This window comes from Neopsephotus bourkii, unplaced genomic scaffold (genome assembly GCF_033783945.1).
Source record: "Neopsephotus bourkii isolate Nb327-2 ecotype Australia unplaced genomic scaffold, CSIRO-AGI_Nbou_v1 NB_580, whole genome shotgun sequence".
NCBI lineage: Eukaryota > Metazoa > Chordata > Aves > Psittaciformes > Psittacidae > Neopsephotus > Neopsephotus bourkii.
In genome coordinates this window covers 1541100-1685278 of record NW_026901081.1, presented here as the reverse complement: position 1 = coordinate 1685278, position 144179 = coordinate 1541100, and the positions used below count along the sequence as shown (strand labels likewise).

At 46.5% G+C, this 144179-nt stretch overlaps 1 protein-coding gene across 4 annotated transcripts; it reads right to left on the bottom strand.

Annotated features, from left to right (window-relative positions):
• Positions 1 to 37952: 37952 nt before the first annotated feature.
• Positions 37953 to 134474, bottom strand: UVRAG (UV radiation resistance associated). Of its 4 annotated transcripts, none has more exons than XM_061351401.1 (15): positions 134210 to 134474; positions 118601 to 118718; positions 112081 to 112115; positions 109752 to 109913; positions 108308 to 108382; positions 106032 to 106117; positions 94056 to 94161; positions 92371 to 92497; positions 90864 to 90948; positions 90313 to 90400; positions 89706 to 89766; positions 87583 to 87748; positions 69447 to 69525; positions 50307 to 50398; positions 37953 to 41594 (listed from the first exon to the last, which is right to left on the bottom strand). In XM_061351401.1, the coding sequence occupies exons 1-15, from the start codon at positions 134324 to 134326 to the stop codon at positions 40892 to 40894; spliced, it is 2100 nt and encodes a 699-aa protein (XP_061207385.1). In that variant the 5' UTR covers positions 134327 to 134474; the 3' UTR covers positions 37953 to 40891. The 4 variants fall into 4 exon arrangements, with proteins under 4 accessions (XP_061207385.1, XP_061207386.1, XP_061207384.1 ...); XM_061351402.1 differs by having other exon boundaries at positions 134246 to 134474; XM_061351400.1 differs by lacking the exon at positions 134210 to 134474 and adding an exon at positions 132142 to 132904.
• Positions 134475 to 144179: the final 9705 nt, after the last annotated feature.

Sequence of the window (144179 nt, the reverse complement as noted above, 5' to 3'; positions counted from 1 at the left end):
AAGGTCAAGTCTCTGCCTCAAACTGCAACTGGACATTTAAAAAAGCTTTGCAGAGCCATGCACAGATCACCACAAAGGTGGTTCCCCTCCTAAATGAAATGTAGGGCTGATAACACCAAAGCAAGCAGCAGCCCTGTTGTCTGGAGCAATGTGTTTCACACATCATTTGAAATTATGCTCTCAGAATGTAATTCTCAGCATCAAGCCGGGGGATTGCATTGTACCAGGTAGCAAAGTGAGCAACGCAGTGGTTCTGAATGCCAACTGAATCCACTTCACGTTTGAATGCCTTACACTGAATATGCAGCATCAGTTGAGTCCTTTCCCAACTGGAAAGAACACTGCTGATAAAGATATTTGTAAGCAGCAAAGCATCTCCACATGTTGCATCTTGGAAAGTACTGTGGGTACCAAGTTAGATGGATTCTTAACCGGGATGGATGGGACTTTGAGCAACCTGGTCTAGTGGAAGGTGTCTCTGCCTGTGGCAGGGGGTTGGAACTGGGGGAGCTTTAAGGTCCCTTCAAACCAAACCAGTCTGGGATTATGTGATCCTTAAATCAGCCCAGCATAAACATCCTTAAAACACCCATCCTTATAAGGCCTTCAAGACAAAAACTCCAAATCTTCAGTCACATCTGAAAATCCTGGCTTTTGGTCTTTACCATGAGAAAAGATGTGAAAATAAGAGGTGTAACAGCATCTCAACCAGCTCAGTCTGTCCTTAGAAATCAAGCAGAACCATGTTGGTCTGGGTCAAAGATCCATCTAACTTGGTATGTAGCCGTGGTCAAAGTAGAGAATAAGGCAAATACACAATTGACCCCGAACTCCTAGCAACCCCATTCTATTCAACACTTTCTGATACCCCAGTTCATAGTCTGGGGGCTATAACCTGCCTAACACTAAGTACAAACCTGTTAGGAAGCAGGCAGGTCCCACCGAGTGCTCTTATTTGCATCCCATTTCTAACCACCCGTCTCCTCATCTCATTCATCTTTGCAGCCTTGCTCCCGAGTGTCGACAGAGCTGGCGTGTCCAGCCACAGTAGCTTTCCACCGATGGCTGCTAATACCTCAGCACCCCGTGCCATGTGGTTAGAGCTCTGAAGTCCATAAAAATTCCTGGATTATTAGTTTAATAATAAGTCTAGTCTTTCCATGTCAGTACATTATAGACCCCCGGCTAGGCGTTTGAAGACCAGGACTATGAGGGAATGTTGTAAAGCCTCCAGCCCACAAGCCTGTTTTTTTCCCTTTGAGAAAGAGGAAAATTAATAAGACAACCTCAAGAATGGGAATAAGTCCAGGAGACAAAGGAAAAGAATGAGAGGGAGGAGAAAAGGGGGGAAATGGGGGGGGGAAGAAGTGGAATAAAGCCAGAGGGCAAAAGATGGAGGCTGATAAATGGCTCTGTTGAAAGGCATATTGAAACTTTGTTTACAATCTCATGGTACCAAAGCATGCAGCATTAATAGCCTTCGACACCTTGTAAACTCAGCAAAACTCATTTTGCAGGGAAGAAGTCCTTTCCCAGAAGTCTCCTCTTTCTTGTTTAACACATTTCCTAGGGCTGACATGTCCCCTTTTCATCACGACAGCACAAAGGAAGCAGGAAGGTTTGCCAGGACACCTGGGGTAATGCCCCACTTGCTATTGCAGAGGTAGAACACAAAACCAGCTCCATCCGATCTTTACTGGCCCCAGCCACCCCATAGCACTCTGCTGGGACAATGGGTCTGGAGGTGAACTTGCAAACACCACTTGTGAGGTATTCAGTCCTTATTGTCCCAGGCTGACGGATAAAGAAGCTGAGCGGGGTAGTCCATGGTCACACAGGAAACTGATGTCAAAGCTGGGACAGAAGCAGGGGCTGCACCCTGTGATCCTGACAAGCCCTTGCTGAAGCATGGACTGAACTACAGCATGCTCCTTTAGCACCATAAGCATGCAGCTTAGGAGGTATGGCCACACTGGTATACCAGAATGAAGTACCCTTCCTACTTCATCAGCTACCAAATGTGTAGGGTTGGAACACATCCATGGTCTAAGAACCATGGGCCTTTCAAGGCTCTTCTGGCCAGCTCACTCCTTGGCGCAAGTAAATGATGGTTGCTGGACACAGTCAGTCACCCATGTTCCCACAGGAGAAGGATAAGAGTGGTACCATGAACCAAACCATGATCCTTGGTGCATCCCAAATCTCAGCTAAAAGCCCTACCTGATCTATGGCTTGCATAAAAGTAGTCTGGGCTCAAGACATGGCACAGCCCCTCACAGGGTGTTGATTATAGAACGGTTTGTGTTGGAAGGGACCTTAAAGCTCACCCAGCTCCAACCCCTGCCACGGGCAGGGACCCCTTCCACTGGAGCAGCTTGCTCCAAGCCCCTGTGTCCAACCTGGCCTTGAGCACTGCCAGGGATGGGGCAGCCACAGCTTCTCTGGGCACCCTGTGCCAGCGCCTCAGCACCCTCACAGGGAAGAGCTTCTGCCTAAGAGCTCAGCTCAGTCTCCCCTCGGGCAGGTTCAAGCCATTCCCCCTTATCTTATCCCTCACCAGCATGCTTGTAAGTCCCCTTTAGGTATTGGAAGGGAAACCTTATAGCAGCCGATAGGATGCACAAGGCTGAAACAAGGTCTTCTGGATAACTAGAGCTGGTGGGCTTATGCAGGAGCACCAAGAACAGATGTAAAGAAAGGTGCAGGAATAGTTTTTACTAAAAGCTTTTAGTTTAAAAATTACCTTTTCTCCCCCATGAACGAAACCTCTTACATGAAATTTCCCTTTGTTAACATTCTTTGTGATCATTATTTATGGATGATTTATCTGATTGCTCTTGAGATTTTCCATTCATCCTGCTCCAATGAATATTTCCCTATACATTATGAAACACCATTAGAAACAGAACAAGAAAAGCTATCCCGGATTAGTGGGAATGGCAACCATCTGCACTGCAGGTAACTGACAGTGAGAGTCCCATTATGTTGATACTTGTCTGTCTAACTCCACAGTCCTAACACCATAGAAGCAGCATCTTTGTGTGCCTCCCTCTTCCAAGAAGGGGACAGAGGCACTTGGTTCAAGACAGAGCTGCCTTCGAGGTGCTTCCTTTCAAGGGATAAGGGACTGACTGCAGCAAGCTGTCAGAAGATCCAGTTTATGGGTCATTGTCCACCTCCAGTTGCAGGTTATTCTCACCTCCTACTGCTGGTAACATGAGCTAGAGCTCCCCAAAGACAGAGATTAGCTGGCAGCTATCGAAGTCAGCCCAAGAACATGACATGGCCATGCTGCCTCCACCACACATGCCCTCCCTCTGGGCTCCATCACTTGGCTACAAATCTCACACACTGGTTGATGTCTCAGAAGACACCACTTTGGTTTCCCCCCTGGTCTCCAGTGATGCTGGGCTGGTGACTTTCTGACCCTTTCAGTAGCCCAGTGAATGTCTAGACCAATATCTACTCTCAACCTTTCCAATGAAAACAAAACAAGGCAAAGCCATCCACTCCCTGCTCTCATGCTCTCTGAAAGGCCACAGCAGTCTTGAATAGTTTAACCCTCCCCTTTCCACCACCCCTCCAACAGCACAACATTTTTCACTCTGTAATAAGCTTGACTCAGCAGGCAGGAGATGCACCAGTTCCTGGGTTGAAAGGTTCTAGCACAAACTGGATCAGTTGAGTCCTTTCCCAACTGGAAAACATCACTGCTGGGGTGGAAAACATACCAAACAAGAAGCCCTGCAGGACTCTCCCCTCCAACTGGAACCTAAATCCAGATACTCGTCTGGTTTCAGCAGCGCTGTAGAGTTGACCCAGACATGGCAGCAGCAAGTGTGCATTCAATGGAAAGTAATATTCATGGCCCACATGCTGACCCAGCAAGAGCATTCAGTTCTTCTGCCAGCTCTTGGGACGTTGGCTTGATGAGCAAGTACATTGGGCTGGTTGTATATTCATTAAGCAATGTTTTCATATGCTTGCTGTTACTTCAGGGGACAGTGAAGTCTCTAATGACATAGGAAAGGATTAATCCAGTTCATTTGTAGCAGCATGGTGTGATCAACCGCAGTGCTCATCCTTGTTATGCCAGCATAGGATGGGATTGCACACATAGCAGATGTTAGATGGGGAGAAGGATGTGAAAGAGAAACGTTGGCCATGGAAGAGATGTTGGGGTGGAATGTAGATAACCTGTGGCTTGCAGAATCCAGAGAGCAGAGGAGGTTTCAGGCACTTCTAAGCCACTTCTCCATTTCAAAACAAATCCCAGTATTTACTCAGTGTTGCAAAACCAAGAAAGCTAAAAAAGATATAAAGAGATGGAACCCCCTAATCTGCTCTAGTAATAATGTAAACACGGATCTATAGCAGGACATACACACTTCCACTGCTCAGCTCCAACACAGATGAGATTTGTTTATATCTGGGGGGGACTATATGGGAAACGGAGATTTCCAGCCTTCTGAGAACTGACCTGATGAAACTGGGAAGGTGTCCAAAAGCATCTGCTGTGTCAATGGAGGGTGAAGGAAGAAGCTTTGGGGAGATTTTAGCATGCGGAGCTGATTGAGCAAGACCTCCACACTGTGATTGTGATATATTGCTCAAGGGCAGCACAATGAGCTTGTGGCTTCTTCCACCTGCCTAAGACCTGGCATCCAGCTTGGCAGCGATGGAGCTGATACTCTCACGAAGGATTCGAGATGAAAACATGCAGGGTTTAATGTTTAATGAGATGGCTGTTAAATGTTACTGGAATAGGAATTGATGAGAAACACATTGAGGTCTAACCAGCAACAGAGACTCATCCATGGCTGTTCTTGCAGTCAATATGAAAGCTTTTTTAAAGGACTATCTGCGTGGTCCTGAATTTCAGCATGGGGTCGGAGTGGGATGTTTGGTGATGTTCTGCTCTCCAGACTGGGAACACAGCTCCCACCTCAACCCAGATGAGCTGTCCCAGCCTCTGTTGTCTCTTAAGTTGAGGAGTGTACAGCAGATATTTGCTAGGTGCTCCAGACCTACAATCTGCCGAGCTGCTCCTGAAAACTGGCAGAGAGAAGATTGAGCTATTGAGAAGATTCATCAGTTTCCCTTCATATATCCAGAAGCCTCCAGCTGTCTTTGGACTGACACCCATTGCCATGGAATAGGCAATGCTACTGACTGTAAAAAACCACTTTCATGCTTTGCTATCAGGCCCACCAAACTTCTGGTCTAGAGCTGCATTAGAAGTTTCATAGGATGCTGATGCAAAGGGTGTAGGTGCTACAGTGGGTGCCACGTTCCTAATGTAGCTGCACCTATATCCTTTGATATAGGCACCCACAGCACACCACCTATATACTTTGTGTCAGCATCCTATGAAGCCCAGAGCATTCATAATTCTGAGCAACAAGCCAGACAGTGTAACTTCAGGTCTAGCCCCATTTCATACTGAGTGAATTCAGGTCTTTATTCCTGGCCAAAGACTGTTCCATTCAATAACTTTGCAGTCTATTAGACTGTACAGGGCCTTTAACCTAGAGCCTGTCTTTTCTTCCCCTTTATCTTGTTTCCAGTCCCAGCCTGGTTTGGGATGAAGGGACCTTAAAGCTCATTCAGTTCCAACCCCCTGCCACGGGCAGGGACACCTTCCACTAGAGCAGGTTTCCCCAAGCCCCTGTGTCCAGCCTGGCCTTGAACACTGTCAGGGATAGGGCATTACATGCAAATCTCTGCAGCAATATCATCTTCTGATGAGCATCCATGGCTCAGAATCAGGAGTCACATCGAGTGTCAATGTCTCATCACACCAGTTAGGCATCTAATCCACCAATAACACTTCCTTTCAAGAACTACATCTGCTGAGAGCAGGCTAGCAAATGAACTGCAGAGAACCTAGCAACATAGAATCATAGAATCATAGTATAGTTAGGGTTGGAAAGGACCTCAAGATCATTCAGTTCCAACCCCCCTGCCATGGGCAGGGACACCTCACACTAAACCATGGCACCCAAGGCTCTGTCCAACCTGGCCACGGACGGAGCATTCACAACTTCCCTGGGCAACCCATTCCAGTGCCTTACCACCCTCACAGGAAAGAACTTCTTCCTTATATCCAATCTAAACTTCCCCTGTTTAAGTTTGAACCCATCACCCCTTGTCCTATCACTACAGTCCCTAATGAAGAGTCCATCTGCAGCATCCCTATAGGCCCCCTTCCTATACTGGAAGGCTGCTATGAGGTCTCCACGCAGCTTCTCTTCTCCAGGCTGAACAGCCCCAACTTTCTCAGCCTGGCTCCATACAGGAGCTGCTCCAGCCCCTGATCATCTTTGTGGTCTCCTCTGGACTTGTTCCAACAGTTCCATGTCCTTTCTATGTTGAGGACACCAGAACTGCACACAATGCTCCAAGTGTGGTCTCACAAGAGCAGAGCAGAGGGGCAGGATCACTTCCTTCAACCTGCTGGTCACGCTCCTTTTGATGCAGCCCAGGATACGGTTGCTTTCTGGGCTGCAAGCGCACACTGAAGCCGGCTCATGTTCATTTTCTCATCGACCAGCACCCCCAAGTCCTTCTCCTCAGGGCTGCTCTGAATCTCTTCTCTGCTCAACCTGTAACTGTGCCTGTTATTGCTCTGACAAACATGGAGTCCTTGTAGACACCCATGGATTGCAGGGGCTTCTTGAGAGGAGAGGAGCTTAGGAACTGGCATTCCTCTGGTCTCAGCTTCACATCAGTCAATTTGCCCAAGATCCTGGGATCCTGGAAGCTGAGGACTCCCCTCCCACTCCACCAGTTGAAAAACCAAGCAGGGTGAGCTAGAAACACACCAGCTTTCCATCAGGTCCTTGATGAAATCCTATCGTCCCCATGGACCATTTAGGCTTCAGCTGTGCGATCGACAGAGGTATTGTCATGGAGGGAGGTAGGGCTAAAACTGAGGCAAGAGAAACAAACTAACAGTGCCTTGTAAACAAGGGAAAAATAATATCTGAGGATTTAAAGGGAAATAATTAGTGCTGGAGCCAACCCAGGTCATTTATCTGAAATCCCACATACCTTGGGGGCCTTCATCTGAAACATGTCTAGCTTTTGCCTTTGCTTTCTTTCTGTTGTTTTAACCAGGCTGAAGCCCACAAGACAAAGGTTTGAGACACTAATAACTGTGGCTGATTTCTGCCTGGATGCGTTTCAGCCCTCTGTCTCTTCATGCTAACCCACGGAATGAAGAATAATTAATAACACTCCAAATCCTGCACTCCGAGCGCGAAGTGCCATTGTTCCCTTTGCATTCCTCATCCTGATTCCGCAGGGCCCCAACCCAACAAAGCAATCAAATACATGTGTAACACTGACAGCCTGCCTAGCAGCTTTGGCTCCAAGGAGCTCGAGGCTAGTATTGCATCCAAAAAGGTGCTGGGCTATTAGTATGGACATCTTGAACAGGTTCTTGCCTTGGCTTTGAGTATGACCATTCGTGACTTCATCTTTCATGTGGGCTTCCATGTTTTCAAAGCTGGCCATGATAATCTAGCCCTGAAGCTTTAGATGAGCTTCCAAAATAGTTTCAAGGAGGGTATTGGTTGATGCAGAAAAGGTTTCTGTTAGTCTGTGTCCATATGGGTAAATCAAACAGCACCTGGGATTATTCCCAGGCATGAGAGAGCTCCCTTCTCCAAATGGTTTAATTATAGGGATGCTTTGGCAGCATTCAGGTCTGACCACCAGGCTGCTTCATGGACACTGCTCAGGAGGTAGAACAAGCCAGGGACTCCAAACAAGCAGATTGGAAGCAGCCACCTGGGTTTGGATGTCAAGAAGGAACAGCAGCATGAACACAGGCCCTTCCTTGACGCTTGGCCTTGGGGCTGGAGATCAGCACTGGGCACATTTCATTTACTAGTATAGACCCAGTGACTATATCACTCTCTTACCCTCTCCGTTACCCAGTGGGAACTTCTCATGTGGCAGAGCTGTTTCTAAACCTTCATCCATCTGGAAGCTATTATCTCAAAATGAAGTTTATTTGAAGGAATTGTATTAAATGATTACATGTTATTTTTGCCTCAGCTAGAAAGCAAACTGTTGTACCATTGCTGAGAGCCTCTCTTTGGTCCAGCTTTGTTTTAATACTTTATCTAGACTATCAGCATCAGGCTGTGGCAGCTCATTTGGCTGCTTTGCTACGGTTGTCTGGTGGTCGGACATAATTTATTAAGAGTTTGACTCTTTATTTAGGTTTATTTGTTACTGTTCCTCTTCTCCATCTTCTGTTAGGTCTATGCATCACCCGTCTAAATTGTCTCTTTATTTACTTCTTGCATTTTGCAGTGGAGATTTGAAACACATATGAAAGCCCAGAAAAGAAGGAGAACAAGACTGCTAAAAAAGAAAGATCCCAGATAGATTGCCAAAATAGTGTCACTTGTGTTGTGTACTGGGAAAAAGCTGGACTGGACAGCTGTGGGGCTGATCCTTCTCCTAGTGAAAAGAAAATGAGGGAAAAATACAGTGAGGACTAAAGCAGAGCATTGACCTTCAGCAAATGCACAGATTTGCAGGCCAGATGTTGGTTTCTACTATCATGCAATCTTATTGCAGGCTTCCACACCACTGGTTGATAATTCATGATCCCTTTTGAAGGGGAAAATAACTGTTTGATTTCAGTATGTTAACCAGTGGAGACTCAGATCGTCCCCTGCATTGATGTTCAGTTCTGGCTCATTGCCTTACACATGCTGCCTCTGCAGCCTGCCCTTTCCAACCCATCTGCACCACCAAACCCTTGTGTGGGAACTTCTTTTCCTCTGATCTTGACAAACGCCCTCCCATCCCTGCTGATATTCATCCTGAGCGAGGATCTCTTTGATCATGTCTCTTACTCCCCAGGCAGCTCTCCTTGGATTCCTCCATCTGTGCGCATCCCACATGAGCTGCTTCTCCCTGCTTTCAAAGCCTCTCATCCCTCAGTCAGCATCAGGCCTTTCCCAATGCCAGGTTTACCATCTGCTGCCCATTCCAGGTTCCTCAGACATATCCTGGATTCACACTAACACATGAACAAATGAGGTCCAGGAGACAGCGCTACTCAAGCGCTTTGACCATCAAGGCTTGTGGGGTCCTTCCATGCCCCTTTTGGGGTGCATCTCAGGAAGATAAAAGGAAGAGATTTCGGGGCCCATGCAGCAAAGGGACACCATAAGTGAGCGTGAACATGAGGTCCAAGACATGAAAAAGTTGTGAAGTGATTGTCGTAGCAATAGTTAGAAGTAGTTTTAAACCATCATGTACTTCCTTTCTGGGTATGTTATTCCCCACTGCAAATCTGACCAGAATGGGTGTTTTTTTGTCACCAAAGGCCAGAAGATCAAGAAATCTTTCCTTTTTCCCTTGCACATTAAAAATCTCACTCTAGAATCATGTCACAGACCAGAGCCAGTGCTGCACTATCCTCTGGCCAGGCACCATCTCCCTCTGCTGTGCTAGCATCATGACCAGCACAGCGAACAACTTCTGCCTTATACAAAACCAAACTACAATCATTCACTTTTATACCCTGTGGCCACATTTCCACCTCCAAAGTGTCCATTTCACGCTCCATAGCAATTCCTTAACACTTCAGTTAAATCCCTTTAACAAGCAGGATAAATGTCAGCCAGATCCTATGATTTGTAGGCTTCCAAAGTTTCCAAACCCATCCTTATCGGCTTAATTTTTCTCTTTATTTTTCTTGCTAATGACATATTTAGAAAGGAATTCCATATTCTGGCGGGTTTAGAGGCATTTATTAATTACATCCTGCTCTTTGTTTATTAATGAGCCTGGGTTCTCATTTTCCCCTGTTATAATCGTAGAGGGCTTTTATTTCCCTTTAGCCCTCGCACACTTAACATGAGCTCATAAATGTTTCCTTTCTTATGCCCAGAGATTTTCACTATTAGTTTAATTGACCAAGGGCTCATCTCAAGTAAGGAACTGACTCATTGTGCACTACAGCTGTCAGCACCTTGACTAATTGATAATACACTCGTTGAGGCCAAGCCCAGGACAGCTTGTGATAAGTAGAAAGTCAAGACCAGATTTCTCCTGTATGTTTGCACACCACCTACCACAACCCAGGCCAGAGCTGCTCGAGATTTCCTATATAGTTATACAATAGAAATAGTAATAAATAATTAAGTATTAATAAGAAATTATAATGGTGTTGGAAGAATGGAACAGATTGCCCAGAGAAGCTGTGGCTGCCCCATCCCTGGCAGTGCTCAAGGCCAGGTTGGACACAGGGGCTTGGACCAACAGGGAAGGTGTCCCTGCCCATGGAAGGGGATTAGAACTGGAGGAGCTTTAAGGTCTCTTCCAACCCAAACCATTTATGATTCTATAGTAAATAATAATAAATGCTGGAGGTAATGTATGAAGAAGATGGGGAAATGCTCCCACAAAAACACAGTTTAGCTCCTTCCAGTTCCGAAGTGTTCAGCTGACCCATTTTCCACATGACATTACAAGTTCTTCTAATGAAAACCCCAGTTGTACTCAAGAAACTTGTTTTCTGGTTAAAAAAAAAAAAAAAAAGTTAAAAAATCATGGATGGAGATGTCAAAACAAGTCAACATCACTGGGATGATGGGCGCTGAGGGAGCTCTTGTGAAGTGGATACTATAGATGGAAAAGGCCAGCATTGCCCTGAACCAGGAGTCTCTTTGGTGATCAGTAACTGCAAATGAGCTGCCCAAAAGGCTGCAGTAGAGGAAACCAGTCAGAAACTGACAGTGAAGCCATCCCTTCAGAACATCAGCAATGCTTTCAAACATATGCCCAGTACTGGATGCCATGGGACAAGAACGTCCATAAGCTTACAATTAAGGATGGCCCATGCTGATTGCAAAGGTGTTGCATTCCCATGTGAGTTGAAGCCACGTTTGCCCTGACAGGGGTCCGTTAGTGGGTTGGGATGGAAACCATGGTTCCCTGCAAAGGGGCAGAAAGCCTCAGCCTAATGCAACTCCTCACCCTCCTCACTATCAGGAGGACAATTTGGAAGTCAAAGCCAGATCTCATGCTGGGGCCATCTACCCTAAGGTTTGCTCTGTACCCCCTCAAGAAGAGCTGAATAAATGTAATTTGGGGGGATATTGGGGTATCAGCAGAAAGGTGGCCTGCATCTCTGGGGTCCCATGGTGAAAATGGGGAGAGAATTCGTGAGTCTATGATCTGCCTTTGCTAGTTTTACCTCTTGGTCCTTCCTGGCCCTCTCCAAATACATCACATTTTACCCATTGCACTTCAGACCCAGACAAGGAGCTCAATCATGTTCTTCCACCTTCAATCTGAAGCAGCCCAAGAAAGCCCCTTGTGAAGCCCAAAACATCTCCTCCCTGCACCACAGGAGCTTGGAAACTGTCTGATACATGAGAGAAGTCTGCTCTTCTGTCTGTTATTCTCTCCCTCAGCTGTGAGCTTCCTCCTCCAGGCTCCCCCTTTGATTTACTGGACTTTTGCACTTCTGAGCACCTGGAAAGTGTTTTTGTCCCATTAATTCTGGCTTGGAAGTTTCAATGTTTCCCAGGAGAAAAATCAATCACTCGAGCTGGGAAGACGCGCCCCACACAACCTCCTCCCTTGTCTGAGTCCCCTCTCCTGCTTTCCACTCTCTATTCCCTCCTACTGTTCCCTTCCCCCTGCTCCAAGAGGGGAGAAGAGTGATAAATGTGCCATGCAAGGTATGAAATCCATATACTAGGAGCAACGAGGTAATCTTATCTGTCTAAAAATTGTTTTACTGAGCACCTAAATAAAGCTCTCTGCACCCAGCATATTCCATATTGATGGAGATGAACACTGTGGTCCAAGGAAAGAAAGCAACAGATGGAGAGGTCTAACCCCTGCAGGGGTCTGCCTCCACTTCTAAAGCATTTGGGGCCCAGAAGTTTGAAACACCTCTGGATGGGCAGTATTGGGCTGATATTGAGTTTCCTTTAAAGGTGACTCTTCCAGTGCAAAGGTCTCAAGTCTCTCTGTTGCATATTACTTATCCCACTCTCCCATGTTGCCTCTTAGCTTGTTGTCATTCACCTTGCAAGGAAGAGACTTCCAATAGCACTCATTGGTCATCCTGAACAAACGACATACCCCAAATCAAGTCTTTTCCCATTTTATCAGGCATAGGAACACAGCAATGAAATATATTTACTCTTGGGTTCAATGTCCAGCCTCATGCCGCTGCCCCACCGTTGATTCCTTGCTAAAATCCTGCTGTGTAAGTTATCTTGTTCAAGGATAGCTCCTGCTCTGCACTGGGGCAATTATCCCTTTGCTTTAGGATATTCACTAAACACTCAATAATTAGGATTTTGTAATATCCTCCTTTCCCTCACCACTTGGACAACTCTTGCAGATTCCCTCCAGTGATGAGCACATGATGGACAAATTAGACATACTTGGCACTGAAGGAAGAGCTTCCCAGTCTATGAAATGTTTGCCTAATCAAGCCTTGTTTGAAAAGGAATTCAATTTGTTTTAAAGATAGCTTCAATCCCCACACCAGCTCCGTTTTAAGGTTTTCCACAGTTCCCTTTTCTTCCATTCAGTACAGGAAAGACAGTGAGGGAACCACTTGTGAGTTCACTTTAGCATTTTATCGTATAGCCTTCTTTTTTTTTTCTCTCTGGAAATGATATTTATGTGGTCATTCAACCTGTCATCTATCAATCCCCCACAGACTTCTCCACCTGTTGGCTTCTCAAACAGCTTTGACAGAAAGCTGAAGGTCTCCGAAGGAATTATGCTCATATTTCCACATGAAAATAAAGATTCAGAGAAAGCAGTGATTTCAATCTAAACAGTTTCTTCTTAATTTTTATCCTATTAGCTGATTCCTACAAGGAGGGCGATGCACATAGCACATTGTAGTAGACAAATTGTACAGAACACCAAGGGAATCCTAAAGGTGCAACAGAAAGCCATGGACAATCTTCAAATAAATCAGTTTAACAAGCCATCAGCTTTGAGGCATAAATCCATAGCGACCAGACTCTGCTTGCTGCCGTTCCTTGTTCTTCCAGTTTCTGTCTGGATTTGAGTCCACTGAAACCCTGCTAAAAGGTAATTCCTTCTGCTATTTCCATGCTGTCTGAGTAGAAAGCATTGGAAATTCCTCCAGAAGGCACATTTTCACATGGTTTCCAGTAGTGTTTTGCATGCTGTGGTCCCTAGATGCAGTACGTGCACCACAATTAGGAGGGAAACCGTTTCAAGAGGGTACTCAGCCCTGCACAGGGGCCAAAGCAACCAGTGCCAGATGTCTTAAACTGGTTGTGACTTCAAAACCAGCACTTCTAACAGTAAAGGGAAGGAGGACACTTTCCTCTAGACTGGAGGTTTGAATTGCTGGGTGATGTCACCCAGAGCAATATTTAGGACATAACTCATTCCAACCTAGACTTAGTATGTTAAATGAATTGCGTGACCAAAAGCCTGCTTCTCTCCATTCTACTAAACTAAACACAAAAGTAATGAAAGCAAATGAGACCAAAAAAAAAGAGAAGTCATTCCAATAAGAGCATTGTAAAGAATCCAAGTCTTCTCAGTTTATTCCCCGCTGCCCTTGAGAAGTTACAGCACGTCATTCAGGAGCATCAGACAGAAGAGCCTTGTCCAATTCCAGAAGTGCAGCTCAACAGAACTTAATTTTAGTCTTGTCTTGATCAAATTCCATTGGACTGAAAGCGTTTCCTGGGGGAAAACCAGCCTAGGAGAGCGAAAAAGCAGGCAAGTGTGTTTTGTGAAGCAAGACAAGCATGAGTGCTCTACCTGCAGTGAAGCTGCACGGAGGATATGCAGCTCCAGGGGGACATGGGGAGTGCGGTAGGTTGGATGTCAACGGGTGTGCTAGAATAACACTACTTCCACACTACATTGCTAAGGAGACCCACTTGGGAAAACACAATAAATAACATGACTACATAATAGCTCTGTAGTGCCTTTCATCCATATATCTCCAAACACTGTGCAAAGGTTCATTAGAACTGCCGCTAACCCCAGACAAAGCAGCGCTATCTGTGCCATGCAGCAGATAAGGGAATTGAGGTTATGTTATTTCCAGGAGCTTGTGACAGGGGCCAGGGTAAGAGCCAAGAGTCCTGCCACCTACTCCCCTTTGCCCCATGGGAAAGATGGAAAAAAATGGATACGAAGGCCTGGGTCTGCTCTAAAGCCATCCTCATGTCAAGGGCACATCAGTGGTGGCTTCTTTTGTTCCTGAGTCAAGTGACAATGCAGAGAAAATGGAAAGGTATTGGGAGAAACAGTAAAGAAATTACATATAGAAACATGCTCAGGTCAATGAACGGTACATTCATAAACACTTGGAGCTGGGAGATGTGATCCAAGGGACAGGAAAACGGGGAATGGCTTTAAGCAGACAGAGGGGAGATTGAGATCTGATTGAGCAAAGACATATGAATGATGATCTCTTTGTTCAAAGCTCTGATAGTCCTCCCTTCCCAAGCCCTGACTGTAATGAAACAGTTTGATAAATCTAATCCAGTTTTATTTCAATGTAAAAAAGGAGGAATTCAGACTGTTGTGTTTTCTGACCTATAGCTAGCAATACGTAACCCTTGTCTCCCTTTGCAACTCTAAAGCATTGATGTTAGTATAACGCTAGATGATGAGGAAGCAATTCCTCACAAATATTATGATGGGGTTGTCATGTTGCAGTCCATGTGGAGTGATGCACAGTCTGAACAACAAACTGACCTGCTGGAACTCAGCCCCAAAAGACAAGTCTTCTTATTTCTTCAAAGCGACTCCTTACGGGACTGTGAAGGAAGAGGGACCGAGGTGCAAGAGGAACTGACAGTCCTCTCCCAGGGATGCAGTGAACAGTTACCACATTGACGTGGGTCTCTTTGGCTGAAGAAGCTCTGCTCAAAGGAGAAGGGAGCATGGATTGGTTTGTATACGGGTAGAGATTTACTTGGGATTCAAAAGGGGCTTCCACTCATTGCTTTTTACTAAATAGAGTGGGATTTCTATTATGGTCCTGATGCACTCACCCCTCCTTGGGCAGACAGTACCTGGTGGTGGTGGCTCTGTATAAAGACAAGTCAAACAGTACAGAGGATACTTTACTCATTTCAGACACAAAAGAAACATCAGAGCTCCGGCATCTCTTAAAACCCAAGACACCTGCTCTAATGTTAACCATGTCCAAGTCTGGGGAAGCTTTACAGGAATGTCTCCTACTGAGAAACAATCAAAACTCCCCCAGACATCAGATGTCAGCTCTTCCAAGGCTCGCTATATATCTGTGGTGTTGTCCAAGTTCTTTTTATGTTTTAGAAATTAAGGAAGGAGTAAAACTCCCAAAGTCCACCTGGTTGTCTCCTTCCTCCTCCCAGGGAAGAATCCCATCCCTGGAGTTCATTTCTGCTCCCTAGGACCAGGCTTTTGATTTGGCAGCTCATAGATCACATCCATCCCACCAGCCACCACGGTGGACTCCTCCATGTAGTTCCAGCTTGGGGAGTTACCATGAAGGTCCCTTATTGCTGGAATCCAGTCCAGACAGACCTCCTGTCTCCTGGAAACCAGTGTGAGATCAAGGACAGCCCAAGATGCAGCAGGACCCAGCACTGCCTCTGCATGGTCCACACAGACAGGAACCCTCTCCTCTAACCTCAGGGTACGATGGCATTGCTAGGTAGTAGCTCAAGCCCACCTGGAATACCCACAGAATCATGGAGGATCTCCTCATTTCCAGTTGGGGTGAGACACCAAACTCCTTTCTGGGATCCCAGGAGCACCATGATGGCTTTCCAGCAAGCACCCCAAGCAGGGTGCAGGCTGCTGGTATTGCAAAGACGCATGAAAGATGCATGGATGAGTCTGTGATCCCTCTCCCCATGGCTCAGGAATTCCTCTCTTCACCTCTTAAGGTGAAGAGTAAAGAGTAGATGTTCTTTGTACTGGAGTTCATTAAAAAGATGCCTGTGAAAGCAGGATTCCAGTACAAAGAACTCAGTGATGCTCCCTTCCAACTTTCAACCTCCTGTCCCTTTCTCTGCCTCTTTCTACCACTGTGGGGAACATATTCACTCCACATCCCTTCTCAAAGTGCCCACTGCCTTCACTGAGAGCCTTTCAGGTCTAAGTCCAATCTGTCTTTCCCATGGGGAAGGGAGAGACCAACCCATAATTCTTGCTGGGAATCTGGATCTCCAGCCACTTCCAGCACAGCAGAACAGCCCCAGCTCTGTGTTTTCCCTTGCAATTGATATTTTCCCTGCTGTATGGACAAGAAAATACCTGCCAATAAAATAATGATGCATTTATGAAGGCATCCCTGCAGGGAGCATTTAAATCTATGTGCAAAGACTCCAGATCCAAACGAGACACGGGCTGAATCCCCACCTCAGAGAGAGATGCCATATGCAACCCTTTCTCAGGCCATAATAAGAATTCTACAGTTCTGTGCTATGTCAAGACAGCATCATGAAACTCCTTTGATGTACCTGCTATTTACGGCCTTACTATAGAACAGTGTAGGAGCTACAGCTGATTTCAAGGCTTTCAGCATCTAAGCAACATCTGGTTGCACATTAGAACATTGATGGCTTTTAAGGTTTACAGTTCAAGCAAATGTCACAAGCAAAGGGCAAGAGGAGGACAATAGCAGAGCACAGCTTCCCCATTCACTCTGCAGATAGGGCTTTTTCTCAGTCTTTGTCTGCTAACTCCTCTTCTCTTGCCCGACCATTGGTGAAATTGGAGGCCCAATGGGGTTCCCCAAAGTGTACTTTGTCAAACAAGAAGAAGCTGAAGTCGTCTTCTGAAGTCAGATTCATTCACAGGTCGGGTATCAGGAGGGAGACTGTCCTTGGTCTTCTCACCTCCTCTTTGGTCTGAACAAGGAAGACCTATACGGAACAAAGTGGACCATATCCCTTCACCATGAAAGGGAGCCCAGAGGCAACTCTTCCTCAGCAGCCATGGGCACAGATCAAAGCTGCTCCATTTCTCAGGGAATGTGGAGGTTTGTTGCCCTCTGGATAGGGGAATGAAGCTGCCCCAAGCCTGAGAAGGAGAAAGGGGCACAGATAAGGAATTGCTCCAGGGCTGACAGAGGACAGGGGACAACTGAGGGCACAGCAGCTGGAGCACACAGTTGGGTTTTTACCATCAGGATTCTCTTTGCACTGCATTGGCAAGCGCCTGCTGAGCTTGTTGGCAGAGCAGTTCCCTGTGGGTTCTCCCATTCATGGGACAGATCACACGTCCTCCCTGATGTCTAAGCTGGTCAAATCAAACACCCATAAACCTGTCTGTCCATCATGATATGGGCTGTACTTGAGGACACACAGATACTACACCTCCATGTGAGGCTCTCTGTTTAACCCTGGCTATCACAGCAGAGATTAAAGGCATCCACAGCATCTCCTACCCACACCATTCACAACGTGCAATCATTCATATCAAGATACCATAGAAATCACCACCACCCTTTTCCGAAGCAAGCACAAAAGGCATTACAGAGAAGCAGCACTGCAGGCTCTAACTCCTTCTTCTGCAGGAATAGGATATTGCAAAGGCAAAACTATAAGCACAGCAACTCCACTGCTGAGATAAACTGCAAGCTGCAATTTCTCTTTGCTGCCAGGGTTTGATGAAGGTGGGAGTGATTTGTGGCATCCTAAGAAGGCAAAGTTTGTACAGTCGCTGTTGAAGCATGTGGGAGTGAGTATCTATCTGTCTAACAGGCTGTCTGCTTTTCCTCTAGCCATTTTTGAGCCCTTTCACCAATTTCCAGCTAATTTGACAGAAAAGGAGCAGTCTGCAAAGCGCTTGAGTTCCAGCGTGTTTTATGAAGGAGGAAAGAGGAAGAGGGAGGCAATATAAATGTTCCTGCTGAGGAAAAGCAGGTATATGCTTTCTGTCCTTATTAGACCCTAGAAGATCTACATGGGAGAAGCTGTGAACATCCCGAACACTGTAAAAGCTTCAGCAAGGTTTGTAGCTAATAGACACTGGAGACCATAAAACAGAAAACAAAATCCTTTTAGATCAAGGCGCATCGCTGCCCATGGCAGGGGGTTGGAACTGGATGATCTGAAGGTCCTTTCCAACCCAAACCATTCTATGATTCTATTGCTCTTTAATCCTTGCAGAGACCAGGAGTCCCCAGCACTGATTGCAATGAATTGAGCAAGTCCTAAGTGTCCCTGCGGCTGACACTACAGGTTTATCATATCTCCTCTTGCTCTTCCGCTTCCCCTTTACAAGTCAGGACTGCTTTAATCTCATCCTGCCAGCACCTCCCTCTCCACGAGCACCCTCCACTCCTCGGCCTATCCCATCTTTATCACTGGAGTCTGGCAGGACAATGCGGGAGTGAATTTGCACTTGTATCTCCTGCTGTTTGTTATGATGGCCTGGCCTGTGCCTCCTGCTGGAGAGTTTGTTTGAGCTCTTACATTTCCAGCCAAGCCTTTGTAGATGAGCGAATCCATGTGTCCTGATCTCTTTATCCCCTTGGAGCGCTCCAAGCTTTCCTGGTCCTGCCCCAACCGCGGTGTCCAAGTCATGCCTGCTTCGTGGAGAGACAGGAAAGATTTGTGTCGTGTGCGTCTGCAAGGTCGGACTCTCAAACCCCATGGGTTTCCACATGTTATCCCAAGGTTTTTGGCTTCCTCTCTCCCAGTTTTCATTATTCTTAACTCTTTCTCCCACTCTGCAGATACACAAACTACTGATCCACAAGGAAAACATCCCCATATCATGCTGTTGAGAAGCTGTTAGGACCTGGGACATTAAAATAGATCATTTCACAAAGGGGGATAAGCAGAGGAATAAGCCAGTCCTTATTGGTCACTAGGATGTTGACTCTTTCTCTATATACCTGCAGATACAGAATATGTAAATAATCAAACAAAAGGAGCAGTTTCTTCAATCTGCCCCCAGGTCTGCATGCATGGGTGGTTTGTGCCCCAGTAGCCCCATTTCTCTGTCCTCCCTTAGCCCGTATCGCTAACACATCTCCATTAGCTGGAGGAAACAAAGGAGGAGATGAGACAGGACCAGCATGAAAAATAAAACAAGCTGAAATCCTGAAACAAGCACATGTAGACAGAATGGAATCATCCTGATGGGACAGTTTTACTTGTGGAGAGGGATATTGTTGTTGGAGCGAGGCCAGAGGAGGCCATGGAGCTGCTGCGAGGGCTGGAGCAGCTCTGCTCTGGAGCCAGGCTGAGAGAGCTGGGCTGGGGCAGCCTGGAGAAGAGAAGGCTCCTGAAGGGGAGACCTTAGAGCAGCTCCAGTGCCTAAAGGGGCTGCAGGAAAGCTGGAGAGGGGCTCTTCATCAGGGAACGTAGTGATGGGATGAGAGGTAACAGTTATGAAGTGAACGAGGGTAGATATAGATGTGATATAAGACATTCTTTACAATGAGGGTGCTGAGGCGCTGGCACAGGGTGCCCAGAGAAGCTGTGGCTGCCCCATCCCTGGCAGTGCTCAAGGCCAGGTTGGACACAGGGGCTTGGAGCAAGCTGCTCCAGTGGAAGGGGTCCCTGCCCGTGGCAGGGGTTGGAGCTGGATGAGCCTTAAGGTCTCTTCCAACCCAAACCAGGCTGGGATTCTGTGATTCCATATCAGGGTTTTCTGAAAGCCACATGGACACTCTCCTGTCCATAGAGTGTTATCGTCTACTGGGAAAAAAGCAGCAGAAACCTTACTCCCTTGCTGGGTGTTCCACTGTGGTGACCACGCTGCATTTCACTGTCCCTGAGATGTGAGAGATGTTCATTATTCCTTTCACTGAGCTGAAAAACAGCCACTTCTGCAACCAAAGCCTTTACCTACCTCTGTCATTGCCTCAGAGCTGCTGTTCACGCTCTTAACCTAATGGTTTCTAATGGTCTGTAGATCACAAATCTCCATCCTTCCAACTGAATCATGTTTCCTCTCCTAACACAATGGCTCAGGGTGCAACCCAGCCCTTGTTAATGCACATGAACCAGCACAAGGAATTGAAAATCCATGGACCCTGGCCTGGCACAGGGTTGAACTTCAGTCAGAATCAGGCTTCTAGAGGTGATAAATCCCACCAGTTCCAGGAGGAATGGCTGCACACAGAAATAAGGTTCATAGTGTGTGGGCACCCCTTATCCCCCAGCATGGCTCACACACAGAAGGCTCCACAGCCTGCAAACCACACTGCCACTGGGAGTATATTCTGTGGTGCCCTATTCAGTTCATGTCAGGCTGAACCAGCTGGGATTGCTCAGGGATTCAGGAGGGAAACACATGGGATGCTCATCACCAGGGCAAGCAAGAGGAGCATGTGCTTTCCAGAGACCAGAGGGACACACCATGCCTAGCATCTGCTTCCATCACAGAGGATCACAGATTTCCCTTTGGTTGTCCCTTCCCACACCCTCACCCCATAGAGCTGAGACTTATACTTCAGCATGAAAACTATGCCGCAGCATGGAAAGCCACATAGGGGCTCGGATGGGCAGTCTCTGTGTTGCACGCCAGCAGTGGAAAGCATCCTTGTAATGATACCCAGCTCTTGCTAAGCTGAAATATGTAGCAGGAACCTCTGTGGGGAAGCACCAATTTATCAGTCTAACTGTCTTGGAAATTCCTTTTCGGCAGGATCTCTCCCTCTCGAACATGTGCAGCACAGCCCCAGGCATGAGCAATGAACATGACATCTCTTTTATGTCCGCCGTGGCAGACATCCTATTCATAATAATAATAATAGCTTCAAAAACACACCCAGCCTGCCTAGATGTAAAACATAGATGGGAAACGCTACGAGACGTCTGTGCTGTTTAGCCTTGGGATGCCTGTCTCCTGCCTCAGTTTACTTCAGGGCTAATTGGTCGCATCTCTGAGATGTTGTAATGTGTGAGTAGCAAGTTGAGTAAACGCTGCAAGAGGGTGCAGCTGAAGGGCCCCCCACATAACTTGTTTTCTCTGGTGTCTAGCAAGGGTTATGCTCACTCCTCAGCCCTTTCTTCCACCGAGCAGGTTTTCTTTCTCTTATGTGCTTGGATTCACAGGGCATATTAGAAATTCCTCCTCTTTAGCTGGCCAACATCCTTAATGGGTTTTGAAGAGATAAACAGCCACAGGCATGTGCACAGCATGATGGGTAAGTTGTGCTTTCTTAGGGAGCCAAGTAGAAAGGGAGCCAGATGACTTCAACCCAAGCTGCACTTAGAAAAGAAACCCTTGTGAAGGCGATCGTGGTGGTGAGGATTGAGCGGGTGCAAGGGGAAACAGGCTGAGTTTGGGTAAATTCAAACAAACAGGGGTGATATCAGCCAAAGGATTGCAGAGCCTCAGCCAAAGTGTTTGTACGCTGAGAGCAGAATTTGGCTTCAGAGGAATAAAGCTGCTACTGGTTGTTCAGGGTGAATCACCCTGGGTACATCCATCCTGCAGCACTGGGACACTGAAATCACAGCAGGGCTGTGCTCTTTATAGACCAGGAAGTACAGATGAGACCATAAAGAAGAGGAGAAGCCAAAGCACCTTCTCTCTGTCAAGACCCCCATGCTGTCCCTGAGAACAGTGGGGTTGGGTCCCACCTCCCAAGCTCAGATGGAGAGTGAGGGTTTAATCAAAACACAAGAATTGGTCCTAATAGATATTGGTCCTAATAGATATCAAAACACTGAGAGATGGCAATGGGTGCCATAACAAGTCTCATCTGAGGTGCTCTTGGTGTTCCTTTTCAGGTGCTTGACAGAGCTGAGAGGTTTTGTGTACCTGGGGCTGCAATGGGGATGTACTTATGGACGGAGAAGACACAAATAGAGCTACAAATCCCATTGAAACCAGTTTTGAAGCCTACACTGATGCTGAACTCCCCAGAGCATGGCCATCAAGGGGGTTAGGGAGCATTAGCTACACAGTGCAGGTTGAGGAGAGGTCAGCTATGGGCCTTTGCCATATTGAAAAAGGATCTGCAGCAGAAGGCAGGGCTGACTTGAGAGCTCCCCTCCGGGACCACTTGCAGCATGAACATAATTGCCTGAGCATTAAAGAAAATAGAGATCCATCTTTCCATGCAAGTGGGCCTGCCGCTGGGAAAGGGAAAGCTCAGGGAAACAGCGGAACAAATACTGGTGCTTTGCAAAGCAGAGATAAATCCCACCAGCAAGGAGGGAGCAAAGTCAGAGAGCTTTGGGAAGCCTTAGCACATCAAATGAGCAGTGCATCCCCTGATGAGTGAGGGTGTCGTGGAAGTAGATCGATGGGCAAACGCTCCGAACAGTAGCATCCATCTCTTGTAATAAGGCAGCGAAACTGCTCTTGTTTCCTGTAATCTGATAACCCACCAGAGGAAGGGGGGAAAAATGCCTTTAAATGGTGATTATAATTCCCGTCATGGTGTTTCCTGACAAAGTGGCCCCCCAACATAGTGTTGTTATCAATCACAACTACTGCAGTAGCATCCTGAGGCTCCCATGCAGATCGGTACCTTCAGAGGGAGAACTTTGATGTCCTGAAGGACCTGCAGGACCTTTGTGGCAGTGAATGAGGGCTCCACAGAGGTGAAATGAGTTGTTCAAGGCCTCCCATCTGGGAGTAAGATCAAACCCAACTGCTCTTTGGGTTGTGGGATTATGTGAGCATCACGCAATCGTAGCAGTGTCGGCTGGTAGGGACATGCACAAGTCTTTAACCCAACCTCCTGCTCAAAGCTGGACCACCACGAGCTTCCATTCAAGAAACAGCAGCTCACAAGTTGGCATAGTCACAGCAAACTAAAAGTGAAGTCTGATAAACATGACCACCAAAGCTCTATGTTAATGTATAATCTCATGAGCATCAAGCCAAGTGTTAGCAAGGCTGGACACTTCATGCCATTTTTGGTTCCTCCCTATTGCTGCTAATGTGTGGCAGCTCAGGACTGGTTTTCACCTCCATGGTTATGAGAGGCAGTGGTAATGCTGCTTCTCTTTGTTCAGCAAAATGCATGTCTATGGCCATTGTTAGCATTGCTGCCATTTGTACTCCAGATGTATCTGTGTGGGCCAAGTGAACCCTGTGCTAGGTCCTACAAAAACGAATCCTTCCTCAAAGAAGCACTGCATGGTGACCAGTACCTCATTCCTGTCCTGAAAGACCAACCTCAGTTGTGCCCCATGCCTCCACAGCACCTCTGATCAGTGGTCCCCATGCAGCACCATGGCTTGACCCTCTCTCATTCATCCTCCCTCATTAAAGAAGTATGTTCAAGTGGGAACTTTCAATCACCTTTGGTCATATGAGTGCAAAAGAAGATGAGATCCAAGCTGTGTCCACCAACACATCATTGGAAATGAAGATCTAGTGTGAGGCATTCCTGCTCGTGGCATGGGGTTGGAACTGGATGATCTTCAGGTCCTTTCCAACTCAAACCAGTCTGGAATTCTATGAGTCTATGAAGTCTATGAGACTGAGGTGCTGCAAGGCAAAGCCTTGAGGTAGCAACCAACCTACCCAGGACATAATGACCTCCTCTGGACAGAAGAGATGCAAATATCCTAATGTGCCCCTAGCATTCACCTACCTGCCTCATTCCTTATGGGAGAGCTGGACTGGGAGATCCCATCCCATTCCTTGTCCTGCTTTTGCCTTCCCTAAGTGATGAATTCCTCAGAAGCAGGACCGGCAATCCCAGCCATAAATCTGTCTTCCATGGAGCATGGTGAGGCAAGCAGGAGGAGGGAAGATGTCGTGGGCACTCCAGAATAATCATTAGCACAAAGCAAACCCTGTATCCCTCCTCAAAACAAAGAGGGAATGAAGGAAAGAGGTCCATAAAACTCCCCTTTTACGCCTCATATCATAGACACACAGGTCTGCCCAGCTTGGTGATTAATTAGGTAGGTAATGGGTGACTGCTTCAGACAATGTGCAGGAACCGAGCAGCACTGAGCCACGGGCCTGAGAACAGGCAGAACAAAAGCCCCACGTTGCTTTATGATGTTTCTGCTATTAAATCATCTCTTCTAGAGGCAGGGTTGTTTTAAGCCAGAGCGCAGATGCAGGCAGGAGGGTTGCCCAAGGCTGGTTTCTGCTCTGTAGCTGCAAACACATCGTTCCCATCAGATCTACCTGGAGTAAAGGGAACTCCAGGCCCTGACACTGTTGGGTGCGTATTCCCAAGAGCCAGCCTCCCATTGCTGCAAGTCCAACACCTTTCCTGGTTAACTCTGGACCCCAGAATAGATGTTTTCCTCTCTGATCCCACACTTCCAGCTCCCCATTGTGTGTGGCTTGGGGAAGCCAATCCCACTACCCTCTGGGTGCCTCAGGGAATAATTTGGAGCAGGTCAACACAAAGAAACCACAGCGACATTATCCCTCTTCTTAAAACGTGTCCAGACTAGAAACCATGCACAAATCACAAGCTATGGATTACCATGAAATGATGGTGGCCTTGGCAGTCCTGGGGTGGAGGTTGGACTTGATGATCTAAAAGGTATTTTCCAACCTGGTTGATTCTATGATTGGATGATGGATGATACCTACTCTATTTGCCACGAGAGGGCACTTTTACATTAATTCTCACGGCCTTGGCTCTAGCATGGAGTCTGACAGAATTCCGCTTGGGATCCAATATCCAACTCATTGGGGGGGGATTTATTTTGCAAGGAGAGGGTTGTGTTGAGTGTGTTTCTTGTTACATTAGAGGGGAGACCACAATAAGGGTGTAGTTGAGAGTTTTGGTATCAGTTCTATATGGAGAGAGGCAATAGCAAAGAAAAACCCAATGGGAGAGGGTGCTACATGCAAAAAAACCTTCCTAAAGGAAACAGTTTTGTAGGGAATACTAACACAGAAGTGCAATGTCTTTCAATGCAGATGAAGGAGACACCTGCTTCTTCCCAACGTCCCCACCAAACACGGCATAAACTAGAATCTTGGGAACAGGACAGTGACTTATGCTTGCTGCAGACACGAGTCATTCCTTTGACACGAGTCATTCCTTTGCTAACACCTCTCCAGCTGGAAGCTGCAGGATAGAATCCAGGCTGCTGCCTCAGAGCTGATTAAAAACCTTATTTCCCCCTCTTTCCTTTCCATCATGCAGTAGATGTGGAAACCTGCAGACTCTGAGAGCATGCATAGCTCCGAAATTACCGCTATTCATCATGTCCAATTGGCTCTTGGACGAATCCCAACCGGTCAAGGAGTTCTGCAGCATAACAATAGGTGATTACCATTTACTCCAATTCATTTTGTCACAACAGCCTCCCAGCCTCTGCTGGGCTGTGATTTCCATTTGGTTTCCAGGAAAAGGACTGAAGATCCAAGCAATGAGACAGGTCTTTTTGATTCTCTAGGGAAGGTATCTCATGCTTGGGCAAGAAATCAACTGTGCCTTGATTTCCAGTTAACAGACATGATCACTATCTTGTGTCTCGGGATGGGAAGGAGGAGATAAACGTCTTTTTACTCTGCAACTTTAATCCAGAAAGGAAGGGAATGACAGACATGAGTTAGATCAGCCCTCTGAAAAAGAAAGCCTTTTTTCAGTCATCTTTACCCCCCCTCTTTTCATCTTAAGGATGCAACCGTAGATGTGAGACACAACCTTTTAAAACACCATCAACACTGCAACAAGGAGCAGTCAAATGCTGAGCAAACAGAGGAAAAGCTCATGGAAGAACAAGGATGATAAGAGGCTGAAGAAAATAGGGCTTGGGAGAAAGACTCGTGGGGTGGTGACTCCTCAGCCTAGAGAAAAGAAGCCCAAGGAAGGGAACCTGATGACTGCTTTGGCATCATTTGCAGCAGAGCACATTTAGGTTGGCTCCAAAGGAAACTGAGGAAGTCGATGGAAGAGAAACAGTGAGAAAGTCTGGACTCGTTTCTGCTGTGGGTTTTTATGAACTGGCATCATGGTCCTTGATGTAGGCACTTGGACTAGGCCCATCTTCAGCTTTCTTCTATCCCAAAGCTTCTTCCATGCACAAGATGGTGAAATTCCACACGCTCTGCTATAGAGGTCCCATGAAGAAAGGAGTCTTCGTAGCTCCACGACCCAGACTTACACCACAAGGGCAAGCACAGTAGCAGGGAGACATTCATACTGTCTTCAGAACCAGCACTGGTGGCCAAAGACATACATTCACCCACATACATCCTACCTCTAAGCATCACTTTTTACAAGGCCTGGTTATGATGAAGGAGGTTGAGCTCAGCAGGTTGAGTGGAGGTGAAGAATCACATCCCCTTCTCTGTAGCGTTAGGTAAGTCTTTCTGCAAGGAGCTTACATGAGCTTTTGTCCTTGCTGAGGAGATGCCAATAGAGAAGTTGAAAAGAAGACAGAAAAGAGCTAAGATTGTTTTGTTTCCTTTGTGGCAAATGAAAGAGCATTTCACAGCATTGGAGTGTGTTGAAGCCTTCCCAGGTGGATGAAGGAGACAGAAGAGCATTGCCTGCACTGGGGTAGCATGCACCAGGATTCCTGCCCATGTGCTGGGCTGCACCCCCAAAGCGTGAGCAGCAGCTCAGGGAGGGGATCCTGCCCCCCTACAGTCCTGATCCAGCTCTGGGGCAGCAGCACAAGAGGGATGTGGAACTGTTGGAGCGAGGCCAGAGGAGGCCATGGAGATGCTCCGAGGGCTAAAAAGCAAAGGCAGAGCAAGGGAGGGCTCCCAGGAGGTACAACAGGCAGGAGCACTTCTATCATCTCTAAACCTTCTCTGTCCCCCTGCATTAACCTCTTGCATCCTCTTCCCAAACACAACCAACAGAGGAGCATAGCCCTCCCCAGCAGGTCGCTGCTTTGAGTGGCAGGGCTGTTTGCAGCAACAAGCTCTTGCTCAAGAGACCATCTCAATAGCATTTCATTTCAGTGGGGCTCATGGGTTGTATTTCTTTCCCCTTCCACCCCCCCATGTGAGCAAATAAAACGTGTTGCAACGACTCTTGGAGACAGGGAATGACATGTGGATCTCTGGCACCTTCCTGCTGAATTCTTTCAGTGGAGGAGTCTGACCCTTCCCAGTTCATGCGTGTGTGTGATAAGAGGGGAACATCTGCACCAAGGCAGCCTCTTTGCATGTAGAAAACCACCCACAAAGTGTCTTCTCCCATCACCTTTCCCCAGCCACGGTCTCCCTGAGTCCATTGCGAGCCATGGCTCCTTGCAGGCACCTATTCCTTGCACCAGGTTTGTCTCCATCACTCATCTTCTACACAGAAACTACTCCCTCCGGCCATGAAAATCAAGTCACGGCACACTTGCAATGTGATGATCTGAGAACAGAAAGGTTACGAGCGCTTGGGAAAGGCTGGGTTTGAAACCCAGGTGAGATTCAGGAGGGGTGGTGATAAAACAGAGATGATTTGCACACAGTGGGTGAAAGATGATCAGTGCTGTGGGTGTTATTTTGCCTGCGCTAAGCCTCTTCAATGTGATCTGTGGCTGCACACCAAAGGGGGAAGCTGGGGACCAGCTCATAAGCTGGCACTTCCCAACCACACCAAGCATTTCCCTGGATATTAACCAATGAAGGACCCCAAAAACTCCCAAATTTGGGAGAAACATCCTCAAAAAACGATGCTGAAAGCATTTTCCCAACATCTAGCAGTGAAAACAGGGAGATAACGCGGCAGGAGAAAACAAGCCGTGCTATTACCAGGAAGATTAATTACAAGTGCAATAATATCCAGGCCTTCTGATGAAATATTTTACAGTCTATTGCCCTCAGGAGAGCGGCTGCTTTCACTGATTTATTTCAACCCTCGCATTACCCAGCTACGTTATAGACGTCTTCAGAGATGCCCCGGTGTTATTTGCCCCCTGACAGCAAATAATAAACTCTTTCTCAGCTATATAACATTGCTAAGGAAGCCCTTGACGTGACTAGGAAAACACTGAGGACAATTAAGTCACATGGCACTCAGAGCCCTGTGGGAACGGGATAAAGCTCTGCTCCAGGACTCGGATAGCATGAGAAAGCCTGGTTCAAACGGAGTAGCAAGCGTCGTGGAGGTAGTCGTTATTAAAGATCTCCTGGTTAAAGATCCTCTGGGGTCTCTCTATTATGTTAATAACAGCTCAAGCCAACTTTACTGCTTCCAGAGGAGCCCGTTAGCACAAAGGAGGAAGGGCCCATCGCAAGGGAATGCAGGCTACCCAGTTTCATTCAGTTTAAGGAAGGGGGGGGGTGTTGGTCACACATCTTTTGGGGTCCAGGTAAATTTGGTGTTTCTCTTGCACCCCTGCTTTCAGTCGCCCTGGATGGAGCAATGTCATGGGCAGAGGTTGCTGTGGGGTTCCCACAGTCAGAACAAGGGGATGCAGGGAACGTGGGGAGGTTTCCAGCCCAGATGGCCTCCTCCATCCTGCCCTTGGCTCCTCATCTGCAATTAAACAAGCAGCCTTTTTCCCCTCATTACAGTTCTCCTGCCTCTGCTGTGTTTGTTTCTCCACACCAGCTTACCACAGTATCATAGAACAGTTCGGGTTGGAAAGAACCTTAAGGCCACGAACCTGCTCTTCTTCAACCCTGCAGTCTCCTCATCCCATCCGCACAGCAAAACCCCCTTAAATAATTTCATAACCATCAAGGCATCTTAATATAACATGAGTCCTACCCCATCTAACTCAGATGCCATATGCAATTCCTCTCTTTGCTGTGATGTATGATGGCATGGTGGCATGGAAGTCCACATACCTGGAATCATAGAATCACAGAACTAGGATTGGAACTGGATGAGCTTTAAGGTCCCTTCCAACCCAAACCAAACTGTGATTCTGTGATCGGTATCTACATTCATGTGACCATCTTCTTATTTGTAGGGTCCCTGCAGTGTCTGAGCACTAGTCTGCTGACTCCATGCTTACACCCCTGCTCTGCACTCATGTGTAGTAGATGGCCATGGGTGAGGAGAAACCACCATAAAGGTGACCCTGTAACTCCAGGTTTAGGCTATTCCTAAAGCATTCAGCACTTCGAGCTTCTTGTCCCAAAGGGAGCGACTCCTCTATGTAGCAATGGCAGCATCACCCCCTCAGTCCCCTTTACCAACATCACAAACCTGAAGCGAAGGGCAGTGCGCACACACCTCCGATGCCGTTTTTTGCCTCCTCCTCCTCCTTCCCAATGCCTGCGATGCTGGAACAGATCCCTGCAAAACCACTTTGGTTGGGAGGCTGTTGTCAAGTCATGCTGGGAAGTCTGCAACACTTCGCAAATTGTTCTTGCCTGAGGTTGTACAATAACAGTGCCGTTACTCACAAACCCCATTATGCTCGGCACAGGTCACATCTCCCCACCCACAACAATATTCCAAGGGTAAAAAAGAGGTGGAAAAGGAATTGTTAAACATGAGCTGGAGATGACAGTGAAAAATTTACCCTGAATTGTGTATATTTTTATGGAGGAGGGTTATCTATCCATCCATCATCACTTACTAGCACAGGAAAGAGCCTGGGAGTATTAAGGTATTTATATCTTGCATGGGTAGTTAAAGAGAAGAAATACCCTTATGGATGTAGGGCTGTCCTTAATCCCTCCCTTTTCTGCCCATCACAAACACTGAATAAGGCTCTCACCCCACCTGTTTTAATTGCCTATATTAGGAAGAAATAAATAGAAGTGGCTCTTTGGCACCAGCAACAATAAAAGGAGCCTCAAGCAATTAGTTCAGGTGTACAAAACTACTGTGTCAGAGCAATCCCATCTCTGTGTGGCTGCCCCATCCCTGGCAGTGTTCAAGGTCAGGATGGATGGGGCTTGGAGCAAGCTGCTCTAGTGGAAGGGGTCCCTGCCCATGGCAGGGGTTCAACTGGATGGGCTTTAAGGTGCTTTCCAATCCAAACCATTCCATGATTCTAAAGCAGAGACAATAACCCTGCCTTTGTCTCAAAGCGACACAGGGATCCAGAAGGGAAGAGTGTTCATGACATAGGGTTGTTATCTACGAAATAGCAGAATCAGGTTAACAACAAAGTGAGTAATGAGCTCATATATAAAACGTGCTATAGGACTGCAAAATCCATGTTTTGGATATTTATGTCTCTATTTCCCCCCTAGCTCAAACTGGATCCTGGACTTCTTATTCTACGAGAACTCACCAATTTTCAAATCCAGTATTGAAGAGGACAGGTGGCTCTTCCTAAAAGCCACATTCATCATCTCATCCAAATTGTGTGCCTGTATTCAGTGCAATCCCCACTTTTCCAGCATTTTGGTGAACTAAATGCAACAAATACCAAAACCCACAGGAAATTAGAAGGGTTTTTTATCCCATTTTCCCTTTTTTTTCCCTTCACCTTTATATTTTCTCTTCCCCCACCCTGTCTTGGACCTCTCAGCATCAATGAAATACCTCAAGGTGCAAGAACAGAACAAGGACACAATGGAGTCACTCTGGAGAGGGTACCCCTTTGTATCCTCTGTGCAAGAACCTTACTCATCAGCATATCTTGTCCAGCTGATGGGAAGCAGTTGGTGTCTTGAGGCCATTCCAAGCCATGCCTGCCTGTTCCTGGGTCTGCAGCATGGATACGGGGCTCTGGAAGGGGCTCGGGTTGGAAAAGCTGGGATCTGATGCCTGGAATGACTGCAGGAAGACCCAGCCCATGGAAAGCCGTTGGCAGCTGGGGATGAAAGGTGTAAGAAGGAGCTAGGGCTTGGAGGTGTCCCCACATGAGCCTCAACTGCTGGGATGGAACCAGGACATATCTTAATATGTGACCATAGCGCATGTGTCCAGGGGCTGGGGGAGACATCCCTTCCCATTCCAGTGCCTAAAGGGCTCACCAATGAGCAGGGCACAGGGAGCCCTCATGGAGCATGTGTGTTGGCTCCTGAAGATACCATGAGACCCCCCAAAACTCATGATGTCAATGACAGACTTGTTCCAGGAGTTAAAGGGTGGCTACAGGGACAATGGAGACTTCCTTTTGACAAGGAGTCCCATGGAAAAGCCAGGGGGTGATGGGCACAAGTTACTGCTGGGAGATTCCCAATGGACACAAGAGGGAAATGTTTCCCAGTGAGAACAAGAAGCCATTGGAATAATCTCCCCAGGGAAGTGGTGACTCCACAGCGTTGGACACTGTTAAGACTGGGCTGCACAGGGTGCTGGGCATCCAGTCTAGGTCATGCTGTGCCTGGAAAGGTTGGAGCAGATGATCCCTGAGGTCCCTTCAACCTGGGATTCTGTGATAGACCCCTTCTAGCATTAGGGCAAGGAAACAGCATCTTCTGGGCACCATCTGCTTCACGCCCATGCTTTGCATCAGCTCCTGAACACCTTCAGCATCTTGAAGTCTCTGTGAGAGACTGGATTGGGTGAGGTTTTGCCCCCTCGTTGAGTCAGGTCAGAATCAGGACCTGGGTCTTCAGAGGAGTTTCTAAATATCCACAAGGTTCCAACAACATCAATTTCCTCTCAATCAGCATTTCCTTCTCTGCTGCTGGGTCCTTTCTGCCTTTCCTACATCTCCAGCCCCTGCACCCTCATAAAGCACTGAAGGAGAACGGTCCTGCTTGGTTGAATGACAGAAAATCACTGCCGTTTTTCACCTCTTTTAACCCAAGCAGGTGCCCTCCAGGCATCCATCAATGGGCAGCTGCACCTTGGCCCTTCCAGCCCCGTCCCCAGAGAGGTCTTGGTGCCAGCAGCAGTGCAGGGAAGAAGCCAAGCTCTTTGTTTAGAGTGGCACAAGGAGAGCTGCATCTCCAGCCGAGCCTCAGCATCACCTTGGTATTGCAGTGAGGGCTGCAGAGCACCCCAGCCACCCCCAAAGGTTGGCAGCCACTGATTTGAATGTGTTTAACCTGGGTTTGGACACATCACCCCTTGTCCCATCGTGGTTTACTGGGTGTTAGCACCGACATCTCTGGGATACTGCTGTGCTTTGGCACCTCTCTGATGGATTTGGGCCACAAAAGCCCTAAGAAGGGTTCCCAACTCCCATACATCTGTATGGGGAGAGTTAATAGAGAGGAGCTCTGTGGCAGAACGTAAAGGCAGGACTTCAAAATGTCCATCAAGTTTTGTCTCCTTCCTTCATCATTTAAGAGGAATAATGAAAGGCAAAGACCAACATGTTGGGTAAAGAGCCTCCAACCTTGCTAAGGGCATCATACCGTTATTTTTTGGGTGGAAAAATGCAGTTCTCAGACAACCAAAACTATTCTATGATTGCTGTGATCAGCATTCATATGACTCTAGACATGTGGGGCTTGAACAAACCTGAAGCTGGTCCTGCTGCACTACCTGGTTTGAGGAAAGCTCTGCGGCTTCTCTCTTTCTCCATCATCACCAGCAACAACCAGAGGGCACGGATGGTGGTAAGAAATCACACCCAACCATTGAGTAACAGAAGAATTAGAACCCACAACCCAACCACATCACCTCATCTCTTGTAGTTTGTGGAGAGGATGCTCCAGGCCCTGGGTTTCCAGGTGTGGTCCAGCTTGTTTCCTCACTTCCCAGAAGGTTCACTGCACAAACAGGTCTGTACAACACTCCTCTCATATTTTCTACTGCTATAGCTCTGAATTTTACCCTAAACCACACCAAGTGCACATTTGCTGTGCGTGGATGCATTTCTTCTCACCATATGGCAGCAGATACAAGCATAGAAATGATCCCTTGCTCTCTTCTTTACATCCCATCTTGCCAACGCTTTGCTGGAGATGCATCTTTTGGTAACAACATCACCTCTGGCTCCTGCCCCACACGTGAGGGGGATCCTCTCAGCTCTCTCCCACCATTCAACCCCACACAGAACCATTTCACATTTCCCTTTTGGAAAGCAGGTTTCCCCTTAGAAATCCAGCTTCAAATTCCACTGGTAGCTTGAAAATCCCATCTGAGACCCATTGTATGCAGAGAGCTGTATGTGTTTCTATAAGGTATCAGTTTCATTGAGGGAAGGAGGTGGACACAGGATTGATGCTGTTCATGTGCCAAACGGGCATGGACATGGAATCATAGAATGGTTTGGGTTGGAAACAACCTTAAGATCATCCAGTTCCAACCCCCTGCCATAAGCAGGGACACAAGTCCCAAGCCAAGTTCACACCTCATCATAACAGCTTATTAACCAGCAGGTCAAGGGCTTGAGTAGCAACCTCACTGTGTTGCAACCCTCATATGGCCATGGGAAGCTTGGGAGATGGAGGTAAGGGGGATATCTAAAGCCTTATCTGCTTTAGATAAGGAGGCTATCGTGGCTGCTCACAGAAGATGCTGTGCAGATTTTCCTCTTGCTCTTTAGAAAGTGGGACAAGAGGCAACGGTTCGGGTTCCAAAAACACATGAAATGTGCTTAGCCATAGGATTGTGGATGCATCCACTGCTTTCTAATGAGCTCCCCCATGGGAGCAGCACCGAGAGCCTGTTTGGGAGCTGTGCAGGGGCCTCCTCCTCCAATCCCAAGCAATAAGGAAGGATAAAGCATCACTGCGCTAGACAAAAAAATACAGCTCCACTCCAGCTCCAAAACCCTTTTGGCATCACTTGCTAAGTTGAATTTTATCTGCAAACGTTTTCAGCTCCATCCCATTGGGAATCCTGATTTTTCCAAGACTTACCAACAGGAAATCCCTGAGCCGGAGGGTTTAGTTGTAATGAACTTATTGTATATTCAAGCACTGAACGTCAATTTGGATTACTGTGTCAAACATAAGCACTGAGAGCATGCAACCGTACCCTGGGGTCACCCGTCAGGAACTCCAGACTGAAACTGGCCAGATAGAGACCAGCACAGCCTTGATTTATATCTTTCCCTGTGCAAATAGAACAGCTAAAACCGAATAAACCTGCTGCATCTTGGAGATGAGCCCCTTCCTGTTCTCCCCAGCGCCTTCATCCACTGTGCATGGGCTTCCTTGGCTGGGGATGCTTCATTAGAGGCTGCCCAAAGAGCTCAGGTGTGGTGGGAAGCTGAATCCCTCTATTAGTGCATGTCTAAATCACTGCCACTTGTGTCCTTCTGGGAGCCCCCAGTCCCAGGCACAATCAGGATTCCCATCCACACACACACTCAGTATGTGCAGGTGAAACCAAACTGTTGCTCCCCAGTCTTGGGCTAAGGATACACTGGAATTCATCCAGAGCACTGGATGCAAGAGAAAAGGTGCATAGCAGGAGGGATAATTTACACCTTCCTCTCCAGGCATCTGGCCACAGGGGCTGCAGGCAGCTCACGCCCGCCCATCCATCCATCCATCCACCCATCCATCCATCCATCCATCCACCCACCCATCCATCCCCTTTTCTCTGCAGCCCAGGTGCAGACACAAGCAGACAGGCTGGAAGCAGAAAGCTGAGGATGTCCATTGGTTTCTCATGCTCCATCCCAAGCAATCAGGGGTGGGAGCTGGTCCTCTTCTGCTGCCCACTGCTCACTGCAATCATGGAGCGGCACCCATGGGGCACACAGAGTGGGCATCATGGGCTTGGCTGTGCAGAAAGGGTAATAACATCGCATGGGGATGAGGAAAGGAATCCTACCAAGAGGGTGCCAAGTGGAAGCGCAAATCCCAGGTACAAGTCATGTTCTGGGTCTTTAATTCCAAAGTAGGAGACAAGAATCAGATGCAAATATGCCATTACACATGTTCAAAGCTGTTCAGGCTGCCTGTTTGGTTGGTAAAGTTGTAAAGGCCAAGTTGGATGGGGTTTGGAGCAACCTGCTCTAGTGAAAGGTGTCCCTGGATGGCAGGGGTTGGAACTTTAAGGTCCCTTCCAACACAAACCAGTCTGGGATTCTATAGAAAGACCTTTAAGATCATCAAGTCCAACCATTACCCCAGCACTGCCAAGCCCACCACTAACCCATGTCTCTAAGCATCACATCTGAATGTCTTTTTAATCCCTCCAGGGACGGTGACCCCACCACTGCCCTGGACAGGCTGTTCCAGTGCTTGACAACCCTCTAATGCAGATGCTGAAAAGCTTTGGATCTCCTTTGCTTTGGCAGGTAGCGAAGGGTCGATTGCGTCTGGTTTGCTTCTGATGCTGAAAATTACAGCAGTGGCGGAGGTTCAGAGATGCTCAGCCAAAGAGCAGGAAAATGCTGCTCTACTCCTCTGGTCCCAACTTGACAGACACCCGAGGCACAAATACTCTTCATTAATGCTGGAAGCTCCACTGCACTGAGCAGCCTGGTGCTAATCACATCCTCCAGTGCCTCATCTCTGGCTAACGTCAAGGCAGGGAGGATTAAAGCTTCCCTCTTCGGCCATCTGCAGTTCCCAGCAAAGCTGACAGCATCTTGGACTTGTCACCCAGGACAAATCCTACCCCAACTGAGCAAGTCTCCTCCGTGGACAAAGGAGCAGCCAAACAAGGGCCTCGTGTTGTCACACTGTGTGCTGCTGACAAAGATATCGCTGTTAAAACAAGCTGGAGCCAAACCAACAGGGCCCTCCACCGACTCCAGATGAGAGCATTTCCTGCTATCACAGGGGGAAGGGTTGCTAGAGATACACATAGGAGTAAAGGTAAAAGTTTTGGTGCAGGTAGGGTAGCTGCACTTGTTTTGATCAGTATTTAAGGTCTGGAAAAGGTGATCTGTAACAGGAGGGCTCCATCCAGCAGGTGACAAGTATGAAACCCAAAGACTGGATGGCAAAACTGGATTAGGTAGATGAGAATGGTGCAATAAGGAAGAGAGGAGACTGAGCTGAGCTCTTAGGCAGAAGCTCTTCCCTGTGAGGGTGCTGAGGCGCTGGCACAGGGTGCCCAGAGAAGCTGTGGCTGCCCCATCCCTGGCAGTGCTCAAGGCTTGGAGCAAGCTGCTCTTCTGCCTAAGAGCTCATCTCAGTCTCCCCTCAGGCAGGTTCAAGCCATTCCCCTTGGCCTGGCCCTACAGGCCCTTGTCCCAAGCCCCTCTCCAGCTTTCCTGCAGCCCCTTTAGGCACTGGAGCTGCTCTCAGGTCTCCCCTTCAGGAGCCTTCTCTTCTCCAGGCTGCCCCAGCCCAGCTCTCTCAGCCTGGCTCCAGAGCAGAGCTGCTCCAGCCCTCGCAGCAGCTCCATGGCCTCCTCTGGCCTCGCTCCAACAGCTCCACATCCCTCTTGTGTTGAGGACAGCAGAACGCACGCAGTGCTCAAGGAAGAGCAGGATCACCTCCATGACCTGCTGCTCACGCTCCTTTTGATGCAGCCCAGCACAGGGGTGCTTTCCGGGCTCAGACACACATTGCCCTAACTGGGTTTATTGCTGCTCCTCCCAGCTTTGGTTTAAACTGTGAAACAAAGCAGGACTTCAGTGAGACTACCACGAACCTGAGATGTTATCGCAACATCTGCACTGTGTCTGGCAGATGCCCCATCTCTCTGCCAGGAATCCTTCCCTCTTGGTCCCACACAGGCACACAGAACCACAGCCATAGAAAACAGACATGCATAAGGGTCCGTCTGTCTCTCTGCCAGCGTGCTCATGTCTCCAGTTAAACCATGGAGGATGGATCAGGTTGCTGTGAAATTTCACCATCACTGCAAATCTGCAGGGAGAAGATTACAATGAGAACACGATTGCCAAAGCCGGGAGCCATGTTCTGAGCAGGTCAGAGGAAATCACAGAGGACAACCCCAAACTCTCTGCCTAACTTTAGACCAACAACCATAGCCAGGGTCCTGAAAGCAGAACAGTAAAAACAAGGGCTGAAAAGAAGGGATAACGGACTTCTGCTGCAGAGTTTCACTGAGCAAGGGCAAAGAAGTCCATGAGCATCCTCCACTAGGATATATCCTGCAAGGAAAAGATTTTCTTTCCCTAAAGTGCCTCCATTGCTTGTAGCATGTGTAAGTCTCAGCTGAAAATAGAAGTACTTGGCATCAGCAGCACTGGCAGCAATGAAGCAGCCAGCAGGAGGGATATTGGCTTCTCCAATGGAGAAGGCCAAGGACCACTCACAATCAGCAGAGCTGTTAAGAAGTAGAGCTGGGATTAGAGTCTGGGTAGGGATGGGTAACGCAGTCGCCACACCATGCTGCCATTATCTGCTGCCTTCATAAAATGGCTTGAGTTGGAAGGGACCTTAAAGCTCCTCCAGCTCCAACCCCTGCCACGGGCAGGGACCCCTTCCACTAGAGCAGCTTGCTCCAAGCCCCTGTGTCCAACCTGGCCTTGAGCACTCCACAGTTTCTCTGGGCACCCTGTGCCAGCGCCTCAGCACCCTCACAGGGAAGAGCTTCTGCCTAAGAGCTCAGCTCAGTCTCCCCTCGGGCAGGTCAAAGCCATTCCCTTTGTCTTATCCCTACTTTCTGACAGATTTCAGCAGCAGCAGAGCTGACATCTGACAATTCCCAAGGGGAAAACCAGTTTTCATATTATTGAACGAAAAACTAAAACCTTACAAACCATCAAAAACAACCCTGTTACCCCAATGATACCTGGATGGTCTCTGCAGCTCTTCACAGAATCAGCCAGGTTGGAAAAGACCTTTAAGATCATCAAGTCCAACCATCTGTACTCTGCTTCCCACCAGCAACTCCATGCCATGGACAGTCTCCTCCCAGGACCTATGCAGCAGACTCCTGTTTGAGAGGAACATCAGCTCTTTAGGTGGACACATGCTGTTAGCTCAGATCAGAGAGCTGCAGGAGGAGCAGGGAAGTCTCCCTGATAATGGAACACAGTGTTTCCACTATCCATAAAGCTTCGCAAATCCATGTCTCCAGCCCCATTGAAGCCTGCGGCTGTTTTTGCAGCTGCATGCCATCATTCTGGAAGGAGAGTGAAACAGAACTGCGTTAACCGTCTCGTGTGAATCGGGATTTAGAGCCAGCAAAGCAGCCAGGTCTTCAGCACATCCTCTTTGCCCAAATATTCCCATTTGGATCAATATGGGCTCGATGAATGATGAGTCAATGAGTGGTTTTAGGGCTGGGGAAGGCCACCGTGGTTGAAATCAGGCTTGGAAGGAAAACAAACAGAGAGGAGCCATGAAGAGAAGACGCACAAGTGGAGAGATACTAATCAGTTTTATTTTATAAATACAGATGAGCTTTCCTGCAATTACCAACATGGTTTGAATGTGGCATTTCCTAGGGGATATTCCGGGTTTGCTTCTTTTCAATACCTGGTCAAGCAAGGAGAAGCCAACGCTGTTGCGCTTGCTAGAAAAATAAGAGTGGGATACGCTCTTCCAAAACTAATACTCTCAGAAATGTCAGGAATTCCTGGTGAGGGGAAAGGACTGCAATGAAATGTGGTCTCTGCTTAAAGACATTTGCAGACATTTAACAGTGTCACAGCTGTGCAGGAACTGAAAGGCTCTTGCCAGTGGAAAGCACGCTGTGATACATCATCTCACCTTCAAACCTACTCTTTGCTTCTCTCCCATTATGCTCTTTTCAAAGGTATTTAAAGGGGGGGGGAGAAATAAACACAAAAGTAGTGGCTATGAGGTGGTTGGAGGGGGTTCAACCCCATCCTCACAGCAATGAGACGTTTGTTAACACTTTAAATAGCCCCACGACACCACCCCCCTGCACACCAGCTTCCAGATGGAAAGTGGTTAAGAGTGGAAGAGAAATACAGGGACAAGTTTAGGGCTACTAAAGGTACATCCATAGGAAGCCCGGTCACAGACTCATGCGGCAGATGCAGGAATCAACCATCGTGTCTGACACATCAACCAGTACAGGGTTCAAACAGGAACAATAGGACATCAAGGTTAGGGGGGGAATGACTTCATTTGGTTGGGTGCAACCTGAGAAAATCTGAAACTAGTGATAAAAACCAATCCCAAGCCCCACTGATGCTCTATGGACCTAATCTCACACGGGGCTGAATTGCACGGAGATGCTCCACGTTTGCTTACCAAACACAGCGGCTTCACAACTACTCTTTGGGTTGCTTTGAAAAGTCACCACCACACAGAAGCTAATGCCTTTCTGTCATAGAGGAAAGGAGAAGAGGGTGCCTACAAACAGGTCTGTGCTGCTCTGAGGTCCTGCAACTGACTCAGTGTTGCCCAATTTCACCTAGCATTATAGTGCCATCAGAAGATGGGAAGATCAGGTCACAGGACAGAGCATCTTATCCCCACTTCATGAGTAAGTGGTGTGCTTTCAGGTGTTCATTTCTTCCTTATCTACACCAAAGCACAGCAAGAGCTTCCTACCCATCTCTCCTCAAAGATCATATTGATGCTTTACGCTGCTGCAGCACTGCCTTTAGGGAAGCTCTTCATGAGGTTGGAACAAAGCTTAGATAGGGGAGAAGATATTCATGAATGTGTCCATGCCCAAGTCTGCACCTGAAATCATGTTCAGTGACTTACAGAATCGAGGCCTCTGCTTCTGTTTCCACCTAGCACATCCTACTAGGACAGACCAAAGACCATGAATCACTGTAGCAAGGCTTGATCCAGCAACACAACTGCAGACACAACCCTTAAAAGCTAACAGAAGAAATGTGAATATAGTTTTAATACAATCATTAAGGTGTTACCTGGAAAGATGCATATTCTAGAACAGTGCTATTATTATGTATATTGGTTCTCACATACATGTCTTGCTTTGACAACAGATAGTTGAGGTTATACATATCCACATTTGAAGACGTTAATTTAGGCTAGCCTTATGTGAAGTTAGGAGAAAGACTAGGTCATTGGTTCAAAAGAAAGCATAGACTGGGGGGGGAAAGCCAGGCATGAAGAAGTGGTGTTTATTCTGCTATATATCTTTATATTTGAGAGCTCAAACCCGAGCCCCAATTCTTGGGTATACAATATAGAAAGCAAAGAGCAATGAAATCCCAACTGAAACGAATACCAGGAATCATTGAAGAGGCTGCAAATTGCTTTCCCATTAGTGCAGCTGAACACGTGTGCCAGTGGTAACCTATGTAAGAGCAAAAGCACATCTCCAGCAAAGCACTGGAGGTTTCTTCCTTTAAAATACATATGGTTAAAAGGGTATTCATTGAGATGAATGATGCTGAGTGCCTCCTTTCTACAGATTCCACAGAGTTGCCTAATTCCAAAGTGCTGACTGCATTTTCAGGCTGGGTTTTATTATGAAGGCTCTTGTGAAGTGCCTCATGGCACATAGATGCCATTAGACACCTCAAAGGGTGGCCACTGAACCCCGCATAGTGCATTTGTTAGGTCGCTACTGATGAGGTTGAAGTGGGGAACGTTCAGGCTGAGACTTATATGGAACCTTGGAAGTGATTTAGTCCTCAAGGCTTCTACTGGAAGGAACAGTATGAAGGAGGAGGGAAAAGAAGACTAAATGTCATTTCTGATTCATCAGGTGTAAGAAAACTGCAGCTATCATGGAGGTGCTCATTCTCTGGCAAGTTCACATCACCAACTGAAGACCCATCAGTGCAAACTAGAACTTGAAAGGCTACAGAGCACAGCCAAGAGAAAGCTGTCCAATGATAAAGAGAACAAATACCCATGGTATTTCTGGAACACTGATTACATTGCTCAAGAGAACACAGGAGTACATGGGAGAAAGTAAAGAGATCTTACCATAAATGTGCTTTTAAATTTACTTCTTTCTTCTGAAAAGGATTAAAACAAATTTAAAGAATAATTATGAACAAATACTCATAGAAGGGGCCTGAATCAGCACTAAAAGGTGTTTTCAGGAAAGCCTTTACAAATGGATTCCAAAACGTAAACCCACCCCCCAAACCAACCTTCCAACAGATTATAAATACCATGTAAGAGGACTGGAAGCAGAATCAAAATGTACCTGGGCTGTTGAATATACCATGATCCTGTGTTATCGTGCTCAAGTCCATTTGTCTACCACCATAGGAAATAGCTTTAGCTGGTTTTATTTTTCTTTTTTATATAATTAATATAAAGAATAAGTGCAATTTCATCTCTATTCCCACATCACTGATTTCACCTCCATGTCTGCTATCAACCCCCTGGTCCCAGCTCACTTGTCCGAACTCTTCCTTGGCCTGCGGAAGCTGGACATGTTCTCATTCAGTGCATAGATCCTCCGAGAGAACTCCTCGAACTCCCCTAGGACTTGTTCATCACACTCCACCGCCACGGCGTGTTCCACTGGGATGGAGTTAAAGTCTTCGAGCTGATCTCCCGAGCTGAACCCCGTCGCTTCCATCCCCATGATCTCCTCTGCTTGCTCCACGGTGCAGCAAAGGACGGGGTTGAGCGCGGGGCGGAACTCACAGGGCTGCTCGGTGCTTGTGGTGCCAGAGCACTCACCAGGTAGGAAAGCCCCATTTATTGCACTAGTACGTCCTAAGAAAGACTCCTGCTGGTCTTGGGTGTTGTTTAAGCTCCTGCTTTCTCCATTGAAACTGCTGCACAAGTTCTCACCTTTCTTGGTGTTTCCTTTTGCAGAGTCCATAGAGGTATCCAAAGAAGAAGATATTGACCCAGGTTTTTTATCTAACTCTCCTACACGGGCTGAGATGGCAACGGGCTGTGTTAAAGCAGAGTTGTAGCTAGGAGGAGGAGTTTTGTGCTGCAGTCTCTCGTTTCCCGTGCTGGCTCGTTTTCTGAGTCCTTTATCTGGAGAAGGAAGCCCACTGGAAAAGCCAATATCCAACCTGCCGAAGCTAGAGCTCTGTCTCTTTGGAACAGGAATCGCGCTGGATGTATGGTGTCGGTCACTGGAAAAGAAGGGAAGGACAAATCACAGCTGTTAGGCACGTTCATGAGCACTACAGACGTTTAACCAAAGGCTGAAGCAATTACTTTATCGCAAATCCAAGCTCTGTTTGGCCAATTACTTGTATCCTGAAGTGCTAAACCCCTAAACGTGTTTAATGCTATCTGAACTACAGAAGACACCCCAGAGGACAGCTTTACTGAAAACCAGGAAGATCCTGGAGGAACATTTACAAAGCTCTATGGTTTGAAGTCAATCACCCAAGAAACCACCACATTATGTTAATTCGGACTGTTAACACTGTTTTATGGGACGAAGCTGTGATTTATGAATCACTACTGTTGACCGCGCATTTATGTATTTAGGGCCTGTCCTGGGCCATCATAAACTCCTCAAAAGCGAGTTTGAATCCTCTCAGAGTGACTTCTTGCAGGAGTGGACTCTCCTCACAGTTACACAAAGGAGTAAAACCACACTAAACGTTGCTATTTACAGAGGATTCTCTTTGCCAGATCTCCTCCCCTGTGCCAATCATTCCAAAGCTTTTTGGACAAACATCAACCTCTGTTTCTTGACGAGAACGAACTAATCAAGCTTAATTTACAAGTTTGATTTTCCTATTTAATACGCTACTTACACTGTGTCTCAGGTTCTGTAACTTGGAACATCCCCATCACATCATCTGGGGTGTGTTACATGAATCTTCCTTCATCAGTTTAATCCTTATCCAAGTACAATCACCAGGCTATATGCAAATAGTGTGCTGTCCATTAACTAAAACAACTGCTTCATTTTTCCTTCCAAATGTAAAAATAATAAAGAGTACAGCTATTCCTGATGTGCTGAATGTGTAACTCCAAGATTCAACCGCTGTAAGTATGAGTCTAAGCTCCATTTAAAAAGAAACTCTTTCTACTCAAGGCCTGACACATTTTGGGTGTTGTAATGCAGGGGAAAATCTTGGAATAGCAGTTAAGAGTAGTCCCTGGAATGGATCCTTTTCCATGTTATTTCCCTTTTCTTTCTCCCCTTTGTAAATAGGATAAGGTAGATTGCAAAAAGGCTCTCTGAGAAAAAGCAGCCTCCCCATGGGAAGGCAGCATGGAGTACTGCTACTCTTTACCTTCCCATCTCACCTCCTCCCAGGCTGCCCTTTAATAAATGCATGGAGCTTTCTTCTTTTCCATAAAGCCCTCAAATTACCCTAAGGAACAGTTGCTTTTTGGAACTACGCTTCTGGACAGTAGAGAGATAGCAGCAAAACTATTACATTTCCTCTTCTACTGCTGTTTCAGCCCTTTATAATGCAAACTCGGAGCCTTCTCAACAGAGGTGGCAAACCAGAAAGCAGGATGTGCTACAGATGCTGACAAGTGGTGTGTGCATAGTTACGGAGATGAGGCGCTGGCACAGGGTGCCCAGAGAAGCTTTGGCTGCCCCATCCCTGGCAGTGTTCAAGGCCAGGTTGGACACAGGGGCTTGGAGCAAGCTGCTTTAGTGGAAGGTGTCCCTGCCCATGGCAGGGGTTGGAGCTGGATGAGCTTTAAGGTCCCTTCCAACTTGCTCAAATTCATTCCTCTTAGGTCAGATGCTTTAAAGGTCAAAGACAAGCATGCGTAAAACTGCTTAACTGCTGAACCCCAAACTGCCTTTAAGCAAGGGCTTATCAGCCCAATGTAGGCACAACAACGTTTCCACGCAGCAGAAATCTCAGTGAGTAAACCAACATGAGAACTGTGGTTTCCAATTAGCTCAGGAGAAGCAGCTTTACAAACTGTTGTGGTGGGCATATAAATCTAAATTCCTCTTAAAGAGAAACATGCCCACATTCCTTTGTAAATCTAGGCCTTAGAGGCAAATGGGTGAGAAATTAATTAGTCTGCAGGACCAGGAGAGCTTTTAAAGAGCTTGTTATGACAAGGCCATTCAAGCTAACACGTTATGTATGCCTGAACAATACCTCTTTAGACCAGCAGCCAAAGAAAATCTTCCCTTCCTTAGTAAGTTGAAGTGGCAGGATGATGTATACTAAGTGATCTAACAGCCTGAACGTATCAGCAATACAAAGCTAATCTCCCTCATCCACAAAATAACTTCCCAGTTAATAGAGTACATGAGGGCTGCCCCATAGGGCAGTAAAGCAGGAATGATCTTCATTTATCATGGAAGTGTTCAAAGTAATGAATCAGAACAAAAAGCACTTGCAGGCAGGATCCTTAAACTACATGCAATGAAATGGATCTTGCTTAAGAGCACAGAACCAGGTTTTAAGCTGCTGGAGACACACGTGGGCAGATTTCTGAAACCACCTATTGCTGCCAATAAATACAAATGGGATGGGTTTAACTTCAGTAAGGAATAAATACAGGCATAACGGCCCAAAAGTGGGAAAGCAGAAATGAAGTCAATAGAATGGCTTAAGTGCTTATCAAGTATTACCTAAGGCATTCAGATAAAAGTCAATATGCACAAAGGGCTTTGGAGATCAGCCATCTAAGAGGTCATTGCCCAGGCTCCTTCCACAGCCACTAGAGAAGAAACAAGTGTGGGAGAAGGGCTGGAATGGTTTGGGTTGGAATGGACCATAAAGCTCATCCAGTTCCAATCCCTGCCACAGGCAGGGACCCCTTCCACTGGAGCAGCTTGTTCCAAGCCCCTGTGTCCAACCTGGCCTTAAACACTGCCAGGGATGGGGCAGCCACAGCTTCTTTCAAATCCCCTGTTGAGAGCCATTCATCATCAGTGGAAAGCCACCCTGTCAAGATGCCTCTTGTCAACCACAAGGACTATCTAAGCACCTAGGTGAGGCCGTGTGACAAGCGTGTATAAAGCAAACATTAGAAGATGAAGAGCTCTCTGTATACTAAGTAGAACCACGGTCAGAATCTTGCAGGCAAGTAAAATCAAACCAAAATGGCTGTAGGTACAGTGGGTTAAGCAGTTAAGTCAACAGGTCTTTTCCTGTTCCATCACCTCCCTCCAGGTGGGAATGAGAAGTCAGGCTGAAGGGTCTGGGTCAAAAGCAATGTGTACAGAGAGGCACAGAGCTCAGAAAGACTAGTTTGCTATTGCTCTTCATGAAAACAGGCAGCTGATGGAGGATCTCTGCTCCATTTGCATTTTCCTTCAGGAAAAGGCTGTACTGTTACCAGAATTCATAGCACTGCACCAAAGCAAAGCCCACAGAAAGAGATGCTTTATCAGCTTCACAGCTTCTGGAATTAACATAGCAAAAACATAGCAAAAAAGCAAGTCACATTAGAAAACTATCATCCTATCTCCCAGAACCTTTAGAGTAAGGTATTGTCACCAGTGACAAGAGTTTGGCTTGCAGGAACATAGTCCTTTACTCCGAGGTACAAGCTTGACCTGAATTACTAGAGTTGAACCAGTTCAGCTTCCAGCCACAAGTAATTACTCTAGGGTCATTGACACTGAGACAGCAAACTGGTGTGGACACCTGCCCAAAAAGAATGGCCTGTCACTAGTGGAGGATAAAACCTGATTTGATGAACTGCCATCAGGCCTTAAGGACTTTTAGTCATCAACTTGGATCAGCCTCGAAGTGGTTCCGTATGGGAGTGTGTATAGTTTCTATCAGGAAGCAGAAGTTCTGAATTAGGAAAGAAAAGCCTCGGATTTATTGGACAGTACAGATAAGAGAATTACATCCCCACCCACCTGAAGGCTTCAATTGCATTCAAGTCTCAAAAGCCAATTCATAACAACCTAACTTCAGCTCTAAGTTTTAGTGGCAGCAAAACTACAAAGTAGCTGCTTTCCCCCCCAAATATTAGTTCTCACTTGTTAATAAATAGTCCGTTTGGGCATTCTTGCAGCCCCCAGGCACAAGATGCAGACTCCATGCTGTAAACAGGCGAGATAAAGTGATGGAAGCAGGACACAACCACTTGTGAAGCTGTTGTTTTAGCCGTCCTGGTTGGAATCTGTTTGCAGCTTCAATCAAAAAGAAAAGGTTCCTTGAGTTGAGATTCACTTGTGCTTATTTAAGCTGGCTGCAAAGGGGCTCGGAGAAACTGTAAAGCACTATGAGAGACAGAATACAATTCACAGGCTCAAATATGTATCTTTTCCTCTCCGCAAAATGTTTCCTCGGAGGGACATTACTGGATCACAGCTGGTCAAAATACTAAATCTTGATTGTCTGGCCCCAAGCCAGTATCCACAGCTACAGCTCTTTGGTATGAGAATACTTACCCAAAGCAAAAAATCATAAGTTAAACACCATTTGATCTTTTCTGTTGCAAACTATGACCTCATGGCAGCAAGAACGCTAAATGAAGGTGTTTAAGTTGGTTTATAGCCATCTGAAAGGTTTGAAGCTCCAAGCGTAGCTCCGAGCCAATATCATGTCAAGCGTGCTAAAAAGCAGTAATAGTTTCTCACCTTCTTGGAGATTCCTGCTTCAAGAACACACAATAGCCACGGGGCTGCAAAAGGGAGGCTGCCAGCATGAAGTGAAGGTGAAACTGGGTCTTTTGGCAGCTAAGAAACTCTGACACACGCTTTAGACAAAAAGAAAACCTCCATAAATTAAGCTACCAGGGTTTGCTTGACTCAAATGTTCAGTTTTAGGCTCCTCTTGAAGCTAGCAGTACATGAATCAAGACTTACCTTCGAAACACAGATTTAAGCCTTGGCATGCAAGTGGGTTTGAGTCCAGCTTTTAAATGCAGGCTCAAAAGGACATCTCCCTGACTACAGACAAGACCTCAAGGACTATCTCGTATTGGCCAGCAATTAGATGAGCCTTTTGCCTAATCTATTCACTAGGAATAAAGCCTTCTTCTCGCTGCACTGCTCAAGTCGGTGATGTGCTCTTTACCCGCTATTGATAATCACAAATGCTATCCCTTTCCTTACACAGAGTAAATAAAACTAAGCTGAAGAATAGGAGAGAAAATGCAAGAGCCTCCTGATTTAATGCAATGACCTAAAGAGTCTGACTTGTGCAAGATAAATCTGAACACGGAAAAGGGAATAAACCAAGGATCAAAATGTACAGTTTGGTCTCAAAACCTGGAGTAAACTGCGTGCTCCAGAGTGAAAAGGATTTAAGAGGAAAGCTGCACAGGGCCTTTTGCATCAGCAAAAGCTAATCTTAAAAATGAGCTGCTTTTCTGGAAGCCAGTGAGATTCCAGGACTGAAAAAAAGACTGGAAACAGAGAGAATTAATCCCAAAGGAAACAGAAAAGATTTGGGGACCACAACCCAGACAGCCTAAATCAACAACAACTTTGTCTCATCATCTTTCACCTTAAGAGTCGACATGCAGAGTTGATATCAGAAAAAGAAGCAGTCCTGTAGCCTCCATCACAGTATGCACGGGGACCAACAGATCTGTCTTGATTTTGTCTATATACAGTACAAGTAATATTGTGTAAGGGGGGGTAGCAAAGTAAATACAGCAGAATATAGGTGCCAGGAGAGATGAAGAGGGAAGCAGAGCTTGTAGACCTGCAAGCTCGCTATAATAAATCAGGCATGTTGGGATGTGAAAGCATGTATTAATCATTTCAGTGTCATGCCTGAGAAACCAAAACAACCCAGATCTCACCAGGCAGAGGGACCAACAGCAACACAATTACACCTCGAGGCAAAGGCACTGGACTCCACAAACCTTCGGAGGGGACAGAGGCTCGCAAAGGCTGAAGGAAAGATTGAAAGATAAATTTGCTCTGATAGAAGCATGAAATAGATGGGAGCTTCCACAAAAGCTGGGGCAGTGTTTGTTTTAATCTGAAGGGGTTAAAGAAACTGTTCTGTACTTAAAACTAGACATTGATGCTGCGAGGGCTGGAGCAGCTCTGCTCTGGAGCCAGGCTGAGAGAGCTGGGCTGGGGCAGCCTGGAGAAGAGAAGGCTCCTGAAGGGGAGACCTTAGAGCAGCTCCAGTGCCTAAAGGGGCTCCAGGAAAGCTGGAGAGGGGCTTGGGACAAGGGCCTGTAGGGACAGGCCAAGGGGAATGGCTTGAACCTGCCCGAGGGGAGACTGAGCTGAGCTCTTAGGCAGAAGCTCTTCCCTGTGAGGGTGCTGAGGCGCTGGCACAGGGTGCCCAGAGAAGCTGTGGCTGCCCCATCCCTGGCAGTGTTCAAGGCCAGGTTGGACACAGGGGCTTGGAGCAAGCTGCTCCAGTGGAAGGGGTCCCTGCCCGTGGCAGGGGTTGGAGCTGGATGAGCTTTAAGGTCCCTTCAACCTAAAGCAGTCTGGGATTCTGTGATGCTTACCAGAGGAAGAAGTTAAGCCTGAAATAACTCTGTATTCCTGTTACCACCCTGCATATGTAGGGGATTCATTTCCATTCCCAACTGCAGAGCAATGTCTCTATTCAAAAGCAAAACCAAGGACAACGCACATGCCAGGAGTTAAAACCAGTCCTGTTCAAAGAGAAACTAATTACAGTGTGTTGTTTTTTACCAGTGTGATTATGCTTTGACAGAACTTAAGTACACCAAAACCCGACCTCAGTGCTAAGAAAGGAAACTGAAGGCCAGCACCAACAAAACCAAACCAACCAGGCAGTGCAAGTGTATCTGTAGATAAGAAAAACCCATCACCACCTCATCTAGTGTGAGGCATCCCTGCCCATGGCACAGGGGTGGAACAAAGTGTTCTTAAAGTCCTTTCCTCCCCAAACCATCCTGTGACTCGATGTTCCTGCTCCCATGCTGCAAGTGAAGGATGATGTGGACTTACTGTACGGACTGTGGTTTGTGGGATGGGGGATAATGTAACTCACCTCCAGCATCCTGAAAACAAAAAAATTCCTTCAAATCCTTATTTGAACAGCGGGTGGCCTTTAAGCTTGTTTAAATCTCTGCAATCAGATATTATCCACGAGACAGTGGGCATCTGTACTCTGCTATGTGTGTGTGCTCAACTGCAAGGCCCAATTAGGGAAGTCTAGCCGGTTTTCCCCTTGAGCTAGACTCCCTGTAAAGCCCCATTTCCATGTATATTAGTAGGAAGCACTAAGAAGCATTGTTTAGAATCATTAGCCTTAAAAAAAAACAAAAAGAAGAGTTAAAAATGAACAACTCTTCATACATGTTTTGGAGGTGAGAAGGAAATGAGGCATAGACAGACAGGGAGGGGGGAACGTGATACTCCCAGAGAACCATGCTTCATATTTCTACTTGTTTTGAAATATTATCCAGCCAAAATACATGTGTTTTGTCTTGCTAATGACTGTGTATCACCTATAGGAAAAAAAACAAGTGGCTATATGACAGCAAAGCCCCTAAGGCTTAACTAAAGCTTCCAATATCTGTTCTTCAAAGGCAGCACACGTCAGAAGGGAAGAACAGAGAATCCCACACTGGTTTGGGTTGAAGGGACCTTAAAGTTCATCCAGTCACAACCCCCTGCCACAGGCAGGGACCCCTTCCACTGGAGCAGCTTGCTCCAAGCGCCTGTGTCCAACCTGGCCTTGAACACTGCCAGCTATGGGGCAGCCACAGCTTCTCTGGGCACCCTGTGCCAGTGCCTCAGCACCCTCACAGTACCTTACAGGTGCCTCCATGTGGAAAGTGATTCCCATTTAACATCTCAGCACTGCTTATTCAAGTCAGAAGGGAACATCAACAACCTGTACCCTCCCCTCCACTGAGGAGTGCACACAAGCACTATAGAAGCCATGGATCTGGTGTTTCAGTCCTTCATTTCCAGATTTGCTGAGGGGACCACACACCATTCCGGTGTTTTTACATCGCAGTGATGGATACCACATGAAACCTCACAGTAATGTTATCCCCAAAGAAGAAAGCTTTGGGTTATGCATCTTGCTAGGGGATAAGAAGAAAAGGAAGGAGAATCTTTTCAGCTGTGCTTGAAATTACTGACAGAATAAAACAGCACAAGGGACTGCGCTGCCTTTTCTCAGGGCCTGTTTACTTGCACTGTTTCGTTGGCCGAGCTGAATTTCCATCAGGCAACACTTTTTACAGCATTGCTCAAAGATGTTCCTTTTGCTACTCCTGTATTTCTTTTCCTTTGCCAAGACTCTCCTCCCAAAACAAGTGATTTGGACACCAGCTTAGAGCGCACTGGACCAGTGTTTCTGGGCTTTGAAACTGTGCTTTGCCAGTGCAAACCTCACTAAGTTCAACAAGGCTGACGTGAAACCTGGAGAAGGCTTTTGGGCAAGGGACCATAGGGCCAGGCCAAGGGGAATGGCTTGAACCTGCCCGAGGGGAGACTGAGCTGAGCTCTTAGGCAGAAGCTCTTCCCTGTGAGGGTGCTGAGGCGCTGGCACAGGGTGCCCAGAGAAGCTGTGGCTGCCCCATCCCTGGCAGTGCTCAAGGCCAGGTTGGACACAGTGGCTTGGAGCAAGCTGCTCCAGTGGAAGGGGTCCCTGGCCTGTGACAGGGGTTGGAGCTGGATGAGCTTTAAGGTCCCTTCCATCACAAACCAGTTGATTCTATGATGATTAATTCACCTCCCTCTAGTGAAGGGCACTGCTTTTCAAACATCCTCCCCCTGCATCTCCCTACCCCTCTGGGAAGGGTTATGGGCCCATCATCTAGAAAATACAACAGCACATACAAATAGCAGAATATTGTGGACATTTCCATAGTCTGTAGTTTGGGAAAGTCATCATCTTCAAGTATGCTTAACTCTAGTGAAGCTCTTAACTGCTTATATCTAAGTATGATGCAGCATCCACCTCTTTAATCACAAAAACCCCACTTACCATCTAACCATTAGCCCGAGCTCCATGAAGTTCTTCAGGTTAGGAAGAGTTTGCCGGAGATCTGGGGTACTCAGCCCATGTTGATATCTAAGCTATAGAAACAGGAAAAAGAAACCCAAAATTAACACTGCTTTCCAAATCCCACATTCCATTGAATATAACGTTCTGGTCAGTTAATTTACTGGGGTTTTGAAGAAAGGGTAGGATAATCAAACAGTTCCCTTACGGAAATGTTCCATTTAATACTCATAACCTCCTATTAGCAAAAGCCACCCAAGAACAGAGAGAAAATAATCAATCTGCCTGTTAAAGCTCATTACACCTTTTCCATTTCCTATCTGGAACAGGAGAGCAGCCTCCCAGCTTAATGAAAGCACAGCCATTAGGTGGAAAGACCCAATTTCAACACAGTGGTCTATATCCATTGACTCCAAACATGTATTTGTGTGCGTCACTCCTGAGTGCATCAATGTATGTTGGAATTAGTACAGTGATATCAACTGGTATGAATACATATTGTCACACAACTGGTCTAAATCTGTTCCTTATAGAGTTTCCATCAACATTTAAACTATTTCTATTATTCCCATAATTAAACCCAGCATTCACATACAATGTATGTAGCTAAGAGAAAGGCTTCAAGCACTGACTGACTTTAAGCCAAGTATCAGCTCCCATGTGGGTGCAAACAGAAAGGAAAAGATTCCATATCCGACACCATGCAAACTTGCTTTTACTCTCAGGTTATCAAATGAATACCCAACAGAACTGTCACTGCTGGTGGTTATGAACTGCTTAAATAAGAAGCTCCCAAACTAAAAATACCTCCTAAAGAAAGCACAAGGAAGGGGAAAACTGCCTTTCAAGTGTGAATCCCAGCACTGCAGGGAAACTTTGCAGGGAGATTCATCCCTTGTGTGGTTAAAATAAGACAACTAAAATATCCCTAAATTCCCCTATCTTTCAGACTAGCAGGATAAAGAGGAATCAGCATAATAAACAGTTCTCAGCAGCTAACACCCTCTAGAACAGCAGGTATCACCCTCTAGAAGCCACAGCTGGCCTCCACTGCACACATACAGTAACTGCACAAACTGGATACTGAAGTAGTTGCTGTAACATGGAACGATCACAGAATCATGGAATGGTTTAGGTTGGAAGGGACCTTAAAGCTCATCCAGTTCCAACCCCTGAAGCAGGCAGGGACACCTTCCACTAGAGCAGCTTGCTCCAATCCCCATCCACAATAATCCCATTCCAAGTTAAACCTGGTTTTCCAGATCCACACCTGTTTCCAGGACTGATGGGAGTGAGGTGTAAGCAAGAATCCTTCAAGTTAGAAAGATTTCTGACCAAAAAAGACTCAAAATTGGGAATGATTTCCATGCTTTTCTGAGTTTGAGGAAGAAAAATAGCTTTGGAAGAAAATCATCCTCAACACTGCTTTGTACAAGAGGCCATTTATTACACAGGTTATTAGTTCCATATGGACCCAGCCAAGGCATATGGTGGGCTTGGATTCAGATTTGCTGCTGCAATGACAGAACCTGGATTAAGACAACCATCCAATACAAATGACTCTTCGATCACCACGTTCTCCTGATGGGATTACAGTGGATTTGGTTAACCAAAGCATGAGCCTGGGGGCAAAAGAAATAAACCAGCAAAACAAATCAAAACCATCCCATTGTCCCTCCTACTACAATCAAACATTCAGAGACGATTCCTTTTTATAGGCACCCTTAAATTCTAAGGTTTCATAGCATGAAAAGTGCTGGATTAAGGGATCGCTCTACTGCCAACAGCCAAGATCAGAGGAATGTATGTGAGATTCCTGTATCCAAACGTGAACAAGACCACTATTCCTGCTACATTTACTTATTGCAAACACTAGAGATGCAAGGTAAGCAAAGTTGGGATGTCAGGAAAATAATGTGATTTAACTTTATAAACCCCATTCTATATTGGCTACATAGCAGCTTAAAGCCAAAGTAATATTACCTTATGTGTCTGTATCAACAGAATGTGATGATGATGCATTTACAAAACAAACATAGAGGGAAACCCAGGAGCTGCTAAAAAACTCATCTGCCTTCTAGTGGCAGACAAACAGCAGTTGAAGCATCAGAGCCATGGGTTATTTCCCAGGTTTTAGTCTGGCTCCTAAAATACATCCCCCATCAACGTGACAAGGTTAACTCCTACTTTGCAGTGGTCCCACCTACTCTGAAAGAGAAATCTCTCCACCTCTACTGAGTGATAGAACGCATGACATGTGCAGCAAATACCAGCTGGAAGCACCAAAGAATCCCACACTGGTTTGGGTTGGAAGGGACCTTAGAGCTCCTCCAGCTCCAACCCCTGCCATGGGCAGGGACCCCTTCCACTGGAGCAGCTTGCTCCAAGCCCCTGTGTCCAACCTGGCCTTGAACACTGCCAGGGATGGGGCAGCCACAGCTTCTCTGGGCACCCTGTGCCAGCGCCTCAGCACCCTCACAGGGAAGAGCTTCTGCCTAAGAGCTCATCTCAGTCTCCCCTCGGGCAGGTTCAAGCCATTCCCCTTGGCCTGTCCCTACAGGCCCTTGTCCCAAGCCCCTCTCCAGCTTTCCTGCAGTCCCTTTAGGCACTGGAAGGCTTCATCATTAGTAAGAACTGTGGGTTTTTTCCTCCCCAAAGCATAAAGCATTTCTCTTACACCTTCCCTTCAGTTTAATATCTTTTAACAGCCAATACCACACATACACAGACAGTAACTCCACCTCGTCCAATAACCAGCAAGACACAACAGCAATAACCCTCACCCATGACCTGTGACAGTAGAATTCATACAAGTGCCCTCTAACATCAAAATCAATTTTAAGAAGAGGTGAATGTAGGGAGAAGACAGATGCTTTGCTCGTGAGACCTGAAAAGGTGGGAAAAGAAAAGCCTGAGGTGACTGTTGCTGTCTGGATTCTCCCAAGGAACCGAGTTCAGATTTCATTTGTTGCTATTGAACATCACCCACCTCCACCCACCCCACGCTCCGCTTCCAAAGGAACCAAGTGTCATTTGCTAAAGCAGTGCTTTATTTAAAGATGAGATTGTTTCTTCAGGGTATTAGAGGCCCAGACATCCATGGAAACACAGGTTTTAATTTGAGGGAACAAGTGGCCAGGACTTGTGTTCATGTTTATATCCCTGTATTCACCATGGGACTGTAAGTCATTAATGATGATCAAGTAATAAAGTACTATTTGCACTTCCTTTTCAATATTCAGCTCCTATAAGCAGCTTTGTTTTCCCAAGTGCTGTGTGAAACGTTACTCCATTGAACAAAACACGTAGTAAACATTAATTGGAAAACAAGGAAGACATCAGACAGGAGACAGAGTCTGCTCTTGTAAGCAGTTATTAGCAACACTTACTCCACAGAAACAAGGTGTAGCAGAGTAGATCATAGAGTGGTTTGGGTTGGAAAGGACCTTAAAGCTCCTCCAGCTCCAACCCCTGCCACGGGCAAGGATCCCTTCCACTGGAGCAGCTTGCTCCAAGCCCCTGTGTCCAACCTGGCCTTGAGCACTGCCAGGGATGGGGCAGCCACAGCTTCTCTGGGCACCCTGTGCCAGCGCCTCAGCACCCTCACAGGGAAGAGCTTCTGCCTTATCCCCAACCTGAACTTCCCCTGTTTCAATTTGAACCCATCACCCCTTGCCCTATCACTGCAGTCCCTGATGAAGGGTCCCTCCCCAACATCCTTGTGACCCCTTTCAGATAGGCATCATATTTCATGAGCAGTTCAAACCAGAAGGACTTCAGGTCACTGGTTTAAGGAGAAAAATAATCTCACTTCATAATTTCTTTCAATTACACTGATTAACTCCTTTTACTCACCTCAAAGAGAAGAAGATTCAAAGCCACATTTTACTGGGCTTTGTCACTCTGGCTTTTATGTTAACTAACAGCACTCAAAGTTATTTAATCAAAGATGTAACACAGCAGCTACTCAAAGATAACTTAAAAGTACATAGTCATGTTTCTCCAAGATTAAGGAAAACTCTACATTCATCCTATTTGATGACTTTCTTTACTTGTATCCCCAGACTTCTGATGCTACAAATCCAGTGTGACAAAGTGAGTAACTTCAGCATTAGGAAAAGACATTGATAGGAGGACAGTGTTTAAAGTGTCAGTAACTGCCTAGACTGCTCCTGTAAAATCTGGGGGTTCTGTCCTCAAATTCAGGAGGCACCTGTAAGGAAGAATATGAAGATGACCAGGGGCTGGACCACCTCCTGTATGAAGAGAGGCTGAGAACATTGGGGCTGTTCAGCCTGGAGAAGAGAAGCTGCGTGGAGACCTCAGAGCAGCTTCCAGTATCTGAAGCGGGGCTATAAGGATGCTGGGGAGGGACTCTTCATCAGAGACTGCAGTGATAGGACAAGGGGTGATGGGTTCAAACTGAAACAGGGGAAGTTTAGACTGGATATAAGGAAGAAGTTCTTTCCTGTGAGGGTGCTGAGGCACTGGAATGGGTTGCTCAGGGAGGTTGTGAATGCTCCATCCCTGGCAGTGCTCAAGGCCAGGATGGACAGAGCCTTGGGTGCCATGGTTTAGTGTGAGGTGTCCCTGCCCATGGCAGTGGGGCTGGAACTGGATGATCTTAAGGTCCTTTCCAACCCAAACTATTCTATGATTCTAAGAAAGAGGATATTAAGTTTATATTAAGGGCAACTCTACCTCTCTAGAAGACCAGCCTATTATATTAGGGGGTATTTAACATTACTGCTATTGATTCCAACATCACGTACAACCATAAATGTTCCCAGAATCCCAGGTTGAAGGGACTTCAGGGATCATCTGGTCCAACCTTTCCAGGCACAGCATGACCTAGACGGGATGCCCAGCACCCTGTCCAGCCCAATCTTAACAGTGTCCAACACTGGGGAGTCACCACTTCCCTGGGGACATTATTCCAATGGATTATTGCTCCCACTGTGAAAAAATCCCTCTTGTGCCCAGTGGGAATCTTCCAGCAGTAATTTGTGCCCATCACCCCTCGTCTTTCCCATGGGACTTCTTGTCAAAAGAGAGTCTCCACCTTCACTGTGGACCCCGTTTAACTCCTGGCACATGGGGATCAGGTCTCCCTGAGCCTTCTCCAGGCTGAAGGCACAGCTCTCTCAGCCTTGAGAGAAAACCAACTGCATTTAAGACAATGGTTCTCAAAGTGAAAGGTGGATTTACTCTTAAAACTTGTATCAGCTTTCTAATACAGTGCTTAAACACTTCATTTCCATCAAACCCCATGAAAACTGTTCCAGCTAAGACAACCACAGTATCACTTGTAGGTGAGGCATGACAAACCCCTTAAGTTAACTCATAACAAGCCAGGCATAGTTGGTTTAGACTCTTTAGGAAGAGGAGGGAAAAGAAATACCGTAGTATCATAGAATGATTTGGGTTGGAAGGGACCTCAGTAAAAGCACCCAGTACCTGCATTCCTTTCAGTGCAATGGCTTGAACTTCTACTGGAAGGCAGGCGTCAGTCCTCAGCAGGAGCCAGCTCCACACCGGGTGTCTCTAAACCACTGCCATCCAAGCACCTTCTAAGTATTTATTTTGCCACCTAGACTGTTATACTTAATTAGAATCACATCAGAAGACATAAAAGCTCAACACCTTTCTAAAGGCAACAGTTCCATAGTAAAACATTTATTCATCAAACCATGATACACACAGCAGCCTCATTTGTTAACTAAAATACAAACCTGTGAAGGTTCAGTTACTCTCCTGTACAGCCCATAAGATAAGAAGGAATGGAACTATTTAAGTTTCCCAATAAGTTGGCTTAAAAAGAAGCCATTTAGTTATCTTTCTATTTCTGGGTAGTATCATATTGCATCCAAGACCAAAATTAGGGCTCTTGCCACTAAGGGGCTGCCTCTTAAGAAGAATAATGATATCCTGCATTTACATGCGAAGAAGAATAACCCATTTCCTACACTAATTCCTGTAGCAGGATTTAATGACTAATGGTACACAAGCACATACATTTACTCCCAGCCAGAAACCACAGAGTACCTGGACTGGAATATCCTTTTTTGAGGGAGCACAGAGTAACTCTGATTCTGACTTCATCTGTTCATCATTTAGCATATTGTTTCCCCAGCCCTATTCATCTTGGTCTAAGACAGGTGGAAGCAGTCTCACAGCTCAACCTATGTTAATAAAGATTAAAATACCTTAATAAACATATGTTAATAAAGATTATTTATATCTATATATTTCTATATCTATCTATATATACATAAATAATAAACAACCTATGTTAATAAAGATTAAAATACCTTAATAAAGATTAAAATAAAAGCCCCTTTAATACATATTATGCCTAATATTGGAGCCTACATCCAAATCTGCCCTTATCATAGAATTATGGAATGGTTTGGGTTGGAAGGGACCATACAGTTCTAATACTTCCCTTAGTCTCTACTGTAGGCGGCTGGGTCCTTGGTCTCTATCTATACAAGCGGACTCAACCCACTACCACACTACGCACTGTGTTAAGGCAGTCAAAAGCAATCCTGAAACCTTTTCAGCTAAACAAGGAGTTTCTCTTGCTAGCATCAGGCATTTCAAAAGCCCATCTGCTCCCCAAATGTGAAAGCCTACAAACAAAAATAGAAGCAAGAGTGTTCTTTCAACCCAGTTTGGAGGGTTGGTTGGGAGCCAAGCATTCACATCAGGCTTTCAGAGGATGTCAAATGCTGGGAGAGAACTAGAAAAGGCAAGATTCAATCAAATGACATAGTTAATTGTTTTACAAGATCCTGGAGGACTTCTCAGAGGCTGAAGGAGCATTGGCTGGCCTTCAGATGACTAAGCACTGCAATAATGAAAACAGAAAGCGTTGTTATAATGCCTGTTGCTATATAAACAACCTTGGGGGATCAGTGGAATAATGCCTGCTGCTATATACACAGTTGTGTGTGTTTATACCTTTTGGGGGAAATTAGACCATTTTAGATTATTTGCACTCTTCACATGTTGCTCGCCTTTGTTTTATTAAGGCTGGTGAGTTGTTCTCACTTAGATGGGGGGTTTACTGAATAACCCTCGAGCCGCAACATGTGCAAAAGGCATTGTGGTATCAATCAGCACTTGAGATAGTGTATCTCAAAGCTAAACATGTCAAATTCATTGGCATTTTTTGTATTTAAAACACTGCCAGAATGCATCTATCACAGCTTGGAAGTAAATTTAACCAAGGGGATGTGTTTCAGTTTTTTAAGCTTCTTCACAGAATCATGGAATGGTTTGGAAGGGACCTTAAAGTTCCTCCAGCTCCAACCCCTGCCATGGACAGGGACCCCTTCCACTGGAGCAGCTTGCTCCAAGCCCCTGTGTCCAACCTGGCCTTGAACACTGCCAGGGATGGGGCAGCCACAGCTTCTCTGGGCACCCTGTGCCAGCGCCTCAGCACCCTCACAGGGAAGAGCTTCTGCCTAAGAGCTCAGCTCAGTCTCCCCTCGGGCAGGTTCAAGCCATTCCCCTTGGCCTGGCCCTACAGGCCCTTGTCCCAAGCCCCTCTCCAGCTTTCCTGCAGCCCCTTTAGGCACTGGAGCTGCTCTAAGGCCTCCCCTTCAGGAGCCTTCTCTTCTCCAGGCTGCCCCAGCCCAGCTCTCTCAGCCTGGCTCCAGAGCAGAGCTGCTCCAGCCCTCGCAGCAGCTTCCATGGCCTCCTCTGGCCTCACTCCAACAGCTCCACGTCCCTCTTGTGCTGCTGCCCCAGAGCTGGACACTAAGGTCTTACACTTCTTTCACTGTGATTGAAACACGTCTTCAAGTCCTCACTGTTGCTTTCAGAAGGAGCAAATAAAGAACTGCCACAAGCAGGGACAACCCTCAGCCAAACAAGAGGAAGTGCTCAAATACACAGCTATTTATATGGAAATGCTGACTTGAATCTTGCTATGCCAGCACCTGCCTCCCTCTCCCAAGTGGATTTCCATGCTGTTCAGAGGTCCACCCTGTAAAGCAGATGTTTACTTTGCAATGCTTCTAAGAGTACTAAAGAAACAAGAAAAACAAGTGACATCAACACCCTTGAAGACCTGTCCTTCATTAATCCATAGAGCACACACTTTATAGTCCCTCAAGCTGACCCAACATGCTAAAAGCCTTCATTAGAGCTGTGTTAAAGGACTCCCATCGCAGTTTTGATTCAGCAATAACAAATAAGGCATATATACAGAAGCCAAAGCAGCAACAGGAGATAACTCCAGTCTGTGCTGTCCCTTCAAAGGCTGCTTAGAATCACTGTTAGTTCTGAACCATGCTTAGTTCTAAACTAGCTTGATTTTCCTCCCATTTACAAGGTAGAGGCTATCAAAAGTAAGATATTTTTCCTCTTACTTCGATTTTTAACAGTGATAACTAACAGTTGAGATGCTGCAAAGTCACTGGTCCAATAGTACTGTCAGGAAATGTCAATCTCTACATCATGGCTAAGGGTCTGCATGCATTAGGTCAGGATGGAGCTCTGATTCAGTTCGCACTGCATCAAATCCATCTGGTAACTTCTCATCACTGGTTCCTCCCACCCCTTTCCTCTCCTCTCATCCTGGACAATTCCAACTCACTTCCATCTGAAAGGCAGGGGGAATTCATGCATGAAATCTAAGCATGGGAATGGTTCAGCAGTGACCAGGGGAACTACATTCTCAGCTGATAACAGATCTCATTCCCTTGTAACCTCCTTCCATTCCCCTCTGAATTCTATTAAGCTGCTTTTTTCCCTTCACATCCACCAACACACAAAGCCTGAGCACTACTCAAACCCAGCAGCAGCCTGGATTCTCATGCTCAGCAACTCGTAATATTGTGCCAAAGGTTAATGAAGTAGCTTTCTTCTAATTATTAAAGCTGAAATGCGATAATAGGCCCAGTTTAATACTGGGTTCTGGTTTCACAGCACTAGTGTTTATTGGAGATAGACCGCAGGACGGTAAAGGAAATAGGAGTACGTGTTTGAGTACATGCAGAACACAGTGCAGAACTGAACACTGAGATGAGCCAAAAGCTCCGTTTCCTCCAGGACTCTCTTGCTTGTATTTGTGAAACCCTTCCTGAGAGTAAACACAATATCCCCTCTGGAGAGGTCTCAATCATCAGCTTCACTGAGGCTGGTGTCCCAGGAAGGATACGGGAAAGCATCACCAGAGACTAAACATACAGGGGTTAGTGGGCTTGTAAGAACAACATACACGGGCCCCTTTGCCCATGAAGGTGCCTCTCACATAGAAAAAGGATATATAAGGCAATTTAGGAAATAGAGCAGGTACTGGCCTGAGAAAAGCATCCCCTCTCATATAACTAAAACCGTGTTTGCTGTTCAGCCCCAGTCTTGCTGCATTATGGCTTGATGAGATGAAACTGTACAGCACAAGCTTCCCACGTTCAAGGCAGAACTTCTTGAAGCAGCTCGGTATCACAGAGTGATGCTTCTTGGATTATAATCACGGGCACAGATACTTCCTATGAGCTCATCCATCCTGAGCTTTGGTATTAAAGAAACTCATTACATCAGGCACAGAACCAAGGGTCAGATATGTAAAAGGCAGGAATAAAGCAACCTTTTGTACCTCCTTCTATAACATGGTGTTTCCTTTAAGCATTTAGCACGCCAAGCCTAATTTTACAACACCTGAAGTGTGATTTTCACCTATATACAGCAAAAGGACAATCAGAAGGGCACAGGTAGGTGAAGTCCCAAAGAAGGTTGAGGGATGCAACTGTTCCCTCTGCTCTGGTGAGAGACCAGGGATGGGGCAGCCACAGCTTCTCTGGGCACCCTGTGCCAGCGCCTCAGCACCCTCACAGGGAAGAGCTTCTGCCTCAGATCCCATCTCAGTCTCCCCTCTGGCAGGTTAAAGACATTCATAGAATCATAGAATGGTTTGGGTTGGAAAGGACCTTAACATCATCCAGTTCCAACCCCTGCCATGGGCAGACACACCTCACACTAAACCATGGCACCCAAGGCTCTGTCCAACCTAACCTTGAACACCGTCAGGGATGGGGCATTCACAGCTTCCCTGGGCAACCCATTCCAGTGCCTCAGCACCCTCACAGGGAAGAGCTTCTTCCTTATATCCAATCTAAACTTCCCCATTACCCTTTGAACCCATCACCCCTTGTCCTATCACTGCACTCCCTGATGAACAGTCCCTCTCCCGCATCCCTATAGGCCCCCTTCACACACTGGAAGCTGCTCTGAGGTCTCCACGCAGCTTCTCTTCTCCAGGCTCAACAGCCCCAATGTTCTCAGCCTGGCTCCATACAGGAGCTGCTCCAGTCCCCTGATCATCCTCATGGCCTCCTCTGGACTTGTTCCAACAGCTCCATGTCCTTTTTATGTTGAGGAAACCAGAACTGCACACAATGCTCCAGGTGAGGTCTCACAAGAGCAGAGCAGAGGGGCAGGATCACCTCCTTCGACCTGCTGGTCACGCTCCTTTGGATGCGGCCCAGGATGCATTCCGCTTGTCCTGTCCTTCCAGGCCCATGTCCAAAGCCCCTCTCCAGGTTTTTTTATATATGGAAGACTGTGATTCCTTTTGTTGGAGAACAGCTTGCTCTGAACTCCAACCACAGCGTATAATAACCCTGAAAGGCATTTATGGATGATTAAGTAGCTGTCATACCCAAAGCCTTCAAAGCAGGGTTTGTGCCCTGATGTGCCAAATCCGATGCATAGAAACCCTGCTTCATGGAGCACAAAATGCACATATTAAACTATAACACAGAACAACATAGGCTGGAGAAGTGAAAACAACAGAAGCATAGCAAAAGAACACCAAAACTAAACCCCAAAAGCCACAGTTTGGCATTTGCTAATGACAGATACATCATTTTTATGCATTAAAGCCAAAGATATGCATTTTCACATCAATTTCCCCCCCCCATTAAGAGATGGCAACATGGCAGGAAGCGAGAAGGCTCCTGCAGGAAGAGACGGGCTCCCAAATGAGATCCAGGAATTCCACAGGTGTTAACACTTTGGATCTGAAAATCAAGCTTTGCCTCCAAAGCATACACTCAACTCAATAGGAACAATTACACACTGCATCTTATCCCTACGCTAACACTGTGTGCCATGGCTTGGTAACAGAATTCCCCCTTCCCTATCTCTTCCAATTCCAAATTGCAGTGCTTATATATATACTACAAAGCAGTTGAAGTTGGCAAATCACACGTGTTTATGTCAGCTTTACTGTATCAGGAATCCATTTTTCCTTTTGATTACTGGATTTGGGCTCTATTTTAAACACATACTCAGTTGTTCTTTAAATAGCTTAGGCTGAAGAGCTAATGCAGAGAGATGATGACAGCCACGCAGTACACAAGTGATCTAACGCACAGAGCATGCCTGCAAGGGGTGGTCCCCCAAATCCTTATGGAGAAGGGGCTCCAGGCATGGCTGGTGATGCCAGATCTTATATATCTGCTCCAGAGGAGGCCATGAGGATGCTCAGGGACTGGAGCAGCTCCTGTATGGAGCCAGGCTGAGAACACTGGGGCTGTTCAGCCTGGAGAAGAGAAGCTGCGTGGAGACCTCAGAGCAGCTTCCAGTGTCGGAAGGGGGCTACAGGGATGCTGGAGAGGGACTCTTCATTAGGGACTGCAGTGATAGGACAAGGGGTGATGGGTTCACACTGAAACAGGGCAAGCTCAGGTTGGAGATAAGGAAGAAGTTCTTCACTGTGAGGGTGCTGAGGCACTGGAATGGGTTGCCCAGGGAGGTTGTGAATGCTCCATCCCTGGCAGTATCACAGTATCACAGTATGTTAGAGACTGGAAGGGACCTCAAAAGATCATCTAGTCCAATCCCCCTGCCGGAGCAGGAACACCTAGATAAGGTTACACAGGAACGTGTCCAGGCGGGTTTTGAATGTCTCCAAAGAAGGAGATTCCACAACCTCCCTGGGCAGCCTGTTCCAGTAAGTGTTCAAGGCCAGGTTGGACACAGCCTTGGGTGCCATGGTTTAGTGTGAGGTGTCCCTGCCCATGGCAGGGGGGTTGGAACTGGATGAGCTTAAGGTCCTTTCCAACCCAAACCATTCCCTGATTCTCTCTACAAGCATGGCCCAGGTTCAAGCTGCAGGTGATAGTACAGCCTGGGGAAGCCAAGAACCTTCTCGTCCACAGAGCAAGTTCACCCCGGCCTTTTGGTGATCAGCACCATGAGCACTATGAGCAAGGACAGGCAGGCTTTCATCTGTATGAAAGGGTGACTGTTGTTACAGCTAATCCAGCCTCATTTCAACCTATTTTATCTTGGCATGGGTGATAGGAAAGGAAAAAAAAAGGAAAAGCTTCCAACAAGTTTGCAATAAACCATATGTAAATTCCCCAGCTCTAAATGACCTGGCCAAGTATCAGCCCATTGCTACCCTAGGAGACTTTCAGGAATGAAACCTCTCCTAACAGCTTTTGGCTCTACACAGCTGGAGAAGGTACTTTGTGGTTTTTCAGGTGCAGTCCCTTCCTCTTACCATTAAAATGAACGCTTGGCACTTTACAAGATGGGGGCTCGGCTCTGGCTTCAACCTGCGCTCTTTCAAGAGCACTTTTTTTCCCCATGCAGTTAAATTGGCCCCAGATTCAGACAGTGCATTCTTTCTGAACTGTACATTTTACGATGGGAGTTTAGGGGCCTCATAAAAAGATGTAGTGTGCAAGTCACAGGATCCTGCACTCAGAGGGTCATAAGCACTGCCTCTCCACCGATACCCACAGAACGCTTAAAGACACTTCTGCTCTGTGGTGTTTATTGCCAAAACAAATGCAGAGCCCTAACGTTTCTGCTGTTCGGCTTCCCATGGAAAAGTTTAATCGTTCCAAGGATAAAGTTGATTTTCCTGCATGTTTGATACCTTACCAGAGCCAGACACTGAACATCTTGCCTTGTTTCATGCTGCGGAGCTGAACTGCAGTTCAGTTCCTTACACATGGCGCTAGTACATGAGCATTCAGCTTTTATTCTATTAAAGGTATCAGTATGACTGCAACTCAAACACATCCAGAAGTACTTTAGAATCACAGAATGGTTTGGGTTGGAAAGGACCTGAAGATCATCCAGTTCCAAACCCCTGCCATGGGCAGGGACACCTCACACTAAACCATGGCACCCAAGGCTCTGTCCAACCTGGCCTTGAACACTGCCAGGGATGGAGCATTCATAACTTGGGCAACCCATTCCAGTGCCTCAGCACCCTCACAGGAAAGAACTTCTGCCTTATATCCAATCTAAACTTCCCCTGTTTAACTTTTAATCCCTTACCCCTTGTCCTATAACTCTGCTTTTCTCCCATGCTGCTGTGAATGTCACTTACCTCGTGCATTAGACAAGCAACTGAACCCCAAAGCACCATTCCCAGGGGATCAGCATTGGCTGATCAACATCTCCAACAGGTTGCACAGAGCACATAAATGTCGCCTGCCACCCTGTGGACACAGCGACTGTGGACACGTAAGGGGAGGGCTGAACACAAGTTACTTGGATCTGTATCACAGCGATGTGAAAACAAACATCCCTGGGGGAGCCGACAGAAGATGCCAGGAGTGACGCTCTTCATGTCAAACAGTAATGTTCATCTGTTGCTAATGACTGTCAGATGAAAGCAGAACTATGCTCTGGCCAGGGCTGAGCAAACCATACCAATGAGAGTGGGAGCATCAGCCTAACATCACTCAATAGCTGTCTGACAAAACAAACCAAGAGAAGCTCTGCCTTGTGAGGTTATTGTGAGCACACATTCAGCAGGAACAGGGGAAACCACCCTGAACTCCTGCAGTGATGCCCGGGAAGGTCTGCTCTGAATGCCACCACTGCAGTGCCCCCCTGGCAAACACCAGTGATGAACTGGGGTAAGATAAGACACATTCACTGCTTAAGCTTGGCTCTAGGAAATTGAATCATCTGATGGTCAGAGTTGCAAATAAGATGATTGTCCCATCCAAGAAAGTAACTGCAGTAAAACCCCTTCTGATTGAGACCAGAGGTAACAAGCTCTACAGCTGTAACACAGTCATATCCTCTCTAAGCAATCCTGCAACTGGATGAGGAACAGTACCTGCCAAATAGCATGTCAGGGACAGCTTCTGCAATATCCAAAGGAACTGGAAGGTTCATGCATAAGATGGTCATGCTCTCTTCAATACATCACATATGCATGGGTTACAAATAATGATTAATACAGAAAAAAAATCTTGTAATATCATACTAGTGAGACCCTGTGTGCTCACTAAGGACCCAGCTCAAGGAGGATTGCCACTAAAACCACATCTCTTCATATGTAAAGAAGAACACATGGTAAAGTCAGGCCCAAGCAATCAAGACTGGGAGTGAAGGGAAGAGACAGCAAAACAACCAATAATGCAGCAACAAAGCTTCTCATTTCTACACATCTGAGATCTGGAACTCAAAGCCAATGAGCCCTCATCCCCCCAAAACTCTAAGGTGGACCAGAACCCCCCCGTGTGCTGGGCTGCAACCCCAGAGCGTGAGCAGCAGCTCAGGGAGGGGATCCTGCCCCTCTGCTGTGTGAAGGGGAGACCCCCCCTGCAGCCCTGATCCAGCTCTGGGGCAGCAGCACAAGAGGGACGTGGAGCTGTTGGAGCGAGGCCAGAGGAGGCCATGGAGCTGCTGCGAGGGCTGGAGCAGCTCTGCTCTGGAGCCAGGCTGAGAGAGCTGGGCTGGGGCAGCCTGGAGAAGAGAAGGCTCCTGAAGGGGAGACCTTAGAGCAGCTCCACTGCCTAAAGGGGCTGCAGGAAAGCTGGAGAGGGGCTTGGGACAAGGGCCTGTAGGGCCAGGCCAAGGGGAATGGCTTGAACCTGCCCGAGGGGAGGCTGAGCTGAGCTCTTAGGCAGAAGCTCTTCCCTGTGAGGGTGCTGAGGCGCTGGCACAGGGTGCCCAGAGAAGCTGTGGCTGCCCCATCCCTGGCAGTGCTCAAGGCCAGGTTGGACACAGGGGCTTGGAGTAAGCTGCCCCAGTGGAAGGGGTCCCTGCCCATGGCAGGGGTCGGAGCTGGATGATCTCATGGTCCTTTCCAACCCAAACCATTCCATGATTCTATGTCTAAAGAACTGTTTCAGAGGTGCGGCTTGCCCATGCTGTGTGCTTGCTTCTCACCCACAAAAACCCCTCACAGCCTTCAAGGAGTCCCTAATATTCACCCACTGTAACAAGATGTTTTCACCATGAATCTCAACTCCCCTACTGTGAAAACCAATTCAAGAGTTCATCTCATTCTCTTACTAAAGCCTCATCTTCCTCAGGTACTCCACACACATCTGTATCCTTGCAGCTGCAGGGTTTGTGGGGCCAGCTACCTGCTGCATCATCTCCCCGTGCCTAATGCTTTGGACAGCAGTCATTCACTCCCATTTTTAGCAACTGTTTTGTGCTTCACCTTTGACAACGGGCTGGAAAGACAGTGATTTTTGTTGTTGATGTTATGAGACAGAAGTCACTAACACCCCCCTATAAAAGCCAACACGTTTTGTAAGTTCATTAGAGTCAAAGGGCTGAAATCATAACTGGAAATTTAAGGTCTTACCTAACGTTACCCAAGTGGAAAAGCTGCTCTGTGAACGTCGGGAGGGATTCCATTTTATAAGTAAAAACTATGGGGATTGAAGCAATTTGTGCTCCCATACAGATGGAAGTGATTATGAACTCTCAGAATTAACACACATTGTTCAGACTTCGGAATGTAACAGCAAAGCAAGTTTCTCTACAGAAATGCTCTACCAAGCTAGCACTGAGCTGCTTTTGATTCCAGCTGGATTCTCCCGAGTGCAAGATGTGGTTTACATTGTTGTCATCCTGCTGGTTTACAAAACAGCACCACTGTATCCCTAGAAGAGCTTTTACTGCAGTGATTTTACTTGATATCAAGCCAGTCTCACTTCTTCCTCACTCATTTTAATCTTTGCAGCCAGAATTCCAGGTAATTGGAAAGGAAAACAGAAATAAAGGGATCTGGGAAAGCAGGGAAGACTTTATGAATCCTTTCAAGTATTTAAGGTTTTCTGGGCTCTTTGTGTCTCACCCACAGCCATCAAGACTTGATGAATGAGTTGTAGGAGGTGATGGAGACCCAAGCTCTTCTCAGTGCTCCACTAGAGCCAGCACTGTTCCTCCTATGCACCTCCAACCTTCCCAAAGCACCCAGAGGGAACTGAGCAGCTAATCCACATGATTCTCAACCAAGTAAGTTGTAGGACTCGTGCTATGAATTAAGGCCAAAACCTTGGGGCCTTAAAAGTATTCTCTCACAGGTTGTAATAGTCTAGAGGTAAGAAAGAGGCTGTTGCTCATTCTCCATCCAAACTCAGTTTCACACATTCATATGAACTAAGCATATAGAATGACAGGATCACAGAATGGTTTATGTTGGAAGGGACCTTAAAGCTCATCCAGTTCCAACCCCTGCCACAGGCAGGGACCCCTTCCACTGGAGCAGCTTGCTCCAAGCCCCTGTGTCCAGCCTGGCCTTGAACACTGCCAGGGATGGAGCAGATCTAAAAGCTTCTCCCAAAGCACCCTGAAGATCTTCTAAAAGCCACTCCAATCAAGCTCCAGCCTCCAAAGGAACACACAAAGGGTTCAATCTCAGGTTTTTAGCTCAAGTCACCCCTAAGTATGACGTTTCTGGTGTATTTCTTGATGTTATTTACCTGTTCTGCTCTCACAATGGAATTTCCCCTTGGCAGAACTATAAAAAGCTGCACTGTTTACCCACAGATATCAAGACAAAGGTGACTACAACAGTTTATGTGGACTTCAGCAACGCTTTCCTGATTAAGTAACATTGTAGAAGCCCCCCTAAAATCCTGATTCACTTTTATGATGTTTTTCTATTCAACAGCATAAAATCTCAAGCATTAACATGTGAACCACTGGTGTTGTACAAACCACTTCAAAGCCCGGCCAAGGACTGTTCCAGCTTCTACCAGCACCACCGACCCCATGTAAATTTGGAAACTTTTAATACAAAGACATACTTAAAAGTCTTAATTTACTTTTATGAGTTTAGAGGTGTGCCAGGGAAGTCAGAAACCAACTGGAAGGACTTGGAAAGCACCACGGGTGAGTGAGCACGCGTTCAACTGCTCGGAGTCCTGTAGGAATAGGACAAACTGAAACAGGGGAAGTTCAAGTTGGATATAAGGAAGAAGCTCTTCCCTGTGAGGGTGCTGAGGCGCTGGCACAGGGTGCCCAGAGAAGCTGTGGCTGCCCCATCCCTGGCAGTGTTCAAGGCCAGGTTGGACACAGGGGCTTGGAGCAAGCTGCTCCAGTGGAAGGTGTCCCTGCCCGTGGCACAGGTTGGAGCTGGAGGAGCTTTAAGGTCCCTTCTGACCCAAATCTATGATTCTAAGAGTTCACCATCTCAGTCAAGGAAGAAGCACAGAGCACTTGCATCAGCTCCAGAGCAGCAACCAAACCATGAAAGGCTGACAAGCAAAGGGAACAGCATCACGACTCAAGTGGCAGAATGAACTAATGTATTTACTTAAGCAGAGATTGAGGAAAGCATTGATTTGATAGTAATGGAGAGAGAAAGCTATCAAAGCCTTTGAAGGAAAGAGTATTTAATCCCTGTTTCTCACTAGTCTTCAAGTGTGAACAGCTGTCTGCCATTATTAATACCAGGAACAAAGAGGCTCAGTCTAAGTTATATTAACAGCCTGGTTAAGTGAATTTCCAAGATTAGCAGGACTTGATTAACTTCATCTTATAGTATTTTAGCCTTTAAGTCATTTCAGAGCCATTGGAGGTTATCTTCCAAAATACACTAAGTATGGGCATGATACCAGAAGTCTGGAAAATGGTAAATGCAATCCAAGCTTCAAAAACAAACACCACAAAGAGACCCAGAAGCTTGATTTCAATTCTGGGTAGGGAATAAGGGGAAAAAAGACTGGTGGAAAAGAGAAGTGGAAAACCAACTAGAAACTAAGCACAAAAACGATATTTCATGAATAAAACTGTCAGAGCAATCTTATTCTGAGCCTTACAAACAGGTTAGAGGCTGAAATGCCACTATTTCTGTTGGAATATAAATACATCTCTTGGCACTTCATGGTGTAACATGCTTGCAAGCAAGCTGGGGAAATGGGATATTGATGAAGTATGAATGAATCCAGAGCTAGCAAGTACTCTTTGGGCGTAGCTGAACAATGGCTCACTGCTGTAAATGGAAGTGCTAAAGAAGCTGGGCTCCAGCTGGGTTTAGGCTTTCCACCAGTTCCATTCAATACTTTTAGGTGAGCTGGATAGAGAATAGGCTCAGATGCAGAAAGCACAGCTTCTCTGGGCACCCTGCAGCACCCTCACAGGGAAGAGCTTCTGTCTAAGAGCTCAGCTCAGTCTCCCCTCAGGCAAGTTCAAGCCATTCCCCTTAGTTGGTCCCTACAGGCCCTTGTCCCAAGCCCCTCTCCATCTTTCCTGCAGCCCCTTTAGGCACTGGAGCTGCTCTAAGGTCTCTCCTTAAGGAGCCTTCTCTTCTCCAGGCTGACCCAGCCCAGCTCTCCAAATACAAGTTTGTAAACTCTCAGGCATTTGCCAAAGTAGAGGATGATTTTCAAAGCACACAAAGAACAAAGAAGGAAGGAGGATTAGAGGACTCCTTATGTTCTTTTACCGTAAAATCACACATTTGCAAGGCTTAAGAAACACAAGCTGGAAAGACTGATCCTAAGTACAGGGGTAGGATACTAGTTATACTGGTAATACAGCAAATTAAAGACACAGCAATGAGAATGACACGCATGGATCCTCAAACGTGACAGAATACAAGTAACAGAAAACACTGACAACTATCAAACCAGTGCCTATGGACTCAGCACTTCCTGCTTGCAAAGGAAAAGGTTCATTACCAGGTGGTGAGCCCTTCTCTGAGCACCACAGAGGAAAGTCTCAATCACAGAGGTGTAAGGTAAGCGAAGACAAGGGTTTGAAGAACATGTCCACCAATTCACAAATGTTCACCACAGAGAAGAGCATCACAAGCCAGTGGATGCACATCCATGACACACTGATGCTAAGCACACAGTAGGTAAGAGAAGAAGGAAAGCTCAGTGTACCCACCTGTGCTATGTTTTTGTTGAGAAGATACACTCCGTATTCAAACTGAAGCTTCTCCCCTCCTTTTGGATATAAAGGAAACCTGATGGGAAAGAAAACAAGGAAAACAAAAGCATTTAAGGTGTAATAATCCAGATGCTTAAATATGTCAAAGCCACAGACTCCTGTTCTCAGAAGGGGAACACTTAAAAAGGCTGCCTTCTCCTGGGAATCCCTTTCATGGAATGCACTTGGGAGTCCTCAGCAGCTCCAGTCACTCACCTTTTAAAGACTGATGTCAAAATTGAGCTAATGGACTATGTTTTCTAAAGTATTTTAGCTTTTTAAGAGATGCTTTATGACTCTCCCAGTGGTGCAACATTCCTCTCATGAAGTGAAGCATTGAATGGTTTGGGTTGGAAAGGACCATAAGATCATTTGGTTCCAACCCCCTGCCATGGGCAGGGACACCTCACACTAGGCCATGTCACCCAAGGTTCTGTCCTACCGCCTTGAATACTGCCAGGAATGGAGCACTCACCACTTCTCTGGCCACCCTGTGCCAGTGCTTCCCCACCCTCACAGTAAAGAACTTCCTTATAGCACAGTAAAACACAAGACCCCACGTTATTCCTTTGCAGTCAACTATTTCCATTTGCTTAGCTCATTTCCGAATAGAAACAATCTTTTAAAGAAAGGAGTTCTCTTCTGATTCCTATTTTGTGACTGAATGTGCACAAACCTCTTCATACACAGAAGACATTTGCAGGCTCACTTTACCATCACACTGGAACAAGGCTCAAAGAACGTAAAGGGATGCTTTGTCTTTCAACAAGCTTCACCCATGCAGCAAAGGCTTCAGTCAGTTTCAGCATCAGAGGTCACTACAGCCCTTGAAAATATCATCATAGAATCCCAGCCTGGTTTGGGTTGAAGGGACCTTAAAGCTCCTCCAGCTCCAACCCTTGCCACAGGCAGGGACCCCTTCCACTGGAGCAGCTTGCTCCAAGCCCCTGTGTCCAACCTGGCCTTGAGCACTGTCAGGGATGGGGCAGCCACAGCTTCTCTGGGCACCCTGTGCCAGCGCCTCAGCACCCTCACAGGGAAGAGCTTCTGCCTAAGAGCTCAGCTCAGTCTCCCCTCAGGCAGGGTCAAGCCATTCCCCTTGCCCTGTCCCTACAGGCCCTTGTCCCAAGCCCCTCTGCAGCTTTCCTGCAGCCCCTTTAGGCACTGGAGCTGCTCTAAGGTCTCCCCTTCAGGAGCCTTCTCCAGGCTGACCCAGCCCAGCTCTCTCAGACTGGCTCCAGAGCAGAGCTGCTCCAGCCCTTGCAGCAGCTCCATGGCCTCCTCTGGTCTCACTTCAGTAGGTCCAAAGTTTACTTCTCCTATTTAATAACTAAGGCATTTTGCCCAATTTCAAACACCTGGATGCAGCACAGCTTACTCCTGTCTTTAGTGCTGCATGTACTAGAGAGCTAAAACTTTATTCCCTAAACTACTGAGAGCCTGCATTGAAGAATGTGATTTTATATGTATATTTTAGGAATCTTTAAGTGAAGCAGTTCTCATAAACACCTTTAATACCCATACACTGCATTTCTTAGGATGAGCTTTTGACTGTTCCCTGCCACCAGAGGCTGTGAGGTCACCGTGGGCAATGCAGTCATCTCAGTGCAATCTAAAATGTACCTTTATGGGAACCACCCCATGAAATGAGCTCTTGCCTTTACAAGCACCGTATGTTCTGTAGCTCCTAATCAAGATCCTGAGCGTATTATCTGTGCACAACCCACATTACATCAGGAACCCAAGTCTCCCTCAAACAGAAGATAACAAATAGAGGAGATCAGTATCTGCTAGAAACAACACACATCCTAAAGGGCTGCTTACACAAAGGGTATTTTATCATCAATCAGCCCCACAGTAGAGTACTTTTAAGGAGAATTATATAGAGCCATTAAAGCTAAAGGTTAACAGGTCATGATCACAGCAGATCAAATATTAAGACATCAGCTTTCAGTTTAAGGCTATTTTCAAGCTCACTGGGTCACTTTGAGTTTGAGGGATATAAAAATCCCTGTGAATAGTCTATCTCTAGCTCACCTTGCTTAATAGAGCTATAAATCCAACTAGTTCCCCATGCAAGAGAAGAAAAGCTTTCCAAGTGAACACACGCTACAAAAATGCCACGAGGCATTATCCTAAGTGTAAAACCCCAATCAAAAGGAATTCATTTCAATATCTACAGTTACACTAAGGAGAAAGAACAGGGTTTAGATTTAAAGATACCTCTACAATTAAGAGTATAAAACGAACTCAAGCTTGACAATAAAAGCCCCATTAGGAACACAAGCCACGGTTCACTAGAAGATAGGATTTCATTGAGTCATTGGTAAAGGGAACCCTGTATTCTGTTGTTAGGCAGTGTAGAAAAAGAGGATAAAACCCTGGTTTACAGCTCTTGCCACCATCTCACACACAGTTTAAGTGGTAAAGACTAAGCTTTGTATTTAACACATTGCTCCTCCCCTCTTTGCTAATATTCCCATTCCTGCCCTCTAACTCCCACTAATGACCCTTGAAAGCCTCTCAACTACATCCACCTTCGTGTCAGCTTTCATAACATAACCATTTACATGAGAAACATCAGAGGATGTCTTTGTGCATGAGCATTTGTGACGCTGAGAACTACATTACCAGCTTCCACATCTCCTTCTTTGGGTGTTATCTTGCTTGCCTGGTCACAAGCAATAAAACCCAGGGATACAAACCCCAACATTTCATGTAGTGGTGCATTGAGTATAACTGAATGCAACTTTAACTGCTGGCTCCCTATGTGAAACTCTTCTTGCCTGCCCTTTAAACAAGCATGGCTGTAAGCCGAGTCTCTCAGGCATGCTGCTCTGTAGGGTTTTAGTTATGCTTGCTCAAAAAAAACACCATCTGAAAAGTACTATTTTGGTATTTTTATCATCATAAAGCACTCAGTAAAATGGAAAATGGCATCTGCTTGTCCACTGTGCAACATGTACCTTCCTTGTTCCCATTCTTGCCATGTTTGGTTGGGGGAAGTAAAAATCATTCAGCTCTTCTGAAGCAGCACACTTCATCCAAGAGATTCAAGTTCAGAGGAATAAGAGTGATGCGTTTAGAGGAAAGTAGAAAAACACCAATACAAATGTCTGTTGTATGGTCACCAGAAGAGATCCCAGACTGGTTTGTGTTGGAAGAGACCTTAAAGCTCAACCAGTTCCAACCCCTGCCTCAGGCGGGGATACCTTCCACTGGAGCAGCTTGCTCCAAGCCCCTGTGTCCAACCTGGCCTTGAGCACTGCCAGGGATGGGGCAGCCACAGCTTCTCTGGGCACCCTGTGCCAGCGCCTCAGCACCCTCACAGGGAAGAGCTCCTGCCTAAGAGCTCGGCTCAATCTCATGTGAACTCTTCAGCTTAAACCACATCAAGAAAAACTGGCATGGAAGTCAGAAGGGAGCACATTATAAACACCCAGTCAAGAATCTCTCCTTCTCCATACTCAGTACTAATGCTAAATCAGATTAAAGTCACTAAATCACCCAATAGTCAAACCAGATACTATTCTTAGCACTGAAATCGTTTTGTTTACACAACTGGATGCCACTAACCACGAGTAGTACTAAGAATAAAGAAGGGGTATTGATGTACAGAGGTCAACTGATCTTCAGTCTATCCTTACACATAAGGATAGGCAGGTCTGATAGGCAACGAGTAAGCAAACAATTACAAGCAAGTCAAGGCTTGGAGTACTGCTGATCTATGTACAAAAATACACCTACCAGTAAGAAACTCAAAGGAGAGCAACAAATCAAAGCGTGTCCTCATGTACCAGAGTGCAGATTAGTGCAAGGCTAAGAGGAAGGGGGCAAAAAGGGGTGGAAAGGAAAGAAATCCCAGCTAAGAGAAGTGTCAACATGGGTGTTATTTTACACCATAGACTCCACGTGGAAGTTTCTAGGGTATTAAACCTCATTAAACCATTCCCAGGGAGTTGTGAAAAGGAAAAAGCAAGGCAAAGGTTGTGTGCTGTGTTCACAGTCACTAAGAAGGGGAAAAGTAACCTCAAGTCAGCCTCTGAAATGGAAAACAGGGCTGAAAGCCTACCTGTGCTTCGAGTCTACAGAACCGGCACCCTGCCATCAGCAATGGGATTAGATGTGGAGTTCTTCAAGGATCTTGCAACACTTCACAAATGCTGTTCTGAGATAGTCTGGGTATTTGCATTAGAAATAACATAATGATGGGTATTGAGCTACAAGCACCCAACTACACCATCAACAGGACTGTTACTTTGGAGTCAGTCTTTAATGATGTTTATTGCTAACATGGTATTCAGTCAAGTAGAACACATCTTAGACATAACACATACCTGCAGGAAACTGAACAGCGAAGTGATCTTACCACAATAAATCACATTTTAAGGTTACAAAGACAAGGTACTAAACTGTCAACTCTGGTTTAAAAACCTTCCTCTAAAATAAATACAACATATGCATTTCCAGTCAAGATGAAACTATTAGTGGCTCACTGCCATCATTTCCATTTCAGTTGAACCACAGAATAACAGAATGGTTTGGGTTGGAAAGGACCTTAAAATCATCCAGTTCCAATGCCCTGCCATGGGCAGGGACACCTCACACTAGAGCAGCTTGCTCCAAGCCCCTGTGTCCAACCTGGCCTTGAACACTGCCAGGGATGGGGCAGCCACAGCTTCTCTGGGCACCCTGTGCCAGTGCCTCAGCACCCTCATGAGGAAGGGTTTTTCCTTATATCTAGCCTGAACTTCCCCTGTTGTTTGAACCCATCACCCCTTGTCCTATCCCTACAGCCCCTGATGAAGAGTGCTTCATTAAGATACAACAGAAATATCAGGGTTAAACCAAGGCAACTTTCAGTCCTCAGTTCAAGGTGTATTCCTGAATCTGCCCAAGCAACATCTGTGGTCTGGGGCAGCACAGGATGAGCAGACACAAGGTTTGATGAATGCCTTTGCCACCTGTACCTGTCTGGGAGCCTGACAACACTTCTGCTGGAAGTAGATCCTATGGCAACTCTGCAGCAACCCAATCCAAAAGCTGCAAAGTGTCCCATGAGACCACCAGCCATCACTCCATGATGCTGAAAATGCCTGTTCATCCAGATACAAGCAGGTCATCCTATAATCATAACAGCTACAGGCACAAAGAAGGCAAAGGTATCTCTAAGGCAAGTTTAAACCTCTCTTATCTCAGCCATAACACCTCCCTCTACATAAACTTCACTATTCCTTGATGCAGAAGATTGTCTAAATTACTTTCCAGTGTTGATTTCAGCCTTATTTTCTACGATTCAAGGTGTAACAAAGGAGATTATGCTCCTCTGCTGCTGGAAGTCAGAGTAATCTCAAGAGCAGATGGTAGAAAAAGCCTCTTGCAAGGCTTTTTTCATACTTACAGTTCAAGGTGAGGTGTCTCCAGCTTGACTCAATCAGGTTTGGTGTTTTATTTCCCCCTTATAAAAAGTATTAGTTACTACTTAATAAAAGAAAGGCTTGTAACCGAGCTCTTAGTGACCTGAATGTACACACTAAAGCACTGGTTTTGATAAGACAGCATGGGCAGGATGGTTGCTACTACAGCATCTCCAACCAAAACCCGTCTTTACACATAAATTGTGCTAAGTATTGTACACTTACCACTAAGAACTCCTCTTTCTTACCTTTTCCAGCTGACCTTAGACAAGGACTTATCAGCCACTGAGATCTCATTTAACTTTATCTCTTCAACTAACCTTTAGCTGTTTTACAGGAGAACTTCAGTGTTTGATGAACATGCAGTAAATCACTACAGGATTCTCAGCGCAGGCAGATGGGATCTGTTAGGAAAAGCTGAAAGAATCCTTATATTCCATCCATTTATTACAGACCTCAAGTATCTCTTCTGAATGCGAGTCCAAATACATTTATTGTTGTGTGCTGGGATTTATGGACTCCTCTGCATCCAGAAAAATCCCAGATGGACCAATAGATTGGTGGCCCATTTTTATTGTCTATAACCGCCTGTCTTTAATACAAGCTATTTTTAAAGCTTAAGGAATTGCTTCATTTTTAACTGCTTTCACCTGCTTCTACTTTGGTATCCCACCATCTGGTTTAGATCTCTTTTCTTCTGTTCAGGCTTCTGCCGTATCCCAAATTATATTCAAAGTCTCAAAGTTTAATCTCTCCTTCAGAAAGCTCTTTAGGGAAGAAGTCAGGAAAATAATGATTTTTGCACATCACAGCTAACTGTTTTCCACAGGCTGAAGCGTGGCACAAGTTAAATAGGATATTACATCCCCTTTGGCAAGTGTAAGTCAAATTCCAAATCCAGTTTGGAATTGTGTTAGAAAACCTTAATTCGCAAAGTGATGGAAAAGTTCAAAGACTGCTAATATACATGGCTTTGCAAGCCAAATTAACAGCAAGGACAGTGCTGTTTTAAGAACACTTAATTATCCCAGAACCCCAGACTGGTTTGGTTTGGAAGGGAACTTAAAGCTCATCCAGCTCCAACCCCTGCCATGGGTAGGGAACCCTTCCACTAGAGCAGCTTGCTCCAAGCCCCTGTGTCCAGCCTGGCCTTGAGCACTGCCAGGGATGGGGCAGCCACAGCTTCTCTGGGCACCCTGTGCCAGTGCCTCAGCACCCTCACAGGGAAGAGCTTCTGCCTAAGAGCTCAGCTCAGTCTCCCCTCGGGCAGGTTCAAGCCATTCCCCTTGGCCTGGCCCTACAGGCCCTTGTCCCAAGCCCCTCTCCAGGTTCCCTGCAGCCCCTTTAGGCACTGGAGCTGCTCTAAGGTCTCCCCTTCAGGAGCCTTCTCTTCTCCAGGCTGCCCCAGCCCAGCTCTCTCAGCCTGGCTCCAGAGCAGAGCTGCTCCAGCCCTCGCAGCAGCTCCATGGCCTCCTCTGGCCTCGCTCCAACAGCTCCACGTCCCTCTTGTGCTGCTGCCCCAGAGCTGCATCAGGGCTGCAGGGGGGGTCTCCCCTTCACACAGCAGAGGGGCAGGATCCCCTCCCTGAGCTGCTGCTCACGCTCTGGGGGTGCAGCCCAGCACACGGGGGGGTTCTGGGCTCAAGCGCTCACTGAAGCTGGGTCATGGGGAGCTGCTCCTCACCCAGCACCCCAAGTCCTTCTCCTCAGGCTGCTCCATCCCATCTCCCCCATCCTGTGTCTGTGCTGGGATTGCCCTGACCCAGGGGCAGGACCTTGCCCTTGGCTTGGTTGAGCTCCATGAGGTTCACATGGTCCCACCTCTCCAGCCTGTCCAGGTCCCTCTGGATCCCATCCCTTCCCTCCAGTGTCCCTGCACCACACAGCTCGGTGGCATCAGCAAACCTGATGAGGGTGCTCGATCCCACTGTCCATGGCACCAGCAAAGATATTCAACAGCTCCAAGCCCAATGTTGACCTCTGAGGAACACCACTCATCCACTTGGACATCAAGACATTACCTATGAGTTCACTGAAGATCACAGACTCAGTCCACTGACTAAATGAAGCCAGTACCACCATATCTGAAACACCTTTGCTGCTTCCTGCCCAACTTCATGTACTGGATTTGTGATAGAACCAACACGCTGTGGTCTTCTTCACTCCTTATTTCCAAGGCCAATCAGCAGGATGGCTGCAGGGAGATGAGTACAGAGCAGGACTTGGCAGAATGCAGCTGAAACCCAATTATTCACTCTTGCACAGATAAAGAGCTGATGCATTTCTGTGCCTGTAGCAGTGTGATAGCAGAGTCATCCGTCAGATGAGGGGAACAACTGTGCCTCACACAACACTACCAAGAACCATGGTAGTTTATAGAATGATGGATTTTAAGCTTAAGCCATGGATAGAACACCCTGTAAGAGGATAGAACTAAACAGCCCAAACCAGATAAGATAATGACCTGAAGAAGTCACAAGTTCTTGCTTGATAGGGCTGAAGTATGAGGAGTGGACAAGAACACGGTCTAAACATTTACTGAAGTTTGAGTTGTTTCAACCTCAGCCCTTATGGGGGTCTGCGAGGGGGGCAGGCACTGATGGAAGGAGCTGGTGTCTTCCCTCCAACACAAACCACATCCTGTTTGCTCACTGTAAAGGAATGTTGTATCTGCAGAAAGCTTTTGTTATTTAATAGTGCTGGGGCTTTTCCTGCATCAGTAGAATGCAAACCTTAAAATCCTTTTTTAAGTGAGAAGGGCTCCCATTGTCCAAGCCAGGTCACTTGAAATCAGTACTCCCAAGGATGATTCCAAGTGGGTATTAGGAAAAGCAGTCTGATGAAGAACAGGCACAAGAATACCCAACACTCCAATAGAATCACAGAATCGTAGAATAGTTTGGGTTGGAAAGGACCTTAAGATCACTGAGTTCCAACCCCCCTGCCATGGGCAGGGACATCTCGCTCTAAACCATGGTACCCAAGGCCTCATCCAACCTGGCCTTGAACACTCCCAGGGATGGAGCATTCACAACCTCCCTAGACAACCCATTCCAGTGCCTCACCACCCTCACAGGAAAGAATTTCTTCCTTATATCCAACCTAAATTTCCCCTGTTTCAGTTTGAACCCATTACCCCTTGTCCTATCACTACAGTCCCTAATGAAGAGTCCCTCCCCAGCATCCCTATAGGCCCCCTTCACACACTGGAAGCTGCTCTGAGCTCTCCATGCAGCTTCTCTTCTCCAGGCTCAACAGCCCCAACTTTCTCCGCCTGTTCTCCATACAGGAGCTGCTCCAGGCCCTGATCATCCTCGTGGCCTCCTCTGGACTTGTTCCAACAGCTCCATGTCCTTTTTATGTTGAGGACACCAGAACTGCACACAGTGCTGCAGGTGAGGTCTCAGAAGAGCAGAGCAGAGGGACAGGATCACCTCCTTCGACCTGCTGGTCAGGCTCCTTTTGACAGATTAGCAAGGCACATGGAATCACGGAATCATGGAATCCCAGACTGGTTTGTGTTAGAAGGGATCTCAAAGCTCACCCCGCTCCAACCCTTGCCATGGGCAGGGACCCCTTTCACTGGAGCAGCTTGCTCCAAGCCCCTGTGTCCAACCTGGCCTTGAGCACTGCCAGGGATGGGGCAGCCACAGCTTCTCTGGGTACCCTGTGTCAGTGCCTCAGCACCCTCACAGGGAAGAGCTTCTGCCTAAGAACTCAGCTCAGTCTCCCCTCGGGCAGGTTCAAGCCATTCCCCTTGGCCTATTCCTATGGGCCCTTGCCCAAAGCCCCTTTCCAGCTATCTTGTCAGCCTTGTTGACCTCCATGAGGTTTGCAGCAGCAAAGCCCAGCTTCAAAGCCCATCTCCTTCTCAAATAAGCTGCTCCACAGCTGTACGAGCTTCAGAGCAGAGACTGGCACTGATGTTACATAGCAGACAAGCAGCTTGAGTGCCTGTTGGAAAGAACACAACGAAGACGCCATGGTAGGAAACCGCCATCACCACCACACTTCTCAACTACAAAGCTGCAACACAATACTCCTCATACCCTTTTTAGATCAAGCTACCAAATGATGGTGGAGGCCACAAACTGACCCCAAGGTGCCCAGTTGCCTACCAGGAAGAGCTAACCAGTCTGCCAGCCATCAGCATGCTTGGAAGAGTGTCAAACTAAGAAGCTAAGATCCCCATCTGATGAGCAACACTGAAATCAAATGGAAAAGCAGGATTAAAAGCATGCACTTTGCTTTCTTACTGCTGACATTAAAACATGGGGATGAATCACAAATCACAAGTGAACGCAGATTTGGTTACTACAGGAGTTTTAGTAACTGGAGAGAAACTTGTAAAACAAACTTGATGACAAAAATACTGACTGCCAAGGGGAAAAAAAAAACCATATCCTCATTCAAGCTTTACACAACACAAAGAGAATTACTTTATTGGGAAAGCAATACGTATTGGCAGTTTAACTTTATGGAATGGGCTTTTGAAATGCCTATCTGAATAGCTCAAGATGATGATAATGCAAAGCAGAAGGGCTGCCATCTTCTTATTAAGAAGTGTAACGGCTGTGACTTTGCTCTTGGAGAACCTACAATAGCTTCAATAGGTACAGGCTAGATAGAGGGAAAAGAAAGCAAAGAGGCAGTTTTGGACAAGACAGCCAGCAATTTAGACAGGAGGGTATCGTTATAGAATCATACTAGCCCATGTTACCCAAAGCTCTGTCCAAACTGGCCTTGAACATTGCCAGGGATGGGGCAGCCACAGCTTCTCTGGGCACCCTGTGCCAGCGCCTCAGCACCCTCACAGGAAAAAGCTTTTTCCTTATATCTAAACTGAACTTCCCCTGTTTCAGTTTGAACCCATCACCCCTTGTCCCATCACTGCAGTCCCTAATGAAGAGTCCCTCCCTAGCATCCTTGTAGTCCTCTTCAGACACTGGAAGAGATTCCTCTCTTCTCCAGGCTCAACAGCCCCAATGTTCTCAGCCTGGCTCCATACAGGAGGTGCTCCAGTCCCTGATCATCCTTGTGGCCTCCTTTGGACTTGCTCCAACAGCTCCATGTCCTTTTTATGCTGGGGACACCAGAAGTATTTCAGCAATTAATGCTTTCAAACACCTCCAGAACACAGCTAGCAATCCATGGAGTGAGTAACCCTGATGGCCTTTAGTAAATCAGACGTTTTCATGACACATCCCAGCTTGAATTCCAGGCTTGCCACATACAAACCATTACAAAGAAGGACTATCTGTGAGGACAGAGCAGACAACCTCCCTACCACAGCTTTACATCTCCCTGCCACTGAAGGCTTAGTTTTTAACTAGAGGACACTTTATACAGGTCAAGTCCTTGCTTCTTGAGCAATGAAGTAATGCTTAGAGAAATCATCTCAGCAGGAGTCTAGTGCTCCAATGGGAGTGAGTTAAGACTCATATGTCTTCACAGAAACATTTGTCAGCTGTAGATGTCTGGGGTCAGTGGTCTCATCTACTGCACTAACCAAAATCAGCTTTCTCAGCCTCAGCCAGGAGCATGTAAAAGCTCCTAGTTCCCAGAACCAGTTGTTAACAGCATCTAAATCCATTCAAGAACACCTGATGTAATCCTTAATCTGCACACAGTAATATTTGCTGACCCAAGGAAGGCAAAAAGCATTGTTTTGGTGATCAGGAATAAAACAAGCCAGGACTCTAGCTGAGTAGCCTCAAGAATGTGGGATGTAATAATGCAGTTCAAGATAAGTTCATGGCAACAAGCATTCTTTGAGCAACACTTTACACACACTCAATCTACCACAAAGACTCAACGTTGCTTTGACAGCTATTAGATTTCTCAACAAACCATCTCCCTCCATCTGATTGGACTTTGCCAAGATTCCTTCCCCAAGCTGCCATTGTATTATCTCAGCTCAAGTACCAAATGTGATTAAAGACTTCGAGTGAGCTGGAAGATGTTAATGGCAGGGAAAAGTTACTCTTCACTTACTTGTGTGAGATGACTTTGTGGTAAGTGGCTTATCTGTTACCAGCCACAAAGCAATAACCACCTTAGTACTGTGGTAGTAAGTCTACTACAGTTGAAACTCTGATTTTTCATACTAATTGGAGCAGGAGCAAGGCCATGGTAGCAAGGATCACTTTTCAACTACACTCATTCTACAAGTGATTTCAAACACTCCAAAACTATCCATATGCCTGTTGAGCAACGCTCATCACCACTTATTTGCCAATCCAGCTTGTCACATTGAATTGAAAGACAACACATTGAGAAAGGTAATTTGGAGGAAGTCTTGATCTCTTTGCTTTACTCATAGAATCCCAGACTGGTTTGTGCTGGAAAGGACCTCAAAGCTCATCCAGCTCCAACCCCTGTCATCCAGGGACCCCTTCCACTGGAGCAGCTTGCTCCAAGCCCCTGTGTCCAACCTGGCCTTGAACACTGCCAGGTATGGGGCAGCCACAGCTTCTCTGGGCACCCTGTGCCAGCGCCTCAGCACCCTCACAGGGAAGAGCTTCTGCCTAAGAGCTCAGCTCAGTCTCCCCTCTGCCAGGTTCAAGCCATTCCCCTTGGCCTGTCCCTGCAGGCCCTTGTCCAAAGCCCCTCTCCACCACTCATCACTTCCTGCATTTACTCACAACAGGTTTTCAGACAGGACAAGTAGCAGCATGATTTAGAAAGCTGTCTCATGATTAAATGAGCATTCTTTTCTTTAATATTCAACAAGCAGGTTGTAGAAACGTTATATGATATCTCAATTACAAGAAGTAGGAACTGAGCATAGCTTTGAAGTCAGAGATGCCCAAAGGCTCCCAAAACAGATGGCATGAGTGTGCTCCACTGTACTCACATTACAACTAAAAGGAGACTGATATGATTTAAAGAGATTCAGTAGCTTCCAGCCAGAAACATACAGGCATTGACTCTGTGAGATGCTCAGCATGTATCAGCACTGAATGAAGACTATATGAGGAATACTACAACAATAACAGCAACAACAGAGTCTGCCTCCCTCCAGACACAACAATCCTTATTTTGCTCTAAACTCTAAGCTATTCTCTATATAAAATCTGGGAGCAGACTACCAGAAGCATTAGGCTTGACAGACAGTGTCAAAACATATCATTGATAGTTTAATCTCAGCATTCTTCCTGTGTTTCTGAGGCTCTGATGAAGTGTGAGACTTCAGCTCTGCAAGAATGATGCTAAAGAATGTAGGTGCTTTATCCAGCAAACATGTTTGTTTGTCAATGGAGGGAGGAACAAGCTGCTGTCTCAAGCAGCTGAAATATCATAGAATCATGGAATAGTTCGGGTTGGAAAGGACCTTAAGATCATCAAGTTCCAATTCCCTGTCATGGGCAGGAACCATGGCACCCAAGGCTCTGTCTAACCTGGCCTTGAACACTGCCAGGGATGGAGCACTCACAACTTCACTGGGCAACCCATTCCAGTGCTTCACCACCCTCACAGGAAAGAACTTCTTCTTGATATCCAATCTAAACTTCCCCTGTTTCAGTCTGAACCCATCACCCCTTGTCCTGTCACTGCAGTCCCTGATGAAGAGTCCCTCTCCACCATCCTTGTAGCTCCCTTTAGACACTGGAAGCTGCTATGAGGTCTCCACGCAGCTTCTCCAGGCTCAACAGCCCCAGCTTTCTCAGCCTGGCTCTATATAGGAGCTGCTCCAGCCCCTGGTCATCCTCGTGCCCTCCTCTGGACTTGTTCCAACAGTTCCATGTCCTTTTTATGCTGAGGACACCAGAACTGCACACAATGCTCCATGTGAGGTCTCACGAGAGCAGAGCAGAGGGGCAGGATCACCTCCTTCGCTCTGCTGGTCACGCTCCTTTGGATGCAGCCCAGGATACAGTTGCTTTCTGGGCTGCAAGTGCACACTGAAGCCGGCTCATGTTCATTTTCTCATTGCCCAGCACCCCCAAGTCCTTCTCCTTGGGCTGCTCTGAATCTCTTCTCTGCCCAGCCTGTAGCTGTGTCTGGGATTGCTCCGACTCAGGTCTAGGACCTTGCACTTGCCATGGTTAAACTTCATGAGGTTGGCATCAGCCCACCTCACCAGCGTGTCAAGGTCCCTCTGGATGGCATTCCTTCCCTCCAGCGCATCAACTGAACCACACAGCTTGGTGTCATCGGCAAACTTGCTGAGGGCGCACTCAATCCCACTGTCCATGGCAGCGACGAAGATATTAAACAAGACCGGTCCCAACACTGATCCCTGAGGGACACCACTTGTTACTGGTCTCCAGCCGGACACTGAGCCATTGACCACAACTCTTTGTGTGCGGCCATCCAGCCAGTTCTTTATCCACCGAGTGGTCCATTCATCAAATTGATGTCTCTCCAATTTAGAGACAAGGATGTCGTGTGGGACAGTGTCGAATGCTTTACACAAATCCAGGAGATGACTGCTCTACCCCTGTCCATCAGTTCTGTAGCCCCATCATAGAAGGCCACCAAATTGGTCAGGCAGGATTTCCCCTTGGTGAAGCCATGCTGGCTGTCACCAAGCACCTTGTTGTTTTTCATGTGCCTTAGCATGCCTTCTAGGAGGATCTGCTCCAAGATGTTGCCAGGCACAGAGGTGAGACTGACTGGTCTGCAATTCCCTGGGTCATCTATTATCTATTTTCCCCTTCTTGAAAATGGGGGTTATATTTCCCTTTTTCCAGTCATCGGGAACATCACCTGACTGCCATGCTCCACCACCTCAATGTCTCTCTTGTAGTGAGGGGCCCAGAACTGAACACAGGATTCAAGGTGCTGCTGCCACACTGGTGCTGAAAGGGGCCAGGATGCTGTTGGCTTCCTGGGCACAAGCTGCTCATGCTCAGCTCCATCAATCAGCACCCCCAGGTCCTTTTCCATGAGCAGTTTCCAGCCACAATTCCTCAAGCCTGGAGTGTTTCACGGGGTTGTTGTGACCCAAGTGCAGGACCCAGCACTAAGCCCTGTTGAACCTCATATGACTGGCTTTGTCCCATAGTTCCAACCTGTCCAGATCCCTCTGCAGAGCTTTCCTATCCTCCAGCACATCAACACTCTGTATCACCTGCAAACGTACCGAGGGTACACTCATATGCTTTGAAATCTTGGCTCCAGAACTTCTAAGCAATAATACTCTTTCCTTCCTACATATTTGATGCACTCTGGAAATGTGGAAAGGGACCACTGAAGAAGTGCATTAATGAGATATTTAGGAAGAAACATTTTCCTGCCTTAATTTGGTGGTTCAGAAAGTCACAAGTAGATTTATGACAGAAACAGCCTTGTAATAGCACCAGAGCTATTTTATAGAACCAAGAAAGGAACAGTTATTGAATAGATTATAAAGACCACCATCTCTGCAGTTACAAAGCCGATCATGTATTGTATGCTACCAGTAGGTATTCTACACCTCATTCTACCTGCACTCATGTGACAAGTGCTTAAGTTCTCACCAGAGCCTCCTGCTTCATTTGTACACTCTTCAGGTCTGGTCTAACAGTAACTGCAGCAGACAAACATACAAGAACCTTGATATTGAATGACCTGGAACATCCAAGTATACAGGTGTGAAGCAGATAAAGTAACTTATGTCGTGAAAGCTCTCAGAATGTTTAACCAGCTTATAACAAGGGCTTGAAAATCCTGGTAAAGAAAGCTTAGAATGAAGCAAGACATTTATGCAGTGTAACAGTAGAAACAAACATATGTACTTATGGAATACTCTCTAGTAAAGATATCAGTTATTCCTCCAATGTATGTCTTTTTAGAACCATAGAATCATAGAATGGTTTGAGTTGGAAAGGACCTTAAGATCATCCAGTTCCAAACCCCCTGCCATGGGCAGGGACACCTCACACTAAACCATGGCACCCAAGGCTCTGTCCAACCTGGCCTTGAACACTGCCAGGGATGGAGCATTCACAACCTCCCTGGGCAACCCATTCCAGTGCCTCAGCATCCTCACAGTAAAGAACTTCTTCCTTTTCTCCAATCTAAACTTCCCCTGTTTCAGTTTGAACCCGTTACCCCTTGTCCTATCACTGCAGTCCCTAATGGAGAGTCCCTCCCCAGCATCCTTATAAGCCGCCTTCAGATACTGGAAGGCTGCTATGAGGTCTCCAAAAGAGCTTAGAAGCTCTTAATACGGATCTCAGGGCAACCCTGGAGTCCAAAAGAAGTATAAAGGCAAGGAAAACGTTTAACCCAGTCAATAATCAGTATTACTACAACACACAACATCATGCAGCAGAGAGAAAACCTCACTGCAGTTACTCAACAGCTGAGGCTGGAGTTTGAAAAGCTGCTAAATGGCAGGTGACTGAAAAGAAGACATTCACTAATGGCTGTTAATTGCTATGTTCAATTCAGTTCAGGAGCAGGTGAGAAACATGAGCTATTAGTCTGGAATGAAAAAGTGCAAGTTAAGCCTTTGGAGGTTTTCTATAGCTAGCCAAGTCCTTTGAGAGATGGGGGGACTTACTCTCTGAAAGCCAAGAACAGAAGATCTCAGCAGGAGCTAATCCTGACTAAAGTGTTGCAGAACACAAGGAAATGGCCCCAAAGGGATTCAGAGACTTAGCTAAAAACTTTCTCCTTTGCAGAAACCTATTGTGAAATGAAACATTAAGTCAGGAGGGGCTGTGAGGCTACGGCCTGAAGGACTAAACCTTCCAATCTGTCTCAGACAACAGGAAATTGGTTTAATCTTCCCTACACCCACACACAGGCAGCTCCACTCCTCTGAAATCTGTTTTCCAGATAGAATCATAGAATAGTTTGGGTTGGAAAGGACCTTAAGATCATCCAGTTACAAACCCCCTGCCATGGGCAGGGACACCTCACACTAAACCATGGCACCCAAGGCTCTTTTCAGACTGGCCTTGAACACTGCCAGGGATGGGGCATTCACAGCTTCCCTGGGCAACCCATTCCAGCCCCTCACCACCCTAACAGGAAAGAACTTCCTCCTTATATCAAATCTAAACTTCCCCTGTTTCAGTTTTAATCCATCACCTCTTGTCCTATCACTGCAGTCCCTAATGAAGAGTCCCTCCCCAGCATCCTTGTAGCCCCCTTCAGACAGTGGAAGCTGCTCTGAGGTCTCCACGCAGCTTCTCTTCTCCAGTCTCAACAGCCCCAGTGTTCTCAGCCTGGCTCCATACAGGAGATGCTCCAGCCCCTGAGCATCCTCGTAGCCTCCTCTGGACTTGTTCCAACAGATCCATATCCTTTCTATGCTGAGGACACCAGAACTGCACAGTGCTCCAAGTGACGTCTCACAAGAGCAGAGACAGAAATGGTCTAAGAACAGGAAAGAGTTTGATCATATGCAAAGAGAACTACACTGAAGCAAACCAGATTCATGGTAAGTTGCCCAAGAAGTGTTTGGACAAGTTCTTAAAATGGTATCAGAATTCATTTGTAAGACATCATTCTATAGCCCTATTTTATTGTGTCAGAACAGGAAGACCTCAGTGAGTTCAACTCAGGGGTCTGCTTGCCAATGGTCACTAAGCTTCAAAGACAAATCAGACACTTCCAAGCATCCCAATCCTGTCAACTGTGCACAATAAGACCCTTCCAACTTGATTTGGACCATTAGGAATTAATGTAATACTTTGATTGCACATTTCCAAAGAGAAGAGGGGTCCTGTGTCACACACAGCTCCTTTCCATAAATGCATTTCCCCTCAGCCATTTCCGTTCCTACTTTTCCAAACCTTTCCTATGGAATAACAAAGTTCCTGACCCTGCCACCATCCACACACAGACAGGATCAGACCTGGCCTTGACAGATGGTCAGCAGTGAGTTCCTTTGAATTCTGTGGTTTCAGGCTTTATGTAAAGCCTAACCAACAATTGCAGCTACTTTCACATTAGAGCACACAGGTGCAAAGACAGTGTGAAAGAGGCAAAGTGCCAAAACACATGAGAGGATGTGGAGAGTGAATTTAAGGACAGCAGGACCCTGTTTCCTAGTAGCATAACAATAACAATAGCATAGCTACATGTTGAAAGACAATGACTGCAGAACATGTTAAACACTCCTCATTGAGAATTAAGTTGATTTATAGTAGGGAACAGCTTACACTGCCCTTTTTCAGTTGATTAAAATCCTCTGTGTTAAAACAAAGTACTAGTTTTACTAGGTTTTAGATCATGGAGTCCCAGACTGGTTTGGGTTGGAAGGGAACTTAAAGCTCTTCCAGTTCCAGCGCCCTGCCATGGGCAGGGACATCTTCCACTAGAGCAGCTTGCTCCAAGCCCCTGTGTCCAACCTTGCCTTAAACACTGCCAGGGATGGGGCAGCCACAGCTTCTCTGGGCACCCTGTGCCAGCGCCTCAGCACCCTCACAGGGAAGAACTTCTTCCTTATCTCCAACCTGAACTTCCCCTGTTTCAGTTTGAACCCATCACCCCTTGTCCTATCACTCCAGTCCCTAATGAAGAGTCCCTCTCCAGCATCCTTGCAGCCCCCTTCAGACACTGGAAGCTGCTCTGAGGTCTCCATGCAGCTTCTCTTCTCCAGGCTCAACAGCCCCAACCTTCTCAGCCTGTCAAGCAGTAATAACTTCAAACTCTGTGTCCCTTCAGACTACCCAGAACTGTTCAAGGGGGTTTTGTTGTTTTCATAAAGGACATAAGCATATTTACAACATACTTACTCTCGCTCTTTCTCCGTCAGTTTGTCATTGATGTTGTCCTTTATTGTAGACCGGGAGCCCTTGTGGATTATTGGATACCTGAGTGGCACTTGTAAGAAGTAGGATATCATTGACACCAAGTGAGCAGTGTAGCCCAGGGCAACAGCAATGCTTCCATCATCTTTTGCTGTCAAGAACAAAAAGATTATTTAAATAATCAATTGAACCCAAGTGTAGGCTGAGTGCAAGTTCATCATAGAAACGTTTGGGTTGGAAAGGACCTTAAGTTCATCCAGTTCCAACCCCTTGCTATGGGCAGGGACACCTCACACTAGACTGTGTCACCCAAGGCTCTGTCCAACCTGGCCTTGAACACTGCCAGGGATGGAGCGTTCACCACTTCTCTGGGCACCCTGTGTCAGCACATCAGCATCCTCACAGGGAAGACCTTCTTCCTTATCTCCAACCTGAATGTCCCCTGTTTCAGTTTGAACCCATCACCCCTTGCTGCATCACCACAGACCCTGATGAAGAGTCCCTCTCCAGCATCCTTGTAGGCCCCTTCAGATATTATTGCTCAGAGAACGATACAATAATGAAGCTGCCAGAAGTTACAACTCAAGAAGAGGTTCAAGACTGAAATTTAGGCTGTTTTACAGTTGCTTGCACTTCACTGCATTTGCCTCTTCCATTAAAGAGCAATATAAAATGGGGGATACCTTGTTCTCCTTACAATTTTCCACTTTTCAAAGCTAAAAATGACTCTTCAACACTTGCTGAGTAGGGGAGGGTGGAGAAGAAATGGGAAAAGCAAAACAAAATCCCCAAGACAAAACTGAAGCCTCAAGCTTTCTGCATGTCTGAGATGGAGCTGACATGTATGACCGGGGTCAGGGAAAGCTGCATTCCTCCAAGCTCCATTCATTGGTGAGATCAGCTGGAGAGACACTGACCCCAGGGTATGAGATCTATTCTCTGCCAATAACTGCAAGAACTTAGATTAACCCATTGGTTTAAAGTATCATTTTTAATTGGACATTTAAGGTTGCAACCTTAAAGTTTCACCTGAGGGGGAATACACACAGGTCTGGCAATTCAAATTACAGCCTTCAGCCTCTGAGGGCTTTTCCTTTCTGTTTGCTCTGTTTTAGTTCTTTGTAAGTGAACACACCAATGCAAACAACATGAGAATCACTCTTTCAGAGGCACAATGGAGTCCTGTGAAATCAGCTGTACAGAGGACCCTCCAAGAAGCTTACAGTGATGCTCAGCCACAACTGTGAATCATACTGAGCTCTGAGAGCATAACCTCGAATCATAGAATGGCTTGGGTTGAAAAGGACCTTAAGATCATCCAGTTCCACCACCCTGCAATAGGTTGCTCCAAAAGCCTTCCATTAGAGCAGCTTGCTCCAAGCCCCTGTGTCCAACCTGGCCTTGAACACTGTCAGGGATGGGGCAGCCACAGCTTTCCTGGGCACCCTGTGCCAGTTCCTCAGCACCCTCCTGTACAATTGTACACCTGTAAGTGTTACTCAGAAAGGTATATTACAGATTTGTTTCTGCAACAGGATGACTACAGACAGTTAAACGAGAAGCTGACTTCCAAAATACTCCACATACTCCAGCTTTAAAGTCTTCCTTATGCAACATATGTATTTCATAAGCTCACCAGCAGCTACAGCAAACTGAATGGAGATTCATGCACAATGTCCCATCCAGGGTTATGGACTGCCAGTAGCCACAATGGAATTTTAGGTCAGACAAATATTATCCAGCATCCCTCCATTTGGAAGGCACCTCTGGAAACTGCACAGTCCTACCACCCTGCTCAGTGTAGGATCAGCTACACCAGGCTGTGCAGGACCCCACTGGGTTCTGAGCATCCTCAAGGATGGAGACTCCAGATGGAAATTCTGGAGCCTCTCTGGGTAACCTGCTCCAGTGTCCCAGTATTGAGACTTGGAATACTGAGGTACAGTAACCCCCTTTGTACTAGGAATTAGGAATAAATAATGCATGTTTACTACTAGTCCCTTTTCAACCAGGTATTTGGATCCTAAGCCATTCCTATCATTTACTTAATTCCATGAAGTTCATCAGCAGTGCCAACTGTAACAACTGAATTAAGAACATGCAACTACCTTGAAAGTCTTCAGAATTCGGAAGCTTGACTCCACAAACAAAGTAATCCTTTTGATCATTCTGCAAGGTTAAAAGCCAACAATGAGAATGGAAAAGGAACACCCAGAACACAGAAACCTGCACAAAAAACCCATCACAACAAAGCATTTTTTGAGAGAAGAAACTAAATAATTCAACTAAATTCAGAGTGAGTTTGTATTTTAATTCATGCTTTATATTATATAGAAATAAAGGCTACATAGAAAAAGGGAGAGCTTCATCTTAATTCATTATATAAAGGTTTTGGAGCTCTACTTTGACATCTGTTTATGTGCACTCCATTACAGCTCAGCTAGATTACTGTCAGGGTTACTTTATATCATGGTAAACAGAATGGAAAGCATCCATTAAAATACAGCCATTCTGCTCTTGTAGTGGAGACTATTTGAGAGATGTTGGCGTAAATCCCCCCCTGTAAGTCCCAATCCAGGGACCAAATCCAAGGAAAAGCTGGGAAAAACCAGCATGAGTGAAGAGCAAGTTTCATCATGAATAAAACATGGTATTTGCTCACAGTGTGATAAAAAGGAGGCTTATTTCTCATCAAGCAGAATGTCAAAACCATACCAGATCAATAGGGTAGATGTAGGAGAGCTCTGACAGCAGTTGCTTGCATCGAACAGTCTGCTGGGCGTGTGTCTTCAGAAACAGCTCTCTTTGGGGAAAGAGATCCCAAACCCATTAGTTTGTACAAAAAGCTTTAAGTAAAGGTATTAAACCATCATATTCCTTCTGCACCTTCCCAAGCATCACCTCCCCTCTCCCAAAAAAGCAAGGCAATTCCACCCCGATAAAAATAGAGAACACACAGGTAACTTTGCATTTTCACTTGTACCTCATAGAAGCTTATTTTGCCTATGACAATCAATTACTAAAGCTGTGCTACATTAAAACAGACCTAAAACTCTTTACCATAGTCCACACATGCAACCAAGCGTCTGTGCTCTTCTAGACTTGCCACTCTCAATTATCACTTTAGATAACTACAAATCATAGCAGATATGTCTGAACAGAGGTTTTGGGGTGACACTGGAAAGAATTTGGTGCCAGGAGCCAAATGGCCTGCTCTCAAGCTTGTATTTCCTTTCCAAGAGCAGAAAAGGCATCGGTCCTGTTACCTCTTGGCAGTGCATTCCTTTCTTAATTCATGCAGGGATTCATTATGCTCTTGAAGTTTCTGGTATTCACTCTCAAATGCATTTCCTAAACATGAGGAATCAGGGAAAAAATAATAGTATCAAATCAAATATTTTCTTGGCTATCTGAAGTTTTATAAATATAGATACTGACACAAATGTTGGCAATAACCCTCCACGTACTCTTAGATGCCTGTTTTCCATGTGATGCTGCCAACAAGGGAATGACAGTTGAGGAGGAACACCTCTCCATGCATTACACACCATTCACCAGCCAAATACACCCAATTCATTCTTCTTTGACACCTGCTCCCCTCATGTCCACAGTAGTGAAGAAATTCATAGGATCCCAGCCTGGTTTGGGTTAAAGGAACCATAAAGCTCCTCCAGTTCCAACCCCTGCCTTGGCCAGGGACCCCTTCCACTCGAGCAGCTTGCTCCAAGCCCCTGTGTCCAACCTGGCCTTGAGCACTGCCAGGGATGGGGCAGCCACAGCTTCTCTGGGCACCCTGTGCCAGCGCCTCAGCACCCTCACAGGGAAGAGCTTCTGCCTAAGAGCTCAGCTCAGTCTCCCCTCGGGCAGGTTCAAGCCATTCCCCTTGGCCTGGCCCTACAGGCCCTTGTCCCAAGCCCCTCTCCAGCTTTCCTGCAGCCCCTTTAGGCACTGGAGCTGCTCTAAGGTCTCCCCTTCAGGAGCCTTCTCTTCTCCAGGCTGACTCAGCCCAGCTCTCTCAGCCTGGCTCCAGAGCAGAGCTGCTCCAGCCCTCACAGCACCTTCATAGCCTCCTCTGGACTCACTCCAACAAGCCTATAGGCCCTTGTAAAAAGCCCCTCTCCAGCTTTCTTCAGAGGCAGAAGTAAAAGACAATACCCCCTAATTTTTAGTAGTGATCAATTACTGTAGACTCAACTACGTTTTAAAAGCCCTGGAAGAAGATCAAACATCCCTGTAGCTTGGTCTCTGGTGAGCTCCAGAGACACTGACATAGATCTTACCACTACAGGACACTTCCCCAGTAAAAGGAAACACCAAGACAACTATGCATGTCATCCTTCACTTACATTATAAGCTATTAAGAGGGATATTTGTCTTCTAACACTTAAAATGGGATCCTAATCACAGGTATGATAACATCCTTTATAACATGATAATGTGCCTGCATCACGGTGCTGTTTACTGTGTTATAGTGCAGCTCTTCTGATTTTCCCATTACAGTTTAATTAAGCATTGATATAATGTTGCTTTAGAGATGTGCCATGGTAAGAAGCTCTTTAGAAACAGAACAGAATCTCCTGTCCAGGATTCATTATTACAGATGGTGAAGAGATTGGATCTGGCTGCAAACTTCAGATAAACAGAAGTTAGAGCAGGTTAAAAAACCAACCTAAAACAGCACCTTCATGCTGGTGACCATGACCATCAGCAAGGCTGCTACTCTTCTGATCAGTGGATTACGGATACCTGCAATAGCAGCAGTTTTACACTTACCTCTGTCATGCAAAGTACTTTTTTCCTTATGCAATAAGGCTACTTCTTGACCAAGGGCTTTCTTCTGCCTCTCCAGTTCATTGCGTAGCACCAGGATCTTCAGCTGTAAACATTCACTCTCCTTTTTCTGTTGGAAGAAAAGCACGTTTTAAACAATAAAGCAGTTTTTCTGCACACAAACAGTTCCATAAAAGGGGTGATAGGAGAGAAGGGAAAAAATAGGACCAGACCAGTGTCTGCCAGAGTTCATAGATTACCGCAGGCCCTAAGCATTTTGCTGCTTTGGAAGGAGAGAAACTCAGCTGCGTCCTCCTCTGGGATGCATCTCCTCTGCTCTGATTGTGGAAGAGTGGCTGGAAAGCTGATCATGGAAAAGGCATTGGGGGTCCTGATTAATGGACCTGAACATGAGTTTGTGCCCAGGCAGCCAAGAAGGCAACAGCATCCTGGCCTGTATCAGCACCAGTGTAGCAGCAGGGCCACAGAAGGAACCTTAAAGATCATCTAGCTCCAGCCCAGAATCCACCTCACAGCAATAAAGTAACTTCACATCCCATGTTTGCCTGTTCCTGGACAAGGCACCAACCTCATGTCAGTGAGGACAAATAAAATGAAGTCACAGAATCATAGAATGGTTTGGGCTGGAAAGGACCTTAAGATCATCCAGTTCCAATCCCCTGCCATGGGCACAGACACCACACACTAAACCATGGCACCCAAGGCTCTGCGCAGCCTGGCCTTGAACACTGCCAGGGATGGGGCATTCACAGCTTCCTTGGGCAACCCATTCCAGTGCCTCAGCACCCTCACAGTAAAGAACTTCTTCCTTAGATCCAATCTAAACTTCCCCTGTTTCAGTTTGAACCCATCACCCCTTGTTCTGTTACTACAGTCCCTGATGAATCCTTGCAGCCCCCTTCAGACACTGGAAGCTGCTCTGAGGTCTCCACACAGCTTCTCTTCTCCAGGCTCAACAGCCCCAATGTTCTCAGCCTGGCTCCATACAGGAGCTGCTCCAGCCCCTAAGCATCCTCGTGGCCTCCTCTGGACTTGCTCCAACAGCTCCATGTCTGTCTTATGCTGAGGACACCAGAACTGCACACAGTCACTTTGAGCCCCTCTTGTTCTGTCACCTCACTGCTTGCACCTGAGCTGAACCTTTGTGGGCAGAAAGCAGGAACTAATGCCAGTACATGCTTTTGGAGAGGGGAAGAGGACAGGCAAAACAAACTGTCAAAAGCCATTGTGAGATCTAATACAATTCCTGCTTAAAATGAATGTGTCACTTGAGTGACAGCTTCTGCAGGAATTGGGTTCACCCAAAGGGAGCAGGGTGCAAGAAGATACTGGCAATAGACTCACCTCCCTCTAAATCCACCACAGGTTCCTGTCAAGATTTATCTAAATCATTCCAAGTTTGGTTCTCCTGATCAACCTCTCCTGTGCACTGCGCTGTATTTAGGCTTTTACTGTTTCAAAGCAGTTATAGAAAATAAAGGTAGAAATAGGATAAACAGTCCATTAACAGAGACAAATCTCAAATCCATTCCATTCTGCTTCTCCAAGGAGTTCCCATTTGAAATGACAGGTTTAAAGATAGACTTTCAAGGGTGAAGGAAAACAAGAAACACCAGCCAGATGCTTGAGCAAGCCTGTAGAATAAGGTTTTAAACACCCAAACTCACCAGTTCATTGCTTGTAGATGTACATCTCAGCTTCTCTTCAATCTCCCTTCCTATTTTCTGAACAGTTACCTGAGTCTGTTTAATTGCACACTGGGCTCTGTGAAGCCTGTGAGGAAAAGAGAAGATAGGGCTGAAGTGCAGGTTCCCCGACACATGATGAATGCATCAGCTGCCTTAAGCCCAGCAGCAGTAATGTGAATGCAGATGTCAGCTTCCAGTTAGAAATGAAGCATTAGAGGAGGAATCATCACATGAAGGAGTATCCAAAGCAAACCAGCAAGTGTCTAAATATGATCAACCAAGAAATCTCCTTTTCATTCATTAAATACAATAGAAGCTGATAAGCAAAGCTGTAGGTGACAGAGGAGATAATCATGACATGAAATCTCTGTAATCAAGTTCTAACACTGCTAATATCAAGACACAACAGTTACCATGGGCACTGTTATAGCCCAGCTTTAAAAAGTACAAATATCCTTTAGATAACACAGAGCTCCCTAGGCCAAGAGAGCAAAATACCCTTTAGTATCTCCCTATATCCTATGGACCCTTCTACGACAGAAATGTGGGCTTCTGAGTTGAACTATGTTTAAAGAGTGAAAGGTGAGGGCTATTTCTGATCTAACCCTGACTTCAGGGTGAAAAGGAAACTGATTATTTGCCTTATTTACAAGGAAAAAGAAACCAGGCAGAAGAAAGCAGTGGCAAAAAATGCTCTACGAGAGACATTAAAGTTAGTATGGGGTAGAAATTAATGTATTCACTAAATGAGACTTGGTCTGCAGACAATGTCTTTTAAGGCATGCACACCCAGGCTAACTCTTCCCAGTCACAGTTTTCACTATAAATGGCTTCTCCTTTTGTGAGGATACTCTTCAGACAACCTTGCTACTGGGATAAGAACATAACTAAGGTCTAATGGGAACAGCAAAACCCCAAACAGCTATCCTACCAGATGGTATTACCGCTTTGCCACGCTGATGCAATGCAAAGGCCAAGGTTGTTTCAATGACCATCACCATTCACCCAAAATTAACCCTGCCTCTTCATGGGAATGCTTAACTCTATTAAAGTAAGGCCACACATTTGCTGTGAGCCAAGGACCAAAGCACAAGAGCACACAGAAGAGGCTACACAGCTCCTTCCTTCTACACCCTTTAATCTCTTCCAGATTTATAAGCATTATTATTCAAAGGCTTTGGCTAATGGTTTTTAATGGTATCTATGCAGCCTGACCAGCCTACATGCTTCAAGTATGAGTAACCATAAAGCATTACTACTGCGCACAGCATCTCCCCCCAGCATGCCAACTTAATGGCACACATTACATCTCAGCTCATCCCGTGTGAGGACAGCGGCTCAGCAAGCTAATACACAGCAAGGAGATGATACATAGACAACAGGGAACAAGCAGTCCTAGTAAGATTCATAGAGTCATGGATTGGTTTGGGTTGGAACAGAGCTTAAAGCTCCTCCAGCTCCAATCCCTGCCATGAGCAGGGACCCCTTCCACTGGAGCAGCTTGCTCCAAGCCCCTGTGTCCAACCTGGCCTTGAACACTGCCAGGGATGGGGCAGCCACAGCTTCTCTGGGCACCCTGTGCCAGCGCCTCAGCACCCTCACAGGGAAGAGCTTCTGCCTAAGAGCTCAGCTCAGTCTCCCCTCGGGCAGGTTAAAGCCATTCCCCTTGGCCTGTCACTAATTTCTTCTACAGGTGCCCAAGTATAAGGGACAAACATCAACAAACATCAGACTGACTCCTCAAACCAGTACACAGTTTAGAACACTTCAGTTCAGTTAATCTGTACCTAAAGGTCTACTCCTAACCTATACAGGCTGCTACACAAAGTAAGATTAAAACTTTTAGGGATTCATGTCACAAATGCAACAGCTATCAACAAAAAACTCCCTTTTCCACCCAAAAAGGTCCCCACATGGAAATCCTTGGTTATTCAACAACAGGAATGCAAACTAAGCGATGGGAACATCAGTAAAAGGGGAATGGCTTGAACCTGCCCGAGGGGAGCCTGAGCTGAGCTCTTAGGCAGAAGCTCTTCCCTGTGAGGGTGCTGAGGCGCTGGCACAGGGTGCCCAGAGAAGCTGTGGCTGCCCCATCCCTGGCAGTGTTCAAGGCCAGGTTGGACACAGGGGCTTGGAGCAAGCTGCTCCAGTGGAAGGGGTCCCTGTTATCGTTTTTGCACGCACAAGACAGTGTAGTGGAGGCAGTTATGATTGTACCCATGAACAGAGATCAAGTTGAGGCCATAAATCTACATTAAAATATATATGTAGTCAATGGAGAGAAATTTCACTGCTAATTGACCACAGATTTTTCCCATTTCTAGTCTGAATGCAAGTCCAACACTACAGCCTAAAGCTGGCACAATGTGTGCTTTGAACACAATCTGGATTGCCCTGGGAGGCTGTGAATGCTCCATCCCTGGCAGTGCTCAAGGACAGGTTGGACAGAGCCTTGGGTGCCATGGTTTAGTGTGAGGTGTCCCTGCCCATGGCAGGGGGTTGGAACTGGGTGATCTTAAGGTCCTTTCCAGCCCTAACTATTCTATGATTCTATGGATTGGTTTAGCACTTGAGAACAATCAGCCAACTGATGGCATAACCTATGTGCTATTAGCCAATGCAGGATTCTTCCTACATTGTTCAAGAGAGCTATTATTTCTTATTAAAATTAGCACTTCCATAGCCCTTCAAGAGCTAATTCAGGGCTTTAAGAGGCCACTGGCTTGCTACCAGACTTCCTTCAGTGGTCAGGAAAGCCAAACCAGTCAGAGCAGAGCCTCAAGCCTTCTTCAAGGCACAGCTTAGCCAACAGTGTCGTCACCCTGGGTCAGCAGGCTGCTCTAGTGGCTCTGCAGCAGCTCACAGCCATTGGCAGCCAGCACCAGAGTAACATGCACATTAAGTGGGACAGATTTACTGCTGCTGGGGGCCCCCTGATAGCTGCTGTGCAATGGTGCAACCTCAGGTGAGTTTGCTGCTGCCTGGGAAAGAGCTGGGAAGCAAAGCAGGCATTAACATTCCTTATAACTCTCAGAGATTGGAGGTGGAGATGCATGAAGCTGCTGTTCTACTTTCATTCTCCTATTACCTTCTTTTCTGAGGTGGGGAGATTAAGAGGAAACAAGATACTCTCCCTTCCTTTGGAAGCTTAAGGGGATAGATACAAGCCCATTATAACCCATTACAGTACTGCAAGCCAAGACCAACAAAGGTTGCATCCCTACTTGATGTAGGAAGACCCAGTAGGTAAAGTTTCAGCATCTCTACACATGCTATATCCCAAGTAGCTGAAATTTGGGCTATTTAGGGTAATTCCTATTTCCTTCCCCTACTAAAAAAACCCTACTTCCTACCTTGGCTGTAAGATTTAAAGCAATTCTAGTATATGATGCTCTGCCAATCAATTCAACCTGGGTACTGACTTAGAAAGGAAAAAGAACTTGCCATGCTTTGGACTTCCTCACCATTAATATAGGATTTCTTTGCAATACCAGCCATGTCTTGTTTGCAAGAAGGAGCAGGCTTCCTGACTTCCCAAGCTTCCACAATGCAGTGGTCCAACACAACTTGACTTCACAACTGGGGACTGGGCTGTAACAACACATTTGCTCTCTTTCAGCTTTGCAGTGTTCAGAGGTTCAGCTGAAGCACTTTCCTTTAGGAAACATGCTGTATCCTGCAACTGAGATATCCCTCTTGGCCATGAATTAGTCTGGTGATTTACTAGTTTATACAGCAAGTCCATTCCTGGCTGCAGTCCCTATAAACCTGAAAGCTGGATGTAGGGACAGTTGTGCCTATTAAGCTAACATATGCTTAGATTTACATTAATGAAAGACTCTCAGCTTTATTGGACATTTGATACAGGATTTTTTAGTTCTATCACACACTCCAAATAGCTCTTTGCTTCTATCAGACACATCTGGATCGCTCATGGACACAACTTTAAGCCATAAATACATCCATTAATTACAGCAGTCCCATACTCCAGCTACTTCTCACAAGAGAAATAAACTCCTATGCTTGTAGTTGCCAGAACAACCTTAGTTTACAATGAGTCTAAATTTAAACTGAGAATTACTACCAGGGATTTAGAAGAGAGAACAGAATACTTCTGGCAATAAGCAATACGTAGGATCCTAGAAGGAAAATACCCAAACCTATTATTAAAGAAGTAATCCAAGACTTTCCTATTAAATATAAAAAATGGAACACACATTACCTTGTATCAGCCCAGCAATGAGATTATGGCGAGTGCCAGCCAGCTAAAACATACTTCTGACACAGTCCTTTAAACCATCATCTGCTATATCTGCTTTCCCACAAGAACAAGGTAAAGCTCCTGATCTTCCACTCCCTTTCCCAATTTCCTCAGCAACCCACAGCTCCAACTTGTTAAAAGGTGAGAGAAGACAGTAGGGAGTAAGAGGAGAAGAAAATGCAAGTCTGACTTGTTCATTTATGGCATTAAAACTCTATGAGAGCCAGTGATGTGAGAAACTCAAACAAGACAGTGCTGCCGGAGCACAGGCACATCATCCTTCCACACAGGTTTGAGTCTTACATGTGTAAGACTCCAATGAAGCTTTTGGAGAATCAAATCCATGTGGACACCTCAGCAGTGGATGCTTTGAGCTAAGTGTAAATGGAGAAGGAAAGGACCAAACACATCTGGCAGGCTGGGAGCAAGGGAGGTGATGGCCTTCAGCATGAGGGGCTACCTAGTAGATAGATCACCTTCAATACATACAGGGCAGGACTGGAAGAGGAGTCTACATGTGCAGAAATGAAGTCACAAAACCTGAGCTGTCTCTGACCCTCTTATTCCAAGTCACAGACTGGACTCCAGTGCTGGGGTGGGTTATGGCTTGACTTCTATTTGTGGCAAATAACAAAAGGAAGCTGCTTTTTGTTCTTAATACTGGTGCCTATCAGTTTGTGATAAGTCAGGGCAACAGACAATCGCATTCAAGACAGTCTACATAGTACAAAGGTAAATTACATGCAAATCCAATTCCCAAAGGGCATAAACATGAAGATTTAGGACAAGAGGAACTGGCCTCAAGCTGCACCAGGGCAGGTTTAGATGGAGCTGAGGGGCAATTCCTGCCCCAGAGGGTGCTCAGGCATTGGAACAGGCTGCGCAGGGCAGGGCTGCAGGCACCGGCCCTGCAAGGGTTCACACCCCGTGGAGACGAGGCCTCAGTGCCATGGGGCAGTGGTGGCAATGGTTGGACTGGATGAACTTAAAGGGCTTTTCCAACCCAGCTGAGTCTATGACTTCTAATCTCATTGAGCATCACTTCATTGATACGGTCTTTCACACACCAACACAAATAAAGCAGCAGAATAAAGCTGTTTATGAAGTTCTGCACAGCTCTGTGTCATTCCTCTTTTAAACAGAGCTCTGACCCAGATTTGATCAAGAGCTAGCAATATGCCTATCATGCTTAGGCTAAAGATCTGCCACCATAAAGGCATTTCATTCCATATGGTGTACTAGGAAAGTTGAAGATAAACGCAGCAGCTAACTGTATGTTAACTGCTAACCCTGCAGTTAACATACAAACCCCCCACCTCTCTCCCATGCTTCACGGGCTGTTTCAACTTGCTGCAACCCATGTCATTCCCTTCTACAGATCTGGGCAAAAGTCAGCCTTGTAAACTGGCTCTTGTGGTGACTGATTAGCCTCAGTTTCCATACAGCTTTACACCACACAAGTGAAATGCCTGGGAACAGATTTGTCCATAATGTCTGATTCCACAGATGAATATCCCTAAGGAACCTCTTCAGAAAATTCAGATCCCAGTTTCCATCCCAGGAAGACACCACCCCATGATTCCAACCCCCATGGTTTTTAGGCCAGGAGAGATGACACTTGTAGCATTCATCCATGTGAGTGATGCTTATTGAAGCATACAGAGGCACTCAAGAGGTCCCGTTACAGTTTATTTGTGTTGGCTTCAGGCCACCTGGGGTTTCATGTCCCAAGCCAAGGGGATGCCTGCCTTGTCTTGGCTGCTTACACAGTACGAAGAGCCAAGTCTTCCAGGTGGAAATGCTTCCTAGCTTAGAAACATCCAGGCTGGCCACTGCAGGAAAACAATCACGGTTATCACTAGCAAAGGGGATTTTTAGCAGAGGAACTTACTCATTTAAAAGCACAAGTCAGGCTAAGGGGAATCCTACTGCCCATTCCAGGATTGAGATGGTGTATTTCCATATCTGCTGGGAGAGGGTGGTGGCAGCAACATGATTAAAGTCTTAAGGTTTGCAGTTTGAAAGCCAGCAATTTGATTGGTGAGATAGAATCATAGAATGGTTTGGGTTGGAAAGGACCTTAAGATCATCACGTTCCAACTCCCTGACATGGGCAGGGACACCTCACACTAAACCATGGCACCCAAGGCTCTGTCCAACCTGGCCTTGAACACTGCCAGGGATGAATTATTCACAACCTCCCTGGGCAACCCATTCCAGTGCCTCAGCACCCTCACAGGAAAAAATTTCCTCCTTATATCCAATCTAAACTTCCTGTTTCACTTTGAACCCATCACCCCTTGTCCTATCACTCCAGTCCCTAATGAAGAGTCCATCCCCAGCATCCCTATAGGCCCCCTTCAGGCACTGGAAGCTGCTCTGAGGTCTCCACACAGCTTCTCTTCTCCAGGCTCAACAGCCCCAGCTTTCTCAGCCTGGCTCCATACAGGAGCTGCTCCAGTTCCTGATCATCCTCGTGGCCTCCTCTGGACTTGTTCCAACAGCTCCATGCCCTTTTTATGTTGAGGACACCAGAACTGCACACAATGCTCCAGGTGAGGTCTCACGAGAGCAGAGCAGAGGGGCAGGATCACCTCCTTCAACCTGCTGGTCACGCTCCTTTTGATGCAGCCCAGGATACAACCAAAATGCTTTCAATCTGCACTTAGTGGCTGGCTAAAAGGCACAAGCATGCCATTCATGCTGCTAAGAAAGGGTTAAACCACAGACAATGCAGTTTTTGACTGAAGAGAGGAAAACATAAGAAACAAACCTTCCAAGGGGCGTGTTTTACTAAATCTTCGAGCACTTTCTGTCTGCAGGCAGAATTTGGGAGGATTTGAGGCACTTATACATAGAAGCATAAAAACTAATAGCAGGCCAATTGTTCTGTCACAATACCATGAGAAGCTGTTGCAGAATGCAAGATATTAGTTTATACTTAGGAACTGAAGCAGAATCCTAACATATAGGATTTTAAGCTCTTCTTTTAGCAATTGCCAGCACAACCCATCTTCCCAACACCATTGCATACTGAAAGGTCTATATTTCACTATTTAAAGAAAGGAGAGAAAACTCAGAGAATCCTAAATATAAACCTATTCCCATTAGTGCTGCAAACGTGCCGAGAGCGTGATTACGGAGACGTGTCCAGAACATGACCTCAGATGAATCTGGCCCATCTTGAGTGTGATGTGAAAGGTGAAACACGTTACTCTCTAACCTATTACCACCAGCAACATAATATTTAGAATGCCTTTAAGTGACCTCTCCTCAGGAAATCTGACAAGATGGCCAAGGGACAAAGCCTCAACCTTTCAGCTTTCCAATGGGGGGGCTCATTTTTGTTAGCTAGCCCTTTTAAAACAAAAGGCTGGGAGAACATTTGTCATTGCTATATGGCATTAACAACTGCTTAGCAGCACTGCATTTCATACAGTCACAGAATGGTTTGGATTGGAAAGCACCTTAAGACCATTCAGTTCCAACCCCTGCCACAGGCAGGGACACCTTCCACTGGAGCAGCTTGCCCCAAGCCCCTGTGTCCAACCTGGCCTTGAACACTGCCAGGGATGGGGCAGCCACAGTAAAGCACTTCTGCCTTCTATCCAACCTGAACTTCCCCCGTTTCATTCTGAACCCATCACCTCTTGTCCTGTCACTGCAGTCCCTAATGAAGAGTCCCTCCCCAGCATCCTTGCAGCCCCCTTCAGACACTGGAAGCTGCTCTGAGGTCTCCACGCAGCTTCTCTTCTCCAGCTGCAACAGCCCCAATGTTCTCAGCCTGTTTTCATCTGCCTGAGGTTCTTGCTCCTGCCCCAAAGCAAGAAGGTTCATGAGCTGCAGAGGTGCTGAGAACTTTCCCTGTGTAAAGCTCAGCTCTCTGGGTACTTAAACTTTTCCTCCTGCTTAATGAACTTGTAAATCTGAGTCATTAAGCATCTGAGCACACAGGCACGACTTTCATCCAACATTCAGACCATTTTCTACTGTTCACACGCTCTGGCATTCCTAACTAATTTCTTTAAATCAACAGAATTTGAGCCAAGCACGTGCTTTTCATTAAGGCCTATTCACAAGCTTCATGAGTTTGAGCTATTCGCTTCTTCTGAGAAGTAAAAACAAAAACTCAATCATTTCTTTCCCAAAAAACAGGTTTGATGGAGAGATCGACCACAGAAGTTCTTGCTTTGCACTTTTTCAGGAGATGAGGGTTGAGGTAAAACCTCCTCTCTCAGTTGCTCATCTCACACGGTGATGATGCCCCATCGTTGGCTGTGTTCAGGGCCAGGTTGGACACAGGGGCTTGGAGCAAGCTGCTCCAGTGGAAGGGGTCCCTGCCCATAGCAGGGGTTGGAGCTGGAGGAGCTTTAAGGTCCCTTCCAACGCAAACCCTTCTATGATTTCCACACTGTTCAGCTGACCCCACCTGGCAGAATGACACCATTGGAGTAACTGGGGTACAGACACCACCATCACTAGGATTTGCTTCCTGTTTTTAGGGAGTTTAAGCAAAACCGGGACAAAGCTGTTCTTCATATCCACATGTCTCATGGAAGCATTAGGAAACCACATGTGCAGCTTGTGAATTTTTACTACAGGCAAGCATCATATCATGAGAAAGTCTTCAAAATGTGGGATTTATGTGACCAGATGCAAGCACAGACACCTCCCTATTCTCTTTACAGCCAACGGACAGAAGCAGGCAGACAGAGATTCATTTCCTCCCCAAGTAGACGTCCTGTCAAATGAATCACAACTCAAATTATGCCCATCTCTCTCTTCAGGTTGCAAATGGAACATAGTCACACAAAAACCATCATTGGAAAGAGTTCATAGGCTCGTTACTCAAGCCTGGACTTGAGCTGGAGGAGGTGGTAACCAACATGCTTGGTAGGAGCAAAGGGACACCTGACAAGAAGAGACTGGAGATTGCTTTAAAAGAAATAAACACTATCACCAGTGGTTTAAGGTTGATGTCGAAGGTAAGCAGCAGTACAGAAAGTGTACCTGTAAAATAGCAGAGCTAATGGGGGAGGGAATAGACTCACAGACTGGTTTGGGTTGGAAGGGACCTTAAGATCATCCAGTTCTAACCCCTGCCACGGGCAGGGACCCCTTCCACTGGAGCAGCTTGCTCCAAGCCCCTGTGTCCAACCTGGCCTTGAACACTGCCAGGGATGGGGCAGCCACAGCTTCTCTGGGCACCCTGTGCCAGCGCCTCAGCACCCTTACAGTAAAGAAATTCTTCCTTATATCCAACCTGAACTTCCCCTGTTTAAGTCTGGACCCACAGAAATCCATAGAAAGGATTCTAGACTCTGCCTCTGCTCCTGAAGAGCTTTCTTAGATAAGAAGGAAACAGGCAAAAAGAACACCTAGAAATGGTCACAGCTGATAACTGCTAACTTCTGATGGAACTAGACAATGCAAGATGTACTCCTATAGGATATGTAGAACCCACTGAGGCACAATCACCACCAGGCCTGGTGGTGAGGCCTGGATAAAAACCTCTTTCTTTTAGGACAAAGCAAAAAGAGAATGTCTCAGCTCAGAGGCAGGGCTGAACAAGAGCTACACCCAACAGCACACCTAGAAACTGTAAAGAGATCATGTCTGGGCTCTCAAGAACCTTCAAAGACCAAGCAAAGTGCTCAGCTTCAGTGCTGAGGTTTCATAACAGCATCCAGCAAGTGGAGCTTTAGCAAAGCTGGCATCTTCATTTCTTGTTAGCTTTATGATAGACACTTTCACAGAAGGACCACAGTTCATATTAGACAGGGTTAGACAGGCTCAGACAGGCTCAAGTTGGTCAAGTCATGACCAGCTGGCATAATAGTGTGTGAGTATGCTTCATACTACAAGGAAATGCAAAGGAAATGTGGAAAACTCACCAAACCACATCAGCAAAGCAATCAGGATGACCAGCACACAATCTATTCTATTTAACAAAGACAATGTTAGGTAGTAGCTGAGTTCTCTTCTAACAGACTGTGACAGAACGCAACCAGAAGTTTATAACACACCCCCAGGTTGTTTTGCACTAGAAGTACAGGAGACAGGCATTTAGAATGCAGCTTTTGGTTCAAACCTGTTTTATGCAACCAAGAAACAGCACATTTAAGTTTTAAGAGAGCTTGTAAAACAAGGACTTTTGAACAAGCAACATAGAGTTAACATCTCCTAGAGTTAACGTCTTCACTTCACAAGCAACAGTGACACCTACTGTTAACACTACCAAAGGCATTCAACCTTTATTACAACTGCTAAAAACACAAATGTATTTCTCCAAAGACTTTTGAAAGCATATTAGAATCATAGAATCATAGAATAGTTTGGGTTGGAAAGTACCTTAATATCATCAAGTTCCAACCCCTCTGCCATGAGCAGAGACACCTCACACTAAACCATGGCACCCAAGGCTCTGTCCAACCTGGCCTTGAACACCGCCAGGGATGAAGCATTCACAACTTCCCTGGGCAACCCATTCCAGTGCCTCAGCACCCACACAGTAAAGAACTTCCTCCTTATATCCAGTCTAAACTTCCCATTTCAGTTGAACCCATCACCCCTTGTCCTGTCACTACAGTCCTTGATGAAGAGTCCCTCCCCAGCATCCTTGTAGCCACCTTCAGATACTGGAAGCTGCTCTGAAGTCTCCACACAGCTTCTCTTCTCCAGGCTCAACAGCCCCAGCTTCTGCAGCCTATCTTCATACAGGAGCTGCTCCAGCCCCTGAGCATCCTCGTGGCCTCCTCTGGACTTGTTCCAACAGCTCCATGTCCTTTTTACGTTGAGGACACCAGAACTGCACACAATGCTCCAGGTGAGGTCTCACGAGAGCAGAATAAAGGGGCAGGATCACCTCCTTCGCCCTGCTGGTCACACTCCTTTTGATGCAGCCCAGGGTACGGCTGCTTTCTGGGCTGCGAGCGAACACTGAAGCCGGCTCATGTTCATTTTCTCATCGACCAACACCCCCAAGTCTTTCTCTGCAGGGCTTGTTAAATGCCTTTTGAACTCCTCAAAATCCATCTACTGACAAGTGTTTAAAATGTCTGGTTTTCCACACATAATGTTCTTGAGCTATTATCATTAAAGCAGATCTGAAAAAGGACCTTTTATTTACCTTTATGCTAGCATTTTGTGGGTTTCACCACCTGACGCCTAAATAACCTCCTAAAACTGCAGTCACCATACCCATCTTATACCACACAAGTGTTGGAGTAACTGGGTTCTGACTTTGTGCAGTGCCTATTTTCTGGATTATAAAGCAAAAAAAAGCAAATTCAATTCAAATTCAACATTTAAAAAGACACAAACCACACACATTCAGGTGTGTAGCTGCTTTGCTCCAACTACAGCTTCATTCAACCAAGTTAAGTTTGGGCAAGTTGCTTCCCCCCCTGCCCCTAGTTCTAATTTAGTTAAGCTTTAATGTTGTTGAGGAGAACAGAGTGGGGGTGTTGTGGTTTAACCCCAGGTGGTAACCAAGTACCAGGCAGCCACTCACACATACAACCCCACAGTGAGACAGGGAGGAGACTTGGGGGAAACGGTACATCAGCCTTACATGGATATCTCCTTTGCATATTCCAGTCCAGAAGAGTTGGTTTTATACTTGGAAAGGCTCCTTCTACACACATGCTAAAGAAGTTACCAAGAGCTACATAGAATATTCTCCAACACCTTACCTAAGCAAAGAGAAGACATCATACGAGTTACGGACACAGTTCTGATCCACCTGGAGAAGACTGCTCTTCAGGGTACCTGAGTGATCCTTAAGGCAAAGAAAAGAATGTTAATTTAAGAACCAAAACTTCTCCATCTTGACATGCACTTTTGGTAGGACAACAAATAATGTTGCATTTAATGTCTTTTAAATCTCTTTTCACATGGTTTTATGTGCAGTAGATAGAAACAATATATGGTGGTAATGAAACCATGTTCAAGTCCGGCTCTTAACAGCACTTACCTACAAAGGTGTTAGTGACCTATCACACTGTGTTCTAGACAGAGAGTGTGGTTTCCTGACCTTTATAATCCATTACTGCACAGATTCCATGCACAGAAATACTGAGGGATGCAGTTTAGAGTGCTGCCATTCTTCAGGTTCAGATCTGAGAGCCTATTCGGTGACGTGAGATAAAGCTCTACTCCCTATCCATGCGGAAACACGTTTAAAGGATCAAAGCAATCTCAGTTGTGAATGATGTGAATAAGTCTCTGGAAGTTACAAGAAAACCCTTCTATCATTCTTAAGCAAGCAAAGCGTACACTCTGCACAAGAGGCATTGAAACAGTGACAAAGAGCAATTCTTCACACTGCAAAGATCACATATTGAATGCTTCTATATCATAGTCACACAAACTCCTAGAAGCACCAGAGACTCAGAACGGGTTCTTCACATGATAAAGTGAATTCTAAATAGGTCAAACCACCAGCAGCCCTGTAATAAGTTTACAGACTGTAGGAAAACAGGCATTCATCTTAGTGTATGCACTAACTCCAGCTGATCCCATCTATCAGCTGATTTTCCAAGTGATGCAGGTGTACTCAGAGTACCACAATCCCTGCACACTCCCTGCCTAACAGGCTGCTGTCATATATAACATGTTGAAAAGCAGAGTTACATGTCAGCATCTCCTGACACAATTGCATTAGCCACAAGCCATTCAGCACATTCTTTCCCACAAAAAATAAAGTTCCACCTAAATAATCGTGTGATCTATATGCTGCAATATGCATCATATTGCAACGGAGGCACCATATCATAGAATCCCAGACTAGTTTGGGCTGGAAGGGACCTTAGAGCTTATCCAGCTCCAACCCCTGCCACAGGCAGGGACGCCTTCACTGGAGCAGCTTGCTCCAAGCCCCTGTGTCCAGCCTGGCCTTGAACACTGCCAGGGATGGGGCAGCCACAGCTTCTCTGGGCACCCTGTGCCAGCGCCTCAGCACCCTCACAGGGAAGAGCTTCTGCCTAAGAGCTCAGCTCAGTCTCCCCTCTGGCAGGTTCAAGCCATTCCCCTTGGCCTGTCCCTACAGGCCCTTGTCCCAAGCCCCTCTCCAGGTCTCCTGCAGCCCCTTTAGGCGCTGGGAACTGCTGTAAGGTCTCCTTGGAGCCTTTTCTTCCCCAGGCTGAACACCTTCTCTGTGCAACCAGTTCCAGTGTCCCACCACTCTCACAGTGAAGGATTTCTTCCTAGTACCTGATCTGCACATTGCTGACTATAGAGCCATCACTTCCATTCAAATCCCCACAAGACAGGACTTGCTGGTTGTGGCTAAAGCAGAAACTGTAGCTGTGCATCAAGGAGCCATCTCCTTTCCAGCCAGGGACTCCTTATACAACCTACCTATACCACAGCACTGCCACTGGCAATTTGGGATTAAGATAAACCCAACAACCTGTCAGCTGTGCTATTTGCTATAGGTAACTTTAAGCTTTTTCAGCATCGATGTAGTAATCAGCACTGCCATAGGATGAATGTGGCTGCAGTCAGAATATTGGCTGAACAAGCACAAATACTTCAGTGGAGTCTTTGAAGAACAAAAACCATGGGGTGAAACAGGGGCAACATGGAGCAAATAGATTCCTACTTAAGAGCTACAAACTCCAGTTTTAAAACTGGTAACTAAAACTTCATGTGCTTTTCTATTTGCCATGAAAATGAGTCTTAGAAACCACACCATTTCAGAATGTTCTATGTTTAAATGCAATGTCTGCTTGAAAGAATAGTCTTATTTCCAGTATCAAGGGGTTTTTGGACTTAAAATACTAGTTCCTGTCTTCCCAAACAGCTCAGATGTCCACACCACAAAGTAACAGTTATCTGTTATGTCAAAAAAAGTGTTCCTTCTCAAAATGAAGCATTTTTGTGTATTTAAGTGTGAAAATGTCAGTTTCCAAGCTCAATTTCAGCTTGCCAGCAGTACCAACAAGCCAGAAGTACAAGATGCCCTTACCTTCTGCTCAAATGAAGCTCCGTAGTAACCATCATTGAGACCAAAAATAATCTCATTGGGGTTTCTTGCATGTATCTGGAAGAAGAGAAGGAAAAAAAATCATTCCAGTCACCTAACTATGACTTTATACCGGACATAGAGCACAAAAGCATGGAATGCTCTGACAGTCGAAAGCAGTTTCTCAGCACCTGCAATTCTAGAAGCACAGGAAAACTAAGTGAAAATGGAATTTATCCATAGAAAATGCATTTGCTTCACAGGTTTAATATGTCACTGAATGTGCTCAGCGATTCTACCTTGAAATCAGAAACACTGGCCAGAGCATCCTTCCTATTGCTGCGTTTCCAGCTGACAAAAATAAGGAGACCAGTAAACTAATCAAAGAAATAAGTCTTAAGAATAACTAGCTTGCACATAATGATAAGTAAGGATCCTAAAAATGAGGGTTCTCTGGTCACAGCAGACAAAATCATGGAATCACAGTATGGTTCAGGTTGGAAAAGACCCTAGGATCACCCAGTTCCAAACCCCTGCCATGGGCAGGGACACCTCACACTAGCACAGGTTGTTCCAAGCCCCATCCAACCTGGCCTTGAACACTGCCAGGGATGGGGCAGCCACAGCTTCTCTGGGCACCCTGTGCCAGTGCCTCAGCACCCTCACATTTAGTGGTTTTATCATTTATGTGATATGGGTTTCTTTCTGAGCCACGTTTACTACAGGCTCCACAATTCAGAACACACCTCTCTTTTCACCTCATTCAAAAGGAGATGAGTAATATACAAATCCCAGAATAAAACAGATCTGAGAGTAAGCTCCTTGGACTGAAGAGCTTTGATGGTTTGTCATTGCTATGTGAATGGATTAAAACTGTCATATACACAAACATTTAATAACAGCAAGCAGGGCCAGGCCAAGGGAAATGGCTTGAACCTGCCCGAGGGGAGACTGAGCTGAGCTCTTAGGCAGAAGCTCTTCCCTGTGAGGGTGCTGAGGCGCTGGCACAGGGTGCCCAGAGAAGCTGTGGCTGCCCCATCCCTGGCAGTGTTCAAGGCCAGGTTGGACACAGGGGCTTGGAGCAAGCTGCTCCAGTGGAAGGGGTCCCTGCCCGTGGCAGGGGTTGGAACTGGATGAGCTTTAAGGTCCCTTCCAATCCAAGCCAGGCTGGGATTCTATGAAGTATGCATACAATCACACCACCATTTCCTTGAAGTGAGGCACTGCAATTTAAACCACTACCATTTGAGAGGCTCAGTCAATAGTGGTACCTTAAAGCAGTCGAGATATAAAGCTCAGAGGTAACCTAGCATGAAACTCTGCAATCAAACTTTAAAACATGCCCATCAAATGTGTTCATTTCCCCACTTAGCCTTCTATCTATTTGTTCATCCACATAACTTGTTTTCTTCAGTAAAGAGTTGAGAATAAACTGTTTTCACATTACCTGCTGACCCAAGTACTTCAACCCATCCAGATTGACCTTCCATTCAATCAAAAGCTGGAAGTGCTCCTTCTTGCCACCCCAGATCCTCACTACAAAGCAGGAGACAGAGGTATCAAGACGATCAGGCATGATCCCAAAGTCCAGACTCCTCCATGTTGGATTCTGTGGGTAAAAGAGGGATAAAACCAACTCAAACTAAACAATGCAGAAGGTAGTGAAGTCCATGTCAAACGTTATGTCTATATATATATAGAGAGAGAGATATAGATATAAAAGAATAACAAACACCCTATTTCAAGGTTCACACATGGCTCAAGCCAACAGGCTCTGCTGCTTCCTTAGTCTGTTTACTACAGAGAATCCCTGGGTTAAAAGCTTCATGGTGTAAAGTACTTCAGAAGCTCAGAGTGGGCTCTGCTTCCTTCCATTAGGAAACGTTGAAGAATTTACTCAGAATGCACTCATGCAGTTGAACCAAATCAGGACCTTCACAAGTAGAAGTGACTTCCCAAGTCATAACTGAGCTTCTGAGTACAGTTTACATTGCAAAAGTGAAGTTTAAAAGGAGGGCTGATCTACTCAATGATTCAGTTTGCATTATTGACATATATGTTTGCACTCTTCTCCTCCTTGACTGATGCTGATGGCAATCCTCAAATGTTGCCTCTTCATCCCAAGAGATCAGATATGCATCTCAAGCTTTATAAAGCCAGCATACTAATCTGCTAACATCTAACTCCCTAGAACTCAGATTTGCAAACATGAGGCATTCCAAGAACTTTCACTCATCTCTGATAACACAGAATTAAAGATTTATGGAATGGTTGTAACTGGCAATAGAGTCAATGCAACACTACATGTGCCAAGAGACAGATACTGACTTTAGGACTTCCACAGGCCATAAATCCCAGGGTGTTCTAAGACAGAAATGGGGAAGAGCTTTTTATACACATCTCCCTCCTCTGCTACACGCAGAAATGGTAACTCCTCCAAAACAAATGTGGGAACCCACCACTACCCCACGATACAACAAGCTTTTCCTTCTAGTGCTTAAGAAGCTTGGAACAGGCCAACCACCTCTGAACTGGTGTTAGGCAATTTAGAGGCAGATGACTCTGAAAAGAAGGGAGGAGCAAAGCCACCCATAAAGTACTGCAGAAGGAATACATGCATGGAGTTTTCCTAAGGAGATATTTGGTAGCACAAAACCACCGTTTTAATAAATACCCATAGACAATGCATGAAATTTGCTCGAGACATCTTTGATTTACATTTGTGACATTTCACCTCATGTTGCCTTTGGTTAGATTCCCTTTTTGTCATTCCTTGTCCTGATTTAGAACAGGCAGACCTCAAAATCTAAAGTCTCATGGAACTTTTCTCTCGCATAAATGAGGCTTGAGGATGTAGAGAGCTGCTTCTCCACTCAGGAGCTTTTCAAAGCATTTACAGCTCGTGGGCTATAAACGGTGCTGTTCTATCTTCTTCATGCAGGTTTTCAAACTCCTTTACCCAGTATCTGCAACATCCTACACCTAGAGAGACACCTACCCCTCATCTGCTGTGAGAACCTGACCCTTTCTGGGCCCTTCACTGACCCAAAATGGGAAATGTAGAAACTCTAAGATGCTTTCAATTTCACTTTCTTAAAGCTATTCAAAGAATGCACATGTGTATATGTGCAGGTACATGCTGCTTACCATTCACTTATACAACAGGGAGATGTTCAAAGAAATCAGTGCAACTCTGTTTGACTGTCCCTCTGCCTGGGGTGTTGCAAACAGGGCCTTAGCTTCTACATCACTGCACAACCTGAGCTTCTATTGAATCCGTACGCCCAAAGTAACATGTAAGTGCTTCTTAAATAGACATTTAAATAAAAGCAACTATTTCTGTTAACACCAAGAACAGCAAATAAAGAGATGAACTGCACACAAACCTGAGTTATGGCACATACAAACCTCAGATACTGAAATGACTTAAACCCGTAAAAACACAGCTAATGGTACTTTACCTATTTGGTGTTCTTAATATTGAATTTATATTTTAAAGCTTAATTTGAAGTTTTCACATGAAAACACCCTGCCCTTGGGGTGTTCTATCTTGCAAGAGGACCAAAAGACTTAAAACCAACACACATTTCTACTAGTCAGTAACTCACTACCGCAACCCCTGTGAGAATGACCTGGAAAGGAAAATGGGATACTCCAACCAAAACTGAAGAGTGCAAATACACATTTAACAGTGCTGGGATTCAGCAGAGAAATCAATCTACTGCAGTAAATACACAGTTTTTCAAAGGAAAGGTTTCATTATTAAAGTAACTTACCAGAGAATTCTTGATCACCTCACTCTTATAAAACTCTGAAGAAAAAAATGAGTAAAAAGACACCTTTAGATTAGTTTAAACATGGATATAGAACAGAAAAGACTAAAATAAATAACATTAATGTAAGACAAATGCTAATGGGTCTAGTTTATCAGGAGCAGATTCATGAGGAAGACTTGGAAGTACAGGCATGCTTTGAACTACAGCGAGACCTCACTTGAAACACTGTGTGCAGTTCTGGGGTCCTCAGCATAAATAGGACATGGAGCTGTCGGAACAAGTCCAGAGGAGGCCACGAGGATGAGCAGGGGCTGGAGCAGCTCCTGTATGAAGATAGGCTGAGAAAGTTGGGGCTGTTGAGCCTGGAGAAGTGAAGCTGTGTGGAGACCTCAGAGCAGCTTCCAGTGTCTGAAGGGGGCTGCAAGGATGCTGGGCAGAGACTCTTCATCAGGGACTGTAGTGATAGGACAAGGGGTAGCGGGTTTGAACTGCAACAAGGGAAGTTTAGACTGGATATAAGGAAGAAGTTCTTTCTTGTTAGGGTGGTGAGGCACTGGAATGGGTTGCCCATGGAGGTTGTGAATGCTCCATCCCTGGCGGTGTTCAAGGCCAGGTTGGGCAGAGCCTTGGGTGCCATGGCTTAGTGTGAGGTGTCCCTGCCCATGGCAGGAAGGTTGGAACTTGATGATCTTAAGGTCCTTTCCAACCCAAACTATTCTATGATTCTATGATTCATTCACACTTCCCTATTAGATATCATCATTTGAACTTAGCATTTCACCTTTATATCCAAGATAATTCTCAAGATTTACTGAGGTTTTGGTTTCTGGGGTGCCCCAGTACTTCACAATATGTGGAAGACATTAGCAAAGTGACTTCTTCGTCACGCCACATCTTCCTAGAGGAGAGCAACACTCATTGCACTGCTTTCCTGAAGAGCATGAGGGACCTTGAGGTCCTTTCCAACCCTACTATCCTATGATTCTATGACCCGTTCTAGATGCTTGGAGAGTGAAGAGCCAAATTACCCCACAGAGGTGCCTAGAACCCTGTATTAAATAGAAATAAGCAACTGCTGACACAGGGACCTTGGTTTTTCCATCCCAAAAAGGAACTTGAAGGGTCTTCAGGTAGAGATCTCTGGAGGCTATAATACAGATCATGTACTGTATCCCTTGTACTCCAACGGACTAAAGTTTTGAACGGAATGCAGGACAGTCCCTTACATGAGAGGCTGTAGAAGTAGTGATCAGTTAGAGGTTCAGCCAACCACAGAGAAGTCCAGGCTGCAACCTCACGTTATATACCCTTATCCTTCTAAAACCTTAGAGAGAAGCAAGGATCAATTACACTAGCTGAAAATAAAGATTAGAAGAAAACAAAAATTCATCTCCAACTGTTAAGCATATCAAAAAGCAGGTTAAAAATATAGTTTTAATGACATCTCTCTACAGTCTAGAACTGTAGTGGAAAGCAAAGCATTAAAGGGTGTAGAGAGCTTGACATCAGAATGGCTAAGCAGAAGAGGCCACGATACCATACAGTTGGTAGAAATGTAGGCCTCAAAGGTACTGCAATCTTGTGGTTAATGTTTGCCTCAGGTTGCTTAAGAGACAGGACATATATCTTGCTGAAACAGCACAACGGTAATGCTTGAGCAAGCTGGAACATGTTGAGCAAGTTGAGACATGTCGAAACAAGAAGTGGTTTGTGGTTTTTGTTACTTGGAAACTTTTGTGTTAAACATAGCGTAACCAATAATCTCGCTGTATCCTAGCAGATAATGTGTCTAACTCTGTAGACTATAAAAGTTGCTGTGCTTTGCTTAATAAACGAGACTTGCTGACCATGAGATCATGAGGCTTGTCTTCTGTGACTCCAACATTTGGCGCCCGAACAGGGACCCTGCTGGACAGGGACCCCGCTGGGACCTGAACTCTTGCTAACCGACGGAGTTGCGTTGGGTGCGGGTCTCGATTCAAAGACGGCTTCTGCAAAACGGGAGTGCTACATCGGTGGACTACTCGTCTCCTGCTTAAGCCCAGAGTGCTGCATCGGCTGGCTCTGCCGCTACGCGCTGCCGACGCCTGGAAGGTGCAACGGATCCGGTAATTATGGACAGGCAAGCGGCGTATGATCTTTTTACTGCCTTCCTCCGTCGCCGGGGGCTAAAAGGCTTAGATTTTGATAAAGAGCTCCCTGCCCTTCTTTCTTATGCCCGGTCTTTTGGTATCTTTGCCGATCCCCATTCTATTCACCAGTTATCAGAATGGCGCCGATATGGCGATAAACTTTGGGATCTTACATTAGACGATGATAAAACAGCAAAAAAGTTTTCTAAATTATGGCGTTTAGTGCATAATGAGCTGTTGATGGTACAGGCAGAAAAACGTGCAGCTGAAAGTGCCCGTTTGGCACAAGATCAAAATCGTAATTATGACCCTTCTGCTCCTAATCCGCCCACCGTTTCCACAGTTGAAATATTACCTTCACCCCCACCACCCCCTCCTCCCTCTCCTCCATCTGCTCCTGTTCCCGCAACTGGACCGTCTGATTCTCCTCAACCCTCCCCCCCTCTGTCCTCTAATGCCACGGAGCCGTTCCCCGGAGCCCTTTCGGACCTCGCGGAGGCTATGGCAAAACAGAGACGGGAGGCTTGGGCTGCTTTGGCACGCCATGGGGTTGAAAATGGAGACAGCGTCCTTGCCGAGGAAGCACAGGATCATGTCACTACTTCTATGGCTTTTCCTGTTATCTTTCACCCACGACCCGGTGGCGGCTTTAGAGCCGATATTACTCAAATTGATTGGAAGTTATTGGCACAACTTCGGGCCACGGTTGCTCAATTTGGGGTTACTAGTGAACCAGCAAAACAAATGCTTGATTACCTATTCAATTCAATGATTCTTCTGCCTGTAGATATCAAAGGAATTGCCCGGTTAATTTATACCCCTCATCAAAAGCTGCCGCCCCTGGCAACTGGGTAGTTCAAGACCTTTTAGACAAGGCAAACACCCTCCCCTCAGGTAGTCAAATTTTTATAATAGAGGCCCTTGACAAAATCGGCAATAAAATTAGCGAAAGTCTTAATACCCAATCTCAAGCTCAAATTCAAGCGCAAAGCCAAGTTCTGGCAGCCCTTGCACCTCTCCAGGCGGCAGTCGCACAAACTCGCCCTGCAGCCCCAGCAACCCGACTGACAGCTACAAGCCTTTCACGAAATCATGCATTGTGTCACAAGTGGATTTGTCTCCCGTCGTGATCCTACTCTCCCTCTAGATCTAATCATATGGAACTCGGAGGACCATCTCTTAGCAGCAATTGCCCAATTAAGGAAAACGGGGGACAAGACTCAGGACACCTTGGTTATTGAATGGCTAACACCACAATTACAACAGCGAAAGTCAATTACAAAGAAATTGGAGCGATTAGCGGCCCTGATACGTAAAGGCCGACTACGAACTGTTGAAATTAGTGGAAAAGAGCCTGAGACCATTTATTTACCCATGGACCATTCTGATTTAGATTGGTTTCTCTTAAACGATAATGACTTAGCCCTTGCCTTGCTAAACGCCCCTTGTAAAGTGCTCACATCAAAAAACAAGCCTAGCACATTAGCATGGCTCGGTCAATGGCAGTGGATTGTTAAACCCCTCAGAAGTGAATCGCCCATTCCGGAAGCCATTACAGTTTTTACAGACGCAGGGAAGAGGTCCCGAAGAGCAGCAGCTACATGGAAACAGGGAAAAACTTGGTGTCATCATATTCTCAACGCGACACCTGAAGACAATCTTCAAACCCTTGAACTTTTGGCTGTTATTTGGACTCTTCATGCGTTCCAACAACCCCTTAATGTTATTTCCGATTCCCTATATGTAGTGACAGTAACCTCTCGTATCGAAGATGCTGCTATCAAAGATGTTACTAATCCTAGACTTGGGGAACTCTTTTTATCCCTCAGAAGGGTGATACATGCCAGAGCACATCCCTATTCTGTGCTCCACATTAGAAGTCATAAGTGGGATGTGGGGCTAGGGGAAGGAAACGCAAGGGCTGATAAATTGGTGGCTATACAACAGCCAGCAGTCATACCTCGCAGTATCGCTGCTAAAGAAAGCCACAATATTTTTCACCAAAATGCTAAAGGATTAGCTAAAGAATTTGATATTCCCATAAATGAAGCTCGTGCCATCATTAGAACGTGTTCTGTCTGTAGCTACCCTCAAGGAGGAGTAGGCTTAAGCATGGGAGTTAACCCTAAAGGACTAGACTCTAATCAAATTTGGCAAATGGATGTTACTCATATACCCCATTTTGGAAAGCTAAAATATGTTCATGTCACTATTGATACATATAGTCATTATATTTGGGCAACTGCTCAGACAGGTGAAAAGGCCATACATGTCGAAAAACACTTAAATAGCTGTATAGCTGTAATGGGAATCCCCAAGGAAATCAAAACTGACAATGGTCCAGCGTACATTAGTGAACGCGTACAAAGATATATGTTATTTTGGGGAATCAAGCATACTAAAGGTATTCCCCACAACCCTACCGGTCAAGCAATAGTAGAAAGGGCGAATAACACAAGTTAACAACAAGTTAATCAAAGTAGTATATGTCTTGCTTTAGCTACAACTTCTGATCCCTTTAGAACGTGCTTAGTAGGTGTACCGATGCCAAATATAAACTACACACTTTTTAAATTTAATATGTACAAAAATGTCTCCGACATTCAGGAATTTAACATATTAGGCTCAGCACCAGCACAAAATTGTGTTAAATTTGACCCTAATCCTGGTCAAGATAACCCAATAAATGTTTCCTCCCACAGACCCTATAATTAGACCGCTTATTGCCAGAGCATTACCGAGAAAACCATTATAACCTCCAACACAGTCTATCTCCCTGGAGGACAATTTCTTATTTGCGGTGACAGAGCTTGGCAAGGAATTCCCAGGAGCCCGGTAGGAGGACCCTGTTATATAGGCCATCTGACGATGTTTGCACCTGACATAATTACAGTTCTTAACACCAATCGTACTCATGTACGTCGTAAAAGAGCAACCACTCAATTAAACTCAGAGTGTCAAGATACTGTCACACTTTGGGATCGTCCAGAAGTTGTTTTAGCCAGCCTTTTTGCTCCTGGTGTAGCATCTGCCCAAGCTCTCACGCAATTAAGAAAGTTAGCTTGCTGGACAGGGAAACAAATAAACATCACAACAAAAATTTTGTCAGAATTAGCTATGGACGTAGATGGAGTCCGACATGCAATCCTTCAAAATCGAGCTGCCATAGATTTTTTACTCCTCGCACAAGGTCATGGGTGTGATGAGTTTGAAGGCATGTGCTGCATGAATCTATCGGATCACTCTAACTCCATTCACAAGCAATTAGCACAGTTGAAAGATAGTATGCGAAAGTTACAGGAAACAAGTGATCCTTTTACAAATTGGTTAGCATCTTTTGGGTTATCCTCCTGGCTTATCTCCTTAATAGAGAAAATTGTTTTGGTAGTGGTCATAATATTGTTAGCAGTTTTGCTTTTACCATGTATCATGCAATGCTTGCAAAGAATGATAACGAATGCTTTTGATCGCAAGATGGCTATGTTGACTATTAAAGAAAACGGGGGAAGTGTAGAGAGCTTGACATCAGAATGGCTAAGCAGAAGAGGCCACGATACCATACAGTTGGTAGAAATGTAGGCCTCAAAGGTACTGCAGTCTTGTGGTTAATGTTTGCCTCAGGTTGCTTAAGAGACAGGGAGAGCATACACTCTCTTGGCCCAAACAGCACAATGGTAATGCTTGCAGCAAGCTGGGACATGTTTCGCAGGTTGAGACATGTCGAAAAGAGAAAGTGGTTTGTGGGTTTTGTTACTTGGAAACTTTTGTGTTAAACATAGCGTAACCAATAATCTCGCTGTATCCTAGCAGATAATGTGTCTAACTCTGTAGACTATAAAAGTTGCTGTGTTTTGCTTAATAAACGAGACTTGCTGACCATGAGAGCATGAGGCTTGTCTCCCGCGACTCCAACAAAGGGGAATGAGATCCAACACTCAAACACAGCTATCAAAAGCAGAGCAGATGCCTGGATGCTTCATGTCATTGGTTGACAAGTCTATTTTTGGAAAACTTTGATAATGAGTGCTGGTTTCTGCTCTGAAAAGTAACTGAGCAGAGAGCAGGACACTCTCCCCCATAAAGCAACTAAGGCTCCAAAGGCTTTAACTGTTCTGTGCTCTTGGAAGTTCCCAAGTTTCCTAAATTATCAGTGAGGGGAGAGGAGCAAAAAACAATAATAAGCTAATTTAAGACACTACTAAATGCATCATCTGTTTTGCTTCCTTGGTTGTCAACTAAAAGCTTTTAGGAAGCTCAGGAAACTAAAGAGCTCTTCTCCACTATTAGTATAAGCGATGCAAATACAGCAGCGGGTTGTCAAGGTAATAAAAGGGCAGAGAATCTGGATCACAGGAACCCAAGGATTAACCAGTGAAAATCTGCCTTACCTTTGTATATCTTGGTGTTATCACACAAGTGAAGAGTGAAGTACGTATCCAAGAGGCGATACCCATTCTTGTTGATGATGTTCCGGGCAGCAATATTCCGAAGGTGGCGAAGCCGGCGCTGAAAATGAGCAAAACAACAAAACAAAACAGATCAAGAACTCTGAAAGGGGCTTACAGCAGTGGAAGGCATCCCTGGCCATAGCAGGAGGTTGGAACTGGATGATCTTAAGGTCCTATCCAACACAAACCATTCTATGATTCTTTGAAACTGTTTGAACAAGCAGCGACCAGCACCTATGAGCTCAGATTAAGCAACACTGATCCACTACCCAGACTTGTATCCTGTACCTGCTTTCTACTCTTCATGTCTAAACCACCCCACCTAATCCGGCAGTTTCAAGTGAATATGTGAGACACTGAGCTTCAAACAGCAGCAGCACCACCCAGGTATTCTGCATCATCATATTGGAAACACTTCCAAGGCAAAACTATGCTCAACAAGCACTAGAGAAGAGCTCCAACATAAACCAACTCCTAATCCAGAGCTGGATAAAGCTTCCTGAATTCACAGTAATGCTGGAAACTGCCAGCACAGCCTCGAATAAAACATACCATAGAATCCTATTGGAAAGTCATATACAGGTTTTCAGGGAATATGAAGGGCACAGTGGAAGTTGTGACGTCTGTCAGCTACCATCTGCTCAGATAACAAAGTCCTTTTCTCTTGGAGTGAATACACTTGAATATGGCACTAAAATCTTTAGTTTAAGTGATTTCAGCATTATGCTAGTTTGCTACAATACTGTACCTTGAATGAAAACCCTCAGATTGAGTCAAGCCCTCTCCATTCACCTTTATTGCTCCAAATTCCCAACAGCTATGGCTCAAAGCACAAAATACCCTTTACTTTGACAAATACAGAACATGACCAGCAGGTTGAAGGAGGTGATCCTGCCCCTCTACTATGCTCTCATGAGACCCCACTTGCAGCATTGTGTGCAGTTCTGGTGTCCTCAACATAAGAAGGACATGGACCTGTTGAGCAAGTCTAGAGGAGGCCACGAGGATCATCAGGGGCTAGAGCAGCTCCTGTATGGAGCCAGACTGAGAACACTGGGGCTGTTGAGCCTGGAGAAGAGAAGCTGTGTGGAGACCTCAGAGCAGCTTCCAGTGTCAGAAGGGGGCTACAAGGATGCTGGAGAGGGACTCTTCATTAGGGACTGCAGTGACATGACAAGAGGTGATGGGCTAAAACTGAAACAGCAGAAGTTTAGACTGGGGATAAGGAAGAAGCTCTTCCCTGTGAGGGTGCTGAGGCGCTGGCACAGGGTGCCCAGAGAAGCTGTGGCTGCCCCATCCCTGGCAGTGTTCAAGGCCAGGTTGGACACAGCCTTGGGTGAGGTGTCCCTGCCCATGGCAGGGGGGTTGGAGCTGGATGAACTGAAGGTCCTTTCCAACCCAAACCATTCTATGATTATAAATTCATTGCTAACAAGTTAACACAGACCCTCCAGTCATTCTTAACTCATTTCTTAGCTGTGCTTCTTATTTTAACTCTGAAAACCCACGCAAGCTTAAAACAGACTGTCATGAACCTAACACTCAGCAAGCCACCCTTTCACACATATAAAGTTCGCCTCAATTCCTTCGGTATTGCATTCCACCAGTGAATGTCTCAATCTACTCTCACTCATCTACCACAAGGATGTTGACAAGTGGCTGCTTATCCTTTCTGGATCACCACAAACCATCTACAAGCCTCAAACAACCGGGTTAGTGCATCCTTTGACCACAAAGCTCATTTTACAGCATACTGGTGCTTCCAGAAAGCCTCTAAATCTGGATCCACCTTCACAGAAACACACTCGCCAAAAGAGGGTTTAAATGGTTTTGAAATCAAGAGGCAACTTTTCTGTTTGCAGCTTGTCCTAAAAGGCATTTATGAGAGTTAAAAGGCTACCACCTGTGTTACAATAACAGTTACAGTGACATTTTGTATCACTTGGCATCACTTCAGTGATGTCTTACTTTTCCTTACTGGAAATCTTTAAGAGGAATATTACATTTCTGTTGATGTGACAGATTCAAAACCATCAGTTTCATTCCTGCAAAGGCCGAGTTACACTAAAAACAGAGCTGAGATAGGATGACCACCTAACTCCAGCATAAACATACAAGATTAAAAACACACCCGAGGGAAGGAATGGGATCCAGAGGGAACTAGACACACTGGAGAGGTGGGATCGTTCAAGGCCAGGCTGGACAGAGCCTTGGGTGCCATGGTTTAGTGTGAGGTGTCCCTGCCCATGGCAGGGGGTTGGAACTGGAGGATCTTAAGGTCCTTTCCAACCCTAACTATTCTATGATTCTATGACCTCATGGAGCTCAACAAGGCCAAGGGCAAGGTCCTGCCCCTGGGTCGGGCAATCCCAGCACAAATACAGGATGCGGGAGCCTGGATGAAGCAGCCTGAGGAGGACTTGGGGTTCTGGGTGAGCAGAAGCTCCCCATGACCCGGCTTCAGTGAGCGCTTGAGCCCAGACCACCTCCGTGTGCTGGGCTGCACCCCCAGAGCGTGAGCAGCAGCTCAGGGAGGGGATCCTGCCCCTCTGCTGTGTGAAGGGGAGACCCCCCCCCCGCAGCCCTGATCGAGCCCTGGGGCAGCAGCACAAGAGGGACGTGGAGCTGTTGGAGAGAGGCCAGAGGAGGCCATGGAGCTGCTGCGAGGGCTGGAGCAGCTCTGCTCTGGAGCCAGGCTGAGAGAGCTGGGCTGGGGCAGCCTGGAGAAGAGAAGGCTCCTGAAGGGGAGACCTGAGAGCAGCTCCAGTGCCTAAAGGGGCTGCAGGAAAGCTGGAGAGGGGCTTGGGACAAGGGCCTGTAGGGACAGGCCAAGGGGAATGGCTTGAACCTGCCTGAGGGGAGACTGAGCTGAGCTCTTAGGCAGAAGCTCTTCCCTGTGAGGGTGCTGAGGCGCTGGCACAGGGTGCCCAGAGAAGCTGTGGCTGCCCCATCCCTGGCAGTGTTCAAGGCCAGGTTGGACACAGGGGCTTGGAGCAAGCTGCTCCAGTGGAAGGGGTCCCTGCCTGTGGCAGAGGTTGGAACTGGATGAGCTTTAAAGGTCCCTTCCAAACCAAACCACTCTGGAATTCTAAAAAAACAAACCCACACCAAACCACCCACAAACCTAAGTTGCTTCATTGCTCAACTACACGGTGTTATTTTGTTAGAGATTGGTATCAACATTGTCAACAGAAAGATTAAGCTTCACTTAAAAAAGCTACATGGATCTCGTACATCAGTTGAAATCCAACTTCAAAGCTGTGTAGTTTCACTGGCCATTTTTATAAGGAACCTAAACACTCCTTAAGAAATGGCTTTGAACATACATTACACTCTCTATAAGAAATGATACATCTCTCTCCTTTAATTAACTTCTGTAGCACACAGATCAATCCTCTACCATGCTCACATATATATACAGATATATACATTAAATCCTTTACAACCTAAAAGCAGCCCATACTGCATCTAACAAAGAGAGCAGCCTTCTCCACATCATCTTAGGACTGCAAGCTAATTGTGTGCCTGGTTTAAGTAGTGTGTTACAATAAGTAGCCACCAAGCAAAGCCAAACATTTGCTTGTCTTTCACTACATGCAATCAGGTTTGGAAAAAGCTTTAGTGTTACAACCAACACCTGCACCTCTGGATAAGATCCGAGTCCATGTCTTCATGGTTTGTGACATCTCTGCACCCTTCAAAGTCTGGAATTGATCCTCAGTTCTCTCAAAGCAGCTGGAAGAGGAAAGGTACATTCAGGGCTGTGAGACCACAGCACAGTCCAGGAGTCAGAATGCAACAGGTAGTGAATGTCTATTTAAATCTTCAACTTAGTCATCCCTCTCCTCCTCCCTTCTGTCCCACTACTTGTCCATTTAGCCCAGCTGATAGGGAACAAGTTTCCAGTTAATGGACAATTCTCTTGTTCATGTTCTTTGACATGAGGTCATGACAACAGAGACTTGGATCCTGAAAATAAGCCTCCCTACACTGTCCTGATATTATATTGCAGTACTCAGATCTCCTCAGAACTCTACAGAGGCTGCATTCAGAGTTAACCTCCGTCATTAACCTCTCCTGACCAGAGATAATCAGCTTTAGCCAGGACACCATCAGCTAAAGACATACCCAAAAGGCAATTCAAATAGGCTTTAAAATACTTCATCAAGGACTTACAGCTGCTCTGTGACAAACTAAGTATTATTTAAGGGTATTTTCAAACCCTTATTAAGTGTATTTCATATCATTTTTGCTCAAGATGTTGGAATACACAAAACCTCCATGATGTCGTAATTCAGGTCTCCCCAGCATCAGCCAAATTCCCTGCTGACAACCCCCATTGCCTACTTGCACCACTGCAAATAACTGCAAGTTCTTTGTACCACCATAAAGGAGCTGCTCCACGAATCACACTGGGGAACTGAGCTGGATGAAACCTCACCATGGCCCTTCTGCTGGGTTGGTTTCACGAGAGCAGTTCCTCAGTGTGGTTCCTAATGTGGCTGTAGAAGCAGCTGCACTGACGCAAGAGGGGACAGAGCAGCAGTCAAAGTCAGACAGAACTAACTGGTGCAGTTCTGCTCTGGAGCCAGGCTGAGAGAGCTGGGCTGGAGAAGAGAAGGCTCCTCAAGAGGAGATGTTAGAGGAGCTCCCAGTGCCGAAAGCAGCTACAGAAAACACAGAGAGGTGCTTCTGTCCAAAGGCCTGTAGGGACAAGGAATGTAAAATATGTGCTGAGCTTCTTCCAGAAGTCAGGGGTCTCTTATTCAAGAAAAGTACTTGGTTTTCATAGACTCACAGAATGGTTTGGGTTGGAAAGGACTGTGTAAGATCATCCAGTTCCAACCCCCTGAAATGGCCAGGGACACCTCACACTAGACCATGTCACTTGAGGCTCTGTCCACCCTGGCCTTGAACGCTACCAGGGATGGAACATTTACCATTTGTTTGGGCACCCTGTGCCAGCACTTCAGCACCCTCACAGTAAAGAACTTCTTACTTATCTCCAATCTGAACTTCCCTTGTTTTAGTTTGAACCCATCACTTCTTGTCCTATTGCTGCATCATTCTGACACTGTGCCCTTGTGGCCAAGAAGGCCAATGGCATCCTGGGGTGTATTAGAAGGGGGGTGGTTAGTAGGTCGAGAGAGGTCCTCCTTCCCCTCTACTCTGCCCTGGTGAGACCTCATCTGGAATATTGTGTCCAGTTCTGGGCCCCTCAGTTTAAAAAGGACAGGGACCTGCTGAGAGAGTCCAGCGCAGGGCAACTAAGATGATTAAGGGAGTGGAGCATCTCCCTTATGAGGAAAGACTGAGGGAGTTGGGTCTCTATAGTTTGGAGAAGAGGAGATTGAGGGGTGACCTTATTAGTGTATATAAATATATAAAGGGGGAGTGTCACGAGGATGGAGCCAGGCTCTTCTCAGTGGCAAACAATGAAAGGACAAGGGGTAATGGGTACAAATTGGAGCACAAGAGGTTCCACTTAAACCTGAGAAGAAACTTCTTCTCAGTGAGGGTGACGAAACACTGGAACAGGCTGCCCAGGGAGGTTGTGGAATCTCCTTGTTTGGAGACATTCAAAACCCGCCTGGACACGTTCCTGTGTAACCTTATCTAGGTGTTCCTGCTCCGGCAGGGGGATTGGACTAGATGATCTTTTGAGGTCCCTTCCAATCTCTAACATACTGTGATACTGTGATACTGTGATCTTATTTGATGTACCTACTGTTCCCATTTCACGTTTTCCTGTGAACATCTCCAGATTTACCACAGGCCACACACACGTCAGACTGCTGTAGAATAAAGTATTTTGGTTGACAACCTTCTTAATACTTTGCTTTTTCATTCAATCATCCCAGAACCCTAAACCGCCGAAGACATGGTAGACTGTAAAGGACTGAAGCTGCCTGTTCCCTTCATGCTTTAGCTCCCTCAACAGGAAGATCGCATAATCTTTCACTACCTCTGCCCAAAACACCACCTTCTGCATCAGACATTTGTTTCCACACAGTGTTTTCTGGTGCATTTCTGCTGTCTCACAGAGAGGGTCAGAGAATTTAACCAAGGAAAAGCTGTCAAAAAAGAAGTTAGTTTGAAACTTGTGCAAGTTCCTCTAATTTCTCTCACTGTATCTACACAGATGTGCCCAGCACAAAAGCAATACAAAGCAGACAGACTGCGGTTTGTTGGTGGCTTCAACTGATCCAAACAACACTCTTTGCTTCCTTCCAGCTCTGAGGAACTTGGATAACAATACTGGATATTCACTGTGTTTGTTTGTCTAACAATGTGGTACCATTAATAAAAATCACTGCAGAGATGAAGGGGGAAGGAAGAAACGGAAGAAGAGGTAATAAGACAAAACAAGAAAGAGAAGCGTGCTGCTGTTAGCATGCAGTCTGGCCTGTTCATGAAACCACAAGAGAACAGCGACTACCTCCAATAGCCTAAAGTATTCATGCAATTTCCTAATGATTTCTTCAAGGTCATCTAATGGGCAGCAAAATCAAGCACAGCGAGTTCTGACTCCTCTTCCATCTCAACCACTTTGTTATTCTCTCACAAGATGATGACCCTGGGAAAGAAACCATAATGTAAGAAAACCTGACTGGATGAGAACTCAGCCAAGCACTGTTTTCCCATCTTCACTGCTGAACTACCACACTTAGCAAGCAGCTCAGACCCTAGGAATTGTGCAGCTCAGGTTATTAATACCATAGAATCCCAGAGTGGTTTGGGTTGGAAGGGACCTTAAAGCTCATCCACTTCTAACCCCTGCCACGGGCAGGGACCCCTTCCACTTGCTCCAAGCCCCTGTGTCCAACCTGGCCTTGAGCACTGCCAGGGATGGGGCAGCCACAGCTTCTCTGGGCACCCTGTGCCAGAGCCTCAGCACCCTCACAGGGAAGAGCTTCTGCCTAAGAGCTCAGCTCAGTCCTCCCTCTGGCAGGTTAAAGACATTCCCCTTGACCTTATCCCTCCTTGCTTTAATAAAAAGCTCATTTTGGCCTAATACATTTCACATTTTGCCAGAGTTTCTGGGTTTTGAGCTAGAGCCTTTAAGAACAGAAAAAAACCCACAACCTCTCAGCCTGACATGCAGAACCCCGTGTTTCTCTGTGACTTATAACAAAATATAGAGACCCCAAGAGCTGACCTTGCAGGCCAGTTCTGTTAAGCTTGAAACAAGCAAGTTTGTTGTAGTAACGTCTCTGCTGGTAACTAATCTTTGCACACTGCTTTAATGCTGAAATTGTTGGAAGGATTTTGCTTAAATTCTTCCAGAGTTATTGTGGGTCATAAAGAAGCAGGCTAGAAAACTCATGTGAAAGCCAGGTAAAACCAGAATATGTACCAGCTTGTGGAGAGGTCAGTGCTGATCGTGACCTGAAAAGAATTTATGGAATAGCCCCCATTGAAACAGTCGGGAAGCAGCATTCTGAAAAGCAGAGGTGACGTCCAGAGACTATGTCTCCATATGGGAGATGAAGCACTTCCTGTATGAAGACAGGCTGAGAAAAGTGGGGCTGTTCACCCTGGAGAGGAGAAGCTGTGTAAAAGCTTTCATGAGGGCCGGTGCCTGCAGCCCTGCCCTGGGCAGCCTGTTCCAATGCCTGAGCACCCTCTGGGGCAGGAATTGGTCCTAAGCTCCATCTAAACCTGCCCTGGTGCAGCTTGAAGCCAGTTCCTCTTGTCCCATCCCTTGTTCCTTGGGAGCAGAGCCCAGCCCCTCCTGGCTCCATCCTCCTCTCAGGCACTTGTAGGGAGCCATCAGGTCCCCCCTGAGCCTTCTCTTCTCCAGACTGAACCCCCCAGGTCCCCCAGCCCTTCCCCATCACACTTGGGCTCCAGACATCCATACTCCTGCTTACTTACACAACTTACTGCACTGAGAGGTTCAACAAGGACAGTCAGCAAATGGAAGCTGTTGTCTGAAAAGCATCAAGTCTTCCCTAATTCATATAGGGAGAAAGTGAAAGAGGAAGAATAAGAAACATCTCCACATTTGACATGGCCCATGCAGAAGTATAATTATTCCCCAGCTACTGGAATGCAAAGCAGCCTTCATGAGCTCAACCCAGAGCTGAAGAATATAACGTGGGAAGTTGATGTGACAGCTGAAAACATGTCAGTCTATGGCACAACCTACTCCTCAAACTAAGAAAAATAATTAAGATTACTAATTATATAAATGAAAAAATTAAAATGGAGACATACATATATATTACTCCTAAAAGTAGGTACAGCCTTTAGTCCATCTTTCCTCACATCTCTTACTAGCTAGCCCACTAAACTCTTTCCTCACTAAGTAACTGAATTTACACCACAGAGCAACTCAAAACTCCACATCATTGCTCTTACGTAGTAGTTAAGAGCTGATAATTGTTCAGCAGGGACAAGAAACCTTCTCTTTGTACACCATAATCACATAGAACATCTACGCTGCTGTTTTTAGATCTCAGAACCAATGAGACAAACAAGACCAAAAGCCATCTTCAATGCAAGCCCCCAGCGTCCACACTCTTCTCTCAATTTCTGCATCCTCATCCTTCTTTCCACATCCAGAATGTGTGGTCAATACTGCAGAAAGACTGAAAAAGCCTGTTATTTAAAAATTAAGGTGGAAGAGGTACAGAAGACAGCTTAGGATACAAACAGGATAGCTTTTAAAAGACTCACAATACAGCCTGTACCTCAATGTAATGTTAGCAGGAAGGGTTTAAAAGCCAAGTCATGAGCCCATGCAGGGACCAAGGCAAATGAAGTAGTGTGTATTGTTTCAACAGCTGTGTTTGGTTATGGTCACTACAACATCAAGAGAGACACACCAAGAGCTGGCAGCCACCACAACCCTGAAGAATAAAAACTGTCAGCACACCCTAAAAGAACTTGCTCTAAACTGGGGTTAAGAAAATCTGAACTGACTGTTTTGACAGATGAAGCTCCTCTTGCAGGGTGTTTAGATAGGAAACGAATAACAAGGAACAAGATACACAGTCTTTGCATCCTAAACCAAGACCTTTCAGAAAGACCATCTTTCCTTAAAGGAGGTTTTCATTTGAGTTGGTCTAAATAAATATTTACTCACTTGCAAGATGAAAGACTAGAACTGCAACTGCTTGACACAACATTTGAACTACACCATGGGAAAGACAAAAGAACATCAGGGTGCAAGTTCCACATCATTAATAACATGCTGTAGAAGCTTCTTCACATGTTAAGAAGGCTCTTAACATCACCTTGGGTAAGAAAGCATTAGTCTGTATTAGCTGTGGGAATGAACTGAGAACACCAATTGAGCAATGGAAAACAAGATGCTGCTCAGAGGGAAGGACTCAAAAAGTAAGTAGGGTCTTCTGGGATAAAGCATCAACAAAATCAAAGCAAAGGCACTTCTGACCTTAAGGAACCACTTGATTTTAAGCTGCACAAGCAAACAGTGTTTGTTGATTAACACACCTTGAAGTGTATTAATGTTTATCGTGTTACTGGATGAGAAACCAAGGGCAAACAGGAAACCCTCTCATCATAAGAAACGTATCTTTAGTTACCAGCTACCAATCCTTCCTTCAATTAAGGATATTTCCTAACCCCCCACAGATCTCCTGAATAAAGCATCAAAGCCGATTTACTACAGCTTTCTGACTGAACAGGGCCTGACTTAATCACAGAATCTCAGACTAGTTTGAGTTGCAAAGGACCTTAAAGCTCATCCAGTTCCAACCCCCAGCCACGGGCAGGGACCCCTTCCACTGGAGCAGCTTGCTCCAAGCCCCTGTGTCCAACCTGGCCTTGAGCACTGCCAGGGATGGGGCAGCCACAGCTTCTCTGGGCACCCTGTGCCAGTGCCTCAGCACCCTCACAGAGAAGAACTTCTTCCTTATACCCAACCTAAATCTTCTCTATTTCACCCCTTGTCCTATCACTGCAGTCCCTAATGAAGAGTCCCTCTCCAGCATCCTTGCAGCCCCCTTCAGACACTGGGAGCTGCTCTGAGCTCTCCACACAGCTTCTCTTCTCCAGGCTCAACAGCCCCAGTGTTCTCAGCCTGGCTCCATACAGGAGCTGCTCCAGCCCCTGATCATCCTCGTGGCCTCCTCTGCACTTGCTCAACAGGTCCATGTCCTTCTTATGATGGGGACACCAGAACTGTACGCATACTCCAAGCGCATACACAGTACTCCAGCTGTCAACAGATAACTCAGTCTGTAAAACACATATGCATTCCTTAAAAAAAACACAGGGGGGTTGGAACGAGGTGATCTTAAACCCAAAGGTTCATTCCAACCCTAAATATTCTATGATTCTATATATAATGCAGATAGCAAAAACCGAGCCCCAGATTGTCACCCAACCTTTTGGGCTACAATTACTATTTAACAGTAACTTTAACAACTCTTTCCTCCTAATTGCCTCTAACGAATTCTATAGACATTGACACAATTGTAGAAGATCACCAGGCCCACACTCACATGGTGGTGTTATACTGGAGCAGCACTTCCGTCTGTCTCAGTGGTTAAAGACAGTGCATGTCAACAAGAAGTGAAAGCAGTATTCAACCATGACACTTTCCAGCCACTACTTTGATTTCCCCCAGCAGATTTAGTAGGAAAAAGGAAGTAAAATATTTGAGTCAGTCTTTGTTTTCATATTACTCAGTGGAATGTGTAACAATAGGTATATAGAACTATTTCAGACAAGAAGATGCTCTTTTCACACTGATTTAGATGAAAAACTAGTTCAGATGCAGTCCACAGCCATGGTGGATTTCTTCACTTCTACTTCAAAACCTCGCAAACCCATTTGCCAGAGCACTTAAAATTACCCATTTCTGCCATGTTACCCACTCTGCTGTGAATGGTTTGCATTCTCAGAGCAAATAACTATGAAATTTTAGCCTTGTTGTAATCCACCTATATTCTTCTCCTGTTGCTTTACCTCTACTCACTTGAATTGCTTCAAGTATCCAAGGTACTGGATTACCATTTCCAACTACTGAAAACATTGGTTTATTTACTGTTTAAATCCAGAACTACTACAGTTCAGAAGCACTACTTCTTATTCTCCTTAGGAAGCACTTTCCAAAAGTACTTCCAAAAGGAGAAACATCTTTCGCTTTCGAGTTCACTTGACTCATGAGCATTCCTCTGCATCCTGGGATCAAACAGGGCAGCAATGCCAGTTTCTGAAGCAAGGAAGTTAAGCTCATGGTATTACTAAAACGCCAAGAGCTCAAAAAATGCTAAATGTTTAGTAGATACGATTTCTTTAAACATATGGAATCACAGAACCATAGAATAGTTAGGGTTGGAAAGGACCTTAACATCACCAAGTTCCAACCCCCCTGCACGATTTATTGTATTTTACAGAATGCACAGCATCTTCACTTCTACAGTCACAAAATCACAGAATGGTTTGGGTCGGAAATGACCTTAAGCTCATCCAGTTCCAACTCCCTACCATAGGCAGGGACACCTTCCACTAGAGCAGATTGCCCCAAGCCCCTGTGTCCAACCTGGCCTTGAGCACTGCCAGGGATGGAGCATTTACCACTAAATGAAACCACTTTCTAAGAGCTCATCTCAGTCTCCCCTCGGGCAGGTTCAAGCCATTCCCCTTGGCCTGGCCCTACAGGCCCTTGTTCCAAGCCCCTCTCCAGCTTTCCTGCAGCCCCTTTAGGCACTGGAGCTGCTCTAAGGTCTCCCCTTCAGGAGCCTTCTCTTCTCCCGGCTGCCCCAGCCCAGCTCTCGCAGCCTGGCTCCAGAGCAGAGCTGCTCCAGCCCTCACAGCAGCTCCATGGCCTCCTCTGGCCTCACTCCAACAGCTCCACGTCCCTCTTGTGCTGCTGCCCCAGAGCTGATCAAGACTGTAGGGGGGTCTCCCAGAGTGCAGCAGAAGGGAAGAATACTCTTCCTCAACCTGATCATTCTTTTTTCTTCTTCACTGCTCCCTAATCGCTCATTACAAACTATGCATCAGTGAAGCTGTTTGTACAACAGTTACATGTTCAAGCTTGAGGGTCTTCAAACACTGTCTCTCAGCTCATTAAGAGCCTCAGTCACTCCAGTGCTGGAATTACTATTAAAAGCTTTTCAGCTTCAGCATAAAGGAAAAGCTTGAAGTGCCTGGGCAGTGCTCTAAGGTCCATGAAGATGTGCTTTCCTGCCTCTAGACAACCACACGACATCTGTTTTGGTCAGCAGTTGGCACAGTAACATTCAACAGATCATTTGACTGCAGCATGACTGTCTCAATGTTAAGACTGCACTTTTTGTCCAACTCCTTCTATCTAGAATAGAAGAGCATGAAAGGTTTGGCTCCCTCAATCTCCATTGCTTTGTGCTGCTTATGGTGACAGGTTTGAGCAGTTAGAAAACCCTAAGTTATCATGGCAGTCCTGGCCTTGCATCAAGCAACTAGGAGGAGGTAACGCTAAAGAATCCATCTCTCCTTTTAAGTGTAATTACTTCAGTTCTGTTAGACTCACCTCTTTCAGCAAAGGAAAACTATATCCCAGCATAATTAGGGATAAAAATTCAAATTCTATGCTTATCTAGATCCATTTTTTTACAGCCATATCCTCTATTTCTCCCACTTTAAATATAGAAGACAACAGAAAAAGGAATTCTTAGGCCAGGTCATCTAGTTACCAAGGAAAAAGAACAGGTTAGTCAGACACAAGCAAAAGGGTTTGCACATGACTTCTCACTCCTGAGCTCTGCTTTCTAATCAATGTAAATTTCACTGGCACTATTAAATCCAGACTAAACACAAATAATACCCTCAATACCTCAGTCTTTAACAACTCCCTTCAGTTATCACAAGCCCTCACCCTAAGTCTACATTGAGAACTCTGTCTTTAAGAAGTTTTATAGCCATGACTCAGACCATCTTTACTCTCATTGTCAAGAAATGCAGCACTGGGTGTTCTAGAGAAAACTGCTTACTGAAACAAAGCACTGAGCTGATTTCTGTGCTGGCAGGTAGCAAACAATCCCCTTGTGTTACGTAGCACCACGCTCATCAGCCAGATCATTGCGTTATCGAAGCGGTACAACAGACTGGAATGACTTTTCCATTCTTCTCCACCATTCTGCAGTGAAACACCTCCAGGGTGATTCCCCCTTTGAGGTATCTTGCAACTCAGTAACAGACTTTTAAGCCCAGTGAAAGAGGATGATTGTTATCACCATCTTCAACTGTAATTTTGGAGCTGCTTGATTTGATTGCAAGCACTGACATAGACACCTCAGCACGTGGGCTCCTTGTGTTTGCAGAGCACACAGCAAAGCAGTACCTCAAACTGTCACAGCCTTGTTACAATTAACATCGCTGCAGCACACATAGAAGCATTCTACACAGCTTTAACTCAGTATTTACAAGGCTGGAACATCCTATAATCGCTGATTCAGTTTCTGCTCCTACAAAAGTTTCTGCTCCTAGGAAAGAAAATAAAAAAGGCTGTGTTTTGGTCTCACTTTCACAAACGGAGCCCAGTGACTAATAACTGAGGTTTCTCTCCCTGCAGCGTTCACTTGGTTCTTGCACAAGCCTGGGAAAGAATAAAAGCAAGAATTCAGCAGGGAAAAAGCCATACTCGATCCCCTGAACTGCTCCTTGCAAAGTCCATCCAAAGCAGCAGTCATATTTGTGTGCATTAACACAGAACAGACCCACATTTTAGAGTGAATACATGCTCTCAAATTAGGGTCAATACTTGCACAGCTCCAGTGGCTAAGAGTCATCTCCATTCGCTCTTTTTTGGATGCATGGTAAATCATGTTTAGCACTGGAGCAGTTGTATCTTCATTTCAAGTTGGTATCTATTGATTTTTCCTCTAGTAATTCTTTATTTTCACACCTTGTAACACTTAGCTCAAGTAACTCGGTGTCTCCTCCTTAATAACATCGATTGCACAGAGGCAATGAACCACAGCTTCAAGCAGAGTCACATCTTACACTGTATCTACAGAAAAGGAAGCCTTTCCTAAGGAATTATCCCCCTCTCCACCACGACCACTTAAGCTCCCATGCAATAAAAGTCCCTGCATGCAAGAGGGGAAAGGGCACAGCCTTTAGGCTGATAGAGATTGCTAAACCCTCACGCAGAGCCTCGACTTCCTCACTTAACCTTGCTCCCAACCCTCTCCAAAATTAAAACATGGGACGCCTGCCCAGTAAACCAAAAGCCAACTCTCAGCAAACAGGAAAAACAAAGTTAGCTGAAGGAAGGATGCGATGGGGAGGGGATGTTTCATCACTTTCCACAACACACTGGATGCTGCATCCATGCTTATCCCCCCTACCTGGTTAAAAGCCAGTGCAGGAAAGGAGAGGGCAGCCCGGCTGCTCCCACCTCATCAGCTTAAACCCAGTTTATCCAGGTGTTATCTATGCTGCAGCTCCCAGCTTCAGTTGCACCCAGCACCACCATAGGCACAGAGCAGCCTCGAAGGGAGAGCAGACCCCCCTTCAAGTCTCAGTACAGGCAGGAAAGGGGCACAGACCCTGCCCCATGCAAAGGGGAGCTCCCCCATCACCTTCCTACCAGCCCAAGAGATGGGTGCTCAAAACCTCCTGCCCCATGTGTGCAGGGGAACTCCCCTCACACCTCAGGTAGTACCTCTCCCCTTTCAACAAGGGAGCACCCCACATGGCAGGGCACCCTATAGCTTAAGGAGCACCTCCCCTACACATCAGGGTACTCCAAACCCAAGGGAGCAACCCTAGGTGCCCCAAACACACCCGAGGGCACCCCATATCTTAGGGAGCACCCCCCTTTCACTTCAGGGCACCCAATACCTCAGATAGAGACCCCCCCCACCATACACCTCAAGGACCCTACACCCTAGGGATAAGCCCCCCCTTCAACCTCAAGGTACCCCACAACTCAGAGAGACCACCCTATACTGCAGGGCACCCCATACCTCAGGCAACATTCCCCTTTCACCTTAGGGCACCCTACACCTGAGGAAGTACCCCCTACACCCCATACCTGAGGGAGCATCCCCCTCCATACCTGAGATACCCCCTCCTACACCTCAGGGCACCCTATACCTCAGAGACACCCCACACACACACCTCAATGACCATCCCCTTCACCTCAGAGCACCCCACACTTGACGGAGCACCCCTCATACACCTCAGAGCACCCCACATACACCTCAGAGCACCCTATACCTCAGAGAGACCCCACACACACCTCAACGAGCACCCCCTTCACCTCAGAGCACCCCACACCTGACGAAGCACCCCCCATACACCTCAGAGCACCCCACACCTGACAGAGCATCCCCCATACACTTCAGAGCACCCCTCATACACCTTAGAGCACCCCACAGCTGACAGAGCACCCCTCATACACCTCAGGGCACCCTATACCTCAAAGAGACCCCACACACACCTCAATGAGCACCCCTTCACCTCACAGCACCCCCCACCTGACAGAGCACCCCCCATACACCTCAGGGTACCCAATACCCCGAGGAGCACCCCACGCCTCAGACAGCACCCCATTCTCCACAAGGATCAACCCCCTCCCTTCACCTCAGGGCCCGTCCCCGCGCCGAGGCCCCGCCGTACCTGCTGCGAGGGCAGCTCCACATGCAGGGCCCGGGTAGCGGAGCCCGGCGGTAACGCGGCGGGGCCGGCGGCCGAGTTCATCCTCACGGCTCGGCAACGGCCGGGCAGCGCCTGCGCATGAGCCCCTCGGGCCGCTGCTCCCCGCCGGCCGCCGGGCGCGCAGGGGTTAATGGCGGCGGCACCACCGGCCCGGGCCGCTCGCTACGGAGCCATATTACCGCAGTGCTGAGGGGCGGGACGGAGGGGGCGTTCCGCTCGCTCATTGGTCTGCGTCCCAAGGAGGCAGGAGCTCGGGTGCGTCTTCGAGATATAATTGGCTAAAAGGGACGTCAATCACCGAGGCCTCTGTCAAACCGTTGACACGGGAGCCGGCTCCGATTGGAAAGCTGACTTCCGGAAGGCGGGACGGCAGCCGGAGGCGCGGCTTGTGATTGGAGGACAGGGTGAACGCACGGCTGGTGATTGGAGGAGAGTGGGTTTGATTGACACAGCTCGGCCTCCGTCACGTGTGGGGGAACTGTTTGCATCACGTGGTGGGACGAAAATATTTTGCTGGGTGGGTGCGAGGGGAGGGGGGAGCTGTTGCTGTGGCAACGGGGAGCGGGTGGGGCCTGTCGTCATGGTAACGGGGAGCGGGCGGGGCCCAGCGCCATGGCAACGGGGAGCGGGCGGGGGTTCGCCGCGGCCTGAGCCCTGATGAGTGACGGGCGGGCCCTCATGTCGCGACAGCCAGCACCACAGGAAGCCAGACTGCCCCATATCGTTGCAGCGTGCCCCACAGCAGCTTAAACTGCCCCTCATCGCATCCATATGCTGGAGGTTCTGATTGATGGAGCTGCACATGAGCAGATTGTGCCCAGGCAGCCCGGAAGCCCCCAGCATCCTGGCCTGGATCAGCACCAGTGCGGCAGCTGGGCCAGGGCAGGGATTGTGCCCCTGCACTGGGCACTGGTGAGGCCTCACCTCGGGTCCTGTGCTCAGCTCTGGGCCCCTCACTGCAAGAGAGACATTGAGGGGCTGGAGTGGGGCCAGAGAAGGGAATGGAGCTGGTGCAGGGCCTGGAGCCCAAGTGTGATGGGGAAGGGCTGAGGGACCTGGGGGGTTCAGATGGAGAAGAGAAGGCTCAGGGGGGACCTGATGGCTGCCTCCAAGTGCCTGAGAGGAGGATGGAGCCAGGAGGGGCTGGGCTCTGCTCCCAAGGAACAAGGGATGGGACAAGAGGAACCGGCCTCAAGCTGCACCAGGGCAGGTTTAGATGGAGCTGAGGACCAATTCCTACCCCAGAGGATGCTCAGGCATTGGAACAGGCTGCCCAGGGCAGGGCTGCAGGCACCGGCCCTGCAAGGGTTCACACCCCGTGGAGACGAGGCCTCAGTGTCATGGGGCAGTGGTGGCCTTGGCAGTGCTGAGCAATGGTTGGACTGGGCGAGCTTAAAGGGCTTTTCCAGCCTGATTGACTCTGTGATTCTATATGAACCAATCTGCCTCATGTCTTACACTGTGTCCTGCCTTACACTGTGTCAACCTGCATCAGGACAAGTCAGCCTGCCTCTCAGCACACCAACCTGCCCCATATCACACCAACACGCCCCACAGCAGACCAGTCGGCCCGGCATCAGGCCAACCTGCCTCATATCACACCAGCCAGCCCCACAAAAGACCAACCTGCACCATACCAACCCAACCTTCCCCTCTCCATGCCAACCAGCCTGACATTACACTAATGCATCCCACATCAGACCAATCCATCCCTCACCACACTAACCCATCCCACATCACACCAAACCCGCCCACACTGTGCTCATCCACCCCACACCATTGCTAAACCATCCCATATCACACCAACCCATTCGACATCACGTCAACCCATCCCACATCACACCAACCCATCCCACACCATGCCAACCCATCTCACACCATGCCAACACATCCCACACCATGCCAACCCATCCCACATCACACCAAACCCCCACACACTGTGCTAATCCACCCCACACCATGCTAACCCATCCCATATCACACCAACCCATTCGACATCACATCAACCCATCCCACATCACACCAACCCATCCCACACCATGCCAACCCATCTCACACCATGCCAACCCATCCCACACCATGCCAACCCATCCCACATCACACTGACCCATCCCACATCACACCAACCCACCCCACATCCCACCAGCACACCCCACATGAGGCCAACCCCACTGCTAACACACACCAAGGTCCAACACAGCCACCCCTCTATCACCCACCTCGATCCCACCCTACCCCATCCCACCAGCACACCCCACATCAGGCCAACCCCAGTGGTCCACCCAACCAAGGTCCAACAGAGGCACCGCGCACCCTGTTGCAGAAGGCCCATCCCCACGTACCATACCGCACTGGGAGCGCCAGTCCCGGCCCCGTGCCCTGCCGGTGCCACCGATCACCGCGACGCCCTGCAGCGCTTGCCCAGCGTAGGTGGCCACACTGGAGACGCTGCTCCCCATCCCACTGCAGTGCAGAGGCACCGGGTCCTGCGCCGCCGGGAACGCCTGTCCCACCAGCCCGGCACTGGGAACGCCTGCCCCGGCGCGTGCCGCAGCACTGGAAATGCCTGTTCCCACCGGGAGGGGTGGATCTGGAAGGGCTGAGTGCGGTGTGCAGTGCTGGATAGCACCGTCCTCCTCTGCTCCTCCTCTTCTTCTTTCTTCCCATCCTCAGCATCGTGTACCTTCAACACCATGGAGATCGTCCCAACTGGAAGCTTTCATTCACCTGCAGTGCTCCTGGGTTTGCAGTGTTCATGCTATGTTGGTGTGCGTTGCACTGGCGTTGTCTATAGCGTGCAGTTTGGTCTTGGTTATTCGTAGATCCACAGAATGGTTTGGGTTGAAGGGACCTGAAAGCTCATCCAGATCCAACCCCTGCCATGGGCAGGGACCCCTTCCACTGGAGCAGCTTGCTCCAAGCCCCTGTGTCCAACCTGGCCTTGAGCACTGCCAGGGATGGGGCAGCCACAGCTTCTCTGGGCACCCTGTGCCAGCGCCTCAGCACCCTCCCAGGGAAGAGCTTCTGCCTAAGAGCTCAGCTCAGTCTCCCCTCAGGCAGGTTCAAGCCATTCCCCTTGGCCTGTCCCTACAGGCCCTTGTCCCAAGCCCCTCTCCAGCTTTCTTGTAGGCCACGATCTTGACATTAAGATCATCTTTGTCATTCTAAATGCATTTTCCACACCTTGGTAGAAAAAAAAGATCCCCCATATTTCACCTTAAGAAGCAAGGTTCAGTCCTCCAAGTTGAAGATGGAAAGTTCACAAGGAAGGAGCACGTGTATTGTAATGAAGCAGTAACCAGGAGATGAATCAAACTGCTACAACAGGTCCAAAATGACTACGTTTGAACCTCGTGATCTCCACAAGGTCTGGATGCTTGGTAATAGCACACTGTGCTATTGAAAACACTGCAATAGCAGGGCTTCTTTGCATCAGAAGGAAGAATGGAGATGTGCTGGTTCCCAGATCTTCCAATAAAAAAACTAAATTCAAGCACAACTCCAAAATGCACAAAATTTAAGCTCAAAGTACTGAATTTATTTGGCTCCCACATACAGAATCACATAATTTGGTGAAGAAGGTCCATGTTGATGTGTCACCGTGTGTTAAACCGAGGGGAGAAGTTTGGTAGCTCTGTTTCAACCCCTAGGAAGTGCTTTGGAGAAAGGCAGACCATGGTGAGTGGCTGCAGGGGAAGGAGGAGGATGGAAGAGGATGACTTGTTCAAGGATGGCCATCAGACTCCTGGAAACTTGACTTTTCCTCCAGTTTTCATTGTTCTTTCTCCTTTTTTTAGTATTTTTATGATTATGGATGAGCTGACCATTGAATGTTTGAGGGTGCTGAGGCGCTGGCACAGGGTGCCCAGAGAAGCTGTGGCTGCCCCATCCCTGGCAGTGCTCAAGGCCAGGTTGGACACAGGGGCTTGGAGCAAGCTGCTCCAGTGGAAGGGGTCTGTATCCATGGCAGGGTTGGAACTGGATGAGCTTCAAGGTCCCTTCAAGCCAAACCAGGCTGGAATTCTCTGATTTTATGATTAAGACATTTGGGAATGCTTTCCAAGTGTGAAGCTCTTTAGATAAGCTTCATCTAGTGAGAAAAACTAATTCTAGCTCCGAATTGCATGTAAAATCTGAGAGGATCACAGTTGTAAAACACAGTTTTTGCTGAGATAAATTACTCAAATCAGTTTGTGGGAACAATATGAAGATGCCACTGATTTTTCACCCAAAATATCAAACAATTGTTAAGAAAAAGTTGATTTTTGGATAATACTGACTCTCCCCTGACTAACCTTTCCCCACTCCTTCACCTTCCCCTTCTAAACCTGTTATCAGTGTTGTTCTCATCCTAAATCCAAACCACAGCACTGTACCAGCTACTAACTCTATCCCAGCCAAAACCAAGATGTTAATATAGTGATTAGGTGAATTTAAGGTCCATATGACATTACCATAGGAGGAATTCCCTATTTTTCTTCCTTTCCACAGCAGCAGATGACTATCTCTGATTCTACGATCTTAACATACTGCTGTTGGCAAAGTCACGAGTTCCTCATCATAGCAGCTCGCAAGCCCTGTATATGGAGATTACACTTAATTTGCTGCTTAATGAAGGCTAAGAGCTCTAACCCATAATTCAGGGACTAAAAAGCACCATTCCCCCCAGAGGAAAATTCAGATATGACCCCAAATCCCACACTGGTTCATTAATGATTAATGTAGCAGTGGAACTGATAGAGCTCCACAGAAATCCCTATGGATTTCCTGCTCACGCTAGGTAAGTTTTTTGGCCTCATATTCTACATTTTATACTTATCTTTGCTTGTTTTGCCATTTAACGTGACAAGGAACAGCTTGCAGTGGCATTTTCAAATGAGGAGTTCATAGGGACAAGGTTTTGGGTTTACATTTGATTTTCATGGCCTTTGAGAAGTCAACTCCATGCCTTGCACAGTTCATCACAGCGACCATTCAACATGATCAACATCATTTAATAACCCAGATTGTGCCTAAATTTGAGCAAAATAATCATCTCTTTGGGGGTTTAGAATGATTAGTTAATGACTAAGGGTTGGTGGGACAGTTTAAGCAGGGTATATCCAAGATGCAGACGTAGAGCAGCTTCTTCTATCCTGGTTTATGAACAGTCACTCGAGCAGTGCTGCCGATCTCAGCCATCGACGTGGCATTATGTAGGACACTGTAATTTACTGAGGCCTTAGGAAACTGCCATTTAAATCTTCTAACCACATCAAAAGGCTTGTGTTATCTGTCTGCATCACTTTGAAAATGACAGCATGACCTTCATTATGTCCCTGGGGATGTTTCAGAGGCTGATTATCATAAGAGATGAAATTCCTGAGGCTGCAGCAAGTGCATGGATGCAGGGAGTGCTCCTACATCCATAACCAGACCAACTGCCCAAGCTATGTGCTGTGGTCAGCACACTGGAGGGAAGGGATGGGATCCAGAGGGATCTGGACAGGCTGGAGAGGTGGGACCGTGTGAACCTCATGGAGCTCAACCAGGCCAAGGGCAAGGTCCTGCCCCTGGGTCAGGGCAATCCCTGTACAAACACAGGATGGGGGAGATGGGATGGAGCAGCCTGAGGAGAAGGACTTGGGGTGCTGGGTGAGGAGAAGCTCCCCATGACCCGGCTTCAGTGAGCGCTTGAGCCCAGAACCCCCCCGTGTGCTGGGCTGCACCCCCAGAGCGTGAGCAGCAGCTCAGGGAGGGGATCCTGCCCCTCTGCTGTGTGAAGGGGAGACCTTAGAGCAGCTCCAGTGCCTAAAGGGGCTGCAGGAAAGCTGGAGAGGGGCTTGGGACAAGGGCCTGTAGGGCCAGGCCAAGGGGAATGGCTTGAACCTGCCCGAGGGGAGACTGAGCTGAGCTCTTAGGCAGAAGCTCTTCCCTGTGAGGGTGCTGAGGCGCTGGCACAGGGTGCCCAGAGAAGCTGTGGCTGCCCCATCCCTGGCAGTGCTCAAGGCCAGGTTGGACACAGGGGCTTGGAGCAAGCTGCTCCAGTGGAAGGGGTCTCTGCCCATGGCAGGGGTTGGATCTGGATGAGCTTTCAGGTCCCTTCAACCCAAACCAGGCTGGGATTCAATGATCTCAGGTTTTCATGAAGTGAATCCAACAGGAAACAGGGAATATGAGAGCTTCCAAACCCACAACCTGATTACTGACCTTGCCTTGTTTTCACATGTGCCCTACACTCACACCAGCACCTCCTCACTTTGACCTTATAGCAAGCCAGAAGCAGTTTATTCTGGCCATTTTTTTGTGGAAAAGAAAGCCAGAAAATAATGACCATTAACAGAACTCAAAATGCATCTTTAACCATGTAGGTTAAACCAACCTGCAGAATAAAGCAAACACCATCTAGGGAAAGCTGCATGAAACACCACTCAAGTACCATCCAAAATGCTGTTTGAAGACTTGAGCACCATCTCTTGAAGCAGTACTGTATCATTGCTTTCTGCCTGGTGGCACTTGGTTTGAGACCCATGGGCTAGTGTCCTTTCAAACGACATGTGGTGGTGGGGTACTGCCTGCAGGTCATTCTGGAGCTTATTGAAGAGACCTCATTGCAAGTTTTGGCACGTTAGAACTTTGGGGAAGGAAGCAATGACTTTGTGGCTAACAGTAATTGCCGCTTCTGTCACGGATCAGGTCAATATGCTTCTTATTGAGGTATGAGATCATTCCAGAATCACTCAAATGAGCAAACAGGCTTCACTGATGGATGGAAGGATTCCAAGTGCAGCGCAAAGTACCTCCGGTTTGTGTGCTAGTTAAATAGGAGGAAAGAGCTCGAGTTTTGCTGCTGAATGCCTGTTAAATAATGGAATTTACAGCCACAGATGGAGGGTTAAAAGACTTTGGTTCACTTTGCCCTTGGAGAGGTCAAACTCAAGCTAGAGACTAAGCAAGATTGGGTTTGGTGGCACTAAACCTGAACCCATTCACATCCAAGGTGTTTCTGAGTGTCTGTAGTTGCAGATGAATACATTTGCTTCATCCCCAGAGGTGGTTTTAATCTGCTTTAAGATACTCGCAGCCACCTAAGGTAGACTTCATTGCACTTTAGACACCACCATCAAGCTGTTCTGGTCACATTATGAGCACAGAGGAAACCCCTTTTCAGTAGAAGACATCTTCAAGTCAGCTTATAACCATTAGGCAATGTCCATGGAGGATATGGAAGGGGATTCCTGGTGGTTTGGAGTGCAGATGATGCTTAGAATATCTGTTACTATCCTGGTGCTTAGAAAAGCTATTATTTCCATGGAAGAACTTCCTTCTTAGACTGAAATATATATTTTAAACATCTATATTAAGTGAGATGAGGAAACAAAATACATTTTAAATGAGATAGAGCCGTGAAGGAAATGAGCAGTGCTAACTCAGAACAAGGTGATCCCCACATTAACCTTTACCAACCAGTTTCATTCACACACCTATTAGGCTGTACAAGAAGTAAGGGGTAATTTTAGTCCTTTCTTTAGGCACTGAGGGTCTTTTGCTATGGAGAGCTTCTCATTTGGCACCTGGGCTCTTCCCTGTCAGAGGCTTCATGGCACAATTGCAAATCATGGAACAACAGCCCATAAACCAAACCTAATTTCTGGGAAAACACTTAAACCATATTGCTTTGAAACCATGGGTATGATTTCTTTGAAGCCTCCAATACACTAAACCATTGCGGTCTGGGGGAAAGGGTGGTGTTTGTTTTGCTGCTGTTTCTGGGTAGCTTGAGAAACGTGTTGTTCGCCTGAATCATCCAACCAAGGTAGCCTGATCTCACATCCACTGAAGCCAACAGATTACATTTAAGCGTCTTTGATGGGGGTTTGATCAAACTTACGGTGAGGTCCTCATCAAGTCATGCTGGGGTGGGATGCGGTTCACCCAGTGTTCGGGACACCATGATGGATATAAGGAAGAAGTTCTTCCCTGTGAGGGTGCTGAGGCACTGGAATGGGTTGCCCAAGGAAGTTGAGAATGCTCCATCCCTGGCAGTGTTCAAGGCCAGGTTGGACAGAGCCTTGGGTGCCATGGTTTAGTGTGAGGTGTCCCTGCCCATGGCAGGGGATTGGAACTGGATGATCTTAAGGTCCTTTCCAACACAAACTATTCTACGATTCTATGCAACTCAGGTCAGCGCTGAATGCCACAGCAGTAGTTGTAACTCTGTCAGCCTGGACACACTCTGTTTTCACCCTTTTCTAACCAATTCAACCTTTTCTAACCAACTGTATCCTGGGCTGCATCAAAAGGAGTGTGACCAGCAGGTCGAAGGAGGTGATCCTGCCCCTCTACTCTACTCTTGTGAGACCTCACCTGGAGCATCGTGTGCAGTTCTGGGGTCCTCAACATAAAAAGGACATGGAGCTGTTGGAACAAGTCCAGAGGAGGCCACGAGGATGCTCAGGGGCTGGAGCAGCTCCTGTATGGAGCCAGGCTGAGAACACTGGGGCTGTTGAGGCTGGAGAAGAGAAGCTGCGTGGAGAGCTCAGAGCAGCTTCCAGTGTCTGAAGGGGGCTGCAAGGATGCTGGGGAGGGACTCTTCATCAGGGACTGCAGTGATAGGACAAGGGGTGATGGGTTCAGACTGAAACAGGGGAAGTTCAGGTTAGAGATAAGAAAGAATTTCTTCCCTGTGAGGGTGCTGAGGCGCTGGCTCAGGGTGCCCAGAGAAGCTGTGGCTGCCCCATCCCTGGCAGTGTTAATGGCTACGTTGGACACTGGGGCTTGGGTGCCATGGTTTAGTGTGAGGTGTCCCTGCCCATGGCAGGGGGTTGGAACTGGATGATCTTAAGGTCCTTTCCAACCCAAACCATTCTATGATTCTATGAACCTGTGATGGAGTTGATCTGTTACAACCTCAACTACCCCAGTATGTTTTTATTTAACAGCAAATCCAATCTTTTCTCCTTCTGCCTCCAAAACCTGTTGTCCTTTGCCTTATTTTCAGGCCATGATGGATACATGAATCAAAGTTACTGTCAACGTTCAAGGATATTGCACTCAGCTTTGCTATGAGAATGTGATTATAGTGTAACATGAACATTTGAAGCAGATTGCTTCCCTTTGCAAGAGACATTTCAGCATGTTTACTCCTGTGAGGAGGTTGCCAATGACTTTAGAAGCTGGTGGAATTCGCTTATTGACCAATGCAAACAAAAGCTTATTGTCCAAAGGAGCTGGAGGGGGGTCAAGTGGCAGGGGGTTGTCAAAACTGCCTTGGGAAGGCTGTTATTACCTCATCACTTTGGCCATAAAGAAAAGCTTTTACCAGGAAAAGCTTTAACAAGTTCAATAAATGTTTAAAGAAGCCCACAAAAGCTTTTTGGTTAGGGAACAACATGAGCCATGTTATGCTTTGAGTCCGCTAAAAGAGAGCTGTTACCACACAGAGTCCTGCTGTGACCATCCCAAGGTTCATAAGGGAAGCCAGGCCAGGATGGTTTGGGATGAGGATGCTTTAAAAGACCTCCTGGAAGTGGCCTTTGGGATTAAAGCTGTGAGCCCCAGCGTGCTTACCTAGGGACTTGTCTGTACTAAGCACAGGAGGGTTTGACCTCACTACACAGGAGCTTTGAGTGAGGGAGCGCTTGCAATCTGCTTAATTGTGGCTTGGCGAGTGCTGCTTTGCCTTCTGAATTGCTGCTGCAGTACCTGGGACAATGTTACTGCAGCTCAGACATAAAACCAAAGCCCTCCTGCCCCCCAGCCCTGATCCAGCTCTGGGGCATCAGCACAAGAGGGATGTGGAGCTGTTGGAGCGAGGCCAGAGGAGGCCATGGAGCTGCTGCGAGGGCTGGAGCAGCTCTGCTCTGGAGCCAGGCTGAGAGAGCTGGGCTGGGGCAGCCTGGAGAAGAGAAGGCTC

Excerpts from the sequence above, each read along its gene's own strand:
- UVRAG (XM_061351400.1), bottom strand. The coding sequence starts at position 132,444 with ATGATTTACCATGCATCCAAAAAAGAGCGAATGGAGATGACTCTTAGC. Across the intron at positions 90,401-90,863 it reads AAGGAATGCACTGCCAAGAG|AGAGCTGTTTCTGAAGACAC; the intron begins GTAACAGGACCG and ends CTTTCCCCAAAG. Across the intron at positions 41,595-50,306 it reads CTCGGGCTAATGGTTAGATG|TGACCGACACCATACATCCA; the intron begins GTAAGTGGGGTT and ends CTTCTTTTCCAG.